Raw genomic sequence first — 144,179 nt, 5'->3', positions numbered from 1 at the left:
ATTTCAACTCACTTCAATAATTCTTATAGGAAAGAAAATGTAATTACTTTTGAAAGAAATTTGAGCTTCAAAAGAATTATTTTTTGATTAATATTTCCATACATATTCAAAAAAAAGAGAAAATATAATTTATTCTTAAAAGATTAAAAAGAGTGATTGCTATAAATTTTGAAAAATTCTGGATCACTCTACATTCTTGATATTATAGAAGAACAAAAAAAGGTTTGAAAGAAAATGCATCTTTTGAGGGGGAGCTTTAAATAATCAATCTCTTTATTGAAAATTATCTTCAAACTCTAAACTCTCAAATGGAATGATTAATTAAGGGGAGAAAGAAAATTTCAGAGGGAGAGATCATATAGAACTTAATCGTATAAATTCGCATCTAAAGATGAGACAAAGAATACTAAATGTAAAGTGGTATTAAACTTTGTGCTTCATTGAATATCTTTTGAAAGTTAGATTTCCATCTATATTCATCGGTAAATCATTTATTTCTGAAAATTAATTGAAAAGGATTCCATCTGTCTTAGTATCGAAAATTTATCTTGAAATCTACTTATGAGTTCTTATTGGGTTGCACTTTAGTGTTTCAATCCTGAACCAATTCATTTTAATTGATTTTGATGCTATGATCTTTAAAGAAGTAAAATAAAGTCTTTAAAAGAGCTCTAAAAGAACTTTCAAAGCCTTGAATTTTATGTATCCTACATTGCATAAATTCATGTTTTGGTATTTATGCCTTAATACTTTTATATCATAAAAGAACTTTGAAGTCATTAAGAATTAATGATTCAACATGATCTTATGTTTTTCGAGTATATAAGTTTCGATCTTTATCTTATACTGGAAAAAGATGTTAAATGAAGAGATTCCATCTACAATTGATTTAAAAACTATCTTTGGAATCTATATTTAGAGATCTCTTCTGGCTCGTATGTCTCATTTTTAAAGCCAAATGTTTCATGCTTGATTTTAATAATATTGATGTGAAGTAGAACTTTAAAAGAATGGTATCAAATTTGATGTGATCTTATCATAATGTTCATAATGCTTTATGCCTTGAATTGAATATAAATCAGTTTAGATTGAAATATGTTGATTATGTTAAAGCTGATTAACTCTAAAGCATTATCATGAAGTGTGTTCTTAAAGTGTCTCCTAGATTATGTATTTGTTTTGACATGTATTTGCTCTTTGTGGTAGTTTGTGCTTTTGGCATAGATGAAATACAATGCTTCTCTTGAGCTATGATCTTTGTGATTGTCATTACAATGCTATCCATTTCATTATTATTCACTCTTTTTGATGATGACAAAAAGGGGGAGAAAGTATAAGAGAGAAACTAGAAGCAAATTCTATAAGAAAGATAATTCTATAAACAAAGACCGTATAAGGAAGAAAATATAAAAGGTATATATTGTATACTTACGGGGGAGACATGTATTATACACTTAAGGGGGAGACATTCAACAAAGAAAATATAAAAGGTATTGTTACGGGGGAACTTAGCCACCATGCCCCACGTGACCGGCACGCGCGCCTAGGAAGACTACGGCAGCCCCTTGATCCAGCAATCCGACCTCGGGTCGGATATCTTCGGCTCCGCAGCCCGACCCCGAGTCGGCTGCCCCTTGATCCAGCAATCCGACCTCGGGGTCGGATATCTTCGCTCCGCAGCCCGACCCCGAGTCGCTCCCCTTGATCCAGCAATGCCGACCCGGGTCGGATACTTCGGCTCCGCAGCCCGACCCGATCGGCTGCCCCTTGATCCAGCAATCCGACCTCGGGTCGGATATCTTCGGCTCCGCAGCCCGACCCCGAGTCGCCCCCACCGCAATCGACCCGGTCGGATCCCTCCCACCCGACCCCGATCCTGCCCTTGATCCAGCAATCCGACCCCGAGTCGGCAATCTCTCGACAACAACAGACTGTTCCTCTGAGGCACGCCGCGCCCCCTGCTCCACTACTCCCTGCAACGGCCGTATCCGGCGCTGCCCCACGATCCCGCCTGTAACAGCCGTAACAAAGCGGAGCTCCACTATGCCCTGCCATGGCTGTACCCAGCGGCTGCCCCACGACGCCGTGGTAACGGCCATTCGTCAGGGCAGCGCCCATCGTGGCCACACGCGATGACGAATCCCCGGAAAAACCCCCAGCCTAATAATATGAGGCTGGGGGGGAAGGGGGGAGGGGTAAAGATATATCTTCCAGGAGTATCATCTCACCTGCTACCTTCTCCTTCTCCCTTCTCCTTCGATCTTCTAACTTGATCGTCGGGAAGGGGCCCCCACTACCCCGGGCTAGGGTGGATGCGAGGCTTGCTTGCAGGTTTCACGGCGGGAGGGCGGGAGCGCAACCAAAGCAATCAAGGGAACCCCGTTCACACCGCTGTGCCAATCGTTCTCGGTTTGGACACACCAGCAACAGTTGGCGCTAGAAGGAGGGCCGAGTCTCAGAAAGGCGATCGTAATGGCACGGCGAAGGTGGTCGTGGAGCTTCCAATGCTTCCGTCGCGGGGCCTCTCGCGCCACTGGCCGGGAGGCCGCTGCATCTCCAACACGCTCTCAGCAAACATCCACCGCCCCACCGCCCATTCAGATGGTCGAAGCCGCCCAGTTCGACCAGCTAACCCAGCAGGTTCGCACCCTCGCGGAGGCGGTGCAGAATCTGCAGGGTGCGATGTCCCGGGCGCCGCAGCGGGCTCAGGAGCCGCCGCTGCCTGAGCGTTCGCCTGTCCTCCTCAACCCGCGCTCCTTCCTCTCCCATGGGGAGGAGCGCCGGCGCGAGGAGGATTCTCGAGCACGCTCCATTCTGCCGGGACCTTCCCACCGGAGCTGCGCGGGGTACGTGAGGCGGGCCCGGGCGCGTTCCCAGACCCCCCAGTCCTCGAGGAACCCGCGCTCCAGTCGGCCCCCCTCTCGCCGCTCCTTGTCTCCCACCCACCGGTCGGCTCCTTGGACCGGCGGGTGGACGATCTCCACCGACAACTCCAGGTCCTGAAGGGGCCATTCCAAAAGATCCCTTCGCCGGACTTAGAGATCTCCTCCAGTCGGCGCTCGCCTCGAGGATCCTGCGGACCCCGAATCCGCCGGGGTTCAAAATGCCGGCCGAATCGAGCCCCTATGACGGCGGGCAGGCAGACCCGCGGGAATCACGTCGAGAGTTCAGGACCCTTATGCTTCCTCCACGGAGCATCAGATCCCCTTCCTCTGCAAGGCCTTCCCCGGCCAACCCTCCGTTGGCCGGCGGCGATGGGCGTGGTTCGCCGGGCTGGAGGCTGACTCAATCCGGTCTTTCGACCAGTTTTCACTCGCCTCTTCATCACTCATTTCGCCGTCAGTAGCCGGCGGCGACTGGTCTCCGACTCCCTCTTTGACGTCCGGCAAAACGAGGGAGAAAGCCTGCGGATTATCTTACCCGCTTCAACAGGGCTACGCTGGAGGTCCGGAACCTGAGTCAGGAGGTAGCTCTTTCAGCCTGAAGCATGGCTTCCGGAAGGGCAGGCTCACCTTCTCCCTGGACAAACGCCTGCCGCGGAGCTTCCCAGAGCTGTTGTCCCGGGCGAACCAGTATGCGGACGCCGAGGAGGCGGCGCCACCGGAGCAAGGAGGCTGCCGAGATCCCTCCAAAGCTTGGGAAGAAAAGGCGGGAAAAGAGGCACGCCAGAGGAGGAGCCCGACGCCCCCAGCGTCGGCGCAGAAGCCCGTCGCCGGCGAAGAACCACGGCGCCCCACGCCCTCGTTCTCTGCCCCGACGTTTCAACCGGTACACCCCTCTCCTGACTCCCCGGGCCCAGATCCTTATGGAGATCAAGGGGCGGGAGGACCTCCCGGCCCCGAGACAGATACGAAGGATCCCTGGAAAGAGGCCCTCCCGGGCGTACTGTGAGTACCACCGAGACCACGGCCACGACACAGAGGACTGCTTCCAACTTCGAGACGAGATCGAGGCTCTTATCCGTCGGGGGCATCTCGGTCGATATGTGAGCGACCGACGTCCCCCGCAGACCCGCGTCCGGCCGACCCGGCTCCTCCGGAGCCTCGGGAGCAGAATCGACCCGTTGCGGGCGTGATCCACACTATCACTGGGGGCTGCTCTCGGCCCGTGAGGAACGCAGGGGGGCTCGACGGAAGCGTCAGGGACGGCCGTCGTAAAGAGGCAGAGGGTCGGCAACGTAATCACCTTTTCTGATGAGGATGTAAAGGGGGTTCAGACTCCCCACGATGACGCCATAGTGATCTCCCTCACTATGGCAAACTATGATGTAAGGCGTGTTCTTGTGGATAGTGGAAGCTCAGCTGATATTTTGTTTTACGAGGCCTTCCAAAAGATGAGCTTGTCCAGACAGTTGTTGCACAAAATGTCCACCCCCCTCGTAGGATTCACCGGTGACGCTGTCCCGGCGGAAGGTGTCGTTGAGCTGCCTGTGACTGCGGGCGTCGCACCCGCAGAAGCCACGGTGCGACTCGGGTTCTTGGTCGTCCGTGTTCCCTCGGCCTACAACGCTATCCTCGGGCGACCCGGGCTGAACGCCCTTCGCGCGGTGGTCTCCACGTACCACTTGCTCATGCGGTTCCCCACGGCGGTCGGGATCGGAGAGGTCCGAGGTGACCAACCGACCGCACGGCAATGTTTTCTAGCAACCCTCAAAGGGAAGAAGCCCGTGGAAGCCCTAAGCGTTGAGTCCCTTGATGCCAGAGACGAGGTGGCCTTGCGGCAGGGGGAGCCGGCCGAGGGTGTGGTCGAAGTCCCCCTCGAGGAAGGCCGCCCCGACCGGGCGGTCCGGGTCGGCGCCAATCTCGATCCGGGAGCTCGGGCCCGGTTGGTGGAATTCCTCTGAGCCAATACCGATGTATTTGCCTGGTCGGCGGCTGATGTACCTGGGATCGACCCGGAGGTCATTTCTCACGCCCTCAACGTCGACCCGACCCACCGACCAATAAAGCAGAAGAAGAGACACTGTGCCCCGGATCGGATCTGGGTGGTCGACCAGGAGGTAGACAAGCTCTTGGAGGCAGGATTCATAAGGGAGGTAAGCTACCCCGAGTGGCTGGCAAATGTTGTACTTGTCCGGAAGGCGAGCGGGAAGTGGAGGATGTGCGTCGACTATACCGACCTGAATAAGGCGTGCCCTAAGGATAGCTTTCCGCTTCCGCGAATAGACCAACTGGTCGACACGACTTCCGGATATCAGCTGCTGTCTTTCATGGACGCCTTCTCCGGTTACAACCAGATAATGATGGCCCCACAGGACGAGGAGAAAACTGCCTTTATAACAGACCGGGGGCTGTACTGCTACAAGGTAATGCCCTTCGGTCTGAAGAATGCTGGCGCCACTTACCAGCGCCTCGTCAACAAAATCTTCAAAGAGCAAATCGGCCGGAACATGGAGGTGTACGTGGACGATATGCTGGTGAAGAGCCGCCATGCAGACCAGCACATCGCGGATTTGGAGGAGACTTTCACCACCTTGCGGAAGTTTCGCATGAAGCTGAACCCAGCGAAGTGCGCCTTCGGCGCCTCGGCCGGGAGGTTCCTCGGTTTCATTGTCAACCAGCGGGGTATCGAAGCCAACCCGGACAAAATCAAGGCCATCCAAGGTATGTCCCCTCCGACCAAAGTAAAGGAGGTTCAGGAGCTCGCTGGAAGGGTCGCCGCGCTTGGACGATTTGTGGCAAAATCGGCCGAACGCTGCCAACCATTCTTCAAGGTGTTAAAACGCCCGAAAGACTTCCTCTGGACGGCCGAATGTCAAGCAGCATTCGACCAGCTCAAGGAATACCTGGCGTCTCCTCCCCTACTGTCCAAGCCGCAAGAAGGGGAGATGCTCTACCTCTATCTGGCGGTCTCCCCAACCGCGGTCAGTGCGGTGCTGGTTCGGAAAGAGGCAAAGCTCCAGAAGCCCGTGTACTACATCAGCCGGGTCCTACGGGATGCCGAGACGCGGTATACGAAGGCTGAGAAGATCGCCTTCGCGCTGCTGACCGCGACTAGGAGACTCCGCCCCTATTTACAGGCCCATTCTGTCACCCTCTTAACTGATCAACCACTACGACAGATCCTCAGCAACTCCGGGAATGCGGGACGGCTGGTGAAGTGGGCAATAGAACTCGGTGAGTTCGACATCCGCTACCAGCCTCGACCCACCATCAAGGCCCAGGTGCTCGCAGATTTCCTCGCTGAGTGCACGGTGCAGGAGGCGGAACCTAGACCGCCGGAAACGCCCAGCCTCGACCTCCCGACCTGGACGCTTCACATCGATGGGTCGTCAAACCCCGAGGGTGGAGGAGCCGGGCTGGTCCTTACCAGTCCTGATGGAGTGATAGCCGAGTATGCCTTGAGATTTGGATTTCCAGTGACCAACAACGAGGCGGAGTACGAGGCCCTAGTCACGGGACTCAAACTCACCAGGGAGCTCGGCATCCGGCGTTTGAAGGTCTTCACCGACTCCCAGCTGGTGGTCGGGCAGGTCCGTGGGGAGTTCGAAGCCCGGAGCCCGACCATGCAGAACTACGTCCGGAAGGTGCAAGCACTCATTCCCGATCTCGGCAGTGTCGACATCCAGCAGGTCCCCAGAAGCGAAAATGCTAGGGCCGACAGGTTGTCCCGCTTGGTGAGCGTAGAGGCGCACAACTTGTCGAGGGCAATCTACCTGGAGACCCTGGAGGCCCCGAGCATCGGCGAGGCTGGAGCGGTGATGGCGATTGATCCGGAGCCGTCTTGGATGGACCCGCTCGTCGCCTACCTCGCCGAAGGGATCCTCCCTGAAGACGAAGATCAAGCTCGGCGACTTGTCAAGAAGTCCGCCCACTACGTACTCTATGAAGGGAGGCTGTATCGGACCTCGTTTACCGCCCCCCTCTTAAGGTGCCTCCGCCCCTCGGAGGCGGCCTACGTCCTCGGCGAAGTCCACGAGGGCGTTTGCGGATCGCACTTGGGGGCTAGGTCCTTGGCGCACAAGATCATGAGGCAAGGCTATTATTGGCCTACCTTGTTGGAGGACTCAAAGGATCATGTACGGAAATGCGACGCCTGCCAGCGCCACGCCAACGTCCAGAGAGTCCCTTCTGTCCCCTTGGCACCAATCACCGCACCCTGGCCCTTCGCACAGTGGGGAATGGATATCCTCGGACCATTCCCCGTCGCTTCAGCCCAGCGGAAATTCTTGATTGTTGCAATCGACTACTTCACCAAGTGGGTGGAGGCAGAGCCGCTGGCCACTATCACGGAGGCGCAAGTCCGGAAGTTCGTGAAGAAAAACATCATTGTCCGATTTGGGGTACCCCGAGTCCTCATCTCGGATAATGGTCGACAGTTCGACAACAAGCATTTCCGTGATTTCTGCGAGGAGTTCGGGATCGAGCATCGGTTCACATCTGTGTCGCATCCCCAAACCAACGGTGAGGCCGAGGTCACAAATCGGACAATTCTCCAAGGAATTAAGGCGTGAATCGGTCGGACGGGGCAAGCTTGGGTCGAAGAACTCGAGAATGTCCTTTGGGCGTATCGGACCACGCATCGGACCCCTACCGGGGAGACACCTTTCAGCCTAACCTATGGCACGGAAGCGGTTGTTCCCGTGGAGCTCGGACTCCCCTCGCCCCGGGTGGCCGCGCACCGACCCGAGGCCAATTCGGAGCAACTCCGAGGGAACCTGGACCTCTTGGAAGAAGCACGAGAAATGGCGCAGGTTCGGATGGCGATGTATCAGCGGAGAGTGGCCCGATATTATAACTCCAAGGTCCGACCGAAACTTTTCAGAATCGGAGATCTGGTGCTAAGGCGAGCCAAAGCATCTCAACCCGTGGAAGGTGGGAAGCTGGCGCCAAATTGGGAAGGCCCGTATAGGGTTCGCTGGGTAAACCGACCTGGCTCCTACCAGTTGGAGGCCCTAGATGGTCGAGAAATTCCGAGGAGCTGGAATTCCGCTAACCTGCGGGCGTATTACCAGTAGAACGACAAAGCCAGGAAGACAGTTCGAAAAATGTACAATTCTTTTCATTTCAATAATTCCTGGTTACAACGGTGTGTTCGTGTGATTACAAAGAATTCCCAGAGGGGAATTGGGGAGTAAAGAAAACAAGGAAGAGGTGGAGACTCCGTGGAGCTGAAGATCTGGGATCCCGAACCCTCCATCCGAAGCAGCTGCAATCCCACCGGGCGTGGGTGCTTCCCCCCGGAGGCGCCATCGACGCCTCACGAAAAAGATGAGGAGCCGCCGCAGAAGAAGCTCCCGCTGCCTCCAGAGGAACGCCACCTCCAAGGGATATTCCGGTCCTCCCCAGGAGAAGGGGAGGGAAGGAATACAAGGGAGAAGAGCGCGAGGAGGCGCGATCCCGGATGAAGCGTCTGGCGCAGAGCTCAATCGGGAGGCGGGGCTGAAAGGAGGGGGGATGTGATCCCGGATGAAACGCCTAGAGCGGAGTTCCGCCGGGGAGAACCTCCTTGTTGATCCCAGATGAAACGGCTAGTTGGCGGAAGTCGCGAGGGGCGCGCCTCCCGTTCCTCCGGCAGGGGTTTCCCAGCCACACGCCGGAGAGGAGGTCCACGATCCATGGCAACCTGAATAGCTCCGGCTTGGGAGGCTCCACCGCACCTGCACTTATATTTATAGCCAAACTGTAGCCCCCCGGTCGTTCCGATGCGGGTGGCTCCAATAAAGGCGGGCGCACCGAATCCGGAGCCGTTCCAGCTCTCGAGGCGTATCCTCCCATGATCTCCTAAGCGTCGTTCTCCTTAATTGCATTCTTCATGCAGGACACTCCGGGCGGTGTGTATCCCACGGCCCACGTATCCCGCTCGCGCCCAGGCCGCATCTGCCTCGAAGAGCGCGCGTATCGCGGCCGCTTAACTGACACTCCTTGCAAGCAGCAACTGGCGATCCGATTTTCCAGGTAACGTCTCAATTAGCATTTAATACCCTTCTGGTGTTCCCCAGGCGACGCTTGGAGAATAGGAGAAACACGATCGTAGCTGGCCACGGAGAAATCCCGTCGAGCGGCAAGCGACAGGCGCGTGGCCAACGAGCGGAATTTTCCGAGGCTCGGCCCTCGGATGCCAGGCTAACCCGATGATCATCCCGGGAGCAGACTAGCCTGAAGCCCCGACCGGTCGCCTCGGCTTGCGCCAGCCTTGGCCGACCAACGAGCGGAATTTCCCGAGGCTCGGCCCTCGGATGCCAGGCTAACCCGATGATCATCCCGGGAGCAGACTAGCCTGAAGCCCCGACCGGTCACCTCGGCTTGCGCCAGCCTTGGCCGACCAACGAGCGGAATTTCTCGAGGCTCGGCCCTCGGATGCCAGGCTAACCCGATGATCATCCCGGGAGCAGACTAGCCTGAAGCCCCGACCGGTCACCTCGGCTTGCGCCAGCCTTGGCCGACCAACGAGCGAAATTTCCCGAGGCTCGGCCCTCGGATGCCAGGCTAACCCGATGATCATCCCGGGAGCAGACTAGCCTGAAGCCCCGACCGGTCGCCTCGGCTTGCGCCAGCCTTGGCCGACCAACGAGCGGAATTTCCCGAGGCTCGGCCCTCGGATGCCAGGCTAACCCGATGATCATCCCGGGAGCAGACTAGCCTGAAGCCCCGACCGGTCACCTCGGCTTGCGCCAGCCTTGGCCGACCAACGAGCGGAATTTTCTGAGGCTCGGCCCTCGGATGCCAGGCTAACCCGATGATCATCCCGGGAGCAGACTAGCCTGAAGCCCCGACCGGTCGCCTCGGCTTGCGCCAGCCTTGGCCGACCAACGAGCGGAATTTCCCGAGGCTCAGCCCTCGGATGCCAGGCTAACCCGATGATCATCCCGGGAGCAGACTAGCCTGAAGCCCCGACCGGTCGCCTCGGCTTGCGCCAGCCTTGGCCGACCAATGAGCGGAATTTTCCGAGGCTCGGCCCTCGGATGCCAGGCTAACCCGATGATCATCCCGGGAGCAGACTAGCCTGAAGCCCCGACCGGTCACCTCGGCTTGCGCCAGCCTTGGCCGACCAACGAGCGGAATTTTCCGAGGCTCGGCCCTCGGATGCCAGGCTAACCCGATGATCATCCCAGGAGCAGACTAGCCTGAAGCCCCGACCGGTCACCTCGGCTTGCGCCAGCCTTGGCCGACCAACGAGCGGAATTTTCCGAGGCTCGGCCCTCGGATGCCAGGCTAACCCGATGATCATCCCGGGAGCAGACTAGCCTGAAGCCCCGACCGGTCGCCTCGGCTTGCGCCAGCCTTGGCCGACCAATGAGCGGAATTCCCCGAGGCTCGGCCCTCGGATGCCAGGCTAACCCGATGACCATCCCGGGGGCAGACTAGCCTGAAGCCCCGACCGGTCGCCTCGGCTTGCGCCAGCCTTGGCCGACCAACGAGCGGAATTTCCTGAGGCCTAACCCTCGGATGCCTGGCCTAGCGCCGGAAGAATTTCCTGAGGCCTAACCCTCGGATGCCTGGCCTAGCACCGGAAGAATTTTCTGAGGCCTAACCCTCGGATGCCTGGCCTAGCGCCGGAAGAATTTCCTAAGGCCTAACCCTCGGATGCCTGGCCTAGTGCCGGAAGAATTTCTTGAGGCCTAATCCTCGGATGCCTGGCCTAGCGCCGGATGAATTTCCTGAGGCCTAACCCTCGGATGCCTGGCCTAGCGCCGGAAGAATTTCCTGAGGCCTAACCCTCGGATGCCTGGCCTAGCGCCGGATGAATTTCCTGAGGCCTAACCCTCGGATGCCTGGCCTAGCGCCGGAAGAATTTCCTGAGGCCTAACCCTCGGATGCCTGGCCTAGCGCCGGAAGAATTTCCTGAGGCCTAACCCTCGGATGCCTGGCCTAGCGCCGGATGAATTTCCTAAGGCCTAACCCTCGGATGCCTGGCCTAGCGCCGGAGGAACTTCAAGAGTCAGGAGTCGGCGAGGCGCTACCGAGAGTTAAAAAGAGGAAGGATGAAAGTGAAATGAGGAAACACTCTGTTTGCATTAACTTTCGTTGCACCAGGGCCGAGACCCATACAACATGGCAAAACGCCAACATAGAAAGAAAAGAACAAAGAAAAGTACGGAGGGTCAGCTTGGAGGAACCCCTGGGTCGGAAACGGCGAGCACACCCGCATGGGGTAGGGAGACAGTTGGAGAATCAGCAGGCAATGGCATCGAAGGGGAGTCGAGGAGGGAGACCCCACTCAGGTCAATTTCGGGGTATCTAGCGGACACCCTCGCCAGGCCTTCATCGAAGCCTAAGACAAAGGAGTCGGACCCCGCGTCCGACATGTCACGGATGAACTCGGCGGACTGACGATAGGTCTGTACCGCCTGACGCCCGATTTCCGCGCTCTTCTCGGCCAGCGCCGCCTCCGCTCGCTCCGTAATCTGAGCTTTCGCCTCCATGACCTTCGCCACAATCCGGTCGTCCGCCTCGGAGGAGACCCTCAGCAGATCGGCCCGAGCCTCCATGTGCTTCGCCTCGGCAGCAACGCGAGCAGCCTCAGCCTCTCCAGGCGCGAATGAAGCTCCTGGTTGCTCGCGCGGGACTCCCCCAAGGCCGATTCCAATTCGGCCGGCTTGGCTTCAAGAGATCGGGCTCGGTTGCGGGCGTTGTCGGCTGACTGCTCGGCCTTCTCCCACCTCTCCCGAAAGTCGGCAGCCTTCCGGGACTGCTCTTCGGCCCGCTCCTCCGCCTTCCTGATCTCGCCTTCGAGACCCGAGGCAACCTTGAGTTGCTCCTGAGTCTCCAACAGTTGCCTCTCGAGGGCGGCGAAGCCGAGTACCCGCTCTTCGGCCACCTGGAGCCTCGTCTCGAGGTCCCTGGTCGTCCTCCCCGCCGCAGCCTGGCCTCCCTCCTCTACAGCTTTCAGTCGGCTCTCGGCCCTCGCCAGAAGCCTCGCCTGTTCCTCGTGGCTCTCCTCCAGACGGATCATGTACTGGGCGAGCTAAGAGATAGGAAAAATGAGGGCGTCAGGCGGGGATCAATAGAGCCTATAAATGATGAAAGCGGCCAGAAGAACACTCACCGACATGAGACAGACGCAGCTGGCAGCTCCGACGTCAGGGATCCCCATCTGCCGGACCCGCCTACGGTCACTCTCCAGCAGCACCGTCTCGATGAGGTTTCGGGCGCCGGCGAAAGTGAAGGCTGACCCCGACTTCGCCCCGGAGCCGAACGGTGGTTCTGCGGCCTTACCCTTACCCATTGCTTGGGGGAGAGTCATGTTGACCGTGCTCGGGGCGGGGGCCGCTCCAGAAATCGACAGGGTCCCGCTCGGCCGGGGCCTCGGCGCGCTCCTTCTCGTATCATCCGAAGCCGACCGAGTCGAAGGCCGGGCTGGGGACCGATCGCGTCCGACCCGGCCGTCTCGGGCGCGCCAGGGTGACGCCTCCGAAAAAGCGGTAGTCTCATCACCGGAGGGCTGATACGGCGTCAACTGCCGGTCCGAGCCCGCGGCGTCCCCCTGATCGGTGGGTCCGGACCCGTCTGTCGGCGTCGGAGTCGCCTGCTGGCGGGACTTCTTCGCCGGTGGGACCCCGCTCGGAGGAGTCCGTTTCTTCCTCCGGACCGCTTCCAGTAGGGACGCCCTACTGACAGCCATCGCTTTGTCCGACCGCATGACGTCGTCGATTTCTGCAAAAAGGATGAGATGGTCGGAGACTGAGAAACTGATGGAAAGAAGAAACGAAAGAGGAGAAAAGAGCTAAAAAAGAAGTGGTGGCGGGCTCACGGTCGGCGGGGACCGAGCTCAGACCGACGTTCACCAAGGCATCCTCGGAAATAAGGCGGGCCACCGGGGGAAGCCGGCCCTCGGCAACCAGCCCCCTCAAGACGGCAACGCCATCGGACTCCTCCCTCGACAACCTCGATAAGCCGATCGGGGACTTCATCGGCGTCTCCCAGGTTGTCCCGATTCCCCAAGAGGGATCTACGTCAATGAAAAAGAAACGCTCCTTCCAGCCGTGAATGGAGGAAGGAGCATCCTTGACGAGGCCGCACCCTCGCCGCGCCGCGAAGCACCACCACCCTCTGTCCCGGGGGTGGCCGTTCAGGCCGTAGCATTTCCAAAAGACATTCAGGGTGGCGGGAACCTCATGCATGTGGCAGAGAACCTGGAAGGCCGTCAGGGTGCGCCATGAGTTCGGCACCAGTTGCGTCGGCGCCACTCTTAAACCCCGAAGCACCTGCACGACTAAGTCCGAGGGGGGAAAGCGGAACCCAGCCCGAAGGATGTCCTCATTGATGGCGACCTTCCCTGGAGGAGGATGGGACATCCTCTCCTCAGGCCCCGGGAGCGTAATGTTGCAGGCTTCGGGAAGGTGGTACCGGGCCACGAACCTATCTAGGTCTTCAGGGACCAGCTCCGACTGAATGCGGTCCGCCCTTACTTCGTCCATCCCTAATGGCCAGTGAACCTACGGTCAGGACGGGGTCAAGAGGGGGGAAGGCACCGGAACGACTGGAGTACACTAACACGAAAGGAGAAAGTACGGAGAGCCCTAAATTGAAGAGTGGGGCAACTCACCGGAAAGGAAGGAAGAACGGCTCCGAGAGCGTCAAAGGAGGAGCGAACGAACAGTTCGGCGACAACGGCAGCGGCACAAGGGAGAAACTTGAAGATGCCTGTGAAGAGAAAGGCGGACGGGGGAGGGCCCCCGGTTAAATAGGCGGAAAGGCGAGTGACGCCTCGGTGACGCCAGAGGACGCCTGGCTGCCGAAAGTTTGTTCGCGCCCCAAAGGCGAATCGACGCCATTAAGGAAGGATGTCCGCCGAAATCCGCAGACCGCCAGATCAGCGACAACTGCCATACGCCATAAAGAAGGCGGGAAGCTCGGAGCGCGCGCGCCTTTCCGAGGAATGGCGGCAATCTCGAAGCATCACTCCCTTCACCCGTTCCCCTCCTGGTTCCAGGCTCGGGAGTGGGGGGCTACTGTTACGGGGGAACTTAGCCACCATGCCCCACGTGACCGGCACGCGCGCCTAGGAAAACTACGGCTGCCCCTTGATCCAGCAATCCGACCTCGGGTCGGATATCTTCGGCTCCGCAGCCCGACCCCGAGTCGGCTGCCCCTTGATCCAGCAATCCGACCTCGGGTCGGATATCTTCGGCTCCGCAGCCCGACCCCGAGTCGGCTGCCCCTTGATCCAGCAATCTGACCTCGGGTCGGATATCTTCGGCTCCGCAGCCCGACCCCGAGTCGGCTGCCCCTTGATCCAGCAATCCGACCTCGGGTCGGATATCTTCGGCTCCGCAGCCCGACCCCGAGTCGGCTGCCCCTTGATCCAGCAATCCGACCCCGAGTCGGCAATCTCTCGACAACAACAGACTGTTCCTCTGAGGCACGCCGCGGCCCCCTGCTCCACTACTCCCTGCAACGGCCGTATCCGGCGCTGCCCCACGATCCCCTGTAACAGCCGTACAAAGCGGAGCTCCACTATGCCCTGCCATGGCTGTACCCAGCGCTGCCCCACGACGCCCTGTAACGGCCATGTCAGTGGCAGCCCCATCGTGCCACACGATGACGAATCCCCGAAAAAACCCCCCAGCCTGATATATATGAGGCTGGGGGGGAAGGGGGAGGGTAAGATATATCTTCCAGAGTATCATCTCACCTGCTACCTTCTCCTTCTCCTTCTCCTTCGATCTCCTCTAACTTGATCGTCGGAGGGCCCCCACTACCCCGGTGGTGGTGCGAGGCTTGCTTGCAGGTTTCACGGCGGAGGGCGGAGCGCAACCAAAGCAACTCAAAGGGAACCCCGTTCACACCGCTGTGCCAATCGTTCTCGGTTTGGACCACCAGCAACACTAACAATCCCCGGCAACGGCGCCAAAAATTGATAGTCAACTTTAAAGACCACGCAATAGCACGTATCTAGTAGGATAGTGATTACGGGTATCGATCCACAGGGATTGGGGTATAGTTATTTTTCTTAAAAATAAAAATATTTAAAAGGATGAATTTGTGAAACTAAGCAATTTAATAAAAGAAAATGCAATTAAAAGGATATCAGTTGGAGGAACCTAGGGCATGGAATTCACCACTAACATCGGAACAAGGATTAATTATATTTTATTTCGTTCTTGGATTAACATGCAAATTGGCTACAAGCCCAATAAGCATTTAAATAAAAATTTACAAAAGTAATTTGCGCATAATCCATCTTCAGTTGGCATGAAATGTCTACCTTAATCTAAGGTGGTAGCACACTGCATCTTCCTTAAGCATTGACTATCTTATATTTACTTAGTGATCATGAAGAGCAGTTGTACGAACATCATACTTAAAATCACAGAAATTAAATATGATTCAAAAGAAGATATCCATTATAAACAATAAGTTCATACAACCCCAAGAATATAAAATTAAATATAAAATCCGTGTCCCTTTGTTAGGGCTACATCCGGCCCTGGAGAAGAGATCAGCCCTGCATGGAGCTGGAGACGGCAGCAGCAGCACAGCAGCGGGCTCCCATAATGATTGGCTTTCCCTCCTTCCTCCCGTCAGCTTCCTCTCGACACTCGTCCGAAGTGATTCCCAAAATACACCAAACTCCTCTCCCTCTTATGCACTTTATGGGAAGTCACCTGAGAATAGATGATTCAGCTCCTGATGGGGAAGAAGGAAGAATCGGAGCAGTCCCCTCCCCTGGTGGGGAAGAGGAGGAATGCCCCCCCCTCGGTTCACGCCTGAGCCTTTTATAGGCTGCAACTCCCTCTTTCCTCCCCTGTTTCGAGTGCAGATAAGGATGAAGACGTGGTGGGATAAGGATGATCACGAAATACCCGGATGCGGAAGGAACTGGGAGCTGATCCGAAATGAAGTGAAATATTTTGGTTCTATTTCAAAACAGGGGATACGGATGGCAAGTGGTTGGCTGGGAGCTTATCCATCGAGAAGAACGCAGCTGCTGTGATTCGTGATGAAGATGAGATGATTTAGGAGCAGGGGATTTGAATAAATCACAGAGAACCGCTAAGATGGCGAATCCGGAAGGAGGTTGGGATACTCTGTTCTGTGATGCAGGGAGTCGGAAGAATGGAGGCTGATCGTGTGAAGATTTGTTGCGGATTGGAGGCGGCTGGCAACGGAATATCTAGATGTTGGGAGGAAAGTTGGTTCGAAACAGGGGATCTTTGGAAGATATCTAGAATGAATCCGGGTGAAGAGGAGGATCGGTGAAGCTAATCCAAATGCTAGGAAGGATTCGAAGAAGACGTGGACGTGAAGTTGAGAGGGATTTACGGACGAAGAGGATCACAGGATAAGCTTGGAATTCGGACATTTATTTTTTCATGTTTAAATATAAAATATGTGCATTAAAATGATGATAAGTGCTATGAGAAAGATATTAATTTATGCATTATTTAGCACTTATCAATTATCCAAAGCAAAAGTTGCATTAAAATAATTATTGAATTATTGGAGGATTAATTAGCAATTAGATTGCTAATGAACTCAATTTGATTGAGTAATTGGGCTTAGGTTGAGCCAAATTGAATAGGATTCAATTTGGGCTGCATCAGGGTTTGACCTAATTGGATTGGGTTCAACCCAAGTAGATTGAGCTTGACCCAATTGATGGAACTTGACCCAATTGGATTGGGCTTGATCCAAATCAATTAGAAGACCTTATTTGATGAGGATTATGAGTCCAAATAATCAAAATTGGATAAGGAGAAGAATCCCTAAATTTTAGGAACCCATTCTTATCTTCTTGGAGAAGAATGACACCTTAATTTATCCCCAATATTTTCTACACCTATCCTCTTTATTTTTGGCCAAAAATTTGCGTGAGAAGAGAGGAGGCGTGGAGCTATATTTTCTATAAAAATGGCACCTTAAATCTTTCTAGAAAGATTTAGATGAATTTCCTAATTTGTAGGGATTGCATGGCGCATGAAATAGGGTGGTCTGCAGTTGAACTTTGGATGCATGAATTCCTATCTTTTATGGATCCAAAATGCACAAAATTTAACCACCAGAATTTTTTGGGAATTTTATCAGCCAAATTAGTTGGCTAAATTAGGTGTGAGGCGTGGGGTGGTCTTTTGGCTATAAAAGACCCCCATGCCTTGGGTTCAAGATATACCATATTTAGAGGTTTCAGAAAATTCTAAAAAAATTCTCTGAGGGCCTCCATCCCTTCTTCTCCTTCTTTCTCACGTCCATCCTCCATCTTCTTAGAGAACAATCAAAGGTTGAGTGTTTAGAAGGAGAAAGCTTCAGCCATTGCAATGTTCCTGCGCGAGCTAGCACTCCCGCGGAAGACGATCTACCTAGGGCTTCGCGTGTACTTCTCATAGAGGCCATTCATGTGCGTGGCTGTGAAGTCAAGGATCAGATTCATAAGTTTCTTCCATCATAAAAGGTATTAATTCCACATCAATATTTTATTTTGGAGTCAGGGTCTAGGTCTGATTCCTTGAGGTTTTACCCTCCTTTGGAGCTCCTCACGGAGTTATCTTCAGAATCCATTCGATGGATATTCGGAGATTAATCGGAATAGAGTTCTTAAGTTTCAGATCTGATAGTTAATCATGCATAAAAGTTTTAGCATAATTGTTTAAACGATTTCGGCATAATCCTATATGTTCTTAAGGTGCTGATTTCTAGATTTGATCTTGTAAGCATGCATGAATTAAATTGTTTGATTCGGTTTTTCCGCTGCGTTTTAAAACTTAAAAAGAACTACATATGGCTTGATCTCCCTTATGAAGGGGTACGTAGGCAACCCAATCAGGTTCAGCCCTGGTTTTTTTTAAAAAAAAAATTCAACATGCTTAATACCGAAGAACCTAGGATTCACTTTCAGAGTTTGTGCAACTGTTAAGGCAAGGAACACATGCATACTATGACTGATCAGAGACCTATTATTAGATCCCCGCACATGCACTTAATGACAATAGGAAGGCCTTAGGAGTTCACAATTGTTAGCTGCATTTTTTTAAATCTTATCTATAAAAGAAGTACGAGTATCTTTGTTTGTACTATGAGGTTCATGATTTGGTTTTTATATAAAGGTAGAGGTTGAATATCCCGGTTAGATCACCTAGGTGCCATATGATCCGACCTTGGTTGACCTATAGTCATGATGCAGTCACGTATATAATAAAAATATCTATATGGTTCAGTCTACCTTCTCTTTTCTTGCATAATTATGATCAAAAAAAAAACTTATGATGACAAGTCTGGCCTCCTCGTGGCATAGTCTGGTTCGAGTAATTAAGTCCGAGAAGTGTTCCACCTAATGCCATGAGCTAATTGGATTGGGGGTCATTGGCCGAAAGCTCGCTACATGGACCTTACTAGAGCCTAATGGGGTTGGACTGTTGTAGTCATCATATGCATTTAAAAATAAAAATAAAAATAAGCATGAATGGGTTGGTCGGACTGAACCTAGTGACGTGGTAATGGCTGGTTTTACTCCATTTTATTGGACATCTATGTACCCGGGATGTTTAGTTGGGATTGATAGTTCCTTCTTCACATGCGAACTATTCTTGACAAATTTAGACAACATGTGATATTCTGAAAATTTGATGGATCAGGTTCTAACAAACTGCAGAAAACACTTGTGAACTTGAGTAGTGCGCCTAAAACTCAAGTCGTGCATTGTTGTGGTGGAGGTATTAGTACTCTGAGAAAGTCATGCGATTTTATGCACATTACACGTTTATATTTTCCTTGCTTTGACAGTTGCCATGCTTGAAAATATATATTAATTAATTACATGTGTATTAGCTCAGAATTTATTTCACATTTTTATTAGGATCTCATGTCATGTCATATCATTCATGATATTTATGGATAATATCTTTGCAAACCCTCACGAGACAACACTCGTCCACTAGGATAACCTAGGGATTTAAAGGCTTGTTGCACGTGTTAAATGCAATCATGATGCTCTACGAAAGTGGATACGTATCTTAGTTTTGTGTACTTAGCTTTAATAAAAAGTCATAGGTTAGACTACATCTTTTGTACTCTCATTTTATCGTTTGCCCGTTAATTGCTAGAGACTAGCAATGAGCTAGTTGAGGGGTGTGATGAGAGCACAAAAGGATGATCTACACACCGTTTAAATTAGTATTATTGTTAACAGATAACGATAAAATTGCTGATTTAATATTATATTTTTGTTTGGCACATTATCATAGATTAGAGTTTAAATTCACATTTGGTACAAATTGGGATGATGCATGACCCCAACTTGATCATGCTGGAATATAATTGAATCTGATCAAGTGCACTTGCACTCGAGCGACACATAGCAACCATCCGGAGGCAACGCACAATAGAACATCCAAGGGCCTACATTCATCAAGCCGAGAAGATCCAACGACGAATCAGGCCACATAATCAACAGATTTGATTCCCTCTCATTAGGAAAACAAACATCAGCCGTGAGCCGTGTGGAAATAGGGGAGAAGTTCGTTTCATCCTTCCACGACGCGTCCTGGCATCTGCGTTCAAGCTTCCTTCGTCCGCCAGCCGAGCCATCCATCTTCCATGGATCACCTTCCGGATCAGCCTCCCCGCATCCGTGTTCCATGTTCCCGCTTCCTCAGCTTCCGTCCCACGCATTCCCAGCTATCCGCTGCGATCCTTGGCATCCCAATTGATTCCCTTCCGGATCAGCTTCCCTCCATGTCCAAGGTATTAGATGTATGCCCTAGAAGCCAATCTGGCGGACACATTATTAATTCTGGAACATAAATTTGTACTTGACTTTATTATTATTGAATAATAAATGGGCATTCTTTTCATTCATATTATTTATGTGTCTATGAATCGTCCAAGAAATTAATAAGATGATGATACATATTCTCAAGAGTTGAGAATTTGAGCCATGTATCATTGGTGATTAATTTCTAAATGCTCCTGATCAATGGATCATCACGAGGACGGTGATCGATCCGATCAGTGCACAGATTGCTTTCCTTATGGATGGACGAGACTCGAGTCCACAGTGTAAGGACACTGAAGTGAGAGTGCAGGTGCTTGTTAGAGAACAAGGGTACTGAGCGTGACCAAGACAAGAAGTCACTTGGATGTCTATCCACTCGTCAGTGACTTGCTTGATGTTGCAGTAGTGTGACTGGTCCTTTGACCTGCGGTGCTTCGGCTATTCACAGTGAGGTTATTGTAGTTTGACTGCACATACACATGGTCTCTAGTTATATAGGTCCTTGTTATGTAGATTGGCTGCAGTAGGTTCACTGTAGGAGTAGGGTATGCACTTACATGGAATCTATCGACCTTTATAGAAGAGGAGTGATCCTATGTAATTTATTAGATTGAGTTCTAAGACCTTGACCAGGGCAGTAATATAAAGTGGAGAAAGAGTTTTTCACTATCGAACTCAAGTCAAATAAATCTAGATATATAACATACGACGGGGTTTGACGAGTTATCCATGACCTCCGGTCTGTAGGAATCCACGATAGAAGGACTGTATCATACGATAACTGCACCTAGAGGTTCATCATTCTATTCTGCTGGGTGGCCACTACATACTGCTAGGTGTCACTGGTGGATGGTGAGACTCACAGGGATCATCTTGATGGTCGATAATCCCTGGTGAGTTGAGTTGGAATTGTTTCAACCCATTGAAAGGAGTTTTCAATGATATTGTGATAGAGATTATAATATATCTCACTACCAGTCAGAATAGAACCTATGGGGTCACACACATTAGAGGTATTGACCGATCCGATGGTTGAATGTGATTAGGAATCACAAATAATCAATTAGATTGATAAATGGTTAATCCGCTAAGAGTTAGTGGTTAGAAGAAGGAATAATTGCAATCGGATTGTAATTTAATTTAATTAATTGAATTTAATTAATTGGACTTGATTATGAATCCTACTTGGAGTGGGATTCATAAAGTCCTAATTGGATTAGGATTTTAAATTAAATTAGAATCCTATTTGGAATAGGATTTCTAAAGTCCTAATTGTCTTAGGGCTGAAATTTAAACAAGTTCTGATTAGATTAGGATTTTCTCAAGTCCTAATTAATTTTAATTTTAATCTAATTAATTAAATGACTCCTAATTGGATTAGGATTGAAGAGTTCAATAGATTCATGGTTCAATTAAATTCTAATTGGATTAGGATTTGGAGGAATTAAATTGGGTTCATTTAATCCTTTTTAGAAAAGGATTGGGTCCCTAACTATGTGGCTAAACCCACCCCACTTAATATGATTAAGTGGGGTGTGAGAGTAGAAGGGAGAAGAGGGAGGGGCCCACGCCCCTCCCTTGCTTGCGTGAGATGAAAAGGAGGGGCTATGCCCCTCCTCTCTTGGAAAATAATGTGATAATGATGAGCTCCTAAAAAGTAGGAGCTCATCCTTATCTATTATGGCATTAAAAGGAGAGAGGTTTTGGCCCCTCCATTTCATGCCATTTTTCTGGGAGTTCACGGCAGCAAGTCCCTTCTTCCTTCCTCCTTTCAGCCACAAGGGAAAAGAAAAAGAAAGGGAGGCGTGGTGGCCCTTCTTCCTCCCATTCTTGGTTCCAACAAAAAGAAAAAGGAAAAGGCTGCAAGTGTGTTGTTCTTGTTCCTTTTGATCCATCCTTCTTCCTCCTCCTACCTAAGCATTCAAGAGTTGATTGAAAGGGAGGACTTCAGTCATCAAAAGCCATCTCTGCAAGGGAGCTAGCACCTCGGGGAGATACGAAGGCTTCGATCGGTTCAATATTTCATGTGGATACCCGTAGAGGCCAGACGCGTGTGCGGCTTCCATTGAACCTTCACCAAATACCACGTGAATCAGATTTGCGGAGACCATCTACCCACACAAGGTGAAGATCTGATCTTCTTAATGATTTTAAAATGGTTTAAAATAATTTAATTCTAATCTATCTACAAACGAAAGGTTTTAAAATACGTTCATGCGATGAACGGATCCCGCATATATTTTTCCGCTGCAATCTGAAAATTATTTCGAAATTTTCATGGCATATGAGGGATGCTAACAGTGGTATCAGAGCCATGGTTATGTAGATTAAGATTAGAATTAAATTTTTTAAAGCATTTTAGATCTGAAATTTAAGGGATTATACTTGCTGAAATTTATGTATGCAGAATTTTTAGCTTGCTGATTTTTCTGCATACTAATTTTTAGATGCTTAGATTAATGATTCTAATGCTTTGATAATGTGATTACAAATATTTAGGGTCAAATCTAGCATGATCAGCAAGTCATGAGATGGAATAATCAATTAAATTACAGATCTAAAAATAATTTTTATGCATGTGATGCGTATGGTGATGATCATGGATGGACCCTTTGAATGTGCTGAAATGTTCTGTGAAGTTCTGTGATGCATGTAATTTTAATTTTTCAAATGCCTGCGTGCATCTTAAATTCATATATTAGAGACCTGCATGTCTCATGAAAAGGGTTGTATTTTATTCTTTATTTTTATTTTAATTTTTAAAGCAATTTGGAATGTAATCTGTGATGTGTGTTGCACGTCGATGGTTGATCGATATGTACATCAACAAGCTCAACATGCGCGGATCGAGATCAAGGGTTGATTGAAGATAGATCAAGGAGTTGATCACAATTGGACCTAAGGGATCAAGATCGAGTCAAGAGTTGAAGACGATCAAACCAATTGACGTGCATGTGCTTGTAAAATGACCCCATCCTGGATCCATGATCATCACCATTAATTTTATTTTTGATAAATGCCTGGATGTTTAATGCTTATGTTTATGCGGGTAGATATATATTTGCATGAGATGTGAATACGCGATCGAGTGAGACCTAAATCAAAACCTCCCTAATCAGTCGAGGGTGAACCAATATGAGTTAGTCATATTAGATTAATTGATCTAATTGGTGTCTAGGCAAGCCTAAAAGATGGTTACTTAATTAGGACCTTACTCTCTGAGTAAGGGGAGCCTCCCACCTGCTTACCTGGCCAATTGTTCGATTACCTCTTATGAAGAACTCAAGTTGCAAACACTAAGACTTGATTTTACAATATTAAGTCCATGGGTCTTCCACCGTAGTAGAGCTGCTAAGGTCTTTTCGGTGTTGATTTGTCTCGGCTAGACACAATGGGCAAGTTGCATCGGGGGACTAGACCTCTCTATTAGACATGAGATGTTGCGGGGTAAAGGTGGGGTTAGGCACCAATAACTGTTAGGTGAGGACCCAATGACGACTTTATTTCTACGGTTATACGGTGGGTCTGACTTAACTAAGTAATGGGACCAATAACTGTTAGGTGAGGTTTTCATGACTTAGAGACCAAGTACCACTGCAATTTGCTTGAGAAGCATTGTACAAGAGTTGTACACTCATCCATTTATATATCACCAATAACTGTTAGGTTAGGAGGCATGTAAATCGGTGAGACCGCAGTACCCACTAGAAATCCTAGTCGCGTAGGATTTTCGTTTCTCCATCAGGGGAGTATGAGGGATTCGAGAAAATAGTGGGAGCATATTTATTTTAAAAGACCCTAAAATAAATAGAGTTCAAGTATAAAGTCTAACTAGAATCTTTACTCTCTACAGATCACAATATCAGCTTCAAACCCTTTGACCCGTATTCTTGAGACCAACCGACTGACCGGAACCAACTACAAAAACTGGATTAGAAACCTGAAAATTGTTCTAAATTGTGAGAAACTAGGGTATGTGCTCGAGAACGATATCTCCAGGTTACCAGCACGTCCTACTGATGATCAACGTGTGACGCATCAAAAGTAGACAGATGACGACATTAGGGTCAAGTGCTACATCATGGCATCCATGACTAATGAACTTCAATGCCAGCATGAGAATATGAAGACTGCTAGGGAAATACTGGCACACCTGCAAGAGTTGTATGGTGAGCAGAGTCGCACTGCATGCTTTGAAGTATCCAAGAGACTCTTCAAAGCAAAGATGCGCGAGGGGCAGTCTGTCCACGATCACTGTTTGACTATGATCAAGGACCTAGAGGAGCTTGAGAAGCTCGGTAAGTCCATGCATAAAGAACTGCATATAGATCTGATCCTGTAATTCCTTCCTGATTCATTTGGGCAGTTTATAGTAAACTACCACATGAATAAAATTGAATGCACGAAGACTGAACTACTGAATATGTTAGTAACTGCTGAGGGAGCCTTAAAAGGTTCAAGGGGCTCTGTTCTGGCTGCTGAGCTGACTTCTGGTTCCAAGAGAAAGTCTACTTGAAAGAAAAAGAAGCCTGCAAAGAAGCAGAAGAAAGACAAGAAGCCTAAGAAGGAAGTTCATAAGAAAAAGGCTGATGACAAAGGAAAATATTTCCACTGCAATATCAACGGCCACTGGAAAAGGAACTGCCCTTCATACCTCGAGAGCCTAAAGAACAAAAAGGCAGACACACCTTCTGAAGGTATGTTAGACTTGCTCGTAATTGAAACTAACCTTACGGTTTCTTCTACTTCTAGTTGGGTTTTGGATTCTGGTTCTAGTGCTCATTTGTGCACTACTATGCAGGGTCTAAAGAAAAGTAGAAGGCTGGCGGAAGGTGCAGTGACCCTTCGGGTAGGCAACAGGGCAAGAGTTGCTGCTGTAGCTGTGGGCACCTATCCTCTGCGATTACCGTCTGGATTTAGTTTGTTTCTTAGAGACTGTTATTATGTCCCTGCTGCTAGTAGGAATTTGATTTCTGTTTTATGTTTAGCACAGGATGGTCATATTTTGACATTTGACAAAGACCACTATTCTATTTATTTCAAAAATAAATTAGTTGCACGTGGTTTCATGATTGACAGTCTCTATCACTTGCATGTTGATGTGTCTGTGAATGTGTCTGAGCAAGTAGTGAGTGCCATAGGATCTAAAAGATCCAGAGATGAGATAAACCAGAAGTATTTGTGGCACCTCAGGCTTGGCCATATTGGAGAGGACAGAATGAACAAAATGGAGAAAGATGGGCTTCTCGGCCCATTGACTTTCGAGTCATATCCAGTTTGTGAGTCCTGTCTTCAAGGAAAAATGGCTAGATTACCTTTTGTAGGACATGGGGAGAGGACCACTGAAATACTTACCCTGGTACATACTGATGTGTGTGGCCCATTTGATGTGTCAGCCAGGGATCGTTATTCGTACTTCATTACCTTTACCAATGACTATTCACGATATGGGTATGTGTATCTTATGAGATATAAATCTGAGTCTTTTGAAAAGTTTAAAGAGTTCAGAAATGAAGTAGAAAAACAGACCAGAAAAACTCTTGAGGTTCTTCGATCAGATCGAGGAGAAGAATACCTTAGTGGGAAATTCCGGGACTATCTCAAGAAAAATGGCATAGTCTCACAATGGACGCCTCCAGGTACACCTCAACTCAACGGGGGTGTCAGAAAGGAGGAATCAGACTCTATTGGATATGGTCCGATCCATGATGAGCTTCACTGATCTACCTATGTTTCTTTGGGGAGATGCCTTATTATCCGCAATTTACTTATTGAATAGAGTTCCCTCTAAATCCGTTCCTACCACACCATATTGATATGGCATAGTAAGAAGCCGAGTCTTGGTCGTCTCAAGATTTGGGGATGTCCGGCCCACGTCAAGCGACTACAGGCGGACAAGTTAGAACCTAGGACCATAAGTGCTCGTTTCATTGGATATCCTAAAGAGTCATTTGGATACAATTTTTACATCTCAGAGGATCACAATGTGTTTGTGAGCCGACATGCCGTCTTCTTAGAAAAACAGTTTATCCTTGATAGAGGCAGTGGGAGGAAAATTGAGCTTGAAGAGAAAGTCTCTGAAAAGCAACGAGTAATGGATCCTATAGAACCTATTCATATAGAGCCAGTACACATAGTACCTCCTCCACCTCGTAGATCTAGTAGGGTCTCTCATCCTCCCGATAGATACTTAGGTATACTAGTAGAGGACACCGAGGAAATGTTCCTCATGGGAGATAGGGAACATATACAGGATCCTAATACCTATAATGAGGCGATATCTGATATCGATTCCGAGAAATGGCTGGAAGCCATGAAGTCAGAGATAGACTCCATGTATTCCAACTAAGTCTAGACTTTAGTAGATCCACCAGAAGGTATAGTACCTATTGGATACATATGGATCTATAAAAGAAAGATAGGTTCGGATGGAAAGGTAGAGACCTATAAGGCAAGGCTAGTGGTGAAAGGGTATAGTCAGCGCGAAGGCATTGACTATTAGGAGACCTTTTCACCTGTAGCCATGCTGAAATCCATTCGAACATTGCTTGCCATTGCAGCATTTCATGATTATGAAATTTGGCAGATGGATGTAAAAATTGCTTTCCTGAATGGATATCTTGATGAAGATATCTATATGGAGCAGCCTTTGGGTTTCACTTCCAGTGATGAAGATCACAAGATCTGCAAGCTGCAAAGATCCATCTATGGACTAAAGCAAGCATCTCGGAGTTGGAACACTCGTTTCAATGATGCGATCAAATCGTTTGATTTCATCAAGAACAAAGAGGAACCTGATGAGAGCACAAAAGTGCGATCTACATGCTGCTTAAATTAGTATTACTGCTAACATATAACGATAAAATCACTAAGTTAATACTATATTTTTGTTTGGCACATGTTAGTATAAATTAAAGTCTAAATGCGCATTTGGTAGGGATTAGAGGGATGCATCATGGCCCCAAACCGCGCGGGCCCAATCTTGTGATCTGATCGAGTACATGTGTACCCAAACATCCGAGCCCGCATGCGATCTCCTAGTGATCATCGCATTCCCTCCTTTCCGGATTAGCACACACACTCTTTCGGAATAGAGATTCCCACTCTCACTTCATCACAAAGAAAAAGACCTTTTTAACCTCCACTCCTATGAAGATAGCTGAAAATACTATTTATTCCTCAAGTTACTGTTCATGCTGAAATCACTGTTCATATGAACAGTGTTCCGAGATGAAACAACAGTGTTCCGTGAAAACACTGTTCATATGAATAGTGTTACGTGAAAACACTGTTCATATGAATAGTGTTACGTGAAAACACTATTTATATGAACAGTGTTTTCACGTAACACTATTCATATGAGTGTTACGGGAACTTTTTTTTTTAATAGGGTGTTCACTGTTCTTCTTCCTCCCAGCAGCTTCTTCAGCCCGTAGCTCCATTGCAGACCAGCTGCCATTCCGGATTTCAAGCAAATGAAGATCCCTAGCAATCATGCGTCAAGTTCTTCTTCCTCCCGTCGATCCAGCAGCCAGCCAGCCCCTCTTCCAAGCCTCCCAAATTAGCAAGTCGCTTCTCATCCCGCCTCTGCACCCACGGATCCACGTCCTCCCGGAATCCCTCCTCCGCAATCCGCCCAGCGATCCCGTGATCCACGCCTCCTCCCAGCAAAGAGCCCGGACGACTCCCTTCTCCGTGATCCCGTGCTGTGATCAGGCCGCCATCTTCAAGCATCCCACGGCACCCTGCACAGATCCCGCGTCCGTGAAGGAAGATCCCAGCGCCTCCTTCCTTCCGCATCAGCCCACCTTCCGCTTCCATGCAATCCCGGGCGATTCACCTCCCAGCGATCCCGCATCCGTGGCCCAAAGAAGCAGGTTCACGCCTTCCTTCCGCATCAGCCCGTCCGAATTCCTCCGCATCCAAGCGTCCGTGCCAGCTCTTCCGTGATCGGCACCTCCCAGCGCCCGGATCCGCGTCCCCACCTTCCGCTTCAGCTCCCAGCAGCCGTCCACGAAGCTTCCGCCCGGATCTCATCCGTGATCGACTCCTCCCCGCGTCCTCACCGCGTCTGCCATCACCTTCCGATTCCAGTCCGTCCGCGGCTATAAAAGGAGAAGGAGGAAGAGGAGGGGGGGTGCTCGGTTGGGGCTGGTCCAAGGAAAAAGAAGAGAAATGCTCTGTTTTCTCTTTTGAAAACAGAGCATATTCTGTTTGTTTTTTTTCTTTAGTTTTTTTTTTTTGTTTTATTAAGAGTTTTTATTTGAGAGCAAGTGTTTTGGGATTTTTAGTTTTATTCATGCTAAAGTTGTAATTTCTGTTTTTAATCTACATTCTTCAAATTATGCAATCTTTTAATTTTTCTTTGATGCAATATATTTAATTTTCCTTCATGCAATCGATGTTCTAGTCTTCAATATCCCTAGCACTGTTTTCATCCATTTTATGCCAGAATTTTCTTTTTCATTAAATATATAAATGATCCTCGAATTTAAGTACCTGTCTTTCAATTAATTTCAATTAGAAAACATTCTCCGGTAGACCAGGAAATCCATCAACATCTTCAAAATAATGTTTTTCTTTAATCATTCAAAAATTGATTTCAAATCCGAGTGAATGTTCTAATTTTTATGCAACTCCAAACGCCTCCCTGTGGATCGACCTCTTACAACCACTATTCTTTGGATAGAACAGGTAAGAGTAGAATTAAATTTAACTTTTGTCCGTCGGTTCTAACAACGATCTGTCTAGCATATTTTTAGGTAGACAGGAAAAGGACGAACAGAACCGTGTGTTTACAAGAAGGTTAGTGGGAGTGCTGTCGTGTTCCTCGTACTGTACGTGGATGACATCCTCTTGATTGGTGACGCGTTCGCAAAAATGTTTTCGCGAAACTAATCTCCCAAGTATAGGAGAATCGTACAAGTAGTAAAATCTCGGAAGTCCGAGGTCGAATTCTCAGGGAATGTTCTATGAATTATTAGCGTAATTTTTAGATGTAATTTTCAGTTGATTTTCAGAAATTAAAAACAAAGAATGATATGTAACTAAACAAAGTTCAATGAAATAGATAAATGGTAGGGATCTGGAATCTCCCTTGATAATATTGCATCCAAGAAATAAACTCTAAGGTTCTTGATTAAAGATTAATGGTAGGATAGATCTAATCATGGTATATGTTTCATGAACATATGAACTCAATTTCTAAGCATTCATCGTGCTTTCTACGTCTACGACAAATCAAATACTAAAACAATCCATATATCAATAATCATAATCCATTAAAGAGCTATCTACGAAATAACAATGCATGGATCAAGAATATATCAGTAAATATAAGTCATTCAAAGCAAAAGTTTAGAGTTTACTTCAAAGAGCAATACATCAAAGGTTCCTCCATCACCCTCCCTAAGAAATTAGCCCTCCATAAAAGACATTAGCCACTTTTCTCTTTTTTTTTCTTTTTCTTTTCGGAAACAGGGCATCCCCTGTTTCCCTTTTCTTTTTTTTTGAATAACAGGGGCTCCTCTGTTTTTTCGAATGAACTATCCCCCCCCCCATTTGCCAGCCGAGAGCCCTCCTATATCTCTCGATGGGTCACCTGATCACACGGGATGCTCCTCTCCTGCTGGCTTCCGAGTATCCCGGACGCTGAGGAGTAGATCTGGGAACGGAAGATGCTTCGCGGACGGCTGGGCTTGAGCACGAATCCGGAAGACGAGCGGATGGATCGGAAGGAAGCACGGACGCGGGTGATGCCTCGCGGGATGCTGGAATGTTCGCTGGAAGGCTGGGATCTGTTGGAATGCATGGGAGATGAACCGTGGACGGCTGCAACGCTTCACAGGAAGCTGGGATCACGGTGTAAACGCGCGGATGAAGCGGATGCGGAAGACTGGGAGACTGCGGATTATGTGGCCCGATCGAAGGGGATCAGGATCTCTTCCACACAGGCGGATCGCTGATGTGGCTGGAACTTGGACTTGTGGAAGAAGCTGGGATGCTTGAAGAATCGGATGCGGACGAGATGCTTCATGGGATGCTGATGCTGAAATCACGGGGTGAAGTCAGGGTGACGGCTGGGAGGAAGCTTGAACGCAGATGGATGAGGCTTGGGTGCTGCTGGGAGAATCCAATGCTGAGAGCTGGACGATTGCACGCGGGAGAAGCAGACTCGGACGGACGTGGCATGCTGGGAGGGTGCACGGACACTAGATGAGGGGTCACACGTTAGGCTGCTCGGGAGAAGCAGACGCGGAGAATGCTTCACGATTCTTCCACGCGAGCGGATGGGCTGCACGCGGCTTAGATGCTTGGGCTCATAGAAGACTGAAGCTGCGATGAAGTGGACAGCTGAACTTGACCTCCTTCTAGTGTGCAACTGGGGTTGACACAAGCGGTTGGCTGATCACCTGTAGTGATGCATATTTTTGGACCCAATGTGCATTTTAGCTTTGATTTCCGATCACCTGCACCCCACAAAAATATAATATTAATACAGCACTTCTATCATTATTTGTTAGCAATAATACTAATTTAAGTGATGTATAGATCGCACTTTTGTGCTCTCATCACACCCCCCAACTAGCTTATTGCTAGTCTCTAGCAATTAATGAGCAGATAATAAAATGAGAGTGCAAAAGGTGTTGGTTGATCCTTTGATGTTTTATTAGAACTAATTGCATAAAATTAAGATAAGCACTCACTTTCGTAGGAATCACGATTGCACTTAGCACGTGCAACAAGCTGTTAAACCCCTAGGTTACCCTAGTGGACGAGTGTTGTCTCGTGAGGGTTTACAGGGATGTTACCCACAAACATCATGAATTATATGACCTGAGATTCTAATAAAGATATGAAATAAATCTTCAGCTAATACACATGTAATTAATTGATATATATTTTCAAGCATGGCAACTGTCAAAGCAAGAAAATATAAAAGTGTAGTGTGCATCAAATCGCATGACTTTCTCAGAGTACTAATACCTCCACCACAATAGGGCATCGCCTGAGTTTTAGGTGCACTACTCAAGTTCACAAGTGTTTTCTACAATTTGTTAGAACCTGATCCATCAAATTTTCAGAATATCACATGTTGTCTAAATTTGTCAAGAATGGTTCGCATGTAAAGAAAGAGCTATCAATCCCAACTAAACAACCCAGGTACACGGAGGTCCAATACAATGGAGTCAAACCAGCCATTACCACATGTCACTAGGTTCAGCCTAACCAACTCATTCATGCTTATTTTTATTTCATTTTTTTTTTGTCAATACACATGACAACTATAGCTATCCAACCCCATTAGGCTCTAGTAAGGTCCATGTAGCGAGCTTTCAGTCAATGACCCCCGATCCAGTTGGCTCAAGACATTAGGTGAAACACCCCTCGGACTTAATTACTCGAACCAGACTACGCCATGAGGCCAGACTTGACATCATAAGTATTTTTTTTTTGAATAATAATTATGCAAGAAAAGAGATGGTAAAATGAACATATAAATATTTTTATTATATATGTGACTGCATCGTGACTATAGGTCAACCAAGGTTGGATCATAAGGCACCTAAGTAATCTAACTAGGATATTCAACCTCTATCTTTATGTAAAAACCAAATCATGAACCTTATGGTACGAACAAGGATACTCATACTTCTTTTACGGATAAGGCTAACAAAATGCAGTTAACAAATATGAACTCTTGAGGGCTTCCTATTGTCATTAAGTACACGTGTGGGGATCCAATAATAGGTCTCTGATCAGTCATAGTATGCATGTGTTCCTTACCTTAATAGTTGCACAAACTCAATATGAAAATACATGTGCATTTGCTCAGAAAAGAAAGTAATAGAATAAATCAAATGCAAAAACAAGTTTTTGTTTTTTTTTTTTTTTTTGCAAAATATTTTCCTCCCCCCAACTTAAACATTGCATTGTCCTCAATGTAAAAGATGCAAGAAAACTATATATGAGAGACAATAGAGAAAATAATATTGGAGAGAAGAAGAATACCTTGAGCTGTTGATTTCCAGAAAAGAAGACCTACAAAATAAGAAGAAAACTAGAAATAAAAGAAAAAAAATTAATTCTAACTAATATACACATACCTTGGCCATCATGCTCAGTCATAAGAAGGCTCCTCCAAGGAAAACGAGTCCTCTTCATCTGCAAAATTCTCAAAAAAAGGTTTTAATCTGTGTCCATTTATCTTAAAAATTATGCCATCCTGTGGATTCTCAATTTCAACTGCCCCGTATGGAAAAACAGTTTTTACAATGAAAGGACCTGTCCATCTTGATCGTAACTTTCTAGGAAATAGATGTAAACGAGAGTCATAACAAAGAACTTTTTGTGCAGGTTCAAAAGATTTTTTTAGAATTGATTTATCATGCCTAATTTTCATTCGTTCTTTACAAAGTCTAGCATTGTCATATGCATCCCGACGAATTTCATTCAACTCACTTAGTTGTAATTTTCTAGCTAAACCAGCATCTGACAATTCAAAGTTTAATTTTCTAATGGCCCAATACGATTTATGCTCTATTTCAACAGGTAGATGACATGCTTTTCCATAGACTAGCCGTTACGGGGACATACCAAGAATAGTTTTATAAGCAGTACGGTAAGCCCACAATGCGTCAGAAAGTTTTAAAGACCAGTCTTTGCGTGATGGATTCACCGTTTTCTCTAAAATTAGTTTAATCTTCCGATTGGCTAACTCTACTTGGCCACTAGTCTACGGGTGATAAGGGGTTGCAATTCTATGGATGATACCGTACTTTTGTAACAGGATCTCAAAAGACTTATTATAGAAATGTTTTCCACCATCACTAATTATAACCTTGGGCATCCCAAACCTAGAAAATATGTTTTCTTTAAAAAATTTTAAAACTGGTTTGTGGTCATTTGTTCGACAAGACACAGCTTCTACCCATTTGGACACATACTCAACACCAACTAAAATGTACTCATATCCAAAAGACGGTAGGAATGGGCCCATGAAATCGATGCCCCACATATCAAAAATTTCAATAGCAGTAATGGGCTGAAGAGGCATCATTTGCCTACGAGTTAGACTTCCAACACGTTGACATGGGTCACATGTTCTACAGAACTCGTGGGCATCTTTAAATAGTGTAGGCCAATAAAAACCACATTGTAACACCTTAGCTGCCGTTTTCTTAGATGCAAAGTGTCCTCCGCAAGCACTGGCATGACAAAAAGAGAGTACACTTCGCATCTCATGATCCGGTATGCATCGTCTAAAGATTTGATCATTACAATACTTGAACAAATAGGGGGCATCATAATAATAACTCCTTACTTCACGCAAGAAATTATTCTTATCATTCGATCTCCAATGCTCCGGCATCCGGTTCGTGACAAGAAAGTTTACAATATCAGCATACCATGGCATAGTAGAAAGTGCAAACAGCTGCTCTTCGGAGAATGAGTCCTTGATGGGAAACTGTGGCACCGAATCATTAAAAACTAGCCATGATAAATGGTCAGCAACCACATTCTCTACTCCCTTTTTATCTTTGATAGTGACGTCAAATTTTTGGAGTAGAAGTATCCATCGTATTAAGCGTGGTTTGGCTTCTTTCTTATCCAGTAAATATTTTAGCGCTGCATGGTCCATAAAGATAACAATAGGAGCACCAAGGATATAAGAGCAAAATTTGTCTAATGCAAATACTACTGCAAGCAATTCCTTCTCGATGGTGGTGTAATTCATTTGAGCATCGTTCAAGGTTTTGCTTGCATAGTAAATGACATATGGCTTATTATCCTTGTGTTGTCCTAGGACAGCTCCTATCGCATAGTCGCTAGCATCGCACATGATCTCAAAAGGTAATGACCAATCAGGTGGTCGCACGATAGGTGCAGTGCTAAGCATAGACTTCAACTTTTCAAATGCCTCTTGACAGGTTTCAGTCCAATTGAATGGTGTATCAAGGGCTAGGAGGTTACATAATGGTCGAGCTATGACACTAAAGTCCTTGATGAACCTCCTATAAAATCCGGCATGACCCAAAAGTGATCTAACATCTCTAACCGTCTTGGTTGCAGGTAGCTTGGCGATTAGGTCAATCTTAGCTCTATCAACTTCCATGCCCTTCGATGAAACAATATGTCCTAGGACAATTCTCTTTGGCACCATGAAGTGGCATTTCTCCCAATTCAGTATCAGATTCTTTTTCATGCATCGAGCTAAGACTGCTTGTAAATGTGACAAGCAATCATCAAAAAAGTCGCCAAAAATAGAGAAATCATCCATAAACACTTCTAAAAACTTCTCGTTCATGTCTTCAAAAATACTGAGCATGCATCTTTGGAATGTTGCAGGTGCATTACACAACCCGAATGGCATCCGACGGAAAGCAAATGTGCCAAAAGGACAAGTGAAGGTAGTCTTCTCTTGATCTTCTGGTGAAATCTCGATTTGGTAGTATCTGGAATAGCCATCGAGAAAACAATAAAAATCGTGTCCTGCAACTCTTTCCAAAACATGGTCTAGAAAGGGTAGGGAAAAGTGATCTTTTCTGGTGACCAAATTCAATTTTCTGTAGTCAACACACATGCGCCAACTCGTCGGAACACGAGTTGGGACTAGTTCACCCTGCTCATTTTTGACTACTATCAGACCCGCTTTCTTGGGCACGACTTGAGTAGGACTTACCCACTTGCTGTCGGAAATTGGCTAAATAATACCCACATCAAGCAACTTGAGGACTTCTGCTTTAACCACATCTCTCATTGTCGGATTCAGCCTACGCTGCATTTGCCTTGTGGTTTTGGCATTGTCCTCCAAATATATCCGGTGCGTGCAAATTAAAGGGCTAATCCCCTTCAAGTCGGCAATAGACCACCCTAAAGCTCCTTTATGATTCTTTAGAACACCAAGTAATTTTCTTTCTTGGGCATGATCAAGATCAGATGAGATGATTATAGGGAAAGTGTCCTCGGGTCCAAGAAAGGCATACTTGAGTTCCTTCGGTAAAGGTTTCAACTCGAGCTTAGGTGCTTGTTCATGGGATGGTACTATCTTTGCTTCTCGATGTGGCAACTGTTCAAATTCCTCTATTCTCGGTCTCCACCCATTGACCATCATGACATCCGAATTATCTAAAACAGGTGGGACCACATCATCAGCAGTACCTTCAGAACACCAATCTATTAAACCATTGTCGGCCGATTCAGTAAATGTTTCTTTTAACAGATATTCTTCCGCAATGGTTTCAACCCATTCAACCTCTTTACTTTCTTCATGATCACTGGGTTGTTTGCCTATACTAATAATGTTCAGTTCCAAGGTCATATTGCCAAAAGAAAGCTTCATGACACCATTCCTACAATTGATCAATGCATTAGAAGTTGCAAGGAATGGACGTCCTAAGATGACCGGAATCTGAGATGGTGAATTGGAAGCCGGATGTGTGTCCAGTACAATAAAGTCAACAGGAAAATAGAACTTGTCTACTTGGACCAACACATCTTCGATAATCCCTCTAGGGACCTTCACTGACCTGTCAGCTAATTGTAAGGTAATAGTTGTTGCTTCAACTCACCCAAACCGAGTTACTCATATACTGTATATGGCAACAAGTTCACACTCGCTCCCAAATCTAGCAATGCTCGCTCAATCCTAAAATTGCCAATGATGCACGAGATAGTTGGGCAACCGGGATCCTTATATTTAGGGAGAAGGTTATGCTGTAAAATCGCACTCACATTTTCAGCCAGAAATGCCTTCTTCTTGACATTTAGTCGACGTTTGACAGTGCACAAATCCTTCAAAAATTTTGCATATGAAGGCACTTGTTTAATTGCATCAAGAAGAGGTACATTGATTTTTACTTGCTTAAAAAGCTCAAGAATTTCAGAGTTTGGTTCAAGCTTTTGCAAGGGCTTTAATCTTTGTGGAAATGGTGCAGGAAAAGGACATTTAATTTTTTCAGTAGATGTTTGTGCTTCAGTTTCTTCGGTATCCTTTTCTTTTGTCTTGGGAGGATCAGAATCAGGTATGACTTGTGTTTGTTCTAGGACTGTTCGGTCAATAACCTTTCCACTTCGCAAAGTTATTATACTCTTCGCTTGTTCTTTATGCGAAGTTGAAGATGATGCATTGCTACCGCCGTAGACTTGAGGGTTAGGTTGTGGTTGAGCTGGTATCTTGAGCACTTAAAGCAATGGTCAGCGTTGTCAGTTGATTTCTTAATTCATCATTGATTTTAGCTTGACCTTGCATGAAAGATTGCAAAGTTTCTTCGAGACTGGGTTTTTGAGGGGGTGCGTGTGCATAATGAGGTTGCGGAGGTGGAGGAGTTGGGTTATATACTTATTGAGGTTGGTCATTCCTCCACCTAAAATTTGGATGGTTCTTCCATCCAGGGTTGTAAGTACCCGAAAAAGGATTATTAAAAGATTTTTGATAGGAATTCATAACATTGGCCTGATCGTGCAAGACTTCCTTGAATGCGGGTATTGTGGGGCAATCAATGGTGAGATGACCAGGCATCTCACTAATCCTACAACACTCGTTGTTATGTTCTATGGTCTTGACGGGTTTAATCCTTCTAAGTTCAATTTTCTCTACCTTCCTAGTAAGGGCTGCCATTTTAGCCTGAATATCATCCTGAGTACTAAGGTTGTAAAGGCCCCCATGTCCAATGTTAGTAGGCTTAGGCAAAAGTTTATTCACTCTATCCCCTGTATCCCATAATTGTGCAGTCTCTGCGAGAGAGTCTAAATAGTCCCATGCCTCATCGGGTTGCTTTTCCAAAAATAGACCATTGCACATGGTCTCTATAATTGTGGAGACAACCCTTCGTAAAAGAAACTAATGGTTCTCCATGTTTCAAACCCGTGATGAGGGCAAGAGAGAAGCAACTCTTTAAATCTCTCCCAGCATTCATAAAATGTTTCATGGTCTTTTTGTTGAAAATTACTAATGTGCCTTTTCAAAAAATTAGTCCTTTGTGCGGGAAAGAATTTTTTCAAGAATTCTCTTTGCATATCATGCCATGTTCCTAGCGATCTAGGTCTCAAGGAGTTCAGCCATGTTTTGGCTTTGTCCTTTAAGGAAAAAGGAAACAATATCAATTTAAGGACATTTTCCGATACATTTGGTACTCTAAATGTGATGCTAATTTTCTCAAAATCCTTAAGGTGAAGATAAGGGTTCTCGGATTCCATCCCATGATACTTGGGCAGCAATTGAATTACTCCTGGTTTGATTTCAAAGTGTCCTACGTTTTCAGGAATAATCATGCATGAAGGTTGACTAGTCCTAGTGGGGTGTAAGTATTGTCGAAGTGTCATAACTGGGGGTCTACCTTCATCACCATGGTGACTTCCTACATCATCATCAGCCATCTCACCAGATCTGAGATTTTGCGAAAGAGTTTCAATAGTATGATCTAAGGAATTGTCAAAAGTTTTTCGATTCAAACGCCCAGTGTTGTCCCTATTCCAACCTAGCATACAAAATTTAATTTTAATTAATTTTTTTTATTTGTTTTTTTTAATGATCACCCTTGCTCTTTTCTTAAAGTTCTTATCAATTTTCAATTAGCAACAAGGGTTAAAGAGATATGATAATAATAAAATTCTGATTCTAAAAAAAAATAAACGCAGAAAATTCAAAACAGACAGCAGCAAGGTTTTAGATTAATATAATGGTCTTAAAAGTCTCAGAATGTCAATCTGACCGTTCAGATGAAAGAAACACAGGTCCTACACCAGACGACCAAATTTGAGTTCCATCAGACGGTTAATTATTTTGATATAAGAGTTTGATGCAGACTGTGCAGGGAAAAAAAAACAGCAGTAAAGATTTTTTTTTCAGTTTTAATTTTACTATAAGGTTCAACCTAACTACAAGGTACTAATTAAATCTAAAATTATACTAATAACTAAGCCGTTCCCCGGCAACGGCGCCAAAAACTTGACGCGTTGGCAAAAATGTTTTCGCGAAACTAATCTCCCAAGTATAGAAGAATCGTACAAGTAGTAAAATCTCGGAAGTCCGAGATCGAATCCTCAGGAAACGTTCTATGGATTATTAGCGTAATTTTTAGATGTAATTTTTAATTGATTTTCAGAAATTAAAAACAAAGAATGATATGCAACTAAACAAAGTTCAATGAAATAGATAAATGATAGGGATCTGGAATCTCCCTTGATAATATTGCATCCAAGAAATAAACTCTAAGGTTCTTGATTAAAGATTAATGGTAGGATAGATCTAATCATGGTATATGTTTCATGAATATATGAACTCAATTTCTAAGCATTCATCGTGCTTTCTACGTCTACGACAAATCAAATACTAAAGCAATCCATATATCAATAATCATAATCCATTAAAGAGCTATCTACGAAATAACAATGCATGGATCAAGAATATATCAGTAAATATAAGTCATTCAAAGCAAAAGTTTAGAGTTTACTTCAAAGAGCAATACATCAAAGGTTCCTCCATCACCCTCCCTAAGAAATTAGCCCTCCATAAAAGACATTAGCCACTTTTCTCTTTTTTTTTTCTTTTTCTTTTCGGAAACAGGGCATCCCCTGTTTCCCTTTTCTTTTTTTTTGAATAACAGGGGCTCCTCTATTTTTTCGAATGAACTATCCCCCCCCCGTTTGCCAGCCGAGAGCCCTCCTATATCTCCCGATGGGTCACCTGATCACACAAGATGCTCCTCTCCTGCTGGCTTCCGAGTATCCCGGACGCTGAGGAGTAGATCTGGGAACGGAAGATGTTCGCGGACGGTTGGGCTTGAGCACGAATCCGGAAGACGAGCAGATGGATCGGAAGGAAGCACGGACGCGGGTGATGCCTCGTGGGATGCTGGAACGTTCGCTAGAAGGCTGGGATCTGTTGGAATGCATGGGAGATGAACCGTGGACGGCTGCAACGCTTCACAGGATGCTGGGATCACGGTGTAAACGCGCGGATGAAGCGGATGCAGAAGACTGGGAGACTGCGGATTATGTGGCCCGATCGAAGGGGATCAGGATCTCTTCCACACGGGCGGATCGCTGATGTGGCTGGAACTTGGACTTGTGGAAGAAGCTGGGATGCTTGAAGAATCGGATGCGGACGAGATGCTTCATGGGATGCTGATGCTGAAATCACGGGGTGAAGTCAGGATGACGGTTGGGAGGAAGCTTGAACGCAGATGGATGAGGCTTGGGTGCTGCTGGGAGGATCCAATGCTGAGAGCTGGACGATTGCACGCGGGAGAAGCGGACTCGGACGGACGTGGCATGCTGGGAGGGTGCACAGACACTGGATGAGGGGCACACGTTGGGCTGCTCGGGAGAAGCAGACGCGGAGAATGCTTCGCGATTCTTCCACGCGGGCGGATGGGCTGCACGCGGCTTAGATGCTTGGGCTCATAGAAGACTGAAGCTGCGATGAAGCGGACAGCTGAACTTGACCTCCTTCTAGTGTGCAACTGGGGTTGACACAAGCGGTTGGCTGATCACCTGTAGTGATGCATATTTTTGGACCCAATGTGCATTTTAGCTTTGATTTCCGATCACTTGCACCCCACAAAAATATAATATTAATACAGCACTTCTATCATTATTTGTTAGTAATAATACTAATTTAAGTGATGTATAGATCGCACTTTTGTACTTTCATCAATTGGGAATGATGTTCCCATGCTAACCTCGGTCAAGGTCTGGTTGTCAAAAGAGTTCTCCATGAAAGACCTTGGGAAAGCATCCTACATTTTGGGGATTAAGGTCTATAGAGATAGATCTAAAAGGATGCTTGGCCTGTCACAGAAGATGTATATAGAGGAGGTACTGAAGAGGTTCAGTATGGAAAACTCCAAGAGGGGTCTATTACCCCTAAGGTATGGGATTCATCTCTCCAAGAAGATGTGCCCCAACACATCTGAAAAGGATACAACGCATGAGCAAGATCCCTTATGCTTCGGCAATAGGGAGCCTCATGTATGCCATGCTATGTACACGACCTGATATAGCCCTTGTTGTGAGTGTCACTAGCAGATATCAGTCGAATCCAGGTGAAGAGCACTGGACTGCTGTGAAGAACATTCTTAAGTACTTAAGAAGAACTAAAGATTTGTTCTTGATTTTTGGAGGATCATCAGAGTTAAAGGTAGAAGGATACACAGATTCAGACTTCATGACTGATATTGATGATAGAAAGTCTACATCTGAATATGTGTTCTTGTGCAATGGTGGTACGGTAAATTGGAAGAGTTCCAAACAACCGATCATTGCTGATTCTACCATGGAAGCTGAGTATATCGCCGCCTCTGAAGCTGCAAAGGAAGCCTTCTGGTTCAAGAAATTCGTTGCAGAGTTAGATGTAATGCCATCAGATGCCATCACACTCTACTGCGATAATAATGGCGCCATAGCTCTTGCTAAGGAGCCAAGGTCTCATCAGAAGTCCAAGTATATAGAGCGGCGCTTTCACCTCATACGCGATTACCTCGAGAAGAAATATGTCGAGGTGCAGAGAGTAGACTCCGCGGACAACGTGGTGGACCCGCTCACTAAGCAGTTAAATCAGCAGAAGACTGAAGCCCACCTTGAGAAGATGGGACTTAGATATATGACTGATTGGCTTTAGTGCAAGTGGGAGATTGTTAGACGTATGCCCTAGAAGCCAATCTGGCGGACACATTATTAATTCTGGGACATAAATTTGTACTTGACTTTATTATTATTGAATAATAAATGGGCATTCTTTTCATTCATATTGTTTATGTGTCTATGAATCGTTCAAGAAATTAATAAGATGATGATACATATTCTCAAGAGTTGAGAATTTGAGTCATGTATCATTGGCTTTTAAATTTTAAATGCTCCTGATCAATGGATCATCACGAGGACGGTGATCGATCCGATCAGTGCACAGATTGCTTTCCTTATGGATGGACGAGACTCGAGTCCACAGTGTAGAGACACTGAAGTGAGAGTGCAGGTGCTTGTTAGAGAACAAGGGTACTGAGCGTGACCAAGACAAGAAGTCACTTGGATGTCTATCCACTCGTCAGTGACTTGCTTGATGTTGCAGTAGTGTGACTGGTGAAAGTTATTCTTAGGTTCTTCGGTGTTTAGCATGCTGAATTTTTTTTTCTTTTGAAAACCATGGCTGAACCTGATCGGGTTGCCTACGTACCCCTTCACAAAGGGAATCAAGCCACACGTAGTTTTTTTAAAGTTGCAAAAATACAGCGGAAAAATGAATCAAACAATTTAATTCATGCATGCTTACAAGATCAAATCTAGAAATCAGCACATTAAGAACACATAGGATTATGCCGGAATCGTTTAAACAATTATGCTAAAACTTTTATGCATGATTAACTATCAGATCTGAAACTTAAGAACTCTATTCCAATTAATCTTCGAATATCCATCGAATGGATTCTGGAGATAGCTCCGTGAGGAGCCCCAAAAGAGGGCAAAACCTCGGGGAATCGGACCTAGACCTTGACACCATAATAAATGATTAATGCTAGATTAATACCTTTTATGATGGATGAAAGTTGTGAATCTGATTCTTGACTTCGCAGCCACGCACACGAATGGCCTCTACGAGAAGTACACGCGAAGTCCTGAAGGATCTTCTTCCGCAACAGTGCTAGCAGCTGCAGAACACTTGAAAGCTGAAATCTGCCCGCCGGGATTCAATCAACTCTTGATCAATCGTCTTGAAGCAGATAGAGATGAGGTTTGTAAGAGAAGTAGAGGACTCAGATCTGATCTTGAATCTTCTAGATATTCACCCTGAAAACCCTATCTAAAATGGAGAAGAAGAGGAGGAGGAGGTGGGTGAGGAAGAAGGCTGCAATGGATGTGTTTTCGGTGCCCATGTTTGACCCCTTTTAATGGCCTCCGAATTTTCATTCAAAATTCGAAATTTATTTTCAGAAAACCTCCTTTAGTTGGCACATGCAAAGAAATAGGAACAACCCAAATCAGATCTCAACCAAATCTGATTTAAATTCAAATTTTAAACACATGTGCAAGAGGGGAGAGATTTGAAATCCATGCAGCAGAATTTTCCTACCTCTTGTCGCATATATTTCATTTGAATTTCGAATTTAAATGATTCAGAGGTTCACACGCCAGCTAGGAAAGTTATTTCATATATGAAATCATTTAATATATTGCTTAATGTTTGAATTCAAATTCAAACAATAAACAATGTCGCCATGTGTCAAGCAATGGGTCCATGCGCCATGCAATAATTTTGGTTTATTTAAAATTCATGAAATCCAATTCCATGTCACCACTAATTGCCACATCATCTGAGCCTAATCCTCTTGGGTTGCACCTAATCAAATTTGGTCAAACCCGGTTTAAAACAAAGCAATTTGGTTGAACCCAATCTAATCAGGTCAAACCCTGATTGAGCTCAAATTGAATCCAATTCAATTTTTGGCTCATCCAAACTCAATCAAATTGAATTAATTACTTTGTGTTGGACCTAATCCAATTAGGTCAATCTCCAATTAAGAACAAATTAATTTAAAATTAATTTGATCAGCTTAAGTCCTTTTTGGTTCTGACCTAATCCAATCAGGTCAAAACCCTGATTGAGCCCAAACTTGAATCCAATTCAATTTGGCTCATTCTTAGCACAATTACTCAATCAAATTGAGTTTATTAGTAATTTAATTACTAATTAATCCTTCAATAATTACTTTAATTATTTTATAAGATAATTTGACAATTAAATTGACCAAATTATCCCCGAATAATTCTTAATCATTCATCAGCTTTCTTGATCAATCAGGAATCTTCTATGCGTGTGACCTCATAGGTTCGAACCTAAGCCGGTAGTATAGGAACAATTTCTACACTAATCGATGTGACCATCTAGCAATGGTACCCGACGTCCGGATAGGCTGAATATATGCGAAGCAAATATTCTGGAACCCTGAACTATGGTTACTGTATAATTCAATCCCTTTGACTCCTAATGCCAGGATGACTTAGAGCTCACTGTCAACCCTATAATTAGTACATCCATTATGTGATTAACTTTAGATATCCTGTGACTCCTCACTGGGATTACCCTGGCCAAGGTTTTGCTAAATTAATCACAAGACATTATCTTCTGTTTTCAGGAGGGGTCAATTCTATCTTGACTCACAACTGACTACGCAAAATACTTGACTGCACCCAGCGACCTTCCGTCACTGAATTAGAAATTCAGGTAGTCCGGTACCAAAGTACAGTGAGTTGCTTGCTAGTCACAGGTTGCGGTCTCAGATCAGAGGGCCAAACTTATACCCATATCCACTCGGAACATCTCTCGACAGTAGAGCGTTCCGGAATTGGTCACGTTCAGTGAAATGTACTCCTACACTTCACCTGTGTGGCATACCAGTGTCTCCACACTCTTTGGTTAAGAGGACAACCAACGTATATGTCACACAACGACCTAATTTTGATAATGTTGTCGTCCTAGTAACAACATATCATTTCGTCGCGAACAAGTTTAAGGACTCAAAGATAAATCCTCCTTTATCATAACATAAGTCCTAAGGACTTCATCATATAAGAGTTCATTTGAAGATGAAATGATGAATAATGCCAAATAACACTTTATTAATTTGTCAATTCATTTACAAAATTCAATCATCAATATGCTGACGATTGACATTTAGGATATAAATCCCAACATCTCCCACTTAGCCTAATGCCAATCGGCACAGTATCTAATAACCATCTTCGACTTGTGTTCGTCGAACTCTTTGATGCCGAGGACTTTGGTAAATGGGTCGGCCAGATTTTCTTTTGTGTCAATCTTCTGAAGATCAATATCACCTCGATCGATGATCTCTCGAACCAGGTGGTAGCGACGTAGAATATGCTTGGTCCGCTGATGTGCTTTGGGTTCTCTTGCTTGAGCTATGGCCCCAGTATTGTCACAAAATACAGGCACTGGACCATCAATGGAGGGTGTCACTCCAAGCTCGGTGATGAACTTCCGCAACCATACAGCTTTCTTGGCGGCATCAGATGCTGCGATATATTCTGCTTCACATGTAGAATCTGCCACTGTATGCTGCTTGGAACTCTTCCAGCAGATGGCCCCACCCTTAAGAGTGAAGATATATCCTGACACGCTCTTGCTATCATCTTGATCTGACTGAAAACTTGAATCAGTATATCCCTCAAGTTTTAAGTCAGAATCACCATAGACAAGCCACTGATCTTTAGTATTTCTCAAATACTTAAGGATGGTTTTTACAACCTTCCAGTGGTTGCTACCTGGATCAGACTGGTATCTGCTCACTACTCCTAGTGAGTATGCCACGTCTGGTCTAGTACATGTCATGGCATACATTTTAGATCCCACTGCCGAAGCATATGGAATTCTATCCATACTCTCTCTTTCTTGAGGGGTTGTCGGACAATCCCTTTTAGAGAGGTTAATTCCATGGCCCATCGGAAGATAGCCTTTCTTGGAATTAATCATACTGAACCTCTTCAGTATAGTATCAATGTGTGGATTGGGATAATCCAAGCAATCTTTTACATCTATCTCTATAAATCTTCATCCCTAGGATGTAAGATGCTTCTTCCAAATCCTTCATGGCAAATTGAGATGATAGCCAAACCTTTATTCCTTGTAATGCAGGAATGTCATTCCCGATTAAAAGAATGTCATCCACATACAAAATAAGGAATATAATAACGGAACCATTTGTCCATTTATAAATGTAAGGTTCCTCTTCATTCTTAATGAAGCCATATGTTTTGATTACCTTATCAAAACATATATTCCAACTCCGTAAAGCTTGTTTTAATCCATAAATGGATTTTTGAAGCTTGCACACTTTAGACTCATCTGCAGATGTAAAACCTTCAGGTTGTATCATATACACTTTCTCTTCTAAATCTCCATTTAGAAATACGGTCTTTACATCCATTTGCCAGATTCATAGTCTAAATGTGCTGCCAATGCAAGCATAATCCGAATGGACTTGAGCATTGCCACAAGAAAAAACGTCTCGTCATAGTCAATACCATAACGTTGACGATAACCCTTGGCAACCAAACGGGCTTTATAGGTCTCTACCTTTCCGTCTGCACCCCGTTTCCTTTTGAATATCCACTTACACCCTATAGATTTAATTCCTTCGGGTGGGTCAACTAATGTCCAAACATCATTGACCTTCATGGATTCCATTTCGGATTGCATGGCTCCAAGCCATTTATCAGAGTCATACCTCTGCATTGCATCCATATATGTGATCAGATCCTCATCGTTTTCATCAAGTTCGATAGGATCCCCATCCCGGACCAAGAAACCATAGTATCTGTCCGGCTGACGTGGTACTCTACCCGATCGCCTTAATGGTGCATCTAATATGGGTTCTGGATCTGATCTAATCAAATCCGACTCAACTGGTTCAGTAGATGGTGTTGGATCTTCTGCATGTTGAACTTCTCTAAGCTCAATATTAGAGCTATTTATTCCTTCACCACGGAATTCCTTTTCTAAGAAAATTGCTCTATTGTTTACGAACAACTTTTGTTCTTCAGCAAAGTAGAAGTAATATCCTTTAGTTTCTTTAAGGTAACCAACAAAGAAACATTTGTCAGACTTGGGTTCAAGTTTGTCTGTCTTCAAACGTTTGACGTACGCCGGACACCCCCAAATCCTAAGGTGAGAGAGCATCGGCTTGCGTCCAGTCCACATCTCATGTGGTGTTTTATTTACAGACTTACTTAGAATCTTAGTTAGAATATAGCAGGCTGACTCAAGAGCATATCCCCAAAAGGATATGGGCAGATTAGCAAACCCCATCATGGATCGAACCATGTCTAACAGAGTTCGATTTCTCCTTTCTGACACACCATTATATTGTGGTGTACCAGGAGGAGTCCATTGGGAGAGAATCCCATTTTCTCCTAGATATGTCAAAAATTCACTGGAGAGGTATTCACCTCCTCGATCTGGTCGAAGAGTTTTAATACTCTTTCTAGTTTGTTTTTCTACTTCATTACGATATAATTTGAATATTTCAAATGATTCAGATTTATGTCTCATTAAATAGACATAACCATACTTAGAAAGGTCGTTTGTAAACGTAATGAAATATGAATACCCACCTCTAGCATCTATGCTCATTGGCCCACATACATCAGAATGTACAAGGGTCAATAAATCACTGGCTCGTTCACCTTTTCCGGTAAAAGGTGATTTGGTCATTTTACCAAGAAGACATGATTCACAGGTTGTCAATGATTCACAATCATTAACATCAAGAATTCCCTTTTTACTTAACATGTTCATCCTGTTCTTGTTAATATGACCTAGCCTATGATGCCAAAGGTAGACATCCGTGACATTATCTATTCTAGGGCGCTTATTGGATTTATACATTACATGAACAGGCTGTGACAAAATGTAAATGCCATTCTCAAAATTCCATTCATTACAACAACACCATTCCAAATGACATTGCAATAATCCTTTTTTATTGATATTTCATAACCATTCTTGGCCAAAAGGCCTACAGAAATGATATTCAATAGAAAACTTGGACAATAGTGACAATCACTAAGGACATTTACATGAGAGTTGAATTCAAGTTTAAGAATTCCTAAAGCTAGAACTGGAACTGGTCTTCCATCTCCAACATTCAGGAACCTTTCTCCTTCTTCAAACCTCTTACTGACTTGTAGCCCCTGCAACAAATTGCAAATATTAAAAGGACTACTGGTATCCAATACCTAGATCGAATTATCACAAATAGAAAAATTGCAAGGTGTTATCATATAAGTACCTTGATTGGCAACTGATTGCCCATTTTTCTTAGGCCGGTTCGGATCGAGGGATGCAATGTAAAGAGGACAGTTCCTCTTCCAATATCCTTGCTTCTTGTAGAAGAAGCACCCCGCCTTGCTCTGATCAGTCTTTTTATTCTTTTTCTGACTAGGCTGAGCATGGTGCACCTGTTTCTTTTGGATTTTTTTTTTCCCTTTCTTAAAGGAGCGACCCTTGGATGAACCTCCCACTAAGTTCACCGTCTTCTTAAGAAGTTGGTGATCATTCTCAAACGTCTGTAGTAACCTGATAGGTGCATGAAAATGTACCTTTTAACACTACCACTTTAGGCTAAATTGTTAAGACTTAAGCATGATTTGGATATTTTTATGATATTTTTCTAATCTGAACTTTACTTCACAAAGTGTCCAAGTCTTAATTGATTTTGGTGATTTTATTGTAGGAATGGAGTTAAGAAGATTGAATATCCCATTGCAGTCCGAATGAAATGAAACTTGGTAGAGATGAAGTAGACATGTTGAGGTTTCATATGCATCAAGAATCAGGTCAATTGGAGCTCCAGAGAGAAAGTTATGAAGTTGCAAAGTTAGGTTTCCCTAAACCGCCAGCCTGGGCCCTGACAGATCAGACCTTTGTGTAGTATTTTGATGATTTCGAGAGCTACAGAAGTCCAATTGAGATGATTCAAATTTTGTTGGAAACTAGACTTCCAGAGCTTTCAAATGACTATAAGAACATAAAATTTGAAGATCAGATGCGATCTGGAGAGTCTCCCGAACTTCATGCTGACGTTGGTGCTCGAGGGTAAAGTCGGAAAAACACATGCAAACGTGTCTAAGTCGTGTTTCCTAGGGTTTTTAGCCCCAAAATCATATATATACTTGGGGAGCACGCCGTTCTAAAGAGAAAAAAGGCTGCATTACAAAGAAATCATCAAGAGGAGCCAAAAATTCATGGAGAGCTAATTCTTTGGTGAAGCTAGGGATGAACTCGCTTGGATGATGGTAGTTTCATTTATATTTGATCTATGTAATAGATTCTCATGTTGATACAATTTTTGTTTATCATTTCTCATCCATAGATCTTTCTTGTGTTGGAATAATCTTGAACCTATTCTTTTCATAGATTCAGCCATGTCTTTTTCTATAGAATTGTTGAGGTGCTTGATTATATCTAGATTTGATTGTTTATCCAGTTAGTGTGATTTTTTGCTGAAATATTGCCATTGGGTATATTTTTGTCTTTGAATCTGAGTCTAAAAGGATAACAATCCTTGGTTTTAAAAGAGGAGAATGATTTTCTAGAATTATCACTAAATATTTTGATTGTAATGCTATATCCTCCAATTAGAGAATCTGGTGCTATGATCTCTAATTGAGTTATCCAATGGATCAAATATGAATGGAATTACCTGATTCAAGTGAGGAATTCCCGATGCTTTGCTGCCATTAATTCTGGTCACATCTTTTCACTACTACAATCTAATTGTCAATTTACTTTTAAACATTCACATCACATTTTACTGCTTTGATATTGCCATTGGGTATATTTTTGTCTTTGAATCTGAGTCTAAAAGGATAACAATCCTTGGTTTTAAAAGAGGAGAATGATTTTCTAGAATTATCACTAAATATTTTGATTGTAATGCTATATCCTCCAATTAGAGAATCTGGTGCTATGATCTCTAATTGAGTTATCCAATGGATCAAATATGAATGGAATTACCTGATTCAAGTGAGGAATTCCCGATGCTTTGCTGCCATTAATTCTGGTCACATCTTTTCACTACTACAATCTAATTGTCAATTTACTTTTAAACATTCACATCACATTTTACTGCTTTGATATTTCTTTTTAGTTTTGTAGTTCCTTTTAGTGTTCCTACCTTCTCCCTGTGGAATCGACACCCCAATATATACTGCGATAGCCGCGTTATTCTTTGGGCGTAATCAAATTTTGGCGCCGTTGCCGGGGAGAACGGTACAAGAAGCGCTTCAAGGAATAGGTTTGCTGAATTAATTCGTCAAAGCGGTAACCTCGTTCCTTCTTCTTCTTTTTTTTTTCTCTTGCTTTTTGTCTTCAGTTTATTTCATTCATAGTTTTGATTTGATTGTGCAAAAGAAAATGAAAATAAAATAAAAATAATATACATATATTTTGTGTTGCATGCGTAGGCATAGAGACGAGTTAGGTAGATTTGCAAGAAGACCGGAATTAGAACCTGATACTTTTCCTGTGAATTTGCCCGATACGCCATCTAATTCTAACACCATGAGCAATCACGAAGATCAGCCCATTAGGACTCTCCAGGACTATCTCCATCCTACACGCACAGCCACACCGTCATGCATTATGTTCCCACCCAATGTCCCACAACAGGATTTTAAACCAGGAATGATACAGTTACTTCCTACCTTTCATGGCTTAGAGAATGAAAATCCTTACGTGCACATTAGAGAGTTTGAGGAGGTAGTGGCGACTTTTCATAGTCAACCCGGTACAATAGATGCAGTTAGACTTAAGTTTTTTCCATTTTCTTTGAAAGATAGAGCGAAAAGTTGGTTGTATTCACTGAGACCGCGGTCAATAGGATCTTGGGATGAGATGACACAGGTTTTCTTTAACAAATACTTCCCCCACCATAAGACCAGTGGTTTGAAGAGACAGATTTCAACCTTTGCACAAAAGGATAGTGAGACTTTGTATCAGGTGTGGGAGAGGTTTAAAGATTTGTTGAACTTGTGTCCTCATCACGGCTATGAGAGTTGGCGTTTAGTTAGTTACTTTTATGAGGGACTTACACCTAGAGAGCGCCAATTTGTAGAGATGATGTGTAATGGTGAGTTCTTGCAGAAAGATCCGGATGAGGCCATAGAGTACCTGAATGATCTAGCTGAGAAAGCTCATACTTGGACAGGACCTAGTGCGACTGATAGTACTAGTAGGTCACGACCTACAGCTACTCCTTCTAGTGGAGGAATTTACCATCTTAGAGAGGAGGATAATCTCAAGGCCCGGATAGAAATTCTGACTAGGGAGTTAGAGGCCTTAAAAACAAAGGATACAAAGGTTACACATACTGTTTCTCGTATTGAGTCCCATGGACCCTGTTTTGTATGTGGTGGAGTGGATCACCTAGCTCAGGATTGTCCCACATTTGCTGAAATGAGGGGTGTGTATGAGGAACATTGTAATGCCTTAGGTATGTACAAGAAGCCTTTTACACCCTTTTCAGATACCTATAATCCTGGTTGGAGGAACCATCCTAACTTTAGTTGGAAATCTGACCCGCAACATCCTGCACAACCACAGCTGCCTAGAGCTTATTCTACACCTCCATACCATGCTCCATCTTCTAGGAATCCTTTAGAGGACACACTACATGCTTCTATTGAGGCTCAGAATAAGACAAACCAGAAGTTTGAATCAATGATTACTCAGGTGGTTGAGGAAAATAAAGAGATTAGGAGTCAAGTATCTAAGTTGATTAGTGCTTTAGCCGTAAATGAACGAGGAAAATTTCCATCGCAAGCTCAACCCAATCCCCAAGGTCAGCATATGGCACAAACTTCTAACCCTGATAGGCAAGATCTTAAGGAGGTTAATTCCATAACTACTCGAAGTGGTAAGGTTATAGAAAGGGTTCCCAAGCCTAAGGACACACAAGAGAAGTTGAGTAGTGATGTAGTTGATGTTCCAAGAGAGGAAGAGATAGTGAAGAGTCCAGTTAGAGTGCCCTTTCCTCAAGCTCTCAAGTCTACCTCAAGAGTTATGGACCATAGTAGCGAGATCCTAGAGAACCTAAGGCAAGTAAAAATTAATCTTCCTTTGTTACATGTGATAAAACAGGTTCCAACTTATGCAAAGGTCCTTAAAGATTTGTGCACTGTAAAAAGAAAACACCATGTTAAGAAAACAGCTTTTCTAACAGAACAAGTAAGTGCTTTGATTGAACAGAGAATCCCACCAAAATATAAGGACCCAGGATGCCCCACAATTTCTTGTATTATTGGGAATCATGAGTTTGCACAGGCCTTACTTGATTTGGGAGCTAGTGTCAATCTCATGCCTTATTCTGTTTACTTGCAATTGGGATTAGGAGAGATCAAACCCACCTCTGTGGTCTTACAGTTAGCTGATCGGTCAGTAAAGATACCAAGGGGGATAGTTGAGGATGTGTTAATTCAAGTTGATAAATTTTACTATCCTGTTGATTTCTTGATTCTAGACACACACTCTGTTGTTATTTCTGAATCAAAAATCCCCATTATTTTAGGTAGACCTTTTCTTGCCACCGCTAATGCTCTTATTAATTGCAGGAATGGATTGATGAAGTTGTCCTTTGGGCATATGACCCTTGAGGTCAATATCTTCCACATAAGCAAACAGCCACAGGAGGACGATGAGTGTCACCAAACTTACCTGATAAACATACTTATGCAAGAGGAAGCCATCACAAAACATGACCCCGATCCTCTTGAATATTTTCTTATTAATTCTGGGTTTGATAGCACATTTGACTCTAATGATGTTACTAATATTTGTGCTGTTTTTGATTCATCTCAGGATTATGGGACGAGGACATGGCAACCAAGATTTGAGGAGCTGCCCTTGATGCGAGAACAACCGAAGCCATCTACCATTGAAGCCCCAAAAGTCGAGTTAAAGCCACTGCCTAAGGGTTTAAAACATGCATTTCTTGGTCCAGGTGATACCTTTCCTGTAATAATTTCTTCTAACTTAAGTGCATCACAAGGTAAAAAATTACTTATAACTTTGAATGAGCATAAATCTGCACTTGGTTGGACCATGGCCGACATTAAAGGCATCAGCCCTTTAATTTGTTCTCATAGGATTCACTTGGAGGAGGGAGCTAACCCTCGTAGAGACCCCCAACGCAGGCTAAACCCTACCATGAAAGAAGTTGTGAAAAATGAAGTCTTAAAACTGTTAGATGCGGGTATTATTTATCCGATTGCCGATAGCAAGTGGGTTAGTCCTACGCAGGTAGTTCCTAAAAAGTCAGGTGTCACAGTAGTGAAGAATGATGTAGGAGAATTAGTCCCTACCAAAGCAGCAACCGGGTGGCGCATGTGCATTGATTATAGGAAGTTAAATGCTGCCACTCGCAAAGATCATTTTCCCTTTCCATTCATCGACCAAATCTTAGAGCGTGTAGCTGGTCATCCCTTTTATTGTTTTTTAGATGGTTATTCTGGTTATTATCAAATTGAAATTGCTTTAGAGGACCAAGATAAGACCACTTTTACATGTCCCTTTGGAACTTATGCATTTCGTCGTATGCCATTTGGTTTGTGTAATGCTCCAGCTACCTTTCAAAGGTGCATGATGAGTATTTTTAGTGATATGGTTGAGAATTGCATGGAGGTGTTTATGGATGACTTGACTGTTTTTGGTGACTCCTTTGATGTATGTTTGTTTAATTTAAAAAGGGTTCTAGCTCGTTGCAAAGAAAAAGGCCTTGTATTGAATTGGGAGAAATGCCATTTTATGGTGCCTTCGGGTATTGTTTTGGGCCATATTGTTTCCTCTAGGGGAATAGAGGTTGATCAATCCAAAATTGAGTTGATCTCTAAGTTGCCCACACCTAAGACTGTGAAGGATGTTAGATCATTCCTTGGTCATGCTGGTTTCTATAGGAGGTTTATCCAGAATTTTTCTGCCATATCTAGACCATTGTGTAACCTTCTAGTTAAGGATACCCCATTTGAGTGGACACAAGAGTGCCAAGCGGCATTCCAAACGCTTATTGGGAAGCTCACTTCAGCTCCCATTATGCAGCCACCAGATTGGAGTTTACCTTTTGAAATTATGTGTGATGCAAGTGACTACGCAGTAGGGGCTGTCTTAGGTCAACGGAGAGAGGGAAAATCCTTTGTCATTTATTATGCTAGTAGGACTTTAAATAGTGCTCAAATGAATTATTCTACTACTGAAAAAGAACTACTAGCTGTAGTATTTGCATTAGATAAATTCCGTGCTTATTTGATTGGCTCGCCTATTACAATTTTTACAGATCATGCAGCCCTTAAGTACCTTCTCGCAAAGAAGGATGCTAAGGCGCGATTAATTAGGTGGATCTTGCTTTTGCAGGAATTTAATCTAACCATCAAGGACAAGAAGGGTTTAGAGAATGGGGTGGCTGATCACCTCTCAAGGTTAATATTTGAGGATACTACAGATACACCACCGATCCGTGATGATTTTCCAGATGAACAATTATTTTCTATCACCTCCATGCCGTGGTTTGCACATATTGTCAATTATTTGGTAACAGGTGAGATGCCATCAGACTGGAATGCACAGGATAAGCAGAAGTTCTTAACAGAGGTACGTTCTTTTTATTGGGATGATCCACAGCTTTTTAAGTACTGTCCTGACCAAATTATGAGGAGATGTGTCCCAGATGATGAGATAGCAAGTGTCTTAGAATTCTGTCATTCCCAAGCTTGTGGAGGCCATTTCTCTATGAAGAAAACCGCTGCAAAAATTTTGCAGTGTGGATTTTATTGGCCATCATTGTTTCGAGACACAAATGTTTATTGTCGTTCTTGTGAGAAATGTCAAAAATTAGGAGCTTTGTCCCGTCGTAATATGATGCCTTTGAATCCAATTTTAGTGATAGAAATTTTTGATTGCTGGGGTATAGATTTTATGGGACCGTTTCCTCCTTCTTTTGGTTATCTATATATTATTGTTGCAGTAGATTATGTGTCCAAATGGGTAGAGGCTGCAACTTGTAGGAACAATGACAATAAGACAGTAATTAAATTTCTAAAGGAAAATGTGTTGTCTCGTTTTGGTACACCACGTGTTATCATTAGTGACCGGGGTACACATTTTTGTAACCGTTCCTTTGAAGCATTGATGAGGAAGTATGGGGTGGTGCATAAGATTTCTACAGCTTACCATCCTCAAACAAGTGGGCAGGTAGAGCTTGCTAATAGAGAGATTAAGCGTATTTTAGAGAAAACGGTTAACCCCGACCGGAAGGATTGGTCATTGCGATTAACTGATGCACTTTGGGCATACCGTACAGCTTTCAAGACCCCCCTAGGCATGTCACCTTATAGGCTTGTTTTTGGTAAACCTTGCCACCTACCGGTAGAGCTAGAACATAGAGCCTATTGGGCTATTAAGAACTTTAACTTTGATTTACCTGAAGCCGGTGAGCTTAGGAAGTTCCAGATGACCGAGTTAGAAGAGTTGCGAAATGAAGCTTATGAAAATTCTAAAATTTACAAGGCTAAGATGAAGGCATTTCATGATAGAAATATTCTTAGAAAAACATTTGCACCTAATCAACGAGTATACTTATATGATTCTAGGCTTCATAAACACCCTGGTAAATTACGATCTAGGTGGACTGGTCCTTTTGTGGTAAAGCATACATTTGAGAATGGAGCGGTAGAGATAGAAGATCCTAGAGATGGTCGGATGTTTAAGGTAAATGGCCAGAGACTCAAGCCGGTCCTTGAGAAAGAGGCTCCAGTAGAGGAAGATATTCTTCTCATGGACCCCGTCTACGAACAGTGATGCTATGCCCATGCAGGTACGTTTCTCTTATTCCTTGTTTCTTTTTGTTTTTCTTTATTTTGTCTTTGTTTCAGTTTTTGTTTTTGCTTGTTTTGTTTTATTTCGTTTGGTTTCCTTAGTTTAATTTTCAGGTTTGCCAGCTTCCTGTTTTTACCATGGATTTGTGCTCCGCTAATCAGGTGACCTCTATCCTATTTTGTTTTCTATGCTTTTATTTCCATACATTGAGGACAATGTCATGTTTTAGTTGGGGGAGGGCAGCCCATGTGTATATGTTTTTGCATGAATTTGCTTTAAAAAAAAACAAATGATTACAGAGTATTTTTGCTGGAGTCAATTTTTCTATCTTAGTCACACTATTAAGACACCCTTTGAATTCTTTTTTTATGCACGCATCTAAGCCTTGTGGTTTGATGGATGTTCAATGCATACAATTAGAGAACTCTCAAACTTAAGTATTTACGCATTGGTGAGTATTAGAGAGAGAGAGAGAGAGAGAGAGTTCATCATGTTCAGAGACTTGTGGCATGCGTTCATTGATTTTTTTGAATTGGTTGCTCTATTGGGAATTTTTATTGCACAGTTTGTGGTATGTTGGTTGATTATACTTAGGAGATGATGAAAGTCAATTTAGGATGAACGTTTGAGCCTTTCAAGCTAACCCATGTTTTATCCATTAGAAGCCATTTTGAGCCGAAAAAAAAGAACCCTTTCCTTTGTAAACCCATATGTCCTTACCCCCCCCTCCACTTTCAAGTACATGCTAGGGATGATAAATAATTGGTCCGCAAATAATGAAGACAAGAAAGGGGATGTACTGTGGTGGTTTCTCATTGGTGCTGGCAGGTTTGCTGAAATGGACTCCATAATTGCAACCAAAGGTTGTGTTAAAAAAAAAAAAAAAAGAAGAAGAAAAAGAAAAGAAAGAAACAAAGAAACAAATCAACTCCACCAGCAGCTTCAGCTTTCTATTACCACAGGCCTTGAAAATGTCTCAGGCTCTAATCTCCATTCTGAAAATGATTCTATTGGTTCCCAAACTGCTTGTCACAGGTTCAAAATGCTAGTATGAAGTTGTTGATGAAATAACCAAATGGTATGACTAGCGTGAAAAAAAAAAAGGAAAAAAAAAGAGAAAAGAAAAAAAAAGGTACAAGCGGTTTGAGGAAGTTGTGCTTGATGTTATATCTTGTGAAGACCTCTAGCATGTACTGGAAAGTTCTTTTGAATTCTCTTATCCATCCTTTTATTATTTTTATTTTACTTAACTTTAGCCTCATTACAACCTTTTATTATTGACCTTTTTGATCCTAAGTGGGTTTGTGGTAAGAATGGTTGAGTTCCCAATGGTTGGTGATCCTATCATAAGATCAATGCTTGTTTGTTGCTTGTTCATGAACACTTGCCTTCTCATATATTTGTGTGAACACCCTTTCTCAACTCCATAGAGAGACCCCTTACACCAGTCTACTATTGAATATTATACCTGTGAGATATGGAGTTGAAGCTTTTGTTTGAAATGTTCTCGACGTTGTATGTGTCAGGGTTGGTGGTAAGATGGTTACGGCTTAGAGTACACACACACACGAATTCTGGGAGTTGCTCTTGATGGACTGATTTTGATAGTATTGTTGATCTCTTGCGAGTACTTTGTTTGTTATACTTGAATATTATTGCTTAGCTCATGCAAAAGCTGTCTACACTGGGTTGGATATAGTCCGTTCTTTTTCTTCGCTTAAATTGCGAGGGACTAGCAATAAGCTGGTTGGGAGGTGTGATAGGTGCATGAAAATGTACCTTTTAACACTACCACTTTAGGCTAAATTGTTAAGACTTAAGCATGATTTGGATATTTTTATGATATTTTTCTAATCTGAACTTTACTTCACAAAGTGTCCAAGTCTTAATTGATTTTGGTGATTTTATTGTAGGAATGGAGTTAAGAAGATTGAATATCCCATTGCAGTCCGAATGAAATGAAACTTGGTAGAGATGAAGTAGACATGTTGAGGTTTCATATGCATCAAGAATCAGGTCAATTGGAGCTCCAGAGAGAAAGTTATGAAGTTGCAAAGTTAGGTTTCCCTAAACCGCCAGCCTGGGCCCTGACAGATCAGACCTTTGTGTAGTATTTTGATGATTTCGAGAGCTACAGAAGTCCAATTGAGATGATTCAAATTTTGTTGGAAACTAGACTTCCAGAGCTTTCAAATGACTATAAGAACATAAAATTTGAAGATCAGATGCGATCTGGAGAGTCTCCTGAACTTCATGCTGACGTTGGTGCTCGAGGGTAAAGTCGGAAAAACACATGCAAACGTGTCTAAGTCGTGTTTCCTAGGGTTTTTAGCCCCAAAATCATATATATACTTGGGGAGCACGCCGTTCTAAAGAGAAAAAAGGCTGCATTACAAAGAAATCATCAAGAGGAGCCAAAAATTCATGGAGAGCTAATTCTTTGGTGAAGCTAGGGATGAACTCGCTTGGATGATGGTAGTTTCATTTATATTTGATCTATGTAATAGATTCTCATGTTGATACAATTTTTGTTTATCATTTCTCATCCATAGATCTTTCTTGTGTTGGAATAATCTTGAACCTATTCTTTTCATAGATTCAGCCATGTCTTTTTCTATAGAATTGTTGAGGTGCTTGATTATATCTAGATTTGATTGTTTATCCAGTTAGTGTGATTTTTTGCTGAAATATTGCCATTGGGTATATTTTTGTCTTTGAATCTGAGTCTAAAAGGATAACAATCCTTGGTTTTAAAAGAGGAGAATGATTTTCTAGAATTATCACTAAATATTTTGATTGTAATGCTATATCCTCCAATTAGAGAATCTGGTGCTATGATCTCTAATTGAGTTATCCAATGGATCAAATATGAATGGAATTACCTGATTCAAGTGAGGAATTCCCGATGCTTTGCTGCCATTAATTCTGGTCACATCTTTTCACTACTACAATCTAATTGTCAATTTACTTTTAAACATTCACATCACATTTTACTGCTTTGATATTTCTTTTTAGTTTTGTAGTTCCTTTTAGTGTTCCTACCTTCTCCCTGTGGAATCGACACCCCAATATATACTGCGATAGCCGCGTTATTCTTTGGGCGTAATCATAACCCCAACAATTGGTGATAATTCACTACAGGTTTCGTCATACGAAAATGAGTGAGAAAAGGACAGTATGATCCAGGCAATGAGTTTAGTATGGCATCCTTCCCCAATTGATCATGAAGGGGAAAGCCAAGAGAGCTTAGACGCTCGATCAACTCAATCATGTACAGTACATGATCAGTTACCGAGGTCCCATCTTTCATTTGGGTGCTGAAGATGGCACAACTAGTTTTGTGCCTCTCAACATCGTCAGGAATGCCGAATGATTCATTCAACACTTGAATGATATCTTCCGGCTGCGTATTCTCAAAACGCCTACTAAACTCATCACTCATTGCTGTCAATATGATGCATCGAACAGTGATCCGATCACTGAGCCACTTCTGATAAGTGTCTCTGGCCGATCTTGATGCATTAGCAGCAGGCTGCTCAGGTGCTTGATCCGTTATCACATAAAGGATCCTCTCATGCTCTAGCACTATTTTCAGTTTTCTATACCAATTATTGAAATTTGGACCAGTCAACTTGTCATTGTCCAACAATGAGCGAAGTGATAAATTAGTGGCCATTTCTACATAAAAAAAATTTGGCTATTAGTATATGAATTGACTAAACTCAATAGACTTAGACTTTAGTCTAAAGGTATTCCCACTATTTTATACAAATTGGTAGCCTCTACCTCTAATTCGAAAAATTACTCCTAATTCTTTAGTGGGCACTAGAACCCAATAGATCATATATAGGCCCGAGTGTGGCTCGGCCAACCCATATGCATCTATTGGTAGGTTCTTAACCAATTGCTTCACCAAGCAACTTCTAGTGATGATTTTGCCTTAGGTTTTCCGGCAGACATGTGGCGCCTCCACCGAATACCCTAGTCAGGTTCAACCATTAAATGATAGGGTTAAGTCTAATCAACTAATAGACGACCAAATCCGAGTGTGGCTCGGCTCACCTGACCGTCTATTGAAGGTACACTTAACTCATCATATATTGAATGACAATTCCAATGCTTGATAAGTACCAGGCGTGTGGCGCCTCCAATAATTATCAAAATATTGGACCCATTATCACCCAACTTAATGGGAGGCTATGACCTAGTTATCCCCATAACCATTTCATTTTAAGGACCTAATAATTTTAGAAGATTTTATAATTAGGATAGATGAGAAGATCCGGTTAGTCTAATTTCTCTCACTGACTTCACCAAATCAGATTAGACTCAAACCGATTAAGGAGACACCTAAATCAGTCATACTGATTTTTCTTAAGGCATGAGCTAACTCGAATCATTAAGTGATCCAATCAAAATGTGATTGACCATGTCGGCCAAGTAAGTGAGATCGGTGGAAGGGATATGCCATTAACTCGACAAAGACGAATCAGTGCGAGTAGCTCCCAATTAAAAACCATCGGTCAAAACTGCCAAACTTACCTTAGATACCGACTGGTTAATCAATTTCGATTTGATTACTCAAATGACTCGGGCTACACCTCTGAGCCTAAATCAAGTTCCATCTTGGTCTAATCAAAGACATGGAATTGATCAATCTACAACTATTGTATTTAACCTAGAGTTTTCTTGACCTAATCTAGTTACTACTTAATTAGATTTGATCAATTAACTCTAATTAGACCATGTTTGATTCTAACCTTAGGTCTAACCCAATCCTAAGAACTTGATTCAAGCTAACCCATATGCCCAAAGAATTATGCAATGTCAATTAATTGAGTTACAATTTTATTTCATAACACTTAATTCTCAACTAAGTTTAGACTTATGAAAGTTTTGATCATTGCATATTTTTTTAATTACATATTAATTACAATCTTTCATTTATTAAAACATATTTTTAGATCTGAGTTTTTGTAATTAATCACATGTAATCAGATTTAATTCATGTTTAAGTCATTATGTTTTATGTTCATGCATCACATATACATAACAACATGAATTAATACAAACAACATGGATCTTATGTATTTATTTTTTTACTTTTATTTTCAGATCTGATTTGTTTATTAAAATCAGATATCATATGAATCATAAACTTTATTTAGATCTAATCTAATTAATATTATGATTTCAGATTTATTCATGTTACTAATCCTAACACAAATATGCATCATATGCATCCAAAATTTCAGATCTACTTAATCATGCATAATCAGCAATTAAATCAATCATAAAAAGCACTTTAGATCTAATCTAAATATGTTAATGATTTTAGATTTAATTGCAAGAATTAAAATATAAAAGTTTAAATATAAACCTGGCTCTGATACCACTGAAAGTTATTCCTAGGTTCTTCGGTGTTTAGCATGCTGAATTTTTTTTTTTTTTGAAAACCATGGCTGAACCTGATTGGGTTGCCTATGTACCCCTTCACAAGGGGAATCAAGCCACACGTAGTTCTTTTAAAGTTTCAAAAATACAGCAGAAAAATGAATCAAACAATTTAATTCATGCATGCTTACAAGATCAAATCTAGAAATCAGCACATTAAGAACACATAGCATTATGCCGGAATCATTTAAATAATTATGCTAAAACTTTTATGCATGATTAACTATCAGATCTGAAACTTAAGAACTCTATTCCAATTAATTTCCGAATATCCATCGAATAGATTCTGGAGATATCTCCGTGAGGAGCCCCAAAAGAGGGTAAAACCTCGGAGAATCCGACCTAAACCTTGACACCATAATAAATGATTAATGCTAGATTAATACCTTTTATGATGGATGAAAGTTGTGAATCTGATTCTTGACTTCGCAGCCACGCACACGAATGGCCTCTACGAGAAGTACATGCGAAGTCCTGAAGGATCTTCTTCCGCAACAGTGCTAGCAGCTGCAGAACACTTGAAAACTGAAATCTGCCCGTCGGGATTCAATCAACTCTTGTAAATCGTCTTGAAGCAGATAGAGATGAGGTTTGTAAGGGAAGTAGAGGACTCAGATCTGATCTTGAATCTTCTAGATATTCACCCTGAAAACCCTATCTAAAATGGAGAAGAAGAGGAGGAGGAGGCGGGTGAGGAAGAAGGCTGCAATGGATGTGTTTTCGGTGCCCATGTTTGACCCCTTTTAATGGCCTCCGAATTTTCATTCAAAATTCGAAATTTATTTTCAGAAAACCTCCTTTAGTTGGCACATGCAAAGAAATAGGAACAACCCAAATCAGATCTCAACCAAATCTGATTTAAATTCAAATTTTAAACATATGTGCAAGAGGGGAGGAATTTGAAATCCATGCAGCAGAATTTTCCGACCTCTCGTCGCATATATTTCATTTGAATTTCGAATTTAAATGATTCAGAAGTTCACAAGCCAGCTAGGAAAGTTATTTGATATATGAAATCATTTAATATATTGCTTAATGTTTGAATTCAAATTCAAACAACAAACAATGTCGCCATGTGTCAAGCAATGGGTCCATGCGCCATGCAATAATTTTGGTTTATTTAAAATTCATGAAATCCAATTCCATGTCACCACTAATTGCCACATCATCTGAGCCTAATCCTCTTGGGTTGCACCTAATCTAATTTGGTCAAACCCGGATTAAAACAAAGCAATTTGGTTGAACCCAATCTAATCAGGTCACACCCTGATTGAGCTCAAATTGAATCCAATTCAATTTTTGGCTCATCCAAATTCAATCAAATTGAATTAATTACTTTGTGTTGGACCTAATCCAATTAGGTCAATCCCCAGTTAAGAACAAATTAATTTAAAATTAATTTGATCAGCTTAAGTTCTTTTTGGTTCTGACCTAATCCAATTAGGTCAAAACCCTGATTGAGCCCAAACTTGAATCCAATTCAATTTGGCTCATCCTTAGTACAATTACTCAATCAAATTGAGTTTATTAGTAATTTAATTACTAATTAATCCTTCAATAATTGCTTTAATTATTTTATAAGATAATTTGCCAATCAAATTGACCAAATTACCCCCGAATGATTCTTAATCATTCATCAGCTTTCTTGATCAATCAGGAATCTTCTATGCGTGTGACCTCATAGGTTCGAACCTAAGCCGGTAGTATAGGAACAATTTCCTACACTAATCGATGTGACCATCTAGCAATGGTACCCGACGTCCGGATAGGCCGAATATATGTGAAGCAAATATTCTGGAACCCTGAACTATGGTTACTGTATAATTCAATCCCTTTGACTCCTAATGCCAGGATGACTTAGAGCTCACTGTCAACCCTATAATTAGTACATCCATTATGTGATTAACTTTAGATATCCCGTGACTCCTCACTGGGATTACCCTGGCCAAGGTTTTGCTAAATTAATCACAAGACATTATCTTCTATTTTCAGGAGGGGTCAATTCCATCTTGACTCACAACTGACTACGCAAGTACTTGACTGCACCCAGTGACCTTCTGTCACTGAATTAGAAATTCAGGTAGTCCGGTACCAAAGTACAGTGAGTTGCTTGCTAGTCACAGGTTGCGGTCTCAGGTCAAAGGGCCAAACTTATACCCATATCTACTCGGAACATCTCTCGATAGTAGAGCGTTCCAGAATTGGTCACGTTCAGTAAAATATACTCCGACACTTCATCTGTGTGGCATACCAGTGTCTCCACACTCCTTGGTTAAGAGAACAACCAACGTATATGTCATACAACGACCTAATTTCGATAATGTTGTCGTCCTAGTAACAACATATCATTTGGTCGCGAACAAGTTTAAGGACTCAAAGATAAATCCTCCTTTATCATAACATAAGTCCTAAGAACTTCATCATATAAGAGTTCATTTGAAGATAAAATGATGAATAATGCCAAATAACACTTTATTAATTTGTCAATTCATTTACAAAATTCAATCATCAATATGCTGACGATTGACATTTAGGATACAAATCCCAACAACTGGTCCTTTGACCTGCGGTGCTTCGGCCATTCATAGTGAGGTTATTGTAGTTTGACTGCACATATACATGGTCTCTAGTCATATGGGTCCTTGTTATGTAGATTGGCTGCAGTAGGTTCACTGTAGGAGTAGGGTATGCACTTACATGGAATCTATCGACCTTGATAGAAGAGGAGTGATCCTATGTGATTTATTAGACTGAGTTCTAAGATCTTGGCTAGGGCAGTAATATAAAGCGGAGAAAGAGTTTTTCACTATCGAACTCAAGTCAAATAAATCTAGACATATGACAGACGACGGGGTTTGACGAGTTATCCATGACCTTCAGTCTGTAGGGATCCATGATAGAAGGACTGTATCATACGATAACTGCACATAGAAATTCATCATTCTATTCTGCTGGGTGGCCACTACATACTGCTAGGTATCACTGGTGGATGGTGAGACTCACAGGGATCATCTTGATGGTCGATAATCCCTGGTGAGTTGAGTTGGAATTGTTTCAACCCATTGAAAGGAGTTTTCAATGATATTGTGATAGAGATTGCAATATATCTTACTACCAGTCAGAATAGAACCTATGGGGTCACACACATTAGAGGTATTGACCGATCCGATGGTTGAATATGATTAGGAATCACAAATAATCAATTAGATTGATAAATGGTTAACCCGCTAAGAGTTAGTGGTTAGAAGAAGGAATAATTGCAATCGGATTGCAATTTAATTTAATTAATTGAATTTAATTAATTGGACTTGATTATGAATCCTACTTGGAGTGGGATTCATAAAGTCCTAATTGGATTAGGATTTTAAATTAAATTAGAATCCTATTTGGAATAGAATTTCTAAAGTCCTAATTGTCTTAGGGCTGAAATTTAAACAAGTCCTGATTAGATTAGGATTTTCTCAAGTTCTAATTAATTTTAATTTTAATCTAATTAATTAAATGACTCCTAATTGGATTAGGATTGATTAAATTCTAATTGGATTAGGATTTGGAGGAATTAAATTGGGTTCATTTAATCCTTTTTAGAAAAGGATTGGGTCCCTAACTATGTGGCTAAACCCACCCCACTTAATATGATTAAGTGGGGTGTGAGAATAGAAGGGAGAAGAGGGAGGGGCCCACGCCCCTCCCTTGCTTGCGTGAGATGAAAAGGAGGGGCTATGCCCCTCCTCTCTTGGAAAATAATATGATAATGATGAGCTCCTAAAAAGTAGGAGCTCATCCTTATGTATTATGGCATTAAAAGGAGAGAGGTTTTGGCCCCTCCATTTCATGCCATTTTTCTGGGAGTTCACCGCAGCAAGTCCCTTCTTCCTTTCTCCTTTCAGCCACAAGGGAAAAGAAAAAGAAAGGGAGGCGTGGTGGCCCTTCTTCCTCATATTCTTGGTTCCAACAAAAAGAAAAAGGAAAAGGCTGCAAGTGTGTTGTTCTTGCTCCTTTTGATCCATCCTTCTTCCTCCTCCTCCCTAAGCATTCAAGAGTTGATTGAAAGGGAGGACTTCAGTCATCAAAAGCCATCTCTACAAAGGAGCTAGCACCCCGGGGAGATACGAAGGCTTCGATCGGTTCAATATTTCGTGTGGATACCCGTAGAGGCCGGACGCGTGTGCGGCTTCCATTGAACCTTCACCAAATACCACATGAATCAGATTTGCGGAGACCATCTACCCGCACAAGGTGAAGATCTGATCTTCTTAATGATTTTAAAATGGTTTAAAATAATTTAATTCTAATTTATCTACAAACGAAAGGTTTTAAAATACGTTAATGCGATGAACGGATCCCGCATATGTTTTTCCGCTGCAATCTGAAAATTATTTCGAAATTTTCATGACATATGAGGGATGCTAACAGAGGCTCCATATTCCCAGCTTCCTCCCACATAATCAACATTCTTCCAACGTCACAGCAGGACCCGTGTCCAAGCCTCCCGGATCGCACGTCCGGGTATCCCATGGCCAGCCGGGATGCGCATCCCGGATGACCGCCTCCTCCCAGATTCCAGTTCCCTCTGCATTTCAGCCGTTCGTGATTCACTTCCTAGATTCCAGCCTTCCGCATCCGCTTCCCTCTTCGTTTCAGCATTCCCAGCGATTTTCCAGCTTCCGAATCCCAGCAATTGCATTCCAACCTTCTGCATCAGCATCCAGCCATCCGCGTCCAGCAATCGCATTTCCATCCTTCCATCCTAGCGTCCGGGATACTCGGCAGCTAGCACGAAAGGAGCATCTAGTGCGTCTGTTCACACTCCTCTCCATGTTATCCCATGTGATCAAGGGATCCATCAGGGGATATAGAATAGCTCTCCCTCGGCTGAAAAGGGATCTCTGATTCAAAAAAAAAAAGAAATAGAGGATGCTCTATTTTCCAAAAGGAAAAGAAAAAGAAGAAGAAGAGAGGCTAATGTATTTAATGGGAGGCTGATTTCTTAGGTGAAGGGTGATGGAGGAACCTTTGATATATTGCTTTCTTTGAAGTAAACTCTGAACCTTTGCTCTTATTGATTTATGTTTTCGATGTGTTATGGATTCTTGCATAATTATTTTGTAGATAATTCTTTAATGGTTTGTGTCTATTGATATATAGATTGCTTTCGTATTTGATTTGTCATAGACATAATAGGCATGATGAATACTTAGAAGTCGTCTTCATGTGTTCATGAAATTTATACCATGATTAGATCTATCCTACTATTAATCTTTAATCAAGAACTATAGAGTTTATTTCTTGGATGCGATATCATCAAGGGGGATTCCGGATCCCCAACCATCTCTATTTCATTGAACTTTGTTTAATTACTTATTATTCTCTGCTTTCAATTCATAAAAACCATCTGAAATTATATCTGAAATTACGCTAATAATACATAAACCGCTCCCTAAGGAATCGACCTCGGACTTCTAAGTTATACTACTTGTGCGATTTTCCTGCACTTGGGAGAGCAGTTTTGCGAACGCACCATATGCCAACTATTATACCCATTAGCAGGGCCATATGCCAACTATTATACTCGTTGGCGAGGGCTGCATATAGCTATCTGAGAGTCTGAATCTTATTTCTTAAATCATATTTTCATATGTTATTTTTTTTCAAAATATATTTTTCGTTAAGTACATGAATAAGACAGTAAATAGCTTTATTGAATTCATAATCCCTAAATATTCTTTAACAATAAAACTGACATTAAATCATTTATGGTAAATTAGCTATTTTCATAAAAGTTTATAATTTATAATTAGGCCATATGTATCATTTTCCTAGCAAAATGCAATTTTTCATAATTTAGAAATCATTCACATAAGAGGATCCATGAAATAATGCTATTTGACATAAAAACATAAATCATTTCACAATCATATGCTTGATCCTAAATTCTCACAAAAATGCATAGCCAATTTTATCAATATAAGTTTTATTTTCATTCTTCATATAAATTAAAATTGTATAGTAACTCAAAAATTAGTAAGTTCATGTCAAGGCCACTTACCTCTATTTGCTTAAAAATCGCAAAGTTCAATTGCGCAAATCAGCTAAACCTTTTAAAAGTCATTTAAGAATATAAATTAATTCATGTTCAAGTATGTAAAATCTAAATACAAAATAAGGAAGTCTAGGGGACTGAAATGGGCTTGGTCATGAATCATGTCCAAATCGGGGGAAACAGGTAAGAAAGACCAGCTAACATTGGTCTAGAATCCTATATCAAGGTCCATCCAATGGGTACATAGAGAAGGAGACAAGCAAGAGATGGGATCTATTATTTTATTTATTATATTATATTTTATTTGTGTCTCTTCTCTCTTGTTTTTGGCTTTTTTTTCTTCTTTCTTCTCTCTCTCTCTCTCCTATATTCTTCTCCATATGCTGGTTAATGATTAAGGTGTTTTATGTGACCTTTCGAAAATAATTTTCTACTGTTATCCTTAGTTCCTTTCACACGTAAAAATATAGCAAAATTTGAAACCTAAGTTTAACTTTATCCATCTTCTTCTTTTGAACTTGCTTTTGTCATAGTTATACTTTCATTCTTGTAGTTTCTATCCAACTATTTTTAGTTTTAAAATCACTGCTTTCATCTGCTTCGCAAAGCATGAATGTTACAATCTCTCTCACCACGGGCTACTATAACATCTTTTGTATTTGTACTTTTATCCTTCCAATTTGGGAAGCACATTCTCCTTTGCAGAGTACCCTTCATTATTTCTTTCAGTTTTTGGCTTCCAATTTCAATGCCTTGAGATCAGACAATGAATGCATAATGGACAATAGCAAACCCATTGTTTATTCAAGTGCCCTCTATCCCACTTGTTGATGGTGACTTATCATGCTTGGTTTCTCAAATACACTCCTTGCTTCTGATTAATAATTAATATTTTTGATTAATGCATTTTAATTAAGGTAGGTTAGTAATCCCTCAAAAAAAAAAAACTTCAAAGTAGACATTTAAACTAAAAGAGGAAATGAAAGTTTAACCTTAATAGTAAGAATCTTGTCTAACACTTCGGGATATCTTCTTCCTTCCTGAGCCTTCTCTTGTTCTTCTTCTCCTCTCATATTAAAGATTCAAACATGAATTGTGGTGAATAATCACCACACTTTTATTATAAGAAAAAAATAATCTTAACCTGTTTCTTTTAGGCAACAAAAGTGACAAACTTATTAAGTTAAACAAGAAATAGGTTTTAGCAAAAAAAAAAAACAAGAAATAGAAGGATATCATTAAGGTCTTGATGTCAGCCAAGAGCTCGGTTTGTGATCGCACTGGGCATCCTTCCCAGCCAAACCCAACCCACTTAGGCGCCTACCTGGGCGATGCTGCGTTGTCTGGGCCTCCCAATTTCGTAAGGCGCTCGCCCAGCCCAGCCCAGCCCAGCCCACTCAGAATAGTATCCGACCCATAACATTTTAGCCCGCCAGGCTTGACTCAACCCCCGTTTACCGGCGAAATGATAAGGAACGGAAAATGGTTTTAGCAAGAAGAAACGGAAAATGGCCGAAAGGCTTCTTTCTTTCTCTCTCTGCTTCTAGGGCAAGAAAGGAGCTCCGTTTCTCGGCAGCGACTAGAGACCAACAAGGGCCGGCGTAGATCGGCGGTGATCAGGAAGGCCGCAAGGTAGCTCCTTGTCTCTCTCCCTGTCGATCTTTCGATCGTTGCTTCTTTCTCTTTCTTTTTTCCCTGAGAGAAGGGATTTTTTCTTCTGTAAATCTATTTAGGGGCTGGCCAGATACCTCTGGGGTAAGAGGGTTCTAATCCTTTGGTCGCCGTCTCAAGAAAAAATAGAAAAACGATAACCGATGATATTGTTCCTCATCTTTTGTGTCCTGCCTTTTTTTTTTGTTTTTTAATTTCCATTTTTTCCATTTTAATTTTGGAGTTACAATTGATGTTGTGGAGAGGATATTTCTTTGGTATATTTTCACGCTTCTAGGTATTGATCATCATTTCTGGTCTATTTTGATGATGAATTAATTTATATCAGGACTTCTATTCTATGTTTTAGCTTGAGTAGGATTGGGAATTTAAAATTATGTGTTTGAATCCAGTGAATGTATTTGGAAATTTTAAATTTTACAATGGCTTCTTTTTTTTGTCATGTTTCTTTGTTATCTGTTTTAAGAAAATGAGAAGTTAAATTGTTTCATTTCTCCTTCTGTTTGGTATCTTGTATTATTCTCTGTTTTCATGTATTTTATGTTGTAGCAACATACTAGTGTTATTACCATGACGATGGGACTAAGTAGTGACATAACAGTGATGCCACTATTTTCATATTAGTACGTAGTGGCATACTAGTGCTACTACCATTATTAAAATAGTAACTTGAATATGATTTCTATATGTTTCTAATTTCTTCTACATTATTTTTTGTTTTACCATTGCTAGCATATCTTTGGATCATGTGATAGTGATAATTTATTGAGAACAATGTGAGTTTTAATCAATAATCGAAATATATGCATATATACATTGTTTTTGTTTAATTTTATGCTAATTTTGTTGCCTAGATGTCACCTAATTGCCTGGACCATCATCTAGGTTATAGGAGACTTCATCATTAGGGGCTACTCGACAATTATGCCACTGATAGAGTATAAAAATATAAGCTGATATTTTTAAACACCTTGTTTCTTTCTAAATATGTTTTTGATTAAATAAATTTCAAAGTCAATGCCTAACAATAATTTCTAATCCTGGATATGCCATAGTGGCTGAAATTTTGATAGCTCTGTCCTAAAATATTGGTTGAGGTCTTGGAAAAAATCTTGCATCTTTCCTTATTTTCAAGATGATAAATATCTCATCTTTATAAAAAACTTGCTCCAAATTGAAGATGAGTAGATCGGTCGACTTTGTCTCTTCTTTTAAGCCTGTTACAAGCCTCTCTTAGTCTTTCCAATATGGAAATCAATTAAAACATATGTTTAAGGTTAAAACTTAGAAGCATCACTTTCTTACCTCAAACCCCTTTTTTCGTAGGGACTTTAGAGCTTTAGTTTCCTTGGAAATGCACTTAGGATAGCATCTTGAGAAAAGAAAAAAAAAAGAACAGTAAAAAGGTAGTAATGCAGTTTATGGTGGCAAACGTTGATGGGGTTATATATGATTGGTAGGGTTTAGGGATTGGGTCATGTTGAACGAATTTGTCATTGCACGTGGATTGCAGTGGTTTGTGCCAAATTGTATTGACATATAGATTCGATGCTAACCAATTGTAATTAGTGTACTTAATGAGGGTAAAACCCTCCCTATGCAAACGTACAACATCTGTATTGAACTGACTATTGATTGGGACTTCAAACAGCATGTATTGGCTTATGTGATGTTGTTCTGAACGATGCTTTAAAGTTTGAGTTATCTAGTTTTTTTTTCTTCATATTATCTGGAAACTTCTACATAGGATAGTGTTGGACATACTCTGCCGCTGTGCGGGCCATACCTTGCGGGGTTCCTGAGCAGCACTCGGGGGGGGTCACTGAGTCAGCATGTCCTGCCGCCTGCCAACGACGATGGCTTGGTTAGTAGGTGAGTTATACCCGAGGTGGGTTCCTGAACCCATGGCGAGGCCTGGTCAGAGTCCAGGTGGGCGAGGCCTGGTTGGAGTCGACTCGTGGCGTTACCTCTTGGTGAGGTTTAAGAAAATAAAGTTGCGTCTTCACTATCACCGGTTGGTTTTGGTGTAATGGTAGCGCTTGATTCTAACAACTGGTATAAGAGCCAAAGGTCTCAAGTTCGAAACCCAGGCATCGCATTGGGGGGGGGGAATGTTGGACATACTCTGCCGCCGTGCGGGCCATACCTTGCGGGGTCTCTGAGCAGCACGGGGGGTCACTGAGTCAGCGTGTCCTGTTGCCTGCCAACGGTGATGGCCTGGTTAGTAGGTGGGTTATACCCGAGGTGGGTCCCTGAACCCATGGCAAGGTTTGGTCGGAGTCCAGGTGGGCGAGGACTGGTCGGAGTTGACTCGTGGCGCTGCCTCTTGGTACGGTTTAAGGAAATAAAGTTGCGCCTTCACTATCACCGGTCGGTTTTGGTGTAATGGTAGTGCTTGATCCTAACAACTGGTATCAGAGCCACAGGTCTCGAGTTCGAAACCCAGGCTTCGCGTGGGGGAGGGAATGTTGGACATACTCTGCCGCTGTGCGGGCCATACCTTGCGGGGTCTCTGAGCAGCATGGGGGGGTCACTGAGTCAGCATGTACTGCCGCCTGCCACCGGCGATGGTCTGGTTAGTAGGTGGGTTATACCCGAGGTGGGTCCTTGAACCCATGGCAAGGCATGGTCGGAGTCCAGGTGGGCGAGGCCTTATCGGAGTCTACTCGTGGCGCTGCCTCTTGGTGCGGTTTAAGGAAATAAAGTTGCGCTTTCACTATCACCGGTCGGTTTTGATTTAATGATAGCGCTTGATCCTAAAAGATAGCATATCCACTTTGGAAACTTGTAATTGCACCCACTTCTTGGATGCTTCCTTGTTAAAAGGTTTTGAGAGATCTGCTTCCTGTGCTTCCAAACAGATCTACTCCTGTACCCACTTTTGCTTCTGACAACTAAGGTTTTATGACTATCTATTCTTATGAGAATCTCCTATTTATATTATGCAATCTTTTTTGATGAATCATAAAGGTGAAAATTGGAAGGAAAAACTTGCTGAAAATTTTTAAATCTTATAAATCTTTATCAAGACATTATTGTATGTCATGATAACATGATGCTTATCTAGTAAACTAATCACTGGTTTCATTACTACATTACTTCTTGATTGACACACCCCTTGTTTCAACTTACCTGGTCTGGTGGTCCTAAACATTTGCTCATTTATCACCTGGAGATTGAAAGGAAAAAATTGATTAATTTAGTTTTGTTAATTTAGCATAAATTGTATAAATCTTTATCATGACATCTAATTTAGTATTTCTTTCATGTATCTAGTTTGCTGTGTTTTCCCTCTTTATTTCTCAAAAGATAAGTTTGTTTACTCTTTTGATTATTTAAATTTTGGAACACATTTTAACATGCTGATTATGAAAATTGGTTTCATCAATTGCCACCGTTATCATTGTGGAGGTTGTTTATGTTTTTCATCATTAGCCTGCTTTTGGATTGAAGGTTCATGCCCTCTATCTACTTCCATCTCCTGTTTGTTACAGTATAGTGAAGACAGGTTCTTCCAATCACTAGTTGTCATCTCCAATTTGGTCCACCAGTTCCCTGCTTCCCTATGTTGGATAGATTAGTTTCAAGAAGTTAGGCCCAGAAATGCCATTTTTTTAATGAAATGAAGGTAGAACAGTTTAAATCTATCTTGCATTTTGAAACTCTTTGTTGAAGTAGCTCATTTCCTATCAACTCAATGAGTTTATATGTACTAATCCTGATGTTCATGAGGGTTGTTATGCATATATTATTGAGAATAGGGTACTCCAGGGATTTGTATGAATGATTTCTATTTCTTTTGGCAGTAATTTTATGGTAGTTCCTCATACACCAGTACCAATTCTACTTCAGTTCTTATGTATCTAATTAATGCTACACACATATTATTTCCTTGCCAATCAACGGGATGAATTATTGGGTTTTTTTATCTTCCTGTTGTTGATAGATGTAATTTTTGATGCTTGAATATTGGCAGTTGAGAAAGAGTGGAAATTGTTTCTGGATGGAAAGTTGCAAATTTTAATTGCAAACTATTTAAATTTGGTTTCCTGATATTTTGTTAACTGTGATGCCGAATCTTTCAATGATCAAAACAGCCTGAAATAATTGCTTTGCAGCATTCCTAAATATATTCTGTGCACTATAGAATGTAATCATTGAGAATGTCAAGGGGTCATTGCCAACCGAGAAATCAGCCTGGAAGGAGAACTCTCGAAAGGTGCAAAAGCAAAAGCACTGTTGCGAATGTAGAGATCATTGATGTTGACAAAGGCAAAAGTGATGTGGTCATCATTGATGTCCCAGAGAGTTCCGATCAGGAGTCTAGATGCTTCAGGGCAAAAACAAGAGATTGTCGTCCTAATGTTATTAGTATTGATGATGAAGAGGGAGGTATTGATGGGGCTCCTAGTAATGCATGTTATGCTACCACAAGCAGAACATTTCGCCCCTTGTCTGGCAACTCTCCATTTTATGAAGAAGTGGATAGTGATGAATGCCTAATGTTTGTTGGAAAGGGAACATTCCCATCTAAGTTGACCGTAAAAGTGAAAATGCACCCTAAATGTGGTTATCCTAGAAATCGTTATGGTCTAGATCCTTCCTCAGATAGCGGTACATCTGAAAGTGATAGTTCTGAATTTTGCATGTCTGAAGGAGACAGTTCGGAAGGTGACAGCTCCGATTGTGAGATTATGGAAGACGCCTCTGGAGAGATCCGTGAACGGTGGGAAAGAGCTGCTTTGAGGAAAAAAATGTTGCAGAGGAGCCAATTTGTTTCTGAGGATCAGGCTAGTGCTTCAGGATCTAGTGCTGATCCTGGATTTCAGTCAGATGAAGCCATTCAAAATATGGTTAATATAGAAAGTATAAATGAGTCCGACAAGGCATATTCAAAGCATTTTGAAGAAGTACCTGGTGAATGTGGTCCAAGCATTTCAAGTAATGGAATGAACAGCTCTTCTAGGATGACCAATGCTGATGAATTTACTGAAGATTCTCTACGGGGTAGTAAGGGGAACAGCTCTATTGCAAATTCAGATCCTTCTACTGGTGTAAGTCATGATGGGCTTGGTTTCCAGAAGGAAGAACTAATTTCGGAGGAATGTTCCCACGGAGCACAGCCGTCTGATGAAACCTGCTTTAGTCATAAAAAAAATTATTTTCAGGACTTTGAAATGGAGAATTCCATACATATCAGGGATGAAGGTTTTAGTTTTCTGGATAAAGATGGACAAGGTCCTGTTGAAACTTGTTACTGTACAGCTGAACTTAGGGGTGAAACCATATTTCAAGGTGCAGAGAGTCCTTGTCCTGGAATTCCACAGGAAGCTTGGGCTGGAAACACTTTATTTTCTGATAGTGTTTGTTTTCAGGACAGGAAGGAGCCTGACTTTGAAGAACAACCTTCATGTCATAACCAATCACCACTTGACTCTGTTGTAAATCATGATATTGCTGCTCGGGAGAAAGAGGACAAGAAGGAACATAGCCCTGAAGAAGAACCTTTGTGTCAGACCCGGTTATCACATGATTCTGTTGTCAATCATGAACTCGCTGCTCAAGTGAAAGAGAACTCACATAGTGAGCAAACCATTCTGTTCGATGATCAACCACAAATTGATATTGGAAATCAGAGCTTCTGTCCTAGTCAGGAAGATATTTCTGAAGAACCAATTTGCAAACCTAATGAAGAAAGTGGAGCAACTGAGAGTTGTCCCTTATATATGGAACCTGATTTATCTCATATTCAGAATGATTTAATTAGGGCACGTGAAAAGCACAAGGAATCTGATGAGTACAAACGTGTTGAAGAAGAAGAATGGGCATCCAGGCAGCGGGAGCTACAGATTCAGGTTTGACATATACCTAAAAAAAGTCATCAGTTTCATGTTCACTTGGTTTTTATGTCTTGTATTTCTAGATATGGTTTATTTTTGTTTGCATCAATTTGGTAGGGTAGCCTGGTTCTTTGTGTTACTTCGAAGACAATTCAAATGTTTTTGCATGTCCATCTATCCATAACTCTTTTTGGTAATTAATTGCAAACCTTTTTCCTGAAATGCTCCATGAGAGTGCTAGAAAAATTATAGGAAATTGAATATAGTGAGAATGCATGCATATGTTGCTTATGACATGAACTTCTTTTAAAGTAGTATTGACGTTGGTCCTTTTATTCTGTTCCTGCTTTGATCAGATTATGTTACACTTTCCTATTATGTGACAATTGAAGCAAGAGCAAGTGTACATAATCAAATGTGGAAACTATTGCTGTCCTTTTTACTTCTAGGCATTATCACACACGCTAATGCTCATATGCCCAAAGAAAAGTAATGAATCATGAACTAGAAGCATTAATAAATTGAAAACATACCAAACAAAACAATTTAAAGTATTATTTTAAAATATCACTAATAAAATCACAGAGTTAGTTAAGAATATCTAAAACTATAAAGCAAAAAATTGTGAAGATTTATCAATCCCAGCATTATTGGCAATAGTTCAATCGTTTAAAGTGAGAATATTTTCTTGGCCATAACCAGCATTCCTGCTAATGATAAAAGAGTTAAAGCTGCTTTGTTTCATGTGATGACTTTGAAGTAATGCGATCTGTTGCCCAGAGGTACAGCCCAAGAGGGGGGGTGAACTGGGTCTCTTAAAAAAAAAAAATATTAACGTTGAAACATATGGAGAGTATGAGTTACTAATATCTTATAGATTCAGCAGCGGAAATGAGATTGCACAAATATGACAGTAAATAAAAGTTAGGAATGCAGTAAGGAATATGCAGAGGAAAGAAAGAGAAGAACCGTAATCACAAACACCAAGGTTTATAGTGGTTCGGTGCACTTCAAGCCTAGCTTGAGATTTTCACTATAACCCAGCAGATTACAGCCTGATTGTTTTCCGGGCTCACAATCAAAATTCCAGTTGGTTTTTCCAGACAACCAAGCGAAGATCTTTTGTTTTCCCGGGCTCACAAACAACCCAGTTGGTTTTCAGATGAACCAACCAAAACTTTACACCGTTTGTTTTTCCGGGCTCACAAACAACCCAGTTGGTTTTCAGATGAACCAACCAAAACTATCATCCTTGCTGAATACACCTGATTCAGCAACTTCCAATCAAGGCTTGGAAGAGCCTTTACAAGTTTCAAATCAATAAAACTGTTATAGCAGCAATTAATCCAACTAAAAGAATGCTGTAACTTGAAAACTTAAAGCTTCAGAGCATATAAAAAATAAATCAATGAAAGCAAAAAGCTGAAGCCGATGAAGTAGTTTGCTGTGGAAGGATGTTCCAATGTCTGAACAGCAACTCTTCACGATGCAGTGAGAAACTTCAACTGATCTCCTCATAAGAGAAAGTTTCTGATTACAGTGTTAGTGAGGAAGATGAACTGTTAAGCTTTTCTTCTTTTTTTCTCAGTGGAAACCTTTTGTTTTTAATGAGGTCTTTTTCCTTTCCTTGTTATTTCCATTCTGAGGTTTCCTCGTATTTATAGACAAATTCTTCGGCGGGATTTGAATTCCTTTCTTCCCGTTCTGATGAGAATCTTTTTCTATTATAGAAGAAGACAAAAATCGTTCACAGCTTTCCATTGTGGTCCCAGCAGTACAAGGGTCGACTCATGTATCTCAGGGGTCGACTCATGTTCTTTCTGGATTGGCACTTCAAATCATGGAGAGAGCTTTTGCTGTGTCAACTTCAAAGGGTTGACTCTTAATTCTTAAGGGTCGGCTCATTTTCATCAGGAGTCGCCTCTTTAAACACAAGGGTCGGCTTACGCTTTAGTTTTTCGGCTAGTGCTGAGGCTGAGCAGGGGTCGACTCTTCAAACGCAAGGGTCGACTCTTCAATTTCAGGGGTCGACTCATTTTGAACAAGGGTCGACTCTTCAAGCTTTTCTCAGGCGATAAAAAAACTTTCTGTTTACTACACAAGGGTCGACTCATGTTTTGCAGGGGTCGACTCTTTGACGATGTTCCTTGAATAAAACTTATCAGAATCAACTTAAACTTGTCCTTTTTGCTTAGAAGTTGACTCAAGTCTTTCAAACAGAAAACTTTAGACTTCTTCTCTGATCTCTATGGACTAGATTAAAATCAATTCCTTTTAGAATATGTCCAATGAGATATTTGCGAAGAACTTAAGATTTTGCAGTGCTTCAATTCTTCTGATTTTTCTTGACTTATAGAACTTCACAATTAAGCCAATGTCATTAGTACACATCATGATCTCAAGTGTTTTGTAATCATCAAAATTCATTCTTTAGGGTTGACAATCTCCCTCGTTTTGATGATAACAAAACCATTGAGTTAAAAAAAATTTTGCAATAACTTTCACAGCAATTATCAAAATTTATAATGAAGTTCAGAGCAAATATGACATTCAGAGACATATGCATAATTTCATCAAATTAAGAAAAAAAATCTTCCCCTAACAGTTATAACCATTTGAATTATGCAGAGTTCTTGTTCTTCATCTTTTCTTAAGTTTTGTTTGCCATCATAATTTAAATCTCCCCCTATATATTATCTTTAATGTAGAGATTGCTCAGATTAGAATTCTTTTTCATATAATTCTTCCGATTTGTATTCTGAATTCTTTTCATATTTCTTATCTCTATATATTTCTCCCCCTTTTTGTCATCAACAAAAGGAAGGAAATTAAACATAATTTCTGATACTAACATTAAGGATTAAGAGTTGATTCAATATGTATCAGAGCAGCATACAAACCAATAAGGACATTTACTGCATTTCAAGAAAGGTAAGCATTCATTACTTTTGATAGATGAAGCGCACTTGATAAATCGAAAAGATTACAATTGAGATCAATTTGTATCAGACAGCATACAAGTGTGCCAAAAAAAATCATGAAACTCAGCTTAGTACAAGGTTATGTTTTGAAAACTAAGCTAAGGGTAGTTTCAGTTTAGGGTCAGTTTAGGTTCAAGGTTTTGAAGATGAAGGTCCAGACTGATCTTTCTTTGGCTCTTTCATCAGCTTGTCAATTTTACTGTTTAGTGCAGTGATGGAGCTAGTGAGCTGACTGTGTTCTTCTTTCAGTTCTTGTAAAATGCCTTGTACAAAATTTCTTTGAATCCTAAGTTGCTTTTCAATTGCAGCCATTCTTATTTGTTGATTAGCTACAAGTTGCCTTAAACCATGCAGTTCTGCTTTCACTTCATGGGTCATGTTAGTGAGATGATGGACTTTGCTAAAACTGACCCCAGAATTAAGCAGTGCTTTGATAGTGTCATCCCCAATAGCTTTTAACTGCCATTTCTCAAGTCTGAGTGGAGGATCTGATGGCCTTTGTATTGGAGGAGGCTGACTGACTGATGGTTCTGTTGGAGGTGCTTGTGTAGGGATTCTTTTGCCTTTTAGTGGTGTAGTAGTGTCTTGACCACTTTCATCTTGAGATCCTTTCCCTTTATGAGTCCATTTTTCCTCAGATTTGACAAATCCCATCCTCTTCAGTGATTTGTCATTGTAAACATCAGAAGATGATAATTCTTTCTTGGTTTCTCCTTCTAGATTTACATTGAAGTTACAAAGGACTTGAGTTAAGACCATACCATAAGGAAGTGAAGCTTCTTTTCTTTGACCTTGAGCTTCCATGTATCTAAGCATCAGGCAGGGTAGGTTCAGTGGGAGTCCTTGGATGATATGGTGCATTACTAGTATATCCCTTTCTGAAATATGATCAAATTTCCGTCTTCGGGAAGAACATCTTGTTGATCATGTGATGCAGCAGACGCATCTCTGCATTCAGTTGATTGGCACTGATCTCAGTCCAATCTTCTGTGACTTCTCTGTTCAAAATGGTACTAATCCCTTCATTCCTATTTTCTAGATGATCTCTATTTTCTCCATCATTTGGAATCCGAAGGGTATCTCTAAGAATCTCTTCAGTAATTAAAAAAGGTGCATCTTTTACCTTGGACGAGATCTGTCCTTCTCCATATCTGGCATTGTTGTAGAATTCTCGTACCAGGTCTGGGTAGGTTGGCACATTCAGAGAGCATAGGTATTCCCAACCCATATCCTTAAGATTCTGCCCTAAGGAAAAATTTTCTTTCTCCAGAAATTCAAAATCCAATCTCCTTCCTGTCGATACATTTCTTATGGAGAGAGGTCCTTGTCTGGATACTGAGGACGGAGGTGACAGAGGAGTCGTAACGGGTTGAGGCGGTGATGTTACTTCCTTCTGTGGATTCTCTGCCCTAGCCTTCGTTCTCCTCTCTGTGTGTGGAGTGGTATTCTTCCTCTTTGGTCCAGATGTTACTTGCTTGATTCTCAGCATTAGAAGATCAATCAGAACCTCGGAAGGATTTTCTAGGATTTTTGGGAGTTTCTAGTTCGAAGAAGAGTTTGAAGACAAAAAAGACGCTCTAAGGGTTATCAAACGTTTCAGGTTCAACGTTTCAGAGAGAGAGAAAATCTTTTAGAATCCGTTTCGAATAGTTTCCTCTTTAGTCGACTCATCTAACTCATGAGTCATCTCCGATGAACTGAGAGTCGACTCTTTTAACTTAAGAGTCGTCTCTTGTGAGTTAGGGGTCGACTCTTTTAACTTAAGAGTCGTCCCTTCATAAGTCGACTCCTTATTTACATGAGTCATTTTCTCAGACTGTTCAAGAGACAAAATCTTTTTGAATAACATTTAAAACTTAATTGCAGACCACGGATTAAATCAACTAAAATTCAACCAATGATAGTCAATCAAAATACATAATTTATCAGTAATAATCAATCATTAAAATGGATCACAAATGCATAATTCACCTCTAAATTTACACAATACTTCTTCATTAAGAGGTTTAGTGAAAATGTCTGCAATTTGTTTATCAGTATTTATAAATTTTATTTTTATATCCCCATTTTGAGCATGATCTCTTATGAAATGATGTTTGGTTTCTATATGTTTAGATCTTGAGTGTTGTATGGAAGTTTTAGTCAAATTTATGGCACTAGTGTTGCCACACCTTATAAGAGTTTTATTTTGTTTTATGCCATAATCCTTAAGCTGTTGCTTGATCCATAGGATTTGGGCACAGCAACTTTCTGCAGCAATATATTCAGCCTCAGCTGTAGATAGTGTTACGGAGTTTTGTTTCTTGCTAAACCAAGAAATTAAGTTTGTTCCAAAGAATTGACAAGTTCCACTTATACTTTTTCTGTCTAATCTACAACCAGCAAAATCAGCATCTGAATATCCAATCAAGTCAATTGTAGATGCCTTAGAATACCATAAACCTAGGTGTTGTGTTCTTTTTAAGTATCTTAATATCCTTTTAACCGCAATTAAGTGTGATTCTTTAGGATTTACTTGATATCTTGCACACATACAAACACTATGCATTATATTAGGTCTATTTGCTGTAAGATAAAGTAAAGATCCAATCATTCCTCTATACAACTTTGAATCAAAGGATTTACCATGCTCATTTTTTTCTAATTTATAAGAGAAGCTCATAGGAGTACCTATTGATTTTGAATCTTCCATACCAAACTTCTTTAAGATATCCTTTGTGTATTTGCTTTGGCAGATGAAGATTCCATCTCTTGTTTGCTTGATTTGGAGTCCAAAGAAGAAGTTGAGTTCACCTATCAAACTCATCTCGAACTCACCTTGCATGAGCTTAGCAAATTCTTCACATAAACTTTCATTAGTAGCTCCAAATATCATATCATCAACATATATTTGAACAATCAGTATATCAGAATTTTTCTTTTTAATAAAGAGAGTTTTATCAACATTTCCTCTTGAAAAATTGCTCTTTATTAAAAATTTGCTTAACCTATCATACCAAGCTCTAGAAGCTTGCTTCAATCCATAAAGCGCTTTGTTCAATTTAAAAATATGATTTGGAAGTTTATGATTTTCAAATCTAGGTGGCTGTTCTACATAAACTTCTTCAGTTATGAAACCATTTATAAATGCACTTTTGACATCCATTTGAAATAATTTAAAATCCATGAAACATGCAAATGCAAGTAATAATATGATAGCTTCAAGTCTAGCTACAGGGGCAAAAGTTTCATCAAAATCAATTTTTTCTTCTTGATTATATCCTTTAGCAACTAATCTAGCTTTATTTCTAATTACAATTCCATCTTTATTTAATTTATTTCTGAAAACCCATTTTGTTCCAATTACAGAAGTATTTTCAGGTCTTCTAACTAAATTCCAAACATTGTTTCTTTCAAATTGATTCAGTTCTTCTTGCATTGCTATTAACCAATTGTTATCTTTTTCAGCTTCTTCAAAAGATTTTGGTTCTATTTGAGAAACAAATGCAAGATGATTACAAACATCTTTAATGGAGGATCTAGTCCTAATTCCTTGGGAAGGATCACCTATTATTAGTTCTCTAGGATGACTATGTGCATACTTCCATTCTTTTGGTAGACTAGTTTTATCATTAAGCATTTGATCTTTTTCTTTCTGATTTTGATTATGTTCTGAATTTTCAGATTCAGACACATCCTTTAGGGTCAATTCTTTGGCTTGCTTATTGAGTTCTTCTGCATCATCATCGAGATCTAAATTCTTTCTTGATGAAGGGTCATTAGATTCATCAAAGATAACATGTATTGACTCTTCTACAACTAGAGTTCTCTTGTTAAATATTCTATATGCTTTGCTTGATGAAGAATATCCAAGAAAAATAGCTTCATCTGATTTTGAATCAAATTTTTCCAAGTTGTCCTTACCATTATTTAGAACAAAACAGATACAACCAAAAACATGAAAGTAGGAAAGATTTGGTTTCTTATTTTTCAAAAGTTCATAAGGAGTTTTCTTTAAAATTGACCTAATAGTAACTCTTAAAAGAACATGACAAGCTGTATTTATGGCTTCAGCCCAAAAATACTTAGGTAAGTCACTCTCACATAACATTGTCCTAGCCATTTTAGTAAGTGTTCTATTCTCTCTCTACAACACCATTTTGTTGCGGTGTTCTTGGTGCAGAAAAATTATGATCAATACCATTTTCAGTACAGAAATTTTCAAAATCATGATTTTCAAATTCAGTTCCATGATCACTTCTAATCTTAATAGTTTTCAGTCCATATTTATTTGAAATCTTTTTATACAGTTTAGTGAAAACTGAAAATGCTTCACTTTTGGGTGCTAAGAATAAAATCCATGTATACCTAGAAAAATCATCCACAATAGCAAAGCCATAAAGTTTTCCTCCTAGGCTTGCAGTTCTAGTTGGTCCAAATAAGTCCATATGCAGAAGCTCTAAAGGCCTATTAGTGGAAACATCATTTTTAGACTTGAAGAAGGTTCTGGTCTGTTTTCCTAGTACCGGCTTTTAAAGCACTATTGGGCGGTAGTTCCTATGCTTCATTCGTAAACCATCTTTGAGGACAATCCACTCGACAAACAATTCATTAATGACGAGAAGTTGGCATGCAGAGCAGATTTTATCTTTTTCAAATGACAATTTGGACAAACCGAAAACAAGTTCTTTTTGGATAAGTTTTGAAATTAAGTCCATGCTTGCATGAGCTAATTTTCGATGCCATAACCAGCTAGCTTCACTGTTTTTGGTCTTCATTGCTACTAGACAGTCCATGTATTTCATGAGTATTTGATCTAAATCAACTAAATATATATTTCTATATCTATGTCTAGTAAATATTATATCACTGTCATTACTACTAGAAACTAAGCATAATGATGATTCAAAAGTCACAACATATCCTTTATCACAGAATTGACTAATGCTTAGCAAATTATGTTTCAATCCATCTACCAATAAAATATTTTCAATAAAAGTAGTTGGTGAAATCCAAATGTTACCAATACCAATGATTTTGCCTTTTCCATTATCACCAAAGGTACCATTCCTCCATCTTTCTTTTTGAGGGACATGAATTGGGATTCATCCCTTGTCATGTGTCTAGAGCACCCACTATCCAAGTACCATTTTCTGTTTGATGCTTGGGATGCTAGACACACCTGCAAAACAGAAATTCAATTCTTTATCTTTGGTACCCAAGATTTTTTGGGTCCTTGAAAGTTAGCAATGATGGTTCTATTTGGAACCCATATCTTTTGAATTGAAACATTGTTCATATGATTTTGACTTATAGGATTGTAAGTGGCATATCTCTGTTTCAGTTTGTCCAATTTGAATGGTACAGATTTCGGTTTAACATAAGCGGGTTTCACAAAAATGTTTTTCAATGATTTCTGTTTCTTCCAAGGATTATATCCTAAACCAACTTTATCATAAACAACTTTCTGACTTTCTAGAATTAAATTCAATTTCTCATAGCTTAGGGTGAATTTATCAACTATAGGTTTCAATTTTTCAACTTCATTAGCTAACTTCTGATTTTCTTCATGCAGTTTCTTCTTGTTATCCAGAAGCAGTGTATTTTCTTTTTCTAAAGATTGGTTCTTAGTCTTCAGTTCCTTGTTCTTTAAGCTAAGCTTTTTATATTCAATCATAAGCTCAGAAAAAGCATGTTGAAGCTCATCGAAAGTGAAATCTTAATCAGTATTCAGATATACCTCATTTTCGTGTCCCATTAGACACAGGTTTGCAGCTTCCTGTTGTTCTTGTTCTCCAGAGCTGGATTCATCACTGTCACTCCAAGTAGCCATCATAGCTTTCTTCCTTAAACTCTTTGGAGCCTTCTTTAATAGAGGACACTCTATTCGGAAGTGTCCAGGCTTTTTGCATTCATAACAAACATTTTGCTTCTTATTTTCTTTGCTTTGCTCCCCCTTGATCACAGACATTTTCTTGAAGTTTTCTCTATTTCTTCTAAAGAATTTTCTGAACTTTCTTGTAATCAGGGCCATTTCCTCACTGTCATTAGGTTCATAATCCTCACTTTCATCCTTATGCAGAGTAGATTTAAGAGCGATGGTTTTGCACTTCTTAGGTTCATCCTCCTCAAGATTCTGTTTCATTGAGAGCTCATGAGTCATTAAGGAACCCAGCAGTTCTTCCAGTGGGAGAGAATTGAGATCTTTGGCTTCTTGAATAGCAGTGATATTTGTTTCCCATGCTCTAGGAAGAGACCTAAGAATTTTTCGAACAAGATCACTGTTAGAGTAAGACCTACCAAGGCTTTTCAGGCCGTTTATATTATTAGTGAATCTAGTAAACATTTCAGTTATAGATTCACTGTTTTCCATTCTAAATAGTTCATACTTATGCACTAGCATACTGATTTTAGATTCTTTGACCTGGTTAGTGTCTTCATGTGTAACTTCCAGCCTATCCCAGATTTCTTTAGCAGTCATGCAAATAGATATACGATTAAACTCATTTGCATCTAAAGAACAGTAAAGAACATTCATGGCTTTTGCATTCAGTTGAGCCATTTTTTTATCATGGTCATCCCATTCAATCTCAGGTTTGAATAAGATGATGCCATCAACAATTTTAGTTGGTGTGTGAGGTCCATTAATAATAATAGTCCATAAGTCATAGTCAAGTGCTTGAATAAAAATTCTCATGCGAGCTTTCCAATAAGTAAAATTTGTGCCATTGAAAAGAAGTGGTCTATTGGTAAATTGCCCTTCGGCAACTGAGGATCCCATAGTGACTGTCATGACTTTTAACTCTTGATTGTTCGATCAAAAAGTTTCTAGAGTACCAAGCTTTGATACCACTTGTTGCCTAGAGGTGCAGCCCAAGAGGGGGGGTGAATTGGGTCTCTTAAAAAAAAAATTATTAACGTTGAAACATATGGAGAGTATGAGTTACTAATATCTTATAGATTCAGCAACGGAAATGAGATTGCACAAATATGACAGTAAATAAAAGTTAGGAATGCAGTAAGGAATATGCAGAGGAAAGAAAGAGAAGAACCGCAATCACAAACACCAAGGTTTATAGTGGTTCGGTGCACTCCCAGTACTTACGTCCATTCCTCAAGCCTAGCTTGAGATTTTCACTATAACTCAGCAGATTACAGCCTGATTGTTTTTCGGGCTCATAATCAAAAATTCAGTTGGTTTTCCCAGACAACCAACCAAAAATCTTTTGTTTTTCGGGATCACAAACAACCCAGTTGGTTTTCAGACAAACCAACCAAAAACTTTACACCGTTTGTTTTTTCGGGCTCACAAACAACCCAATTGGTTTTTAGATGAACCAACCAAAATTTTACACCGTTTGTTTTTCCGGGCTCACAAACAACCCAGTTGCTTTTCAGATGAACCAACCAAAACTTTACACCGTTTGTTTTTTCGGGCTCACAAACAACCCAGTTGGTTTTCAAATGAACCAACCAAAACTATCACCCTTGCTGAATACACCTGATTCAGCAACTTCCAATCAAGGCTTGGAAGAGCCTTTACAAGTTTCAACTCAATGAAACTGTTACAGCAGCAATTAAGCCAACTAAAAGAATGCTGTAACTTGAAAACTTAAAGCTTCAGAGCATATAAAAAATAAATCAATGAAAGCGAAAAGCTGAAGCCGATGAAGTAGTTTGCTGTGGAAGGATGTTCCAATGTCTGAACAGCAGCTCTTCATGATGCAGTGAGAAACTTCGACTAATCTCCTCACAAGAGAAAGTTTCTGATTACAGTGCTGGTGAGGAAGATGAACTGTTAAGCTTTTCTTCTCTTTTTCTCAGTGGAAACTTTTTGTTTTTAATGGAGACTTTTTCCTTTCCTTTTTATTTCCATTCTGAGGTTCCCTCGTATTTATAGACAAATTCTTTGGCTAGATTTGAATTCCTTTCTTCCCGTTCTGATGAGAATCTTTTTCTGTTAAAGAAGAAGAAAAAAATCGTTCACAGCTTCCCGTTGTGGTCCCAGCAGTACAAGGGTCGACTCATGTATCTCAGGGGTCGACTCATGTTCTTTCTGGATCGGCACTTCAAATCATGGAGAGAGCTTTTACTGTGTCAACTTCAAAGGGTCGACTCTTAATTCTTAAGGATCGGCTCATCTTCATCAGGAGTCGCCTCTTTAAACAGAAGGGTCGGCTCACGCTTTAGTTTTTCGGCCGGCGCAGAGACTGAGCAGGGGTCGACTCTTCAAACGCAAGGGTCGACTCTTCAATTTCGGGGGTCGACTCATTTTGAACAAGGATCGACTTTTCAAGCTTTTCTCAGGCGATAAAAAAACTTTCTATTTACTACACAAGGGTCGACTCATGTTTTGCGGGGGTCGACTCTTTGACTGTGTTTCTTGAATAAAACTTATCAGAATCAACTTAAACTTGTCCTTTTTGCTTAGAAGTTGACTCAAGTCTTTCATACAGAAAATTTTAGACTTCTTCTCTGATCTCTATGGACTAGATTAAGATCAATTCCTTTTAGAACATGTCCAATGAGATATTTGCGAAGAACTTAAGATTTTGCAGTGCTTCAATTCTTCTGATTTTTCTTGACTTATAGAATTTCACAATTAAGCCAATGTTATTAGTACACATCATGATCTCAAGTGTTTTGTAATCATCAAAATTCATCCTTTAGGGTTGACACGATCTCTTGTGAAATATGTGAAATCTGGAACATACATGTGGGTAGATAAAAGTCATGGAGCCCATGTGAAGTATGAGAATTGTGAGAAGAAGAGAGGTGGGAAAACAGAATTTGAGAGAGATGAACGGACCATGCACAGTCCAGAGTTATTGAATTGGGACTCTCTTATCTAGTTTGTGGTTCAATCCTTTTAGGATAGGCTTTAGAACTTTTCCTTTTTTTTATAAAAAACATAGTATTCTAAAGTAAGTAAAATTAGATTGTAGAACCTTGTATATGAATATAGATGAAGGGCAAGATCACAATCAAGATGAGCCCAAATTGAATTGGGAGGAATCTTTTATACTTTTACTAAAGAAAGGTTGCGATTCCTACTACAAAAAACTCATGAACATAAACAATGCAAATAAATAGGGGCTTGTTGGAATGAAAAAATTGGGAAATATTGACACTTTAATATAGTGTTAGGATTTAATTAGTTTTATTATTAATTAAGAGAACATAACACCTAGTTCTTTATTTGAATATCATTTTATTAGGGCTTGAAGTGGGCTCGAGCTGGCCCAAGGCCTATTGGGTCGAGCTGACTTCGGTCGGGCTACGGGCTAGGCTCGAGAAAGTTCAGATTGGATTTGGGCTCAAATGTATAGCTTATAAATATTTCAGGCCGGGCTCGCGTAGATCCTTTGCCCGCACTAGCTTGGCTTGAGCCAAAGCCCCAACCAAGCTCGAAATTGAGCCCTAAGTCAGGCTTAGAGCAATAAAAAATGTATAACCCAAACTTGCTCTCGCTGATTCCGGCATTCTACTTCGTTTGGGCCTTGTTGAGTACAGTATCACCTCCTTTAAAGATGCCAGCACCCTCGCCTTTCACTTCTTCTCTTGAGCCTCTTGCCATCTCGACTAGCTCCCTCCCCCACTGCCCATTAGGCCATAGTCAAATCCTCTCATCTCTACCTACCGCCTCCACCACAACACCACTCCACCACCTCCTCTGCCTCCGACGTCAATAGCCTCCTCTGACGTCAAGAAGCTCCAACAATCCTTCACAAGTTCCATTCTTGACCTCCCAAGATCGCCCTTGCCCTCACTGACTCTGACGGGCCCCTCCACCAGGGCCTCGTCGAGTGCGTCACCGCCCCCTACAGAGATGCAAGCACCCTCGCCTTTCGCTTCTTCTCCTAGGCCTCCTGTCACCTCGATTACCTCCCCTCACCTTTTGCCCACTGCGCTATGGTCAAATCCCTCGCCAAGATGCTCCATATAGGTGTTGCATGGGCTGTTGTCGAAGAGATGGATCGTGATGTCCCCAACTTCATCACCCTTGACATATGTTGCCCTCATCTGTCGCTTGCCTTGTCTCCTTGTCTCCCAAGCTATCGAGGTGCTCAATGAAATGCCCAAACAGGTTAATTTGGCTTGGCTTGATTGGGTTTCAGGTCAGGCACGAGCCTTGGTTCTTCCAAACATTTTGGGCCTATGTTTGGACCAAAACCCGAGTAAAAAATTCGGGGTTGGGCTTGGGTAGGGGCATGGCTCGGCTTAGTCTGTTTCTTGCCCTACATTTTATGTTTAGCCCTAGCACAATTAGCATTTTATATTGCATTTATTTACACAGTTAGGCTAGTGTTTTGCATAGAGTTATGCCTGTTTCTATGAATACTTGTATCTGTTTTGTACGCATTGTGCTTAGGTGTGTAAAGGGCTAGGGACTAGACATAAAAGGGTGATCAAAGTTAAAAGGAATATATAAAATTTCTAACGAACAAGGGTTGAATATAATTTTGTTGCATGTCTGCAAAAACTACACCTACTGGTATACCTGGTGATACTATTCTACACTGTAACTATACTTCATATGTTTGATCTACACAAAACAAGCACCTATGCATGATGTGATTAGTATTGGATATTGACTATCCATTACTTCGAGCATTACCTTATGTCTTGAGGTTGTAAAAAGTTTCTTGTCCTAGTCAGTTTCTTTGTTAAATTTTCTTTCAGTATTACCTTGAGGATGATAGTGTTATTTTGATGATTAACACAACCATTGAGGAAATATCTAATTAAATACTACAAGTTAACATGATACATTGTTACTGAGTTCGTCACTCTCGGTACATTAGAAGAATGAGATCAAGATGTATTTCAATGATTAATAATGAGATAAAATTTGCGATAGAAAAGGGATAGTGAATTCTAAATTCTAATTCGGCAAAGTTTCAAGTGAAACGTACTATTAAGGGGACAATAGTAATTTTCATTGTTAAGAGTATGTAGCACTACCATGGCATACATTCAAAATTGCTTGAAGTATATTTCATTGATTATATGGATGAATCTAACCTTAAGTTGCAGCAAAGTGTGGAATGAGTCGACCCCAAGATTGGTGGAGTCGACCCCGACACATCATGGAACCATCAGGCACACTTCTGCGAAAATGGCACGGATGAACAGTAGTGGAGTCGATCCCAAGCTTGCTTGAGTCGACCCCATTTTCAAGCCTCAAGAAAACAAGTCTCTGAAATTTACTGAGAGGGCCGACCCCAACCTTTCTTGAGTCGACCCCAGATGGAGTCGACCCCAGGAATGCTTGAGTCGACCCCAACTGAACATGAGTCGACCCCAAGGCTGTGTCGTTCAATACTGTCTCTCTGGAATCCCTGAGAGGTCGACCCCAATGGAACTTGAGTCGACCCCACTATACCTTGAGTCGACCCCAAAAAGTGTTGAGTCGACCTCAGTGAAAAACGGCTGAGATGTAAGGTTCTATGTTTCCTGAGAGGGTCGACCCCAATGAAGCAGGAGTCGACCCCAGTGAAAGTTGGGTCGACCCCAAGTCTGATGAACAGTGGTTTGAGTCGACCCCAGAAAAGTTTGGGTCGACCCCAGCACGGGCAGAAACATACGGCTCTGCAGAAGTACTTTTTGTCCTCCCAACAGTAAGTAACGGCTAGTTTTTGAAATCTAACCAATGGGGGGTGTCCAATGGATGAGGAAAACTATTTAAAGTGACACTATTCATCAGAGAAAACATCCTTTTGCAAAATATCAAAGCATACACAAGAAAGACAAGAGCCCTAATTTTCTTTATCCAAGTGCTTCACTCAAAGAGTCAAAAAGAAGTGGTTGAGCAGATTCTAAGGGACATTAAGAGCTCCATCAACCCTTGAAGAGTGAAGCAATCTTGACAAAGAAGAGAGAAGTCTCATCAAGCGATAACTATATTCTAAACTCTTCTTTGTAGCTTATAATTGTTATATTTGCTCATATAGGAGTTTCAACTTTGTTCTTTTTAATCATCTTGTAAAAGGTTTGTTGGTGAGCCCGTAAAACCAACGGTGTAGGTTTGTTGGTGAACCCGTAAAACTAATTGTGAAGGTTTGTTGGTGAGCCCGTAAAACCAACATAGGTTCTTGGTGATCCCGGAAAACCAAGGTGTAAAGGTTTTTGGATTGTGAGCCTGGAAAATAATCCAACTATAATCTACGGAATTATAGTGAATTCCCAAGGGGTCGCTTGGGGAGTGGACGTAGGTGCTTAGGAGAGCACCGAACCACTATACTTCTTGTGTGTTTGCATTATTTATTGTTTTAATTTAACTCACTCATCAATTGACTCAATTAAGATAGTAAAAATTTAGAGAAACCAATTGATCCCCCCTCTTGGCTTGTCACCTTGGGCAACATACCTTTTTTTCTTTTAAGAGTTGTGTTTATTGCTCACTTGAATAAGAAAACGGGGCATTGTTGTCTAGTAGGTTCATGTTGTATACTATATTTATGTTAGAAACCGCCCATGCCGCAGAAAAATTTAAAAAATTCAGACGCAGTGGAAGAGGCATGTGCGGGATCAACCGTTCATCGCATGAACGTTGTTCAAAAACTGTTCGTAGTTAGATAAGGATTAAAAACTTTTAAAACATTAGGAAGATCAAATCTTCACCTTTGTGCGGGTAGATGATCACCGCAAACTAATGATCGTGGTTTAGGATGAAGGTTCGCTTGAAGCCGCACAAGCGTCCGGCCTCTACGGGTATCCACACGAAGTAAAGAACCGATCAAAGCTTCCTTGTCTCCCCGGGGTGCTAGCTCCCTTGCAGAGACAACTTTAGATGGCTGATCTTCTCTCTTTTGATCAACCCTTGATTGTGCTTGGGAGGAGGAAGAAGAAAGATGGATCTTTGGAGAAGAACCAAAGCACCTTGCAGCCTATTTCTCCCCTTTGCGTTGGATGAAGAAGGGAAGAAGATGAGGCCGCCAACACCACCTTTTCTTTGCTCCTTGCTTGCGGCTGATCCAAGGGAGAGGAGAGGGAGGCCACGGCTTGGAGGGGAGAGGGCTTCAATTGAATGCCCTAGGGTGCCGCCAAGTCTCCTTTTAAAGCATGAAGGGCTCCTACAAATTAGGAGCCCTTGATCCCTTTCCAAGAGGGGCGCCGGCCCCTCTCTTCATGCCGCACCAAGAAGCAAAAGGAGGGGCGTGACCCCCTCCTCTTGTGTTGCCCTAGTCCTCCTTTAAGGAGGATTAGGAGGGCCCTATTTGGTTTAGTCATAATCTCATTAGGCTTTAACCAAATCATGAACCATTTGGGTCTAATCTAGGTAAGTCCTAATCCAATTAGAACTCAAATCAATTTTGACTCAATTGAACTCTTCAATCCTAATCTAATTAGGAGTCTTGTTAATTCATTAGATTAATAATTAATTAGGACTTAAGAAATCCTAATCCAATTAGGATTTATTCATTTTTAGTCCTAATCCAATTAGGACTCTAATTTGAATCCGAAGTCCTAATCCAATTAGGATTTCTAGGAATCCTATTCTAAGTAGGAATGCAAAATAAATTCAAAATCCTAATCTAATTAGGATTGTGGGAATCCTACTTCAAGTAGGAATCCCAGTCCTACTCCAAGTTAGGACTCCCAGTCCTAATCCAATTAGGACTCTAGGAATCCCACTCCAAGTAGGATTCGTGTTTTAAGTCCAATTAATCAATTCCCATTTTTTTTCAACTTATTATCAATCGAATTGATTACTTGTGATTCATAATCACTTTTCAACCATCGGATCGGTCAATACTTCTAGTGTGTGTGACCCCATAGGTTCTATTCTGACTGGTAGTGAGATATATTGTGATCTTTATCTCAATATCATTGAAAACTCCTTTCAATGGGTTGGAACGATTCCAACTCAACTCATTAGGGTTTATCGATCATCGAAATATTTTCTGTGAGTCTCACCATCCACTAGTGACACCTAGCAGCATGTAGTGGCTACCCAGCAGAATAGAATGATGAACCTCTAGGTGCAGTTAATATGTGATACAGTCTTACTATCGTGCATCCCTACAGGACGGAGGTCATGGACAACTCGTCAAACCCCATCGTCTGTCGTATGTGAAGATTTATTCGAATTAAGTTCGAGAGTGAAAAACTCTTTCTCCACTGTGCATACTGCTCCGGCCGAGGTCTTACGAACTCAGTCTTATAAATCACATAGGATCTCTCCTTATCTATCAAGGTCGATAGATTCCTTATAGGTGCATACCCTACTCCTACAGTGAACCTACTGCAGCCAATCTACACTGCATGGACCCATATGGCTAGAGATCATGTATGTGTGCAGTCAAACTACAATAAACTCACTGTGAGTAGCCGAAGCACCGCAGGTCAAAGGACCAGTCATACTACTGCAACATCAAGCAAGTCACTGACGAGTGGATAGATATCCAAGTGACTTCTTGTCTTGGTCACGCTCAGTACCCTTGTTCTCTAACAAGCACCTGCACTATCACTTCAGTGTCCCTACACTGTGGACTCGAGTCTCGTCCATCCGTAAGAAAATGATGTGTGCACTGATCGGATCAATCACCGTCCTCGTGATGATCCATCGATCAGGAGCATTTAGAAATTAATCACCAATGATACATAGCTCAAATTCTCAACTCTTGAGAATATGCATCATCATCTTATTAATTTCTTGGACGATTCATAGACACATAAACAATATGAATGAAAAAGAATGCCCAACTTAATAAATTAATAATAAGATCAAGTACAAATTTATGTCCCAGAATAAAAATGCGTCAGCCAAATTGGCTTCTAGGACATACTTCTAACAATTTCCTCGTGAAATATTATAATATTTCATTTGAGCATATTCTTCTAAATCTATCTCTTCCTCCCCTCCTCTATCCTGTTTTCATTCAGTAATTTGATATTTTCTCTCTACTTTTCCTTTTAAATAACATGTGTCAAGCTCTTGAAAGATTTTAATTGCCTGTAAAAATGATATATAGAAGAAACCTGTGCCCTCTTTGAATTTTTTTACAATTAAGTTTTTTTATCATCTAGAAAATTTTCCATTTTATATAACTTTTCCTTAAATGGTTTGTTCTGATCTTCCTTGTCCATCTCATTATTATTGTTATATTCCCCCTTTTGATGCTTGTTAACATAATTGTGAATGAACTAATGCACTTGCCATTGAAAAAGTAACTTCACATTAGCACCCAACTTATTAAAGGATAATCGTTCCCTCTTTAGCTTGCATTGTTTAGATTGATTACACGATTGATTCCTTTCTCGTGTGTTTTGTATGAGAAGCTATCAAATTCTTTTTCATCTTTAGAGAAACATGTGTCAAATCCTTTGTTTTTACTTTAAACACTTTGCAAAAATATGCAGTTGATTTTCTAAATGTCATTGAGATATAAGGCAAAGACTTTATCGCATACATATACAACCATTCAGCTTGAGTTATCCATTTACGACGACCATACCTTTGGTAGAAACGAAAGTGAAAAATAAATGCTCATAATCCCCACCTTCTCACCTACCTTCATTGAGATTTATGCAAAAGTTACTAGAGGCGCCAAGGTCTATTAGAGCCTAAGCACAAGGTGCAAAGCAAGGAAGTGAAGAGCAACATGTGCAAGCATGCGTGCATGTCTGTGTACATATTAAACATACTTGATAATGAAGAAAATAACGCAAACACCACACAAATGCACTTCTTAGTAGTCCAAATCTTTGAGCAATGCCTTCTGAATCTTCCCAGAATTTTGAATCTGACCTACTTAAGTCTTTTTTTAACTAAAAATGTTCCTAAAATATCCGCTTCCCTACACCTGCACCTGCACCCCTCCTGCATCTGCTCTTGATTCTAGAAACTAAGAACCATATGCAAATCAAAAAATAACTCTAGTCACACCAACAAACAGTCATAGAAATGTGAATACAAATGCAACGTATCTACACAAATAGTTATTACAGAACACAACACACAACAGCAACGATCCACGGTTATATTTGCATGCACACAACATGCATAATTGTAAATTGGTGCCATTTTGCTCCTTAGGTTGTAGATATGGCATACTTTGTGAATGTAGATAAAGTTACCTCACTTTGAATATGCCTTATGCCTTAAGCGTACCTTTTGACGGCAATGATCTTTGCTTGTGCCATGTTAGTGCAAGCGTTTTACCTAAATCTTCCAATATTATTTAGAAGGTGATGAGGGAAAATGATGTGCCATATTTTTATTTTAAATTTTATTTCTTGGATCTATTACATCAAAATGGAGACATTGAAGAGTGTGTATCTAGTAGGAGTAGAGTGAGGCTGATGTAGTTGGTGAGGCTGATGTAGTTGATAAAAGCAAGATTAAAGTTAGGTTGTATCGTTTAGCATGTTGTGGGATTAAAGAGGGTGCATGCACATATTATGAGGGGTAAATACAACAATGCTTATGTGGTGTGAGGTACAGCAAGGGAAGTATGGTACAACAAGAGGGGTACATTAAAAGAATCATAGCTATTGCATGTATAAGGGATATGATAGAGAATCAATTGACATGGTATGAGGCTATGAGCCTGTGACAAAGTTAGGTGGAAGCCCTGGTAACCAGCACACATGTTGATTTCATGTTGAAACTGAAAGGTTGAGGAGTAAGATGAGAAAGCTTGGGTTCGTAAATTAAAATTGTGAGAAACTTTTTGGACATGTTGGAAAGAGACAGGGTATGTATCCCTTATTGAAATGAACATATAAGGCCATGTTGTTTTTTATTGTTAAAAAGGTGTATTGGAAGAAAGCTCATTCTATGTGTTGGAAGAAGGTTTTTTTCTTTGTATTCTCATACACCAACATGGCTGTTGAAATGTAGTCATATTTGCTTTCACCTCTGTGATCGTCAACCAATAAAGCTAGCTGTTCATAAAAAGCTTTAACCTTGTTTGACTAGAAGCAACCAAGCTCAAGCCTCAAATTAAGGATTGAGAAAAACTACATAATAGCTGGTGCTTAGTTTTGGTTTGATAACAAGCTCATATGAGTTCTTTTGGTCAGGGAAACAGCAAAACTTGAACTTTTTCAACTCAGCTTGGCTCAAGCTTGCGTTCAATCTTGAACCATCCTTTGATATAAAAAGTTGATCCTGAGCAGCACAGGCTTGGGCTTGTTTAATGCCCTACATGGGAGTCAAGGAAGGCGCAGTGATGTCATGTGACGTTTGAAACAGAATTCTGCAAAATTTTTGTTACTGGTCTTTAGAGAAAAATGCCACCTAGATCACCATCTTCTGGATATGAGCACAATCAATTATTACACCATTTATGGCATAAATTTTGAAGAGAGAAATTACCAACAATTTCAAATAATTTATGGTAATCTGTCAAAGTTGACTGAAATAATTGAAATTAGAGTTGCTGATCCTGATTATGTACATGCGTTAGCCTCTTGTAATTCATATTGAGAAAGGGATTTTTTTTTTTTTTTTTTGGGGGGGGGGGGGGGGTTGTGGGAAGTGAGATGCTTAAGAAAGGGGAAGGGATATGCCCTTCTAGTGATCAGTCTGATTTATAAAGATGTCTCAAAGTTGTATGACAGGTGCTGTCCTCATGTTTTCTGTTGCTAAGTGATTATTTGATTAGTATATAATTAGTATTCTGCTTGATATAAACTGATCTTGCTGTTGCTTTTTTGCAGGCAGAAGAAGCACAAAGGTTGCGGAAGAAAAGAAAAGCTGAAAATTTGCGTCTAATTGAAATGGAGAAGAGGCAGAAGCAGCGTTTGGAAGAAATTCGGGAATCACAAAAAAAGGTTTCAAAATAATATTTACCATGTCCTTGTATAAGTATTAATATCTTTTACATTTCCTGTTTCTTTTCATGTATATTGCCTATTTATTTGATTTGTTAATTGTCCTTAGTGTGTTTGCTCAATATGATTCTTCTTATGCTCTTTGATGTTCTTATGCGGATACATGCTAATTTCAGGATGAAGAAACCATGCATCTGAAAGAACTGTTTCGTGCTGAAGTAAGGAAGGAACTAGACAAGATGGAAATGAAATACAGGGACATGGCTTCTCTTTTGCGTGGATTGGGCATACATGTTGAAGGGGGTCCTTTTCCCTTGTCACGTGAGGTATGTGGCATATCTTGTTATTATTTTAGCATTTAACTAGTGACTTTTCAATTATATTAGATAGATGCTTTTGGTAACATGCCTTGAAAGGTAGAACACACTGATGTAATTTATGGAGTGTTTTGTCGTTATTTGATGAGTATTAAGTTCTAGTGATGGTTCTGATTGTCACTTTCCACTTGCTCATGTATTGGCATCGGGCACCTAAGAAATCCATTTGGTTTTGAAGAAGGATTCTTATTTTATGAAGAACCTTGAATTTGTAGGAACAAAGTTTTAAATCTTACAAACCATTCAACATCATCTGCAGCTGCCAAACTGATACTAATATGCTTAAGAAACGTAAAACATATCCATTGGAACACTTGGAAAACATTTCCGAGGAAGAAATCATCTTTTCTTAGAGTTTTTTTGTGTTTATATTCTGAGAAACTCTGGGCCTCTACAAGGCATTCCTTTTTTTTAATTTTGTTAACATACCAAATGGTAGGTAGTTCATAGATCTATATGTCAATTCTTCTTATTATCATTATGTTGCAAGTACATATCAACCTCGAAGTTAATATTATCAAACTTAAATACTGTAATTGTTAATACAAACTTAAAATGTTCTTATCCCTATTACCTAATTGCTATGATACTAGAGAATTTTGTTTGGAAAAACTAATAGGCGATGAGCCTTGGCTCAATGGTGAGGTTTCTCTATTATGATCTAGGAGGTGTCACGGGTTCGAAACACAGAAATGGCTTATCTGTACATAGGGTAAGGCTGCATACCCTCCTGAGACCCTACCGGGGCAGGAGGCTCATACATGGGGCCATCTTTTTAGTTTGAAAGCTGATTTGCAATATCGTCCATTTAATACCAAGTGATTATAATTCTTATATGATGATTTATTTGTTCAATTCATTAGTCTTCTTATAGTGTTTCATCAAAGTCTTGTATAATCTTTATGTACTTCTATAACTTGATAACTCCAAACTTGTCAGTAAACCTTATAAAATTGAAAAAAATTGAATCTAAAATATTGCTTTCAAAACATTTTTCGATCTTATTTCAAGTGAATGGATAAATAATAAAGCTGAATCCTTGAACTACTATTTGTATAGCAATCAAACTGATGAGTAACTAGACTCAAATTGTACCCAAATATATGTAGCTATGCATCTAATTTTCCAATTCACGATTTTGGTGAGTATGTTATGTTGAACTACTACTTTGTCACATAAACTAGTACCAGCCATCCAAACCCAAGTGGCAAAATTATTTACATGTTTCATCTTCATTTGATCATGACTTATTTTAGTGAGGCTGTCATGTCTATGGAAACTTCTTATTTAAAGCTTGTGGATTTGGTTAGATTGAAAGCCCGATCATCTAGGACATACATGATGAATATGATATCAGGATACCAACATGTATTTATGCAACTCTTCTTGCTTTTTTGCTTCTGCATCAGGGTCCTTTTTTTTAATGTTGTTTTACAGACAGTGTTTGATAAGTGTCTTGTAGTATTAATGGAAATTTTAATGAGAATCTGTCTTGATGATTGAATTTTAAAGAGGTTTGGGTCGTATATTGATGTTAGATCTAGGAAAATATGTTGAAGGTATCTGTTTTTGTCAGCTCCATGATTAATGGTAGGGGCCAATGTTGTCAAGATCGGGATCACATCATAAATCGTAGAGGGAACCAGATCAGATTGGACTCATAAGATTTTTTTTTTGCAGATTTCTTTAAAAATATATGAAAAAATAATGAAAAGTAAGTAACAAGTAACAACACTAACGGAGAAATCTAATTATCAGCGAGAAATCTGATGTTTAACTATCATCTGGTAGGGCATTTTAATGCAGTTGGGGTTCTGAAGCTTCAACTGCTAAACACAGTAACTGAGGCTTTTGTTGGTGATATTTAGCCAGTCTTTTGTTTCTACCGAGTTTATGAGGCCAGTCTTTTGTGGATTGTCAGTTTCTTTTTTAACCATCCAAACTCGAGACATGTCAGTGCTTTTATCTGATGTGAGATATGATTTATCTTTGACTTACATGAAGTAGCTAGCTTTGCAAATACTACCAACTCCAGAAAGCAGTGTTGTGAATAGTCATCCAACGATGAACTACTTGAAAAATAAGTTGTTGTTCTTAACTCCTCTAACCCCCACTAAAGAATGTGGTTACATAACATTTCACGAAGTAATGGCTAATTACCAATAGATAAAATCCACCACATTAGTTCAAAACTTGAAATAGACATGAAAGTGTAGTAGAAGTGGACTCTCATGTACTTAAAAATTGATTTGTTTGAAAATGTGTTCTTTTTCATGGGCTGGTCATTTTTTCTTTAATTGTCAGGTTGTTAGTTGTTACCTAGAGTTGAATTACCAGTACAAGTACCCATATTGGTACCTTACCAGTTAGTCTGATATTGTACTGACTACTGACACAATACTCCTATTGGTGCTGGCACAGCAAAAATATTATCTATGGTACCATACTGAGGGACATATTGGTACCTTGCTGGTACAATATGTGGTATTGCCAGTATGTGCCAGTAGGCACTGCTTGTATTTAAATGGTAAATCCTTGATTCTTACTTTCCTAAGGTTGCTGAATTCCTGGGGCTGTTTTATATTTTAATTTTATAAGAATTTTTTTTCTTAGGTAAGTTAAGTTCTAGGAAGCTATTACCAGATACCCATTTTCTTCTTGTTATCATTATGGAAAATATCTCTCTATCAAATTGCTTTGGGATACTTTTCTGGAGTTAAATTGCAATTTTGAAAGATGTTTTGAAATTGTTGGTTGGTTCAAGAAAGATGATTTTATGCCTAGTTGCCAGATGTTAGGCTTTGAAGGAATTCTTGGTTGGAGGAATAAGCTATTTTTTTGTAAATTCATAATATACAATTAGTAGCAAGAGATGTGAGGCTTTGAAGTTCGAAAGTTAGTATTTAGTAACTTTTAATCTCTTTTTGATCATTTGAAATTTTATTGAAACTAGTAAGGTTTTTGAAGTTATATTGCAAAATTAATGTCAGTTTTATGTTTCCTTATGCAAAGATATCTGGATAAAAGGAAATTTTACGTGAAAAATCATCTTTATTTGCTTTTTTTTTTTGCAAAAATAATTCTATTTTGTCCCCTAGAATTGTCCATCTTGGACTTTAATGGTCTTTATATCCCCGTCCTCATGACTAAGAACATTTTTGTGCATTTGTCTGCAAGATGCACACCCATCATCAATATGTGTGCATCTAGATTTATGGTATGCATCTAATTTAAAGATGGGAACATAATAGTTGAGTAAAGCTTCCCTTAGATAAAAACATGAAAATGACCCATTTTGCTAAAATAAAGATAGTTCCGCAAATTCCCCTTAGATAAAAAAACCTGGTTGAAGTTCTGCTAACTTAAATGTTCTTTCAAAGTATTGAGAAGGGCTAATTGAGGCATGCTCCCTTAGATAAAAGAGAATCCTTGTTGAAGTTTGTGTTATTTAAGCTGTTTAATCTTTTGACGTCTTGATGCATAGGCTAGGGATCTCCAAATGACATGATTTTGTGTGTAAGCAGTTTAAAGATAGTAGATCACATCTAATAGCTCGGATCATCAATGTGGGACCCCCATGGTCCGATCTGAACCTAACCAGATCTATGTGGAGATCCACTTAAGTGTAGTCTAGTCTAGCTATTATATACATATATTTATATATGTACATTTATATATATACACACATATACAAATAAATACACACACACACACACACATATATATATATATGTATTTATCTATATATATCTATATATATAGTTACATATTAACATGGAGTTACATATTAATATGGAGGTGTTCAGTCTAATCTGGAGTGTATATATTAAGACAAATTTCAAAATCATTGCCGTTCATAACTTCATATCCTGTGTCCCACCCATTACATGTTAACATGGAGGCGTTTAGTCTAATTTGGAGTCTATGTAACACATCATTATAAGACACATTTCAAAATCATAGCCGTTCATATCTTATAACCCCCACCCCCCTTATGAAATTGAAGGCCTCCATTATGTAGGTAAAGTGTTTGTTTCCATATTTTAACCCTCCTCTCCATTGTGTGTGACAAATTCAATTTAAGGCAACTGAATGAGAGAAAAAAGGGGAAAAGGAAGAGAAGCCAAAGGCAACGTCCCAGCAACTAGATAAAAAGAGGCTCTTTTTACTTTGTATTTTATCATCTAGTAACCAATTTTGTGAACATGTATTTTAATAGGTTTTGTCATATATGTAACCAATTTTTTGTACTTGTATTTTAAGTTATATGACCATCTTTCATTCTTTAGTACAATGAGGTGTTTATGATGCATACCAGCAGACACTAGTCAATTCTAGATAACATTATTTTCTTGAAAGCATTAGGTACTTCAAACTATTCGATAAATTTTATGTAATACTTTAAATTATTGCATAAAATTTTATGCCAGTTTTAGTTAAAGATTTCATTATTGGATAGCTTAAGTAATTAGTCATCATGCTGTCATTAATATGATTGTTTTAATGGGTTCTTTAATGTGTTCTCTCCTTCGCTGCCTCCCTCCATCCCTCCATCTCTCTCATCTGTACTAATTTCATTAGATATGGGGGATTTCTTTACTCAAGGCATTTAAAGGGTCATTGCCTAGACTGTCTGAGCATTTTGACCTTGGCTCTGGCACATTTTATGACTGAATGCATGATATCGGACAACCTTGGAGAAATCCAACCCTTCAAGCTTCTTGTCACTTGCGTCTACAGCTTTATCATTACAATTGCAACTCTTTATCCTACATATTGTAGGATCAAGGATGCTGCTTAATCATATTTAATGTAGGATATAGCCATCTAAAGGGCAAACAATCCTGCTGTGTTGTTAAATTGAAATAAGAACGGTTTAGCCTTTTTGTAGTTGTGCTCAATTTTGGTATTTTATTAGTTAATCTAGCAATACATTTAGGGCTTTAATGAGATTAGTGTGGCTTAGGTGTACGGTCATCTATATTTCTTAAGTCCGGTGACTATGCCAATTTTGTTTTTTAATAGATTTATTTTCCAGTAATTTGACCTCTAAGGTCCTTCCCTTCTTTTATCTTCTGGAAATGACAATTTGAAGGGTGAATTTGTGGTTTTTAAGAATTTGAAGGCAAGCATTTCATTGGAATTGGTAAATGATAATGCCTGCTATTCTAACCAATATAGATTCATCCCTTGAATCTGTAGCTTACAAGAAATACAAAATGGTTCCCTAAAACTGTGGTTAGATGAGCCTTGTCCAGCGTCTGATAAATGGAATATGGCTCATTGGTCATGGCATATGTGTGGGTGGCATGTTAATAATGTTGTGTGTTTTGGTGTGTACTTGCTTCTTTAATACAGTAACCTACTGTTGGTTTTTCTTGCCACTGTTTATTGATTGGGCAGGTCAATGCTGCCTATAAACAAGCATTGCTGAGGTTCCATCCAGACCGAGCTTCGAGGACTGATATTCGTCGGCAGGTTGAAGCAGAGGAAACATTTAAATTGATTTCACGTTTGAAAGAAAAGCTGCTGCCTGTAGCATAATTGGATAGGTAAACATCGTAGACTGTCATCTTTAACAGTGCAGTGCCATCCAACAGAGTGCCAGCGCTGTTGTGGCAAGGGTCCTGCCGTCTTCTGGATAGGGATCTTTAGCAGACGATTATATACACATTAAAATTCTCAGACATAAAATTAAGACAAAGATCTTGTATCTGTTATTCTAATACTTTGTTTTTGGATTTTTTGTCTTGGCACATACCCTGGGGTCTTTTTTTGGGTGGTTCGGTCATTCATAGAGGCTTCTTGATCCAAGGCAGCATGAATCAGGCAATTTTGGCTTCTAAATACTGCTTACCTAGCTTAATTTTAATGAAGGGACCTCTGCCACCTCTATTGGTTGAGTAGCAAGGGATGAGAAGCTTTATACAAGTTCTTTAACTGACCTGCATGGTTTTGCAACTGCAGAATTCATATGTACGTTCGATGTGTCTTGGTGAGTCTCATCGTTTATTTCCAAGACCATTTGGAAGTTGGAAGCACTCTTCTCAAAGGTCCTGTTAATGAGGAATATGTGTATATTCTGGATTTGAAAATGTATTCCTTTCTTATTACACTATGAATTGCACTTCCAGTATCTCTCTTATGATTGACAAAGAGGTGAATAGGTTCAAGTATGGATACTGGGCAGAAGAATGAAATGCGAATGGGGGCAAATGGAAGGCTGGGGGTTGTGATGATAGAAAGGTTGTGATGATAGAAAACTGTGTTGGAGGCTGAACGAGAGGTGGTTTAAGTGGGAATGGGTGATGGTGGTTGCACCAGAGGTGGTGATGGTGAAAAATGGAACCAAGAGGTGTAACAAAGAATGCCAAGCTGATCTTGCTAATTGATTAACAGGTGTATGCTTGTCTAAAGGCTCGTCAGGTTTCAGCTTGCTTGGCAGTCCCAATTCCAGCAGCAGGGATGGCAATCCAGAATGGGCCCAAGTTGCTGGAGATTGTAATGCTTGCTGCTGCTGATCTACTCCACCAAGCATGCTTTCTCCTGTCTATGCGCTTTCTGGTTTTCAAATGTGGTAAACTTTTTGAGGACTTTATTTATCTTTGCCTCTAAAAAGCTGTCCTTGTGACATGATGCAGTCAGGCCAAACAAAAATTGATATCCAGATTTCGGTTTCAATTAGCTGAACCTGATACTTTTCTAAGTTTTGCTTTGATGTTTATTACGTCATTGGATTTTTTAATTAATTTTCTTTAACTAGCTATACAATAGTAATCATTCTTTTATATATATATATATATATATATATATATATATATATATATATATATATATATATATATATATATATATATATATATATATATATATATATATTTCTGAGAAATAGAGTGAGTGTCACCATAGTGATGCCATTATTAGGATTTGGACCTCCTCCAAATAAAGAGGAATGCTAACCTAATAAGCTTAGGCTGGTTAAGTTTCCATTGATCTCTCTTTTTCTTGAAGTAAAATAGGGAATAAATAAACATAACTTTTGAGGAAGCTGGGTCCTCCAGATATCCCTTATTAATATGAACAATAATGCAAGACATGTTACAAGAATAACATCTTTTTATGTGAAGTAACCATCTAATCTATAATTATTTGCATGTAATTAGATACCACAAAAACATTCTATAACTATAAACGGTACCTATATATTCACTTCAGTTCCTTTTATTCAAGTCATTTTTGGTTAATTTTGTGAGTATTAGGAATATCCCCATTTGTAAGATCAAGGTCCGCATGTATGAATTAAAAGAGATCAAAATGATCAATTCTGCAATCAATTATTAGAATCAATAGATGTTGAAGTTGTTCATGTGAATAAAATCCTTTTATTTATAGATAATAATGCTATTTCCCAAAAAATATCAAAATGGAAAATCGACTTGTATCCATATTAATAATGATCTAACTTACGAATCAATGGGATTTTATGGATTTTTACTTCTATAAATCTAACTTACGAATCAAACATCAATGAAGATTTTATGAGCTAAATTTGTTTGGCTCATTCATGCAAAACTTATTTTAGTGATTTCATATGCATTACAATGCTCTAAATCAATCAATAACACCACAACAATTTACGTTGTGTCTTCCCTTACTGCCATGCATGTCTCATTAGAGATGACAAGTCAAGGGATTTTGCTTCTTATAACCACTCTTGCCTTCTTCACCTTTATCATGTTCCTGCACTTCAAGTCTTCTTACTCTCAAATAACTCTTCTGTTGTTGATGATCTTGCTGGCGTGATGTAGCTATGATGTCACCATATTAGGATGATGGAGGCAAGAAGCTCTAGTATCACTTTGCTTAGATATAAATGTAGAAGGGGAGAGGACAACAGGACTCAACTACAGGGGTTTATATAGATAATAGTGGTTCTTCAAATATCCATTATGTAAATGCATCACAACAACCTAAAAGACACAGGTATACAATACTTACATGATCTCTAAGAGATGCTGCCTGATAAACTCTAGAAAAATACCAATAAACATTCTCCTAATTTAATACATGCATGGAATTAATAGTTCTAATAAATACTAAAGCAAATTTGGTTTAATTTCTGATATATATTGCATATTTTTCTTAAACTGATTCTTTTACCTCTGGAATTTATTATCCTGAATGTCCTATTAAATCATTAGAAGAAGTACATAGCTGATTTACATCAAGATAGTAGTACACAGCAGACTATAATTAACAAACTACTAGCTATTCTGAAAACCATGAGAGCAATGAACAACTAATTAATTAACAATAAAAAAACAAAGAGAAAGTTTAGAATCCAACACATGGATTCATAGTGGGAGCGTGTTAGGGCTTGAACATTATGCATGATTAGGGGCCCAAAGGAGATGTGGGAGATCGGCAGAGGCATGGAGATCTCCAATAGATCTCCAACAGCATGGAGATCTCTCAGTTAGGTTAGGATTAGAGCTTTAAGCAGCAAAAAACTGAAGAGAGAGGAATTGAAAAATCATTAGAGAGGAGAGCAAGATGACGAAGATTTTAAGGGGCGGCAAAAGCATCGTCGATGGATGGGGGCTGTCGGTAGAGTGATGGGTGAAAAATCCAATTTAAGATTTCCGTGGATTGGCATAGGCTGGCAGCTGCAGGCAGGTCATAAGAGGAGGAGGAGAAGGAGGTGGAGGAAGCTGGTGGAGGAGGAGAAGGAGGTCGACAGAGGAGCTGGTCTCATGGATGCTTGGAGGAGGAGGAGCTTGATGGTGTGGGCAATTTAAAGCTCTGGAAAGATGGCTAGTTATAGATTGGGCAAGATTGTGTAGAACATTAGGGAATTTGACAATGCTTAAATGCGTTGTCTTGTTTATAGCTTTTGACGACACTTTTGAGCATCATCTATTATAGCGGGCCTAATGACACTTATCAAAAAAGCGTCAAGAAATACATTGTGCATTAGAGATGCTTACGTGCCGATGCTTACTTTTCACTATATTTTATTATTTTGCCTAAGATTATTTTGGGGTTGACTCGTGCTCAGCAAGACTCGATAGTTGTGCTGCTTGGGTCGACTCGCGAAACAACTGTTTTTTATTGCGATTTGTTTTTTGCTTAAGACTATTTTGGGGTCGATTCATGAGTTGTTGGGGCCGACTCATATAAATATGCTAGTTTTCTCTAGTGTGCCAAGGGTGACTTGAGTGGTGTTGGGTCGACTCTTGGAATCCTTCATAAACATGATCCTCTGTCTAAGCCTATGGTCATTCAAGGGGTCGGCTCTACCTGTATTGGGGTTGACTCGTCTACTTTAGAACTTCAATAAGGCTTGTAAAATCCTCTCCAACTTGGGTATTTTATGTTAATTACTTATCCAAGTAATCAAATTATTTTGGGATTATTTTTGCTTCCTACACAAATATTTAAGTACGCTAAAAGCACAATTAGTAAAGCTTATAGTCAAATGTTTTGTACCGTTAAAATTAAACCTTTAGATCAACAATGATTATTTTCACTACTTGTATTTTTTTTGGAAAAGCTATGGTATCTTTTAACTTGAAAAGAAATCCGATCTAAATTTATAAGGACATATTTTGTCAGTTTGCTATATCTTAATGAAAAAATGGGACCTACACCCTTCTTTCATCATTTTTGTTTATTGTTTTAATTTCTTGAAAGATTGAGTTGTGTGAGTTGAAGAGATTAGTTTCTCCTCGGGTCGAATCAAATCAAACTTTTTTCTTATTTTTGTAAGTCATTTTAAAACTATTAGGATAAGGTGCATCTACTAAATTCACATTATTAGTGCTAAAATTGGAACGACAAACTTGATGTTTTGTTTCCTCCAATTTATCTTTAACGTGTGCTTCTTCCTCTTTTTGAAGTTATTGAAGTAATTCTTCCAAAGCTTAGACGACAATTTCGCTTCAACATTTTTCGATAGTCTTCCATGATGGAGGCAGTTTGTCAATGGTAGACGACACTTGAAAATTGCAGGTCATTGATTCTCCAATTGAACTGTTGTCTTGTGCCATGCATATCATTTCTTAAACTTGCACCATAATCTGCTTCTCATGAAACATCTTGAACTTAATACTTATTGATCAAATATACTCTATTTCCATCATTTTCAGTGAAGCATCTTGCTTAAAATACATTCGACAATTCTAATGCGGTTCCAATAAATGTCAAATAAATGGTTGGATATAGCATCCGAAATCATGCCTCTACAAATATAACTATCTTCAAACTATTTGAGTTGATCTTGTGTGCAAGAGGCATCTTCCAAATGGCTGTCTGGATATGATGTTTTGAGCACATATACCATTTTTTGCATGGTAAAAAAGATAAATTTTCAGAAGCCGTCTCCTAAAAGAAACAAAATGGCCAAAGTTTCAAATTATCCCCTAACGATTAAAAAGAGTCAATGAAGTATCTCTCCATGGAAGGAACGAAACAGTTAAAATTTTAACAAGTATAGCAATCTCTAAATGGATAAGAAGTGTAACTCCTGTAAATGAAAGTTATTTGAAAATAAAATTTTAAAATCTATGCATCAAGGAAGGTGCTCCTCAACCCCTGGTTCAGGGCCATCGGTACCACGGCATCGTAGGGGGCTCCATATTTAAGAAGGTGGACGTGGACGACACGGCATCGTAGGGGGTATTGGAGAAGCTTGGCTTTTTTGATAAACAGGGAGTGCTCCGAAAGTATTTATTATTCTTAAAAGTTGGTGCCGAGACCTGGTGATGTACACAGCTTGCCCTCTCCACTAACGCCATATTATTTTGACAGTTTCTTACAATAATTTTTCTGGTATACTTTTCATATTATTATTTATGGTTGGGTGAAATTTGGAAGGTGAGATTTAAGTCGGTCGTTAAAAATTTCTGCACTGTTACGTACAGCTTCACTAGTTATTTAAGCTTCCCACAGCAAATCTCGACCATCTGCTACAACTCTGATTCTGATCTGTGAAACTTTAACAGTATTGTTTTTAAAAAATAATTGGAAAAAGAAAATCTCAGTCAACCTGCTTCTATTGCTAGGAACTTCGGAACTTCCATCATCCGTTCAATAGTTTCTCGCGATGATGCGTGAGAAAAGATAAGAGTAGAATGAAAATATAAAGATTGTGAATAGATAGAGAGGTTTAAAAAAACAAAGCTAAGAAACTACAGTTCTAAGATTATAGAAGTTAGATTTTTTTTGAAGTTTCAAAGACAAAAACAACTAATAAAATTTCGTTTAAATAAGTTTTCCAAACTGTGTGCAGTCATAGCTCCAAACGGCTGAATCCCCTCATGTTTGATAAATATTTTGAACGAGGTTTTTTAACCCAATTGTATTGTGTTTGATGAGAAATTACATCCTACACTGTATGCATTTATGTAGGCAATCGAAGCTGCTTATTTTTATAGACTCTGTTCATCAAATATTTATGCTGATGCACCGCTGCAAGGGCTTCGATTACCCGCCGTAGGGTATAATTTCTCGTGTTCGACAGTTTGCTTGAAAAGCAATCTGCAAGTCCAAGTTGGCAGACGGTCAACTGCGGCGGCCAACCTGAGAACAATCCCTTCCCCGGATTCCTTGTGGCTGGCACCAAGTTATCATTTCCAAACGCCGCCTGCAAAGCTCCAATTAACTACCTTCCCATTCAACTCCTCCGTCAAAAAAAAAAAAAAAAAGAACTTCAAAAGACTAATAGAATGCACTTTGACCAACCACTATACTTGCCTACACGCACAAATATAAATCTCTGTGCAACTCCATCGTCAGTTCATTGGCCGGAACTCGGAGGACCAAGAACAAAAAAGAATAGAAGAAAATTCCACCAATCCCCAACGAAACCAGAGCCAAATGAATAAGAAACCAACCCCAAAGATCACCCTCCGCCCATTCGAGCCGTCCGAGTCCGACGTGGAAGCCATGATGACATGGGCGTCGGATCCCCGGGTGACCCGCTTCCAGCGTCGCGGCCCCTACGCCACCGCCAGCGACGCCCTCCACTACATCATCGACCACGTCCTCCCTCACCCCTGGTACCGCGCCATCTGCGTCGACGACGGCCGCCCCGTGGGCTCCATCTCTGTCAACCCAGTTCCGAACGACCCGTGTCGGGCCTCGGTCGGCTACCGCCTGGCCTATGATTACTGGGCCGGGGTATTGTCACGGCGGCGCTCAGGGGGGCGGCAGCCACGGTGTTCGAAGAGTGGCCGTTCCTGGAGAGGCTGGAGGCGGTGGCCGACGTGGAGAACCCGCATCGCAGAGGGTGCTGGAGAAGGCCGGGTTTCAGAGGGAGGGGGTGTTAAGGAAGTACATCATGTTGAAGGGGGAGAGAAGAGACATGGTAATGTTCAGTCTCTTAGCCACGGATCCAGGACCTGATGATGTTTACGGTTTGGTGGTAGTCCGCAAGTTTCGTCTCTCTCTCCTGGTCCCTAGCTAGTAGAAGTGTTTGGCCTTCGTCTATGGTAAATTGTACATCAAAAAATTAAGCTTCAATACAGAGATGGAAAGATATGGGAGGCATTGCTGCATAGCTTATCTATGTAAATTGTTTTTTTGTTTGTTTATTACTCCTGAGGTTGGTGACAGGTTAGAGTGGCCTGGTCTTAAAAAATGGCTTAGCTTGGCTCTTAGAAGTGTTTGGAACAGGTGAGCAACTCAATCTCATGACAGTATTTCTTGCTGGCTCATGCCAAGCGAGCGCGTGTATATATATATATATATATATTTGATTCATATGAATTTATTTACTCTCTTGCTGGCTCATGCCAAGCGAGCGAGTAGAGCGAGTAAATAAATTCATATGAATCAAATATATATATATATATATATATATATATATATATATATATATATATATATATATATATATATATATATATATATATGATTCCTATGAATTTATTTATTTTGGATTGATTTAATAAATTTAATTTATTAAGAAAAAAATTATACAATTTTCATTACAGAGATCGCTACAGGAAAAGTCGGTTTTACCGACGCTTTTTTGCCGATGCTTTTCACAAGCGTTGGCAATTTTTGGTCTAGCGTCAAAATTTGCCGACGCTTGTAAAAAGCGTCGGTAAAAGACGACGCTAATAAGCGTTGGTATAGTCACCGGGCCTAAGACGACGCTAAAAAGCATCGTTGGAAGCCAACATTCCACCAACATCACGTTAAATCCCAATGAGCCCTCTCTCTCTTTCCGTTTTCCTGGCCACCACCCTCCACCCTCAACCCATTTCAGAGATCGAAGAGAAAATGGAACCCCCTCCCCATTCCTCGCCCATTCCTTGTCTTCTCTCTCTCTCATCATCATCGCCCCCCCTCCCTAACCCCCTCCAGATTCAAGAAGCAGAACGGCTCTGGCGATGATGTCTTCGCCCGCCTCTTCGCCGCCTCCTTGGATCCCGACTCCGCCCCCCTCTCCCTCAAACCACGGACCCTCAAGTCCCGTCTCGTCGCCGGCGAGACTCTCTACGGGCCTCTTCCTCCTGCGCTCCTCCCCGACCCTCGCCGAGATCGCCGGCCTCGCCAGCTACGGCTACGTGGTCGTTGACATGGAGCACGGCTCTGGCAGCATCGCGGAGGCCCTCCCCTGCCTCCTCGCCCTCGCCGCCGCCCGCACCCCGGCCATCCTTCGCCTTTCGGAGCTCTCCGCCGCCTGGGCCAAGAAGGGCCCTCGATCTCGGCCCCCAGGGACTCATGTTCCCCATGATCGAGTCCCCCGGCGCCGCCGCGCTCGCCGTCTCATTCTGCCGTTTCTCGCCGCGCGGCGTCCGCGGGTCCGTCCACACAGTGGTGCGCGCCTCCGCCTACGGCATCGACGACGGCTACCTGGCGCGGGTTGACGAGGAGCTGTTGGTGATGTTGCCAGGTGGAGACGGCGGCTGGGCTAGCGGAGATCAAGGCGATCGCCGGCGTCGAGGGGTTCGACGTGGTGCAGATGGAGCTGCTGGATCTGAGCGCGAGCATGGGATCCTAGGAATCTGGAAGGTGAGGGATGCGGGATGAAGGATAGCATATGAAGATGAGAAGGATATCTGTGGGGATCCTAGGAATCAGGCAGAGAATGTGAAGATGAGAGGATATCATATGGTAACGGGGGCAGTGGATGTGGGGATTTTCCGGCAGGCGGCGGTGGAGGAGCGCGGAGGTGGACATTGGGGAGGAATCGAGGAAATGAGGCTCTGATTCAAAATAATTTTTAAAATATTTTTTTTAAAAAAATATTTATAACGCGCTTTAAAGAGTCGCTAAATGGGTTTTTAGTGACGCTAAAAAGCGTCGCTAAAAAACGTCGCTTAAAAACTACCTTAGCGACACTTTACAGAAGCGTCGGTAATTCTTTTTTCCACTCTGACATAGGCCGATCCTTTGGCGACGTTTTTTAAAAGTGTCAAAATGCAACAGACTGACGTTTATAAGCGTCGGTAAAGGCCTTAAAAGTGTCGCCAAATCTTATTTTTCTTGTAGTCGATGGAGAAAAGGAACGAACGGCTGCTATGCACCTGTGGCTTGACCGCTTGACGGAGGAACACTTGAAATCTATGGGTGGACCGCTGAATTATGATAGTTTAGAGTTTTAATGAGTAGAGATGGATGGTCCCGTGCAACAAGAAACAGAAGCCCCCACGTTAGAAGGTTACAGGCACTAGCTTAAAAAGTCTTGATGAGACTGAAGCACCAGGTCGGGTCCAGAAGCCTATCGACCAATACCTCAGAGTTGAGGAATTCGATGATTGTTGAGGAAGATTAGTTGCACCGATAGTTTGTTTATGAAAATTAATTCCCATTCCCTTGATCTGATTGTCATTTTGATGTTTACGACCTCTTGAACTAAATATCCTTTTATATTAATCTGGTACATTATTTTTGCCGCATTCATGCTCTTAATTTGATGCCAACGACTTTATGGTCTTGGCTGGCTCAAAAAAACTCGAATCAAAGTTTAGTTTGAAGCTAAACAAAGGCAGCCAAGTAGGCTCATTATTAGCTTTCAGCCGAGCCAAAATTTGATCTAGCTCAGTCAAGCTCCGCTCGATAAATTTTGGATAGATTTAAATTATATTTATTATTTTAACACTATCTTTTTCATCCAGAGATGGGGTCACAAGTCAATAGCAGGAATATGGTAGATACATGGTTTGCTACTGGTACTTGATCTATTCGGAACGAGAATAATCAAAACGAAGATAATTCGAATAGTGTGGGTGTCACGCCCCCGGCCCGAGATCGCGAGCCGGGGGTCGCGCCAACCGCCGCACACCCGTAGGAAACTCTCCCCACGAGCATGCAAAGCATCTAAACCAAACACCTCAATTATGTAATTCTAAATAATTTAACTGAATAAATGCAATCTTATTCCATTGACTAACATGCAGAAACCTAGTTCTTAAAATAACAAAAGTCCACCAATCATAATAAATGTCCATAATAACAAATCAACTTAAATAACCCTAATCTAAGATAACTTGTGCCACAATTCTTCTAGTCGCTCTTCCATTTTGAATCTCCAATAGACTAGTTCTTGAAATCTGTAAAGCAACAAGAGATGGTATAATGAGCTAGACAGCCCAGTAAGTAATGAATACTCTAGCTAGATAAATCAAGCAATAATATGTGGAAAATAAATAAATATGCAGTTCCAAAGTATAAGTCAAATATTTCTTAAATTCATAAGATTCTTTTCACGGTTTCAAGATTCTTTCATATATTCAATTCATCTGTCGATCCTGACTATGACCACATGTTCCTGTGGCAGGATCATCAACACCGGACTATTCTTCTTGCGGTGATTCCTTCAGGACAGTCAATTACCAACGTATCTGCCCCCATTGGCAGGGGTCCTCAACATAGCCAGGTCGAAGTTCAGTTTGTTCTTTATTTCATATTTCAGTTATATAAAAAAAAAACATACAGTGTCAAAACCAAATGTCGTTCATATCTTAATTTCTTTCAAATTTATCAGATTCAACTCAACAGCCAGGAACTATGACCACATGTTCCCTGTGGTAGGGTCATATCACCGACTATTCTTCTTGCGGTACCAATGTATTAGCCTCCATTGCCAGGGTCCTCAACATAGCCCGACTGCAAGTCTGAATCTATTTCAAGTCATAATCTTTTCTTACATTATGTTTTAGTGTTCCAAGCCAAAAGGTACAATGTCAGAGCAATTAAACACAATTCAAATCAGAAGCAAATACGTTCAATCAGAATCATAACAATATTCTAAAATACCCATATAATCCATGCATTCAAATTCAAAATCACGAATAATTCGATTCGTAAAACATCTATATAATTTGCTGATAAATCTAGAAAAGATGTTACATCACTTACCTTACGAACGCGATCCACGACAAATCCAATTAATTCCGCAAATTCCTCGCAGAACCTAATATTCAAAAATCATATTCTTCTTTTAAATTCATCACAACATATATATTATACCAAGACTTAAATTTTAATATCCTCCCATGGCTGCCCTGCAGGAGTGCCAAACCCCGAGTTTGGGTTCATACCCGAATACCACCCCCTCTCTTTATTATTATATTTATTATATATATATTTTTTCTTTTCTTTTCTTTTCTTCTTTCTTCTTTCTCTTTTCTTTTCCTTCTTCTTTTTTTCTTTCTTCTTTTCTCTCCCGACTCCTCTCTTCTCCTTCGGCAAAACAGGGGATCCGCGACCCCTGTCGCTCCCTTCTTCTTTCCTCTCGGTCGATCCAAGGGCGGCCGCGGTGGCCGGCCTTGACGCAGCAGGAGGCGGCGGAGCAAGGCAACCTCCCCCTGTCGACCGGCAGTGGCGCACAAAGCCGACGGTGGAGCACTCGGCCGACCCATTTTCGGACCCAAATCCGGCGATTGACCGCCCCAACCCACAACACATCATGGCCAAGCATCAGAAGAGGAGGAGAAGAAAGCAAGGACTCTTACCTCAGCCCCGACGAAGACCGGCGCCTCCCCCTCTCCGATGGCAATGAAGAAGAAGAAGACCCCCGTACCGAACCCAATGGTCCTCTCTCTCCCTCTCTCTTTCGGCGGCAACATGAAGAAGACCCTCCCCCTTCTTTCTTGGTGCGGCGGCTCTCCTTCAGTGGATCCAAAGGAGAAGAGAAGGAGAGGAAGCCCTAAAACAGGCTCTTGTGGAGTGATTGATTATAACCCTATTTGATTTTGATGAGCTCAAAGCATTTGAGTATATCTTATGTTATACTGATGAATTCAATCTAGTGTTTCAGCCAAATATTTGTGAATTTATGTTAAGTGTCTCTAGCTTTGGTTCAATAACATTTTGGCTAAGTATGGAACTCAGTTTGAAACCAAAGTCTGAAGCTCGAGTCGACTCCGGAAGTTACGAGTCGACTCCAAGTGTTTCAGAAGTTCTGGCACACTGCTCGAGTCGACTCCGGTACACTACGAGTCGACTCCGACTGAGAACTGACAGAAAGACAGAAAGTTGATTTTCAGACCCTGTCAGCGAGTCGACTCCAGAAGGGTTCGAGTCGACTCCGATGGTTGCCGAGTCGACTCCCGACGTTTCCGAGTCGACTCCAAAGGTAACAGAAGAAAGACAGAACAATGTATTCAGACCCGCAGCCGAGTCACTTCAGAAGGTTACGAGTCGACTCCGAAGTTGGCGAGTCGACTCCTAGTTAAGTACGAGTCGACTCTCAGAGGAAAGCAAGACTAGAAGGCAGTTCAAGCCAAAACATAGAGGACAGTTTTCGGATTCTGAGAGCCGAGTCGACTCCAACAAAGTGCGAGTCGACTCCGAGGCAGTTCAAACTCCAAACACAGAGGAATCAGTTTTCGGACTCTGAGAGGGCCGAGTCGACTCCAAGATGATCCGAGTCGCTCCGAGAAAGAAATGCAGAAAAATAGATCTCTGGAACCCTAAGAACGAGTCGTCTCCGGAGGGCCGAGTCATCTCCCGGACATTGGCGAGTCGACTTCAGTTTGGCCGAGTCGACTCCAGAACGGGACAACACTTTATTTCAAATTTTGAACAGTGGGCGAGTCATCTCCCATAAAGCATGAGTCGACTCAGCAACAGCCGAGTCGACTCCAGATCGAGCGAGTCAACTCCGATTCCCAACGGACACTATGTCAGGAGTTGCAGACTGTACAGAACGGCTCTAAAAGTGAGTCCTAACGGCTATTTTCGATGGGGATTGCTTAAATAGCCAGAGTAAACAGTAATAGACATCAAGAGAAAGACTCCATTCAAAGCAAAAGGGATTTCCACCAACCAAAGCCTCTCAAGAGTAAAATACAAGAGAAAGAAGGAAGTAGTGCATTGAAGTCCATCCTCTAAACGTCTTCCTCGCATTCAAGGCTCTCCTCTGACATCAAATCATCAAGTGCATTCAAAGAGGAGACTCAGAGTTCTAGAAGCCCCTTCTTCCTCTTTCAAAATCTGTTTGAGGGCTTCTAACTCTACATTATTTATATTGTTCATATTTGCTCTTTGAAGAAGCTTTTTCTGTACTCTTTACAAACTATTTTTCTTGTTACTTTGATTCAATCAGGGGATTAAATCAAGGGTTTTGATTGGTTGGTGAAGCCGAGGGCAAAACCAACATGTAAGGGTTCGATTGTGATCCCGGAAAACAATCGGGTGGTTCTAGTCGGTGAGCCTGTGAAAAATCAACCGAGTTCGTTGTGATCTCGTAAAACAACAAGTTGGGTTGTGAGCTTGTAAAACAACCGGCTGTAATCCGTGGGATTATAGTGAACTCCCAAGTAAAGCTTGGGGAGTGGACGTAGGAGCAAGGATTAGCTCTGAACCACTATAAAATCTCTTGTGTTTGTGATTGTTTCATTGTCTCTTCCATTCCCTTCATTCACTGCATATAGTAATCTAATTAATCCACTTGCAATAAGGTTTAATTAGTTACTCACTAAGTTTTTAATTGCAATAATTACTTGAAACCCAATTCACCCCCCCTCTTGGGTTGTCTTTTTGGGCAACAAGTGGTATCAGAGCAGGAGCTCTTCTATCAAAAGAGTAAAAGATCAAAATGACAACCCCATTTGGATCTTCTCATATTGAGGGGCAATCCACCCATAGACCTCCATTCTTTAATGGAACCGACTACTCCTATTGGAAGCTAGGATGAGGATATTTATCCAAGCTCAAGACTATGAGATTTGGAGCACCATGGTTAATGGACCATACATCCCATCAATTTTTGTAGAGGGTGTTACTATACCCAAACTTGAAAAAGATTGGATGACAATGATATTAGGAAGGCACAACTAAATGCCAAAGCAATGAATGTGCTTTATTGTGCCTTAGACCGTAATGAATTCAATAGAGTCTCTACTTGCAATTCTGCAAAAGAATATGGGATAGGCTTGAAGTGACCCACGAGGGCACGAATCAAGTAAAAGAATCTAAAATAGACATACTAGTTCATAAATATGAACTATTTAAGATGGAATCTAATGAAACTATCACTTGCATGTTTACTAGATTTACTGATATTGTCAATGGCCTAAAAAGCCTTGACAAAAATTATACTAACAGTGACCTTGTCAGGAAGATTCTTCGATGTTTGCCAAGGTCATGGGAGGCCAAGGTAACGACAATCCAAGAAGCCAAGGATTGAACAAGCTTCCACTTGAGAAGCTTCTTGGATCCCTGATGACGCACGAGCTCACAATGAAACAACACAGCGAAGAAGAATCCTCTCATAAGAAAAAGGTAATAACCCTCAAATCTACTTCGTCTAACAAGGATTTATCTTGCAGTAGCAGCAGCGAAGAAGAAGATAATGAGGGAGATGATGATGAGGCTCTTCTCGTGCGAAAGTTCAGAAAATTCATCAACCGAAGAAGTCCTTTCATCAGAGGAGAGGTCCCTTAAGTTCCTACAACAAGGATAAAGGTAAGGAAAGGGAAAATGAAGGAATCGGATGCTATGAATGCAAGAAGCAGGGACATTTCAGAGTTGACTGTCCTTGCTTAAGAAGGGCAGCAAACATAAGAAAAAGAAAGTCCTCGTCTCCACTTTGTCGGACTCCGATTCATCATCATCATTATCGGATGAGGAACAAGAGGAAAAGGCCAACTTCTGCTTCATGGCGAATGAAAATAAGGTAACATCTGAAACGCATTTAGATTTTACCTTTGATGAATTGTATGATGCGTTTAATGAATTAATGGATGAATATAAGGCAATAAATCTTAAGAATAAAGAGCTAAAACTAACCAATCAATCTCACTTCCATAAATGCGATAAATTAATTAAGGATAAGGATTTATCATTAAAAAAAATTAGAACTTAAAACAAGCAACCAATTGTTAATTCAAAAACTAATACCTTAATTAAGATAATGAAAAACTAACCAAAAAATTTCAGAACTTAAAATCGATAAACAAACAATAGAGAAGATAATCTCACAAAAGACTTAAAACATTCTAAAAACAGAAACAAAAGCTAACAAAAGAACTTGAAAATACAAACCTTTTGTTCAAAAAGTTTCAATAAGTTCGAAAAATTGGAAATGATACTTAACAATCAACAAAGCTGTGTTTAATAGAGCTGGTTTAGGGTATAAACCTAAGAATAAGCAAAGCTCCTTAGTAACTTTTTGTGAAAAGCAGGGGAAAGTAAAATTAAGAATATAACCTGTTTTTGCTGTGGAAAAGTAGGACATAAAGCTATGTGTGTGACCATAGGAAAGAAAAAGCTAAAAGAAAAATTAAAAAGGTTTGGGTTCCAAAAGGAACCAACATTACTAACCATGGAAGGATCCAAGAAAACTTGGGTACCTAAAATTGTATGATTTCCTTGTGTAGGAAGTGTCTTGCAGCCAAGGTCGACAAAAACTGTTGGTACTTGGATAGTTGGCTGCTCAAGACACATGACGGGTACAAGGAGCAATTCTTCACCCTAGAGCCTAAAAAGGGAGGTGCAGTGATATTTGGAGACAATAACCCAAGGTCACAATCGTTGGTATAAGGTAAAGTACAAATCACCTCCTCAACCTTTGTTGATAATGTACGATTTGTAGATGGTCTTAAGCATAACTTACATAGCATAAGTCAATTATGTGATAGGGGTTTTGATGTTCTGTTTAAGCCAACTCTATGCATCATAACCAAACTCAATTGACAATAGCTTAGTATTCAAAGGAATAAGACGTGGAATGTGTACGTAGTAGATCTTGAAGATCTTGCCAAAAATAACCCTTGCTTAGTAGCTAATGATACTAAGGTTAATGATATAAGTTGGCTATGGCACCGTAAGTCAGGTCATGCAAGTATGGATACAATATCAAAACTAGTTAAAAGAGATTCTGTAATAGGTTTGCCAAACTAAAATTTGAGAAAAATAAAATTTGTGAAGCATGTCAATATGGCAAACAATCTAGGAGCTCTTTTAAATCCATAAACTGTGTCACTTACTACTAGACCCCTTGAACTACTACACATGGATCTATTTGGACCAACTAGAACCACAAGTCTTGGTGGAAACAAGTATGGCCTTGTCATTGTAGATGATTTTTCTAGATACACATGGGGTCATGTTCTTAGCTCATAAGATGAAGCATTTTTAGTGTTTAAGAAATTTCATAAGGAAGTTACTAATTCAAGAAATGCGTTCAGTTATAGCTATTAGGAGTGATCATAGAACGGAATTTAAAAAATCATCTATTTGACGAATTTTGTAGTAAAAAGGGGATAACTCATAATTTCTCTGCACCTAGGACACCACACAAAATGGAGTTGTAGAAAGAAAGAATAGAACTCTAGAGAAAATGGCTAGAACCATGCTGTGTGAAAGTAACCTCCCTAAGTACTTTTGGGGAGAAGCCATTAATACATCATGTCATATACTAAATAGAGTTTTATTGAGATCCATTATAAAGAAAACACCTTATGAACTTTGGAGAAATAGAAAGCCTAAAGTAAACTATTTTCATATTTTGGATGTAGGTGTTTCATTCATAATAATGGCAAAGATAACTTAGTTTAATTTGATTCTAAATCTGATGAAGGTATCTTTTTGGGATATTCTACATCAAGTAAAGCTTATAAAGTCTTTAACAAAAGAACCCTTATTATTGAAGAGTCTATACATGTTGTTTTTGATGATACTAATGATATATCTTCTAGCAAGAAAGTAGCTCTTAATGATGATGCAGAAATTCTTGAAGAAAAAATTGATGAGATGATATTACAGAAAAATGAACCTAAGTAAATTGGAGAAGCATCAACAAGCCAAGAGGTAATTGTTGATCATGGGCTGACTAAGGCTTGGAGGTATGCTCATGGTCATCCTAAGGAATTAATTTTAGATGATCCCTCTCAACTTGTTAGAACTAGAGCATCTCTTAGGAACTTAAATAATCATCTAGCATTTGTCTCACACTTTGAACCTAAAAACATAGAAGAAGCTGAAAATGATGTAAATTGGATAAATGCAATGCAAGAAGAGCTAAACCAATTCACTAGAAACAAGGTATGGAACCTAGTTGAACGACCCACTGAATACTCAATAATAGGAACTAAATGGATATATAAAAATAAACTTGATGAAAATGGAATCGTGATTAGGAACAAGGCTAGACTAGTAGCAAAGGGCTATAATCAAGAAGAAGGTATAAACTTTGATGAAACTTTTGCTCCAGTAGCTAGACTTGAAGTAATTAGATTGTTACTAGCATTTGCATGCTCTAAAGATTTCAAATTATTTCAAATGGATGTAAAGAGTGCCTTTTTGAATGGGTATATTAATGAGGAGGTGTATGTAGAACAACCTCCTGGTTTTGAAAATCATCAATACCCCAATCATGTGTATAAACTAAACAAAGCACTTTATGGTTTGAAACAAGCTCCTAGAGCATGGTATGAAAGACTTAGCAAATTTCTATTAGACCATGAATTCTCTAGAGGAAATGTTGATACAACACTGTTTTTAAAGAAGAAAAACAAAGAAATGTTAGTAGTGCAGATTTATGTAGATGATATTATTTTCGGTGCTACTAACAATCACCTCTGCGAAGAATTTGCTGACTTAATGCAGAGTGAATTGAAATGAGTATGATGCGAGAGCTGAACTATTTCCTCGGACTCCAAATCAAACAATCTGAAGAGGGGATCTTCATCAATCAAGCTAAATACATCAAGGAGATGCTTAAGAAGTTTGATATGGAGGAAACAAGTCAATCAGTACACCCATGAGTTCATCATGCAAACTGGACAAAGATGAATCAGGTAAATCAGTAGATCAAAAGATGTATAGAGGTATGATAGGATCCTTATTATATCTTACTGCAAGTAGACCTGATATCATGTTTTAGTGTATGCATGTGTGCTAGATATCAATCTAATCCTAAGGAATCACACTTAATTGCTGTTAAGAGAATCTTTAAATACCTAATAGGAACAAAAACCATAGGTTATGGTACTCTAAAGACTCGAACATAAACTTAATAGGGTACACTGATTCGGACTTCGCTGGTTGCAAACTTGATAGAAAAAGCACCAGCAGGTCATGTCAATTCTTAGGAGAAAACTTAATCTCTTGGTTTAGCAAGAAACAAAACTCGGTTGTACTATCTACGGCTGAAGCCGAATATGTTGCTGTCGGGAGTTGTTGTGCTCAAATCTTGTGGATTAAACAACAACTTGAAGATTATGGCATTAAACAAGATAAAATTTCCATTAACTGTGATAATACAAGTGTCATTAATCTAACTAAAAATCCAATTCAGCATTCAAGAACTAAACACATTGAGATAAGACATCACTTCATAAGAGATCATGTACTGAATGGTGATGTGACACTTCAATTTGTTGTACTGATGATCAACTTGCTGATATCTTCATAAAACCTTTGAGTGAAGATCGATTTTGCATACTTAGAAGAGGGTTAGGAGTGATTGATCCATTCTAGTGATACTCTCCTCTAGTTCATTGATGTAGAGGATTAGTTCATGTTGGACATAGGATTTCTTGTCTATGATCATCAAATCAGTTCTTAAATCCTAGATAAGTCCATAACTCTCTCTTTTGGCACGAAAATAAAAATTTTTGGTTGTGTGCCAGAGTTCGAGTCGACTCGGATACATTTTAGAGTCGGCTCATGGGGGAGTCGACTCACGCATATTTGGGAATCGACTCGCGGTCGAGTCGACTCGCGACTTACCGGAGTCGACTCGAGATCGGGAATACGATTTTTAACCCTAATCGAAACGTTTATTCCTCACTTCTATTCACAGCCGACACTGCTCCAAAACCCTAGAGCCGTCTCCGAACTCGTCTCCGACCCATTCTAGGTCTTCTCCGTCGAGTTTTCCTCCTATTTTCCGTGTCCTTCCCCGTTGTTAGGTCAAAAAATGCCTAGGAAGGTCATTGTCCCGAGCCGAAAGAGACCCTCCTCCGCGAGTGGGGCCGAGCGACGGTCCAAGGCTCGGAACGAACCGGCGAGGCCACCACCTCCGGTTCCTTCCCCGCCTAGGCCGGTTCCCTCGCGCTTATGCGCCGGGAAGGTTGTCTCTACAGGGAGGCAAGTCAACTTTGACTTCCTCTCCCGGAAAGGGTTCAACCTAGGGCATCACCTTAGGGCCCAAGGTTTAGAGTTTTTCTGCACACTTGACCTCCCTACCTATCCAGGGTTAGTTAGGGAATTCTATGGTACTGTAGCACGAGTTAGCGGGGGTATCCAGGGAACTGTGATGGGTGTCCCTATTTTCATCTCAGAGGACTTCATTGCTCGAGTCCTCCATCTCTCGAGTGAGGATATTGTTCCCACACACCCTCCGATAGGACAGAGGCCCTTACGGCCATCTTAGGGAGTCCACCCTTATCCCCCATAGAGGAGGTGTTCGCAAATCAGCTTTCGGCTGAAATGCGGCTTCTCCTAAGTGTCATCTCTAGGACTCTCTTCTCCAAAACGGGTAGGTTCGATTTTATTTCAGAGAGAGACCTAGCACTGATGTACCATCTCCTCCAAGACACTCCCATCAACTTCCCCAAGCTCATCTACAAGTACATGTGTGAACCCTAGATAAACCTAGGCTCAGCCTTCCTTATGGCATGCTATCACCCTTATATTTAGGGAGTTAGAGGTCCCTATTCCTGAGGGGGAACCCTCTCGCTCACTGTGTTTTACAGATCGCATGGGTGAGGGGACCTTCCATCGGATGGGTTTCCATAGAGTTGGGGGAGTCTGGGTACGGAAACCATCCACATCCACATCCACACCTTCTGACCCTACCACTCATCACTCACCTAGTCCCGATCATGATCAGGACCATAACATAGCTCCTCCCACCTTTCCTTCCACCTCTGCTCCTACCTATACTGAGCCCTCCACCTCCACTGCCCCACCTACTCAGCAGCAGCCACTGGAGGTTAGGATATCTTCTGAGCAGCTCCGAGAGTTGCGGCAGGAGATAGTGAGGGAACTGAGAGATGATCTACTGAGGGAGTTGATGAGAGCACAAAAGTGCGACCTATATGTCACCTAAATTAGTATTATTGCTAACCGATAATGATAAATTCACTGGATTAATATTATATTTGGGTTTGGAACAGATTTTCATAAATTAGAGATAAAATGCACATTGAGTACAAATTTGACTAAAGAAGGATCCCTTTCCAGATCCGACCCGGTTGAAGATCGGGTCGGGTCCGAGTCGGGGTCGGGTCCGAATCGGGTCCAATTTCTTTGTGCTTTTGGGAAAGAATTTTGGGCAAATCTAATTTGACCATATCATAACTATGAGGTGCTGGGACTTGAAAGACTTGCAATTGACCTCATGTTAGCATAGATGACCGCCTCTCCCATTATCGCGTGCAGCCGCCCGTGATGCGGACGCTAGTCCGTGATCCCGGCCTCCACCGTGGCCACGATTGACGTCCTCCTAGCATCCCAGCTCTTCCGCACATCACAAATGATCCACAGAGCTTCTTCCTCCCGTGATGCACTCCTGCCTCCCACGTCCGCCCTAGCAGCCCGCGTTCTTCACGCGATGAATGTCCCAGCACCAATCAAGCCATGATCCAGCCACCGTGAAGGAGGAAATCAGCAATCACCATGATTTTAGCCTCCTTCCCGTCAGCCAGATCAGCTCCACGGATCATCGACCTCCTTCTTCGTGATCGAAGCATCCCACATCAGCACCCGAGATCTTCTTCTTCAGCGCCCAGCGTCCATCATCAATCTCCTCCATGATCCTCCTAGCCACGGCATCCCACGCTGCAATCAAGTTCCTCCGTCTCAGCCTCCCCTCCCGCGGCCAGCTTCCGGAGACCCAATCCCATTGATCACGCTTCCATATTTCCCTCACCTCCACGTGCTTGCTGGGGATCTATATAAAGGAGCCATCGGCAGAGAGAAAGGGGGAGCTTGGCTGGGTGATGGCCGGATGGTCGAAGGAAGAAGAAGAAACAGGAGGAAGAGTGGTGCTCTGTTTTCAGATTTGAAAACAGAGCATTGCATTTCTTTAGTTTTTTTTTTATTTATTGTTTTAGTTGTTTTTTTTTTTAGAAGTTATGTTTTTAATTTGTGTATTAGTGATTCTGTTTTGAGTATCATATTGTTCCTATTTCTTTTTAGTTTAATTGAGAGCAATGTATTTTTTTTAGTAAGAGTTTATTTTGAGACATGTTGTTTTGGGGTTTTTAGTTTTAGTTTAATAAAGAGTTTTATTTATGCTAAAGCTTTAATTTATGTTGTTTTTTTTATTTCTATTATTTTTAAGTTCCGTTCTTCAACTTCTGTAATTTTTCTTTTTATGCAATACATTAAATCTTCCTCTATGCACTTTGTGTTCGCCTCAATCTTCTTGTTTTCATCCATTTTAATGCCAAAGCTTTTCTTTGATTAGTTAAATATATAAATGCTCTTTAAATCTAAGTACATGTCTTCTAGTTAATTTCAATTAAAAATAATTCTCCGGTAGACTAGAGAATCTATCATCATCCCCGACATAATGTTTTTATTTAGTTATTCAAAAATCGATTTTGAATCCGAGTGAACGTTCTAATTTTTAAGCAACTCCAATCGCCTCCCTGTGGATCGACCTCTTACAACCATTATTCTTCGAGTAGGAAAGGTAAGAGTAGAATTAAATTTAACTTTTGTTCGTCGGTTCTAACAACGATCTGTCTAGCATATTTTAGGTAGACAGGAATCGGACGAACAGAATTTTGGCGTCGTTGCCGGGGAGGCAAATCGAGAAGCAAGAACGATCACGAAGATCAAATCAAATTTTGGATGCCCGGAGTGAACGTACTCCGGTAGTAAGTTTTTATTTTTATTTTTATTAATTTTTCTTATTTTGATAATTTCTAGTTAATAATTTCGTAGTTATTAAATTCTGAAATTTAAAATTCAAAAAAAAAATTAAAATTAAAAAAAATTTTCAAAAATTCAAATTTTTTTTTAAATTCAAGATTTGAATTTTGAGATTCGAAATTTGAAGTTTAAAAAGAAAAAAATATAAAATACAAATATATATATATATATATAAATTATTATTATTTTTGCTAGTAATTGATAGGGTGCAATCCTCCGAGGTTATCATACCTATATTGGGACTCCTCACGGAGTAATCTCCAGAGCTTATTCAACGAGCATTCGGAGATTGACTGACGCATAAGAATTGTGTTTAGTTTACATTCAACTTATTGCTATATATAAAAAAATTATATAAAAAATAAAAATATAAAAAAATTTTATTGATTGCTTATTTAATCAATACAACCTAATGTCATTGCATAAACCTTAAAAAAAAAAAAATGATTATTTGCTGCATTTAGTATTAAGCATTTGCATAAAAGAATTTAAGGGCAAAACTCATTAAAAAGATAAGGTCAGGAAGTCATTACCTGTCCTTAGCCCAAAAATCACCACCTTGCATACATATCCTAAGCCAAATTAAATTAAAATCAAATTAGACGTTGGCCTTAGGGTTTTCGAGTTCAATTAGGCTCTTGAAAAGAAGCGGCTGAAAGCCACTCCAGTGAGAATTTAGTAATTGGTGATGTCTAGAAAAGTTTTACAACAGTGAAAACTGTTACGGATATTGTGGTATCGGTGTATCCCTTCTGGCACCACCACACACCCCGGGACTTTCCTGGTCACTGGTTACTAGATCTTTTAACTGGTAAGCTCAAGCTTAATCTGAAAGGGAGATTAGGAGCTGTCTAATCTAGAGAGAATTTCAGGAACTTTTTAACCTGATAAATCTCTGTGCAACTAGATTTAAAAAGCTACTAAACCTCACTTAATTCTAAGACTAATAGGGTCAAATTGTTGTGTGGTATTGATTGTGGTCATCTGTGTCTAGCCCTTCTCTTCTCTTAGGATTTTGTTCATTTTAGAAGTCGAGTCTAATTAAGTTGTGATAATGTATGCATGGTAGAAGGTCATTAAGGGATAAGTTAACTCCATTTGATCCTGAGATTGATAGAACTTTTCATCACAACCTGCAAATTGTAAACCAACCGTCGATCTCTACAATGGGTGAACATATTAGAACCCTGAATGAATTGTTTGCACCCACATCCGCTAGTCCCCCTACCTGCATAGTATTACCGATTAACAATGCAGCCCAATTCGAGATTCGAGCTGCAACAATAAATATGTTACCCAAGTTTCATGGGTTCGAGAGTGAACAACCCTACATTCATCTAAACAAATTTTTGACAATCTGTCAAACGTTTAGAAATCAAAACTTAGATGAAGAGGGTATTAAATTAAGGTTGTTTCCAATGACTTTAGAGGATCGTGCTGCTGCATGGCTGTATTCCCTTGCTTCAAATTCCATCACATCATGGGAACAACTATCTAGGAAGTTCATGGCAAAATTTTACCCTATGATTAAAACAGAAAAAATTAAGGATGCCATAAGAACTTTTAGAGGAAAATCTGAGAAGGAATTTTCCCAACTTTGGGAAAGATTCCATGATCTTGTGGTCAAGTGCCCGCACCATGGGCTTGACAAGGCTGATCTAGTACATTTCTTTTACAAAGGACTACCTTCGGCACATAGAAACATGATCGAGTCCATGCACAAAGGTAGGTTCATGAACCAAACCCTAGATCAAGCCTATGAATTTCTTGTTGACTTAGCTGAAAATGCCCAAAATTGGAGTAGCTATGGTGAGGAAGTAAATAGAGATGAGTTCGGGTCTAGAAAACCAGGTAATTATGAAATGAAAGTAGACCCAGATCTCAAAAATGTTATATCCAATCTGGTGACTGGAGTAAACAATTTAGGCAAAAAGTTTGATGCTTTCACTGTGTCCACTAGTTCAGGGTCATATAAAGAGTCAAATCCCGTCATGAAAGTGGATCACGAGTCATATAGTTTGTGTGTTTTGTGTAACAGTCCTGAGCATCTAGTGGAGTGCTGCCCTAGTCTGCCTAATATAAAGGCCGAGCAAGCAAATGCTCTAAATTCATATAGTGCCTTTAAGAAGCCCACTCCCAACTCGTTCAGCCCAGTTTACCACCCTGATAATAGGTTTCACCCAAATTTCTCATACAAGCAAAATGAACCTATTCAGCATCAAGGTGGTCCACCAAGTTTTCAGAACAACTTCCCCAGGATAGGTTCACCACAAATGAACCAACCTTTGGTTCCATCTGTACCGCCTTATAATGCCCTTATCCCACAGCAACCTTCACAATTAGAAACAATGATGGCTAATATGATGAAACAACAACAAGATTTTATCAAGCAACAACAACAGACCAATATAGCCCAAGCCCAGACTAACCAATTCCATGCGCAAGCGATTGCAAAACTTGAGGTTAGTCTAAGCCAAATAGCAAACTCTCTAGGGGATAGAAAGAAAGGTGAACTACCTAGTCAACCAGTGCCTAACCCTAGTAGACAACAAAATCAAGGTCAGATAGGTCAGTATCAAATCAATTCTAATAGAAATCCGACCTATGAAGTCCAGGCAATTACCACTTTAAGGTCTGGCAAGCAAGTAGACAATAAAGTCCAACTTTCTGAACATGAAAAAAAAAATAAAACTGAATCTGATAAGAACCCTATTCAGAAGAGGGGTCAAGAACAGGACAAACCGGAAAAAAGGGAAGAACCCATAGAAACATACAAATCCAAGGTTCCCTTTCCCAGTAGACTTCGGGACTCCAAGAAACAATCTAACTTTGATGAAATAATGGAAGTCTTTAAAACTGTTCAAATAAATATACCTTTTCTCGATGCCATAAGACAAATTCCCTCCTATACAAAATTCTTGAAAGACCTCACCACGGTCAAAAGAAAAACCAGTATTCCTAGGCAAGCTGTTATGGATGCACAAGCCTCATCTCTCATTCAACAACAGATTGCCCCGAAATTCAAAGACCCTGGTTGCCCCACCATTGAAATAAAAATAGGAGAGACGATCATCCAGATAGCCCTATTAGATTTAGGAGCCAGTGTGAACCTACTTCCCTACTATGTGTACCAAAAGTTAGGTTTGGAGAAACTAAAGTCCACAAATATTACCCTTTCCTTAGCAGATAGGACGGTGAAGTACCCCAAGGGGATTGTAGAGGATGTAATAGTGAAAGTAAATGAGTTTTACTATCCTGTGGACTTCGTTATCCTTGAGACTGAACCTGTAATACATCCAGACAGTCACACACCTATAATTTTAGGTAGACCTTTCTTAGCCACAGCAAATGCTGTGATCAACTGTCGAAATGGGATGCTGAAGTTATCTTTTGGCAACATGAAAGTCGAGCTTAATGTCTTCAACATAAGTAAACAACCACCAGACGACAAAGAAATCAATGAAGTTGACATGATTGAAAGTCTGGTTCAGGAGACTTTCTTACAAACTTATAATAAGGACCCTTTAGAAGCTTACCTTGCCCATTCCGAGGAAGGGGTCAAGCATGCGTCCATTAGTTCTGTTCCCCTTATGAGCATAGATCGTCATCAGCCGACTGTTCTTCATCGGACTCTTCCAAAACCATTCTTAGATAATGGTTGAAAAAAAAGGAGGATTTACATTTTGTCCGGCTGAAGACATAAAACTTAGCGCTCTTGGGAGGCAACCCAACATGTAAATATTATTAAAATAATAATAATAATAATAATTAAAATAAAAAAATTTAATAAATTACTAACATGCAGGTTTGGAGGTTTTTGGCCCCAATTGTCACTTTATCCACCCATATCAGGTAACTTCTCCTCTTTTGAATTATTAAAATAATATTCTCACCCATATCACTTTATCCTATTACTGCTTTAAATTCTCTTTAACATTGAGGACAATGTTAGATTTAGGTATGGGGGTGAGAATATTTTTGATTTTTTATGCCAAAAAAAAATTTAAAATTAAAAAAAAAAAGAAGTTCAAATTTTTAACTCAAACTTTAATCTTTTTGGCTGTACAAACTAGGAATTGCTTTGACAATAGCTTTGAGTTAAGGAATATGATAGCAGTTCTAGCTTGAGTTTTCGTCCCACCTATCTTCTGCTAACATGTTACAAGATGATTTAGCACCAACACGTAAGCATATGAATAGTGGGGTATGTATACTTGCAACTAATATGAATACTTTTAATCTTCGGGATAATTTAAAGTTATATGTGTGATGAACATCCTAATCAAAAAGAAAAAAGAAAAAAAAAAGAAAAAAAAAGAAAGATAAAATAAAATAAAAATAATGAGTTTATTTTAAGTCTTCTCATTGAGTAACCGGGCCTCTTGCCTGGCAAGCAGCGAGTGTTCGCGTAAAAAGGTGAGTATGATTGAGATTAAACTCGGAGTGACTAATTTGGCCTTGAAGCCTAGTTAACTTGAGTTATTAAGCCTGTTAGGGTGTCTCTACACCTAGTGCCCTGAGCCATCTGGATCGGGAGTCGTTGGCCTAACACTCGCTACATGGGTTAGCTAGAAAGCTTAATAAGGCTAGATATTGCACAAGTCATTCTTCTTTTCATTCAAAAAAAATAAAAATAAAATAAATAAATAAATAAATAAATAAATCTGGGGTGTTCATTACCATTTAACTCTAGAAAGTCTTGAAAATTGAAGTGATCATGTTGGAAGTAAGTGCAAGCCACTCATTTATATGATACTATCTTGCACCTCACTATATTCTTGACTTGTTAGCAGATAGATAGGGAGTAATGGAACTTGAGTTAGAGTCTGCTTAAATATGATAGCAATAAGTCTTTATTGTCCTTGCAATTCTAAGTTCATACAGTAATACTTGTTCAAAGTTCGAGTTAAAAATTGGAAATCCCTGACTGATGAAGTTTGTGGGTAACTTCACTGCAAACCCTCATGAGACAACACTCGTCCACTAGGGTAACCTAGGGGTTTAACGGCTTGTTGCACGTGCTAAGTGCAATCGTAATGCTCTACGAAAATGAGTATTTATCTTAGTATATTTATATAATAAATTACACTTTTGCACTCTTATTTTATCATTTTTTGCACTAAATTGCTAGAGACTACCAATAAGCTAGTTGGGGGGTGTGATGAGAGCACAAAAGTGCGACCTATATGTCACCTAAATTAGTATTATTGCTAACCGATAATGATAAATTCACTGGATTAATATTATATTTGGGTTTGGCACAGATTTTCATAAATTAGAGATAAAATGCACATTGAGTACAAATTTGACTAAAGAAGGATCCCTTCCCAGATCCGACCCGGTTGAAGATCGAGTCGGGTCCGAGTCGGGGTCGGGTCCGAGTCGGGTCCGAGTCGGGGTCGGGTCCGAATCGGATCCAATTTCTTTGTGCTTTTGGGAAAGAATTTTGGGCAAATCTAATTTGACCATATCATAACTATGAGGTGCTGGGACTTGAAAGACTTGCAATTGACCTCATGTTAGCACAGATGACCGCCTCTCCCATTATCGCGTGCAGCCGCCCGTGATGCGGACGCTAGTCCGTGATCCCGGCCTCCACCGTGGCCACGATCGGCATCCTCCTAGCATCCCAGCTCTTCCGCACATCACAAATGATCCACAGAGCTTCTTCCTCCCATGATGCACTCCCGCCTCCCACGTCCGCCCCAGCAGCCCGCGTTCTTCACGCGATGAACGTCCCAGCACCAATCAAGCCATGATCCAGCCACCGTGAAGGAGGAAATCAGCAATCACCATGATTTCAGCCTCCTTCCCGTCAGCCAGATCAGCTCCACGGATCATCGACCTCCTTCTCCGTGATCGAAGCATCCCACATCAGCACCCGAGATCTTCTTCTTCAGCGCCCCAGCGTCCGTCATCAATCTCCTCCACGATCCGCCTAGCCACGGCATCCCACGCTGCAATCAAGTTCCTCCGTCTCAGCCTCCCCTCCCGCGGCCAGCTTCCGTAGACCCAATCCCATTGATCATGCTTCCATATTTCCCTCACCTCCACGTGCTTGCTGGGGATCTATATAAAGGAGCCATCGGCAGAGAGAAAGGGGGGAGCTTGGCTGGGTGATGGCCGGCTGGTCCAAGGAAGAAGAAGAAACAGGAGGAAGAGTGGTGCTCTGTTTTCAGATTTGAAAACAGAGCATTGCATTTCTTTAGTTTTTTTTTTATTTATTGTTTTAGTTGTTTGTTTTTTTTTTTAGAAGTTATGTTTTTAATTTGTGTATTAGTGATTCTGTTTTGAGTATCATATTGTTCCTATTTCTTTTTAGTTTAATTGAGAGCAATGTATTTTTTTTAGTAAGAGTTTTATTTTGAGATATGTTGTTTTGGGATTTTTAGTTTTAGTTTAATAAAGAGTTTTATTTATGCTAAAGCTTTAATTTCTGTTGTTTTTTTTATTTCTATTATTTTTAAGTTCCGTTCTTCAACTTCTGTAATTTTTCTTTTTATGCAATACATTAAATCTTCCTCTATGCACTTTGTGTTCGCCTCAATCTTCTTGTTTTCATCCATTTTAATGCCAAAGCTTTTCTTTGATTAGTTAAATATATAAATGCTCTTTAAATCTAAGTACATGTCTTCTAGTTAATTTCAATTAAAAATAATTCTCCGGTAGACTAGAGAATCTATCATCATCCCCGACATAATGTTTTTCTTTAGTTATTCAAAAATCGATTTTGAATCCGAGTGAACGTTCTAATTTTTAAGCAACTCCAATCGCCTCCCTGTGGATCGACCTCTTACAACCATTATTCTTCGAGTAGGAAAGGTAAGAGTAGAATTAAATTTAACTTTTGTTCGTCGGTTCTAACAACGATCTGTCTAGCATATTTTTAGGTAGACAGGAATCGGACGAACAGGAGCTCCGCGGTCCTCAGAGTGCTCCCTCCACCGAGCTAGTTCCCTCCCTGGCAGCCATAGCCGAGATGATTACGCACCTGAGGGAGGAGATATCCAATGTGCGCAGCCTGGTCCAAGCTCAATACTGGAACATGAGTGACGTCAAGGACGACACGAAGAAGATGCGAGACAGCATCCGACAGGAGCTAGGCAGCCAGAGCCAGGGCGCAGAGAGATTAGCCCATGCCTTGATCTCCAGGTTGGACACACTTCAGGAGAGTGTGAACAACATTTCCTCGACTCAGTCTGGAACCACCTCTGAGATTCTCGAACAACTAGGGAACATCAATGAGGGGTTAAGCATGGTCATCAAACACACTAGACTAAGCAAGGTAGCCACATCCTCTACTACAAAGAAGAATTAGTGTATTTTTTATCTATTTTTGTGATGTACAGTCCCTTGAGGACTTCTTTTGATATGTGATCCACTTGTACTCAAATTTGAATTTAATATAATGAGTAGAAATTTCCTTTCAAAATTGTGCATTCTTGAGTGCTTGTACTTTTCTGTGCCTCCTGCCTTTTTTTTTTTTTGCTATGATGACAAAAAGGGGGAGAAAATATATTGAATTGAAATGTAAAGAAAATCACTAAAAAGAAAATTCTTAAAGCAAAAAGTAATTTGTTCTAAGTGGATTCGATACCTCGAGGCTCATTATCTCTCTGTTGGGGCTCCTAAAGGAGTAATCTCCAGAATCTATTCAAGGGATATTCGGAGATTAGTTGAATCATACTCAAGAACAAATTGTCAGATTTTTTCTCTAAAACCAAAAATTTAAGCTCAAAAGCTTCAAGACATTAAAAGAAAATTCAGAGAATCTAAATAAAATTGAATGCATATGTTGAGGGGGAGAATCTGAAATCTTAAGAAAGCAAATTCATTAAACACATATAAGCCAAACAATTGATTGCATGACATGAAGGCTAATATAATTCCAAATGAAAGGGGGAGCTTTAACTTCAGGATTTACTGTTTCACACCTTTCAATTTTGGATAAATTAAATGACTAGACACTTGAATTCACTTCAAAACTTTATTATAAATCTCCTTTTGGTTGAGCAATGCACTTTACAAATACTCAATGTTTTGTTATCATCAAAAAGGAAGAGATTGTGGAGTGATTGATTATAACCCTATTTGATTTTGATGAGCTCAAAGCATTTGAGTATATCTTATGTTATACTGATGAATTCAATCTAGTATTTCAGCCAAATATTTGTGAATTTATGTTTAAGTGTCTCTAGCTTTGGTTCAATACATTTTGGCTAAGTATGGAACTCAGTTTGAACCAAAGTCTGAAGCTCGAGTCGACTCCGGAAGGTTACGAGTCGACTCCAAGTGTTTCAGAAGTTCTGGCACATGCTCGAGTCGACTCCGGTACACTACGAGTCGACTCCGACTGAGAACTGACAGAAAGACAGAAAGTTGATTTTCAGACCCTGTCAGCGAGTCGACTCCAGAAGGGTTCGAGTCGGCTCCGATGGTTGCCGAGTCGACTCCCGACGTTTCCGAGTCGACTCCAAAGGGTAACAGAAGAAAGACAGAACAATGTATTTCAGACCCTGCAGCCGAGTCGACTCCAGAAGGTTACGAGTCGACTCCGAAGTTTGGCGAGTCGACTCCTAGTTAAGTACGAGTCGACTCTCAGAGGAAAGCAAGACTAGAAGGCAGTTCAAGCCAAAACACAGAGGATCAGTTTTCGGATTCTGAGAGCTGAGTCGACTCCAATAAAGTGCGAGTCGACTCCGAGGCAGTTCAACTCCAAACACAGAGGATCAGTTTTCAGGCTCTGAGAGCCGAGTCGACTCCAAGATGATCCGAGTCGACTCGAGAAAGAAATGCAGAAAAACAGATCTCTGGAATCCTGAGAACGAGTCGTCTCCGGAGGGCCGAGTCATCTCTGGACATTGGCGAGTCGACTCCAAGTTTGGCCGAGTCGACTCCAGAACGGGACAGCACTTTTTTTCAAATTTTGAACAGTGGGCGAGTCGTCTCCCATAAAGCATGAGTCGACTTCAGCAACAGCCGAGTCGACTCCAGATCGAGCGAGTCGACTTCGATCCCAACGGACACTATGTCAGGAGTTGCAGACTGTACAGAACGGCTCTAAAAGTGAGTCTAACGGCTATTTTTCGATGGAGATTGCTTAAATAGCCAGAGTAAACAGTAATAGACATCAAGAGAAAGACTCCATTCAAAGCAAAAGGGATTTCCACCAACCAAAGCCTCTCAAGAATAAATACAAGAGAAAGAAGGAAGAAGTGCATTGAAGTCCATCCTCCAAACGTCTTCCTCGCATTCAAGGCTCTCCTCTGACATTAGATCATCAGTGCATTCAAAGAGGAGACTCAGAGTTCTAGAAGCCCCTTCTTCCTCTTCCAAAATTTGTTTGAGGGCTTCTAACTCTACATTATTTATATTGTTCATATTTGCTTTTGAAGAAGCTTTTCCTGTACTCTTTACAAACTGATTTCTTGTTACTTGATTCAATCAGGGGATTGAATCAAGGGTTTTGAGGTTGGTTGGTGAGCCGAGGGCAAAACCAACGTGTAAGGGTTCGATTGTGATCCCGGAAAAACAATCGGGTGGTTCTAGTCGGTGAGCCTGTGAAAATCGATCGAGTTCGTTGTGATCTCGTAAAACAACAAGTTGGGTTGTGAGCTTGTAAAACAACCGGCTGTAATCCGTGGGATTATAGTGAACTCCCAAGTGAAGCTTGGGGAGTGGACGTAGGAGCAAGGGTTAGCTCCGAACCACTATAAAATCTCTTGTGTTTGTGATTGTTTCATTGTCTCTTCCATTCCATTCATTCACTGCATATAGTAATCTAATTAATCCACTTGCAATAAGGTTTAATTAGTTACTCACTAAGTTTTTAATTGCAATAATTACTTGAAACCCAATTCACCCCCTCCTCTTGGGTTGTCTTTTTGGGCAACAGCTCTTCCTTCTTCTTCGAGATGGAAAGAATCCATCCCACTGCCTCACGTGTAAGTATTGGGACTGGGCCGGTCAAGTGAATCGGGCCCAGTTCCAGGGTCTCACATCCCCCCCTCCTAAAAAAAAATTCGTCCCCTAAATTTGCGTACCTGCAGTTTCAAAAAGTTAAAGGTATTTCTGCTTCATCTCATCTTCCAGCTCCCAGGTAGCTTCTCTTTCTGAATGATGGCTCCACTGCACCTTGACATAAGGTATAACACGATATCTCAAAACTTGATCTTTCCTGTTCACTATCCGCACTGGATGCTCTTTATATGATAGATCTTCTCTAACTTGTAAAGGCTCAAGCTTTGTGACATTACTTGGGTCTGGTATATATTTCTTCAACATCGAGACATGGAAAACATCGTGTACACCGGCCAGAGAAGGCGGTAGGGCAAGTTTGTAAGCCACCTTACCAATTTTTTCCAAGATCTCGAACGGACCAACAAATCTAGGATTCAATTTTCCTCGAATACCGAATTTTGAAACTCCTTTTGTAGGTGATATTTTATGAAATACATGGTCACCAACTTGAAATTCTAATTCTCGTCTTCTATTATCCGCATAACTCTTCTGTCTACTTTGTGCAGTCCGAAGGCGATCTCTTATTAGCTGAATTTTCTCAACTGTCTGTTGTACAAGTTCAGGGCCCAACAATCTTCGTTCACCAATATCATCCTAACAAATTGGCGAACGACATTTTCTTTCGTATAAGGCTTCATAAGGCACCATCTGTATGCTACTCTGATAACTGTTGTTATATGCAAATTCTATCAGAGGTAGATGTTCATCCCAAGAACCCTTCATATCTATGACGCAAGCTCTCAACATGTCCTCGAGAATCTGAATGGTCCTCTCAGACTGACCATCGGTCTGAGGGTGAAAGGCAGTACTAAAACATAACTTTGTCCCCAAAGCTTTATGGAAGCTTTTCCAAAATTGTGATACAAATCTAGTATCTCGATCAGACACAATGGATACTGGAATACCGTGCAGTCTTACAATCTCTTTAATGTATAATTTAGCTAGCCTTTCCAGACCGAACCCAACTTTGCTAGGTAAAAAGTGTGCCGACTTGGTTAGCCTATTTACCATCACCCACACGGCATCGTTAAAACTGGGAGTCTTTGGCAGTCCTATGACAAAGTCCATGGAAATTTGTTCCCACTTCCATATTGGAATGTCAAGAGGCTGAAGCGGCCCTGCTGGTCTTTGGTGTTCGGCCTTAACCTACTGACATACTAGACATTATGCCACGAATTGAGCAATTTCCCTTTTCATGTTATTCCACCAATACAATTCCTTTAAATCTCTATACATCTTAGTTCCTCCCGGGTGCACTGTATATCCAAACTGGTGGGCTTCTTTAAGAATTTCATGTTTAATTTCCAAATCCATAGGTACACAAATTCTATTCCGATACCTCAAAGATCCATCCTCATGTATCCCGAATTCAAATATATCTCCTGCTTCTACTGACTCCCGAATCTTCAATAACTGCTGGTCATTACCCTGAGCTGTCTTGATCCTCTCTATGAGTATCGGCTGAACCTGCATATAAGCCAATTGAGTCCCCGAGCCAAGTACTCGGATCTCTAATTCAAGTTTCCTCACATCTTCCAAAATATGTCGTTGGCTAGTAATCAAAGTGGCCATATTTCCTATTGACTTTCTGCTTAAAGCATCTGCAACAACATTAGCTTTTCCGGGTGATAATTAATCGTTAGATCATAGTCCTTCAACAATTCCAACCATCTTCTTTGTCTCAAATTCAGTTCCTTCTGGGTAAATATATATTTCAAACTCTTGTGATCTGTAAACACCTCGCATCGTACTCCGTAAAGATGATGTCTCCAAATCTTGAGAGCAAAAATCATAGCTGCTAACTCCAAATCATGAGTAGGATAATTTTGCTTATAAGATTTTAATTGTCTAGAGGCATCGGCTACTACTTTACCGTGCTGCATCAAAACACAGCCGAGTCCCTTCCTTGAAGCATCACTATAAATTGTGAATCCATCATCACCTGTAGGTATAGTAAGAATAGGTGCTGTAACCAATCGCCTCTTTAATTCCTGAAAGCCTCGTTCACAATCTTCAGTCCATTCAAACTTAACTCCTTTTTGAGTTAAGCGAGTCAAAGGTATAGCTATAGAGGAAAATCCTTCCATAAATCGTCTGTAATAGCCTGCCATTCTTAGAAAGCTGCGAATCTCAGAAACATTAGTTGGCCTGTTCCATTGCACTACAGCTTCCACTTTTGCTGGATCCACAGAAATCCCATCTCCGGATATGATATTCCCCAAAAACGATATCTCATTCAACCAAAACTCACACTTCTTTAATTTAGCATAGAGCTTCTCCCTCCTTAAGAGTTGAAGTACGCTTCGTAAATGTTCCTCATGTTTTTCTTTTTCTTTTGAATAAATTAAAATGTCATCAATGAACACCACCACAAATCGATCTAGAAAGGATTTAAATATTCTGTTCATTAGGTCCATAAAAGCTGCTGGGGCATTCGTCAATCCAAAAGGCATTACCAAGAATTCATAATGTCCATAACGAGTTCTGAATGCAGTCTTGGGTACATCTTCCGCTTTGATCTTTAGCTGATGATATCCTGTGCGGAGATCAATCTTAGAGAAAACATGTGCACCTTGCAACTAGTCAAATAAATCATCTATTTGAGGCAAAGGGTACTTGTTCTTTATAGTGACTTTATTCAATTCTCTATAGTCAATGCAGAGTCTCATGCTTCCATCTTTCTTTTTCACAAAGAGCACTGGAGCTCCCCAAGGTGACACACTAGGTCGTATAAAACCCTTGTCCAGTAAATCTTGCAACTAATCTTTCAATTCTTTTAATTCAGCTGGGGCCATTCGATAAGGAGCTTTAGAAATTGGACCTGAACCAGGTACAAGATCAATAGTGAATTCAATTTCTCTATCCGGTGGCAATCCTGATAACTCCTCAAAAAAGACGTCCGAAAATTCATTCACTATAGGAATATCCTCTATCTTTAGTTCATCTTGTTGTATATCAATTACGGAGGCCAGATAACCTGTGTATCCTTTTCCTAACATTCGTCCAGCTTGCAAAGCCGAGATAATATGAGAAAAAGCAGTTCCCTGGTTCCCACAGAAACTGAATGTCGGTTCCTCCGAAATTTAGAAGTTTACCCTCTTGCCATGATAGTCTACTGAGGCATGATAGGTAGCAAGCCAATTCATCCCCAGAATGGCATCAAAATCCCGCATATCAAGTACAATCAGATCCACAAGTAACTCCCTATCTATTATTTCAATTTTACATGACTTGCATATAATATCAGTGCTCAACATACCGCCTACTGGTGTCTCCATATAGAACTTAGTGGTCATGGATTCACACAATATGTCATGTGTTTTGACAAAATTTGAGGATATGAATGAATGTGTGGCACTAGGATCAAATAAGACATAAGCATAAATATCAGATATAGGAATAGTACCTGTCACCACTGCATTAGAAGCTTGTACATCTTGCTGTGTAAGTGCAAATACCCTTCCTTGAGTCTTTGGCCTCTGGCTTCCTTCCATTACCTGCGTAGATCTATTCTCGTTTCTTTATGGGCAGTCTGCAATTTTATGACCTTTCTATCCGCAATGAAAACAAGAATCTGTAACCCAGGGATAATTTGCAAATTCATGATTACCGCCACATCTTGAACACTTCCCACTACCATTTTTGAGATTCATATCTTTATTTGGCTTCTGAGCTGGATTCTTGAAGTTCTTGTTTCCCCCTTTAAATTCAGCAGGTCTGTTTCTTTTTTTTTTGGTTTCTTTCCCTTTTAGCAAAAGCTTCGTAGACTTTCCTTTCAATGATTAAAGCTTTATTCACCACAGCTGCGTAGGTAGTCAACTTATAGGGTACCACTTGCTTCCTAATTTCAGTTTTCAATCCCATCTCAAACTTGTGTACTCGGTCCTGCTCGTCCTCTACCAATTTCGGAACAAATTTGGCTAGTTCTGTAAACTTGGCTTCATATTCGGCCACTGTCATACCCCTTTGCTTCAAATGGATAAATTCATGTTCCTTCTGTGTCCTTACACTCCGAGGGAAATATTTGTCATAGAATGCTCTTCAAAATTTATCCCAAGTGAGAGGTTCCCCATCATGCTCAAATTTATGCTCCAACATCTGCCACCAATTAAATGCTTCTCCTTGCAATATGTATGATGCAAACAAAATTCTTTCATCGTCCCGGCATCTTAAGACAGCAAATGCTTTTTCCATCTCTGTAAGCCAATTGTCTGCTTCCAAAGGTTCTGTAGTCCCCTTAAAAGCTGGAGGAGCCAGCCTCTTAAATTCAGCTATGCTGCTACGATGTTCACACTGTTCCCCTCGTCCTTGTTGTGGCTGTGTCTGGAGCAACTGCACTTGTTGTTGGAGCAACTACTGTTGCACCTACTGTTGCATTTGCATAAGGCCCACTATGGTCTGCATAACCTGGCCTAAGCCCGGTTCCTGTCCCGTTTGAGGGCTCACGACTCCCTCCTGCTGAGGGATACTCGTAGCCCGTTGGGGTGTGCTGTCAGCGTGCCGGTTCGGTGTCTCATTCGTAGCACCAATAGTAGTCTTTTTCACCCGACGTTGAGGCATCCTGACCTATATGCATCATATAACAGCATATTCATAAAAAGAAAGCTCACTGAATTAAAATATTTTTTTTATAAGAATAATCATCACATTCTTCACACCTAACGTCCTAATGTCCCTAGTGTCTACCCACCTATACTCATATCGTGTATGATTCTTTATCTTAGATTCTATCCATATATGCTCTGATACCACTTAAGTTGTCACGCCCCCGGTCCAAGATCGCGAGCCAGGGGTCGCGCCAACCGCCGCACACCCGTAGGAAACTCTCCCCACGAGCATGCAAGGCATTTAAACCAAACACCTTAATTATGTAATTCTAAAATAATTTAACTGAATAAATGCAATCTTATTCCATTGACTAACATGCAGAAACCTAGTTCTTAAAATAACAAAAGTCCACCAATCATAATAAATGTCCATAATAACAAACCAACTTAAATAACCCTAATCTAAGATAACTTGTGCCACAATCCTTCTAGTCGCTCTCCTATTTTGAATTTCCAATAGACTAGTTCTCGAAATCTGTAAAACAACAAGAGATGGTATAATGAGCTAGACAGCCCAGTAAGTAATGAACACTCTAGCTAGATAAATCAAGCAATAATATGTGGAAAATAAATAAATATGCAGTTCCAAAGTATAAGTCAAATATTTCTTAAATTTATAAGATTTTTTTCGCGATTTCAAGATTCTTTCACATATTCAACTCATCTTGTCGATCCTGGACTATGACCACATGTTTCCTGTGGCAGGGTCATCAACACCGACTATTTTTCTTGCAGTGAGTTCTTCAGGACAGTCAATTGCCATCGTATCTGCCCCCATTGGCAGGGTCCTCAACATAGCCAGGTCGAAGTTCAGTTTGTTCTCTATTTCATATTTCAGTTATATAAAAAAAAAAACATACAGTGTCAAAACCAAATGTCGTTCATGTTGGAATTTGTATCCTAAATGTCAATCGTCAGCATATTGATGATTGAATTTTGTAAATGAATTGACAAATTAATAAAGTGTTATTTGGCATTATTCATCATTTCATCTTCAAATGAACTCTTATATGATGAAGTCCTTAGGACTTATGTTATGATAAAGGAGGATTTATCTTTGAGTCCTTAAACTTGTTTGCGACGAAATGATATGTTGTTACTAGGACGACAACATTATCGAGATTAGGTCGTTGTGTGACATATACATTGGTTGTCCTCTTAACCAAGGAGTGTGGAGACACTGGTATGCCACACAAGTGAAGTGTAGAAGTACATTTCACTAAACGTGACCAATTCCAGAACGCTCTACTGTCGAGAGATGTTCCGAGTGGATATGGGTATAAGTTTGGCCCTCTGACCTGAGACCGCAACCTGTGACTAGCAAGCAACTCACTGTACTTTGGTATCGGACTACCTGAATTTCTAATTCAGTGACGGAAGGTCACTGGGTGCAGTCAAGTACTTGCGTAGTCAGTTGTGAGTCAAGATGGAATTGACCCCTCTTGAAAACAGGAGATAATGTCTTGTGATTAATTTAGCAAAACCTTGGCCAGGATAATCCCAGTGAGGAGTCACGGAATATCTAAAGTTAATCACTTAATGGATGTACTAATTATAGGGTTGACAGGGAGCTCTAAGTCATCCTGGCATTAGGAGTCAAAGGGATTGAATTATACAGTAACCATAGTTCAGGGTTCCAGAATATTTGCTTCGCATATATTCGACCTATCCGGACGTCGGGTACCATTGCTAGATGGTCACATCGATTAGTGTAGAAAATTGTTCCTATACTACCGGCTTAGGTTCGAACCTATGAGGTCACACGCATAGAAGATTCCTGATTGATCAAGAAAGCTGGTAAATGATTAAGAATCATTCAGGGGTAATTTGGTCAATTTGATTGGCAAATTATCTTATAAAATAATTAAAGTAATTATTGAAGGATTAATTAGTAATTAAATTACTAATAAACTCAATTTGATTGAGTAATTGTGCTAAGGATGAGCCAAATTGAATTGGATTCAAGTTTGGGCTCAATCAGGGTTTTGACCTGATTGGATTAGGTCAGAACCAAAAAGGACTTAAGCTGATCAAATTAATTTTAAATTAATTTGTTCTTAATTGGGGATTGACCTAATTGAATTAGGTCCAACACAAAGTAATAATTCAATTTGATTGAGTTTTCATGAGACCTGATTGAATTGGATTCAATTTGAGCTCAATCAGGGTCTGACCTGATTAGATTGGGTTCAACCAAATTGCTTTGTTTTAATTCAGGTTTGACCAAATTTGATTAGGTGCCACCCAAGGGGATTAGGCTCAGATGATGTGGCAATTATTGGTGACATGGAATTGGATTTTAATGAATTTTAAATAAACCAAATTTATTGCATGGCACATGGACCCATTGCTTGACACATGGCGACATTGTTTGTTATTTGAATTTAAATTCAAACATTAAGCAATGTGTTAAATAATTTTAATCACTCAAACCATCAGCCAAGGTGGCGTCTGAGTTTTTGAATGGATTAAATTCGAATTTCAAGAGGTGATTTCGAAATTATGAAGTGTTTTACCTTGCCGCATGGATTTCAAATTTCTTCCCTCTTGCACATGTGTTTAAAATTTGAATTTAAATCAGATTTGGTTGAGATCTGATTTGGGTTGTTCCTATTCCTTTGCATGTGCCAACTAAAAGAGGTTTTCTAAAAATAAATTTTAAATTTTGAATGAAAAATTCGGAGGCCATTAAAAGGGGTCAAATATGGGCACCAAAAACACATCCATTGCAGCCTTCTTCCTCACCCGCCTCCTCCTCCTCTTCTTCTCCATTTTAGATAGGGTTTTCAGGGTGAATATCTAGAAGATTCAAGATCAGATCTGAGTCCTCTACTTCCCTTACAAACCTCATCTCTATCTGCTTCAAGACGATTGATCAAGAGTTGATTGAATCCCGGCGGGCAGATTTCAGCTTTCAAGTGTTCTGCAGCTGCTAGCACTGTTGCGGAAGAAGATCCTTCAGGACTTCGCGTGTACTTCTCGTAGAGGCCATTCGTGTGCGTGGCTGCGAAGTCAAGAATCAGATTCACAACTTTTATCCATCATAAAAGGTATTAATCTAGCATTAATCATTTATTATGGTGTCAAGGTCTAGGTCCAATTCCCCGAGGTTTTACCCTCTTTTGGGGCTCCTCACGGAGATATCTCCAGAATCCATTCGATGGATATTCGGAGATTAATTGGAATAGAGTTCTTAAGTTTCAGATCTGATAGTTAATCATGCATAAAAGTTTTAGCATAATTGTTTAAACGATTCCGGCATAATCCTATATGTTCTTAAGGTGCTGATTTCTAGATTTGATCTTATACGCATGCATGAATTAAATTATTTTATTCGGTTTTTCCGCTGCGTTTTAAAACTTGAAAAGAACTACATATGGCTTGATCCCCCTTATGAAGGGGTACGTAGGCAACCCGATCAGGTTCAGCCATGGTTTTCAAAAAAAAAAAAAATTCAGCATGCTAAACACCGAAGAACCTAGGATTCACTTTCAGTGGTATCAGAGCCAGGTTTATGTTTAAACTTTTATGTTTTAATTCTTGCAATTAAATCTGAAATCATTAACATGTTTAGATTAGATCTAAAGTGCTTTTTATGATTGATTTAATTGCTGATTATGCATGATTAAGTAGATCTGAAATTTTGGATGCATATGATGCATGTTTGTGTTAGGATTAGTAACATGAATAAATCTGAAATCATAATATTGTTTAGATTAGATCTAAATAAAGTTTATGATTCATATGATCTTTGATTTTAATGAACAAATCAGATCTGAAAATAAAAGTGAAAAAACAAATACATAAGATGTATGTTGTTTGTATTAATTCATGTTGTTATGTATATGTGATGCATGAACATAAAACATAATGACTTAAACATGAATTAAATCTGATTACATGTGATTAATTACAAAAACTCAGATCTGAAAATGTGTTTTAAGAACTGAAAGATTGTAATTAATATGTAATTAAAAAGAAATATGCAATGATCAAAACTTTCATAAGTCTAAACTTAATTGAGAATTAAGTGTTATGAAATAGAATTGTAACTCAATTAATTGACATTGCATAATTCTTTGGGCATATGGGTTAGCTTGAATCAAGTTCTTAGGATTGGGTTAGACCTAAGGTTAGAATCAAACATGGTCTAATTAGAGTTAATTGATCAAATCTAATTAAGAGTAACTAGATTAGGTCAAGAAAACTCTAGGTTAAATACAATAGTTGTAGATTGATCAATTCCATGTCTTTGATTAGACCAAGATGGAACTTGATTTAGGCTCAGAGGTGTAGCCCGAGTCATTTGAGTAATCAAATCGAAATTGATTAACCAGTCGGTGTCTAAGATAAGTTTGGCAGTTTTGACCGGTGGTTTTTAATTGGGAGCTACTCGCACTGATTCGTCTTTGTCGAGTTAATGGCATATCCCTTCCACCGATCTCACTTACCTAGCCGACATGGTCAATCACATTTTGATTGGATCACTTAATGATTCGAGTTAGCCCATGCCTTAAGAAAAATCAGTATGACTGATTTAGGTGTCTCCTTAACCGGTTTGAGTCTAATCTGATTTGGTGAAGTCAGTGGGAGAAATTAGACTAACCGGATCTTCTCATCTATCCTAATTATGAAATCCTCTAAAATTATTAGGTCCTTAAAATGAAATGGTTATGGAGATAACTAGGTCATAGCCTCCCATTAAGTTGGGTGATAATGGGTCCAATGTTTTGATAATTATTGGAGGCGCCACACGCCTGGTACTTATCAAGCATTGGAATTGTCATTCAATATATGATGAGTTAAGTGTACCTTCAATAGGCAGTCAGGTGAGCCGAGCCACACTCGGGCTTGGTCGTCTATTAGTTGATTAGACTTAACCGTATCATTTAATGGTTGGACCTGACTAGGGTATTCGGTGGAGGCGCCACACGCCTGCCGGAAAACTTAGGGCAAAATCATCACTAGAAGTTGCTTGGTGAAGCAATTGGTTAAGAACCTACCAATAGGTGCATATGGGTTGGCCGAGCCACACTCGGGCCTATATGGGATCTATTGGGTTCTAGTGCCCACTAAAGAATTAGGAGTAATTTTTTGAATTAGAGGTAGAGGCTACCAATTTGTATAAAATAGTGGGAATATCTTTAGACTAAAGTCCAAGTCTACTGTGTTTAGTCAATTCATATACTAATAGCCAAATTTTCTTTTTATGCAGAAATGGCCACTAATTTATCACTTCGCTCATTGTTGGACAATGACAAGTTGACTGGTCCAAATTTCAATAATTGGCATAGGAAACTGAAAATAGTGCTAGAGCATGAGAGGATCCTTTATGTGATAACGGATCAAGCACCTGAGCAGCCCGCTGCTAATGCATCAAGATCGGCCAGAGACACTTATCAGAAGTGGCTCAGTGACCGGATCACTGTTCGATGCATCATGTTGGCAGCAATGAGTGATGAGTTTAGTAGGCGTTTTGAGAATACGCAGCCGGAAGATATCATTTAAGTGTTGAATGAATCATTCGGCATTCCTGACGACGTTGAGAGGCACAAAACTAGTTGTGCCATCTTCAGCGTCCGAATGAAAGATGGGACCTCGGTAACTGATCATGTACTGTACATGATTGAGTTGATCGAGCGTCTAAGCTCTCTTGGCTTTCCCCTTCATGATCAATTGGGGAAGAATGCCATACTAAACTCATTGCCTGGATCATACCGTCCTTTTCTCACTCATTTTCGTATGACGAAACCTGTAGTGAATTATCACCAATTGTTGGGGTTACTACAGACGTTTGAGAATGATCACCAACTTCTTAAGAAGACGGTGAATTTAGTGGGAGGTTCATCCAAGGGTCGCTCCTTTAAGAAAGGAAAAAAGAAAAATAAAATCCAAAAGAAACAGGTGCACCATGCTCAGCCTAGTCAGAAAAAGAATAAAAAGGCTGATCAGAGCAAGGCGGAGTGCTTCTTCTGCAAGAAGCAAGGACATTGGAAGAGGAACTGTCCTCTTTACATTGCATCCCTCGATCCGAACCGGCCTAAGAAAAGTGGGCAATCAGTTGCCAATCAAGGTACTTATATGATAACACCTTGCAATTTTTCTATTTGTGATAATTCGACCTGGGTATTGGATACCGGTAGTCCTTTTAATATTTGCAATTCGTTGCAGGGGCTACAAGTCAGTAAGAGGTTTGAAGAAGGAGAAAGGTTCCTGAATGTTGGAGATGGAAGACCAGTTCCAGTTCTAGCTTTAGGAATTCTTAAACTTGAATTCAGCTCTCATGTAAATGTCCTTAGTGATTGTCACTATTGTCCAAGTTTTCTATTGAATATCATTTCTGTAGGCCTTTTGGCCAAAAATGGTTATGAAATATCAATAAAAAAAGATTATTGCAATGTCATTTGGAATGGTGTTGTTGTAATGAATGGAATTCTGAGTAATGGCATTTACATTTTGTCACAGCCTGTCAATGTAATGTATAAATCCAATAAGCGCCCTAGAATAGATAATGTCACGGATGTCTACCTTTGGCATCATAGGCTAGGTCATATTAACAAGAATAGGATGAACAGGTTAAGTAAAGAGGGAATCCTTGATGTTAATGATTGTGAATCATTGACAACCTGTGAATCATGTCTTCTTAGTAAAATGACCAAATCACCTTTTACCGGAAAAGGTGAACGAGCCAGTGATTTATTGACCCTTGTACATTCTGATGTATGTGGGCCAATGAGCACAGATGCTAGAGGTGGGTATTCATATTTCATTACGTTTACAGACGACCTTTCTAGGTATGGTTATGTCTATTTAATGAGACATAAATCTGAATCATTTGAAATGTTCAAATTATATCGTAATGAAGTCGAAAAACAAACTGGAAAGAGTATTAAAACTCTTCGATCAGATCGAGAAGGTGAATACCTCTCCAGTGAATTTTTGACATATCTAGGAGAAAATGGGATTCTCTCCCAATGGACTCCTCCTGGTACACCACAATATAATGGTGTGTCAGAAAGGAGAAATCGAACTCTGTTAGACATGGTTCGATCCATGATGGGGTTTGCTAATCTGCCCATATTCTTTTGGGGATATGCTCTTGAGTCAGCCTGCTATATTCTAAATAAGGTTCCAAGTAAGTCTGTAAATAAAACACCACATGAGATGTGGACTGGACGTAAGCCGATGCTCTCTCACCTTAGGATTTGGGGGTGTCCGGCGTATGTCAAACGTTTGAAGACAGACAAACTTGAACCCAAGTCTGACAAATGTTTCTTTGTTGGTTACCCTAAAGAAACTAAAGGATATTACTTCTACTTTGCTGAAGAACAAAAGTTGTTCGTAAGCAATAGAGCAATTTTCTTAGAAAAGGAATTCCTTGGTGAAGGAACAAATAGCTCTAATGTTGAGCTTAGAGAAGTTCAACATGTAGAAGATCCGACACCATCTACTGAACCAGTTGAGTCGGATTTGATTAGATCAGATCCAGAACCCATATTACATGCACCATTAAGGCGATCGGGTAGAGTACCACATCAGCCGGACAGATACTACGGTTTCTTGGTCCGGGATGGGGATCCTATCGAACTTGATGAAAACGATGAGGATCCGATCACATATATGGATGCAATGCAGAGGTATGACTCTGATAAATGGCTTGGAGCCATGCAATCCGAAATGGAATCCATGAAGGTCAATGATGTTTGGACATTAGTTGACCCACCCGAAGGAATTAAATCCATAGGGTGTAAGTGGATATTCAAAAGGAAACGGAGCGCTGACGGAAAGGTAGAGACCTATAAAGCCCGTTTGGTTGCCAAGGGTTATCGTCAACGTTATGGTATTGACTATGACGAGACGTTTTCTCCTGTGGCAATGCTCAAGTCCATTCGGATTGTGCTTGCGATAGCAGCACATTTAGACTATGAAATCTGGCAAATGGATGTAAAGACCGCATTTCTAAATGGAGATTTAGAAGAGGAAGTGTATATGATACAACCTGAAGGTTTTACATCTGCAGATGAGTCTAAAGTGTGCA

At 40.8% G+C, this 144,179-nt stretch overlaps 2 protein-coding genes, 1 non-coding gene and 2 pseudogenes across 5 annotated transcripts; 4 read left to right on the top strand and 1 right to left on the bottom strand.

Moving 5' to 3' along the window:
* The first annotated feature begins 36,517 nt into the window (after positions 1-36,517).
* LOC120106015 lies at positions 36,518-36,615 on the top strand (annotated as a pseudogene).
* Positions 36,616-49,066: 12,451 nt separating this feature from the next.
* On the top strand, positions 49,067-54,061 carry LOC120106013. Its single transcript, XM_039118849.1, has one exon. It carries the CDS (start codon positions 49,067-49,069, stop codon positions 54,017-54,019), a length of 4,953 nt encoding a protein of 1,650 aa, XP_038974777.1. The 3' UTR covers positions 54,020-54,061.
* LOC120106014 lies at positions 49,114-49,221 on the bottom strand. The gene has a single exon (XR_005508258.1). It is a non-coding gene; the product is annotated as a small nucleolar RNA R71 (small nucleolar RNA).
* A 12,931-nt stretch (positions 54,062-66,992) lies between the features above and the next one.
* On the top strand, positions 66,993-100,850 carry LOC103697124. Of its 3 annotated transcripts, none has more exons than XM_008778919.3 (5): positions 66,993-67,166; positions 71,324-73,060; positions 93,676-93,789; positions 93,966-94,115; positions 99,570-100,850. In XM_008778919.3, the coding sequence occupies exons 2-5, from the start codon at positions 71,369-71,371 to the stop codon at positions 99,708-99,710; spliced, it is 2,097 nt and encodes a 698-aa protein (XP_008777141.2). In that variant the 5' UTR covers positions 66,993-67,166; positions 71,324-71,368; the 3' UTR covers positions 99,711-100,850. The 3 variants fall into 3 exon arrangements, with proteins under 3 accessions (XP_008777141.2, XP_017696089.2, XP_008777143.2); XM_008778921.4 differs by having other exon boundaries at positions 67,007-67,166; positions 71,353-73,060; XM_017840600.3 differs by lacking the exon at positions 99,570-100,850 and having other exon boundaries at positions 93,676-93,788; positions 93,964-94,076.
* Positions 100,468-108,414, top strand: LOC103697126 (annotated as a pseudogene).
* Positions 108,415-144,179: the final 35,765 nt, after the last annotated feature.

The sequence above is a fragment of the Phoenix dactylifera genome, unplaced genomic scaffold, assembly GCF_009389715.1.
Source record: "Phoenix dactylifera cultivar Barhee BC4 unplaced genomic scaffold, palm_55x_up_171113_PBpolish2nd_filt_p 000431F, whole genome shotgun sequence".
Taxonomy (NCBI): domain Eukaryota; kingdom Viridiplantae; phylum Streptophyta; class Magnoliopsida; order Arecales; family Arecaceae; genus Phoenix; species Phoenix dactylifera.
Note: the sequence above shows the minus strand (reverse complement) of the source record. Positions and strands in the feature narration are given on the sequence as shown.

Coding starts and splice junctions, on each gene's coding strand:
- LOC120106013 (XM_039118849.1), top strand. CDS start 49,067: ATGACACAGGTTTTCTTTAACAAATACTTCCCCCACCATAAGACCAGT.
- LOC103697124 (XM_008778919.3), top strand. CDS start 71,369: ATGTCAAGGGGTCATTGCCAACCGAGAAATCAGCCTGGAAGGAGAACT. Junction 73,061..93,675: donor AGCGGGAGCTACAGATTCAG/GTTTGACATATA, acceptor GCTTTTTTGCAG/GCAGAAGAAGCACAAAGGTT. Junction 93,790..93,965: donor TTCGGGAATCACAAAAAAAG/GTTTCAAAATAA, acceptor TGCTAATTTCAG/GATGAAGAAACCATGCATCT.